General features: G+C 43.3%; 2 protein-coding genes across 2 annotated transcripts in view; both read left to right on the top strand.

The window, feature by feature from the left end:
• The first annotated feature begins 46443 nt into the window (after positions 1-46443).
• On the top strand, positions 46444-105022 carry adamts5 (ADAM metallopeptidase with thrombospondin type 1 motif, 5 (aggrecanase-2)). The gene is made up of 8 exons (XM_072259871.1): positions 46444-47639; positions 63634-63766; positions 64338-64505; positions 70692-70975; positions 72952-73135; positions 79226-79401; positions 85737-85912; positions 97771-105022. Exons 1-8 carry the CDS (start codon positions 46692-46694, stop codon positions 98327-98329), a joined length of 2628 nt encoding a protein of 875 aa, XP_072115972.1. The 5' UTR covers positions 46444-46691; the 3' UTR covers positions 98330-105022.
• Positions 105023-140985: 35963 nt separating this feature from the next.
• Positions 140986-144179, top strand: part of adamts1 (ADAM metallopeptidase with thrombospondin type 1 motif, 1) — an 11744-nt gene continuing 8550 nt past the window's right edge. Inside the window, exons 1-4 of the mRNA XM_072259870.1 lie at positions 140986-141759; positions 142256-142681; positions 142885-143017; positions 143861-144031. Of these exons, the coding sequence (XP_072115971.1) occupies positions 141262-141759; positions 142256-142681; positions 142885-143017; positions 143861-144031 (1228 nt within the window). The 5' untranslated portion in view covers positions 140986-141261. The remainder of the gene's footprint in view (positions 141760-142255; positions 142682-142884; positions 143018-143860; positions 144032-144179) is intronic.

The raw sequence follows: 144179 nt of genomic DNA on the forward strand, positions 1-144179 counted from the left end.
AACAAACTTCTATAGGTGCACAGCAGAGAGCATCCTGACAGACTGTATCATGGCCTGGTATGGAAACGTCAATGCCCAGGAAAGCAACACCTACCAAAAGTACTGGAGACAAACAAGAGAAAATCTTCAGATGCTGGAACTCCAGGCAACACACACACAATGCTGGAAGAACTCAGCAGGCCAGGCGTCGTCTATGGAAAAGAGAACAGTCAAGCCTCTTCATCAGGAGTGCAGAAAAATGATGAGGAGTCAGAGTGAGAAGGTGGGGAAAGGGGATGAAGAAACACAAGGCGTACAACAGTACTGGATATCGCCCAGTCCATCACAAGCAAAGAGCCCCCCTCCCACCATTGAGTACATCTACAAGGAGCACTGCCACAAGTAAGCAGCATCCTTCACCAAGGACCAGCCCTCTCCTCGCTGCTGCCATTGGAAAGGAGGTACAGGAGTCCTAGGTAGCACACCATCAGGTTCAGGAACATATAACATAGAAATCTACAGCACATTACAGGCCCTTCAGCCCACAATGTTGTGCCGATCATGTAGCCTACTCTAGAAACTGTCTAGAACTGTCTAGAAACTGTCGACAGAAAAGCCTTGCAGAGGGTGGTTCAGGGAGCAGAGAAGGTTATTGGGGTCTCCCTACATTCTGTCCAAGACCTCTTTCAGAGTCGATGCCTCCAGAAGACACGGTACATCATAAAAGACCCCTCACATCCTCTCCATGAACTGTTTGTTCTTCTGCCATCAGGCAAACATTACAGGAGCATCAAAACTAAAACCACAAGGCTACTAAACAGCTTCCTCCCACAGGCAGTCAGACTGCTAAATAGCTGCTCTACCTGACTCTGCTTTGGACACTTTTAACTCGCACTGGACACTTATAACTTGATTTTAACCGACATGTGGCTGTTGTGTTTTACTATTTATTGCTATGTTTATTATTTAGTGTTGCGTGTTATGTTATGATTGCACTGCTCCTGAGAAACACTGTCTCATTCTGCCCTGCAGGGCTGATGTACGGTTAGAATGACAATAAAGTTTTTTGAATCTTTTGAATCTTGAATTTCTCTACCGCATGGCCCTCTATTTTTCTAAACTCCATGTACCTATCTAAAAGGCTCTTAAAAGACCCTGTTGTATCTGCTTCCACCACCTTCACCGGCAATGCATTCCACACACACACCACCTACACAGTTAGTACTTTTCAAACATCAGGCTCCTGAACATTGTGGATAACTTCAACTCAACAATGAACTGATTCTACAACCTATGGATTCTCTTTCATGGACTCCACATCTCACGTTCTCAGTATTATTTACTTACTTATTTTTTAACTTGCAGTTTGTCTTCTTTTGCCCATTGGCTGTTTGTCAATCTTAGTATGTAGTTTTTCATTGACTCCATTGTACTCCACTGTTCTACCGTGAAAGTCTGTAAAGAAATGAATCTCAATATTGTACATGGGTGACATAGAACCATAGAAACTACAGCACAGAAACAGGCCTTTTGGCCCTTCTTGGCTGTTCCGAACCATTTTCTGCCCAGTCCAGACATATATATACTTTATTAATAAATTACTTCAAACTTTGATTGGAGGATAGAAAATGCTGTTCTGTTATTCAAAATAAGCAATATGGTTAAGCCAGGAAACGCCATGCCACTGGGTCTTGAATAACTAAGAAGTATAAGAATATTGTAAGGGAATGTACTTATTTCACAAAGTTTCGAAGGTTCATTTATTATCAAAGTATGTATGCAATGTACAACTCTGATATTATTCTTCTCCAGATAGCCACGAAATAAAGAAAAACAATGGAAGTCAGTTCAAAGAGTAGGAGCAAACCCACACACAAAAAAGGGACACCAAGACAATCATCCAACCCCCCCCCACCAAACCTCCCTCCCCGCATGAAACGCAATGAGAACATTGGCCCCCAAATCCCCCTCCCCGCACAAAAAACTAACAGAATCACAAAAGGAACACAATCTGCCAAACCCCCCTCAAACGCAATAAGAATATTGACCCCAAAATAATCATAAGACTGAAAAAGTCCATAATATATAGCCCAAATTCAAAAACACAGAATCTTGCTAACATCATAGAAAGAGACATAGTTCGAGGGCACAGGCCTACCCTCTGGTCACAGTGATAGGCCGTACAGGCTCTTCCGGCAACAGAGGGATTAAAAAGCATGTAGCCAGTGCTGAACACTCGCTTGCTCGCCTTCCACACTTGCCTCAATGTTTCATCTTCCTTGCTGCTTTGAACAGTGAATAATGGAAATGGAAAAGCTGAGACTTTTAGGAGGAGTCTACATGGCTTTGTGTAGGGGTTATCCCATTTCATATATCTGAGCTTTGAGGATTAACTAAGAAAACTCATGAAGACAAAACAATAGACATTGTATAAACAATAAGAGATTCTGCAGATACTGGAAATCCAGAGTAACACACCTCCATTTCTGATGATGGGTCTTGGCCCAAAACATTAACTCTTTATTCCTTTCCATTGATGCTGCCTGATCTGCTGAGTTCCTCCAGAACTTTGCGTGTAGGCATGGTATACGGATGTCACCAAGACTTTTGACAAGTTCCCACTTGGTAGATTAGTCCACAAGGTTAAAGCATATCAGGGATTAAATTCAATCACCATATAGAGTACATTTACATATATTAAGAATTTGCTGTGTGTGTTGGTTCGGATACAACATGCAACAAAAGAATGCAACAATTATAAAGATTTATATATAAAAATAAGTCAGATCATAAAGAAAAGATATGAAGTAAAGTGCACATAAGTACACCAATACCAGCAAGTATTTACTATGTCAAGAGCTTTATAAAAAGTGGTTTAAGGTGCTTAATAACTGTAGATGTTCAAACTCAAGTTCAAGCTCAATTTTTTTGTCATTCAACCATATAAATGAATATTGCCAAACCAAACAATGCTCCTCCAGTTCAAGGTGTGCAACTCGAGGTAATATTCCCACAAATAAGTTAACAAGTATATTCCAGAAAATTGGCATTTATCCAAAGGTTCATTTATGACAAAAGGTTCATTTCCACACATAGACTGGGAAGCCCATTCTGTAAAAGGGCTGGCTGGTTTAGAGTTTGTCAAATGTGTGCAAGATAGTTTTTTGCAGCAATACGTAGAGGTACCAACTAGAGAAGGGGCAGTGTTGGATCTCCTGTTAGGGAATGAGATAGGGCAGGTGACGGAGGTATGGTTTGGGGAGCACTTCGGGTCCAGTGATCACAATACCATTAGTTTCAATATAATTATGGAGAAGGATAGGACTGGACCCAGGGTTGAGATTTTTGATTGGAGAAAGGCTAACTTTGAGGAGATGTGAAAGGATTTAGAAGGAGTGGATAGGGACAATTTGTTTTATGGGAAGGATGTAAGGGAGAAATGGAGGTCATTTAAAGGTGAAATTTTGAGGGTACAGGATCTTTATGTTCCTGTTAGATTGAAAGGAAAGGTTAAAAGTTTGAGTGAGCCATGGTTTTCAAGGGATATAGGAAACTTGGTTCGGAAAAAGAGAGGGATTTACAATAAATATAGGCAGCTTGGAGTTAATGAGGTGCTCAAGGAATATAAAGAATGTAAAAAGAATCTTAAGAAAGAAATCAGAAAAACTAAAAGAAGATAGGAGGCAGCTTTAGCAAGTAAGGTGAAAATAAATCCAAAGGGTTTCTACAGTTATATAAATAGCAAAAGGTTAGTGAGGGATAAGATTGGTCCCTTACAGAATCAGACTGGACGGCTATGTGTGGAGCCAAAAGAGATGGGGGAGATTTTGAACAATTTCTTTTCTTCAGTATTCACTAAGGAGAAGGATATTGAATTGTGTAAGGTAAAGGAAACAAGAAGGGTAGTTATGGAAAGTATGACAATTAAAGAAGAGGAAGTACTGGTGCTTTTAAGGAATATAAAAGTGGATAAGTCTCCGGGTCCGGACAAGATATTCCCTAGGACCCTGAGAGAAGTTAGTGTGGAAATAGCAGGAGCTCTGACAGAAATATTTCAAATGTCATTAGAAACGGGAATGGTGCCGTAGGATTGGTGTATTGCTCACGTGGTTCCATTGTTTAAAAAGGGTTCTAAGAGTAAACCTAGCAATTATCAGCCTGTGAGTTTGACATCAGTGGTGGGTAAATTGATGCAAAGTATTCTTAGAGATGGTATATATAATTATCTGGATAGACAGGGGCTGATTAGGAACAGTCAACATGGATTTGTGCGTGGAAGGTCATGTTTGACAAATCTTATTGAATTTTTTGATGAGGTTACTAGGAAAGTTGACGAGGGTAAAGCGGTGGATGTTGTCTATATGGACTTCAGTAAGGCCTTTCACAAGGTTCAACATGGAAGATTAGTTAGGAAGGTTCAATCATTAGGCATTAATATCGAAGTAGTAAAATGGATTCAGCAGTGGCTGGATGGGAGACGCCAGAGAGTAGTGGTAGATAACTGTGTGCTAGATTGGAGGACTGTGTGTAGCAGTGTGCCTCAGGGATCTGTACTGGGCCCAATGTTGTTTGTCATATATATTAATGATCTGGATGATGGGGTGGTAAATTGGATTAGTAAGTATGCAGATGATACTAAGATAGGTGGCGTTGTGGATAATGAAGTAGGTTTTCAAAGCTTGCAGAGAGATTTAGGCCAGTTAGAAGAGTGGGCTGAAAGATGGCAGATGGAGTTTAATGCTGAAAAATGTGAGGTGCTACATTTTGGTAGGACTAATCAAAATAGGACATACATGGTAAATGGTAGGGCATTGAAGAATGCTGTAGAACAGAGGGATCTAGGAATAATGGTGCATATTTCCCTGAAGGTGGAATCTCATGTGGATAGGATGGTGAAGAAAGCTTTTGGTATGCTGGCCTTTATTAATCAGAGCATTGAGTATAGGAGTTGGGATGTAATGTTGAAATTGTATAAGGCATTGGTAAGGCCAAATTTGGAGCATTGTGTGCAGTTCTGGTCTCCGAGTTATAGGAAAGATGTCAATAAAACTGAGAGAGTACAGAGGAGGTTTACTAAAATGTTGCCTGGGTTTCATCTTCTAAGTTACAGAGAAAGGTTGAACAAGTTGGGTCTTTATTCTTTGGAGCGTAGAAGGTTGAGAGGGGACTTGACAGAGGTGTTTAAAATTATGAGGGGGATAGATAGAGTTGACGTGGATAGGCTTTTTCCATTGAGAATGGGGGAGATTCAAACAAGAGGACATGAGTTGAGAGTTAAAGGACAAAAGTTTAGGTGTAACATGAGGGGGAACTTCTTTACTCAGAGAGTGGTAGCTTTGTGGAACAAGCTTCCAGCAGAAGTTTGAGGTAGGTTCGATGTTGACGTTTGAAGTTAAAATGGACAGATATATGGACAGGAAGGGAATGGAGGGTTATGGACCGAGTACAGGTCGGTGGCACTAGGTGAGAGTAGGAGTTCGGCTCAGACTAGAAGGGCCGAGATGGCCTGTTTCCATGCTGTAATTGCTATGTGGTTATCTGGTTATAAAAAGTAAATAGTATAATGCTACCAGCACTTCATATGTGACTAGAGTTGCATGCCTGGGTGGTATCAGGGAGTTCACTGCACTCACAGCCTGGGGGAACAAGCTGCTTCCCATCCAAACAGTCCTTGTTCTAAAGCCATGGTGCTTCCTGTCTGTTGGTAGGAGATCAAATAGATTGTGGGATGGATGGGCAGGATCTTTGACAATGGTAAGGGCCTAGGGTAATAGATAGAAACCCAAGGCTAGTTTGGTGGTAAGACGTAGAGGTGGATGGTTGTTCTCTTGTTGGAAGTCTGTAACCAGCAGTATGATGTAGGAATCAGTGCTCGGTCATCTGTTAATGGGATGAGAATGTAAGTGGTCAGATTAATAAGTTTGTTGGCAGCACAAAAGTTGGTGGAGTTGTAGACAGCAGAGAAGGTTGTCTAAGGTTAGAGAGGGAAATGGATCAGCTGGAAAGTTGCGCAGAGCAGTGGCAGATGGAATTTAATCAAGGCAAGCACACGTTTTTGGCAAATAGAATAATTAACAAAAATAAATATCTGAACTTGCCTTCCCTCTCCCACTAAAACCATAGGTCAATTTGTTTTCAGGTTAAGTAGAGGACACCACTCCTACACTCGTTAGGATGTGAGACAGATGCCCTAGAATAATGCTAGAAGCCCTAACACAATCAGAACTACCATCACCGAATGCTAGGAAGGCCCTGGGATTACATATGTGATTGGCTGACCATTGGCCAATCAGAATGCTTCCCTCCAGAACCTCCAGCCACAGACAGCTCAGTTGAGCCCAACAGCTAATTGATTGCCTGTAAATCATGTTGAGATGTGCACAAGATATGAAAGGCTCCACAGAAATGAATTCCATGACTTTATTTACTCCTCATTGCTAGTCCAACCCTTAACTCATTTTCTTTTTAATATTCACGACATGTGTCATGTGCGCTGTTTATTCTTCCTTTCCCCAGTCAACAGCGGCACTAAATTAAATAGTTGTCGCTGAATAATTGAAATGCAATTAGCAATTACGTTGCAATTGCAGCCTTTGGCAAATATCGAGCAGAAGCTTGAACACAAATTCGGAGCGGAACGCTGAAAATCTTTCATCTCAATTAACTTTGGACAGAGATAAAAGGGAGAGAGAGCAGCCAAGGTCGACAAATCGAAAACACCTTTGAAAATGGATCAGATATCAATTCTGTACCTTTTAAGGGAGTTGTCAGAGTGAAAATCCAAGGAATGATTATTTTTTTCCAGTCTGCTTTTCAAAATCACTATGCTTGAAGGGAAAGGACAGCCCTACACTAAAGCTTAAATTCAGAGCATGCACTAGAAAATAATTAGGTTCAGATGTGTTTTCTTTTATTTCCACTGTGTCCTACAAGCGAGAGTCATCCAGCTCTTTAAGGTGTGTTAATGAATCTTATTTTTTATTATCTTCATACATAGACAGACACAACCAGCATATAAAACAATGGAATATTTCTCCATGTGAAATATTATGAGGGCATAGAGAGGGTAAATACAAGGAGGCTTTTTCCACTGAGGTTGGGTGGGACTACAACCAGAGGTCATGGGTTAAGGGTGAAAGGTGAAAAGTTTAAGGGAAACATGAGGGGAAACTCCTACACTCAGAGGGTCATGAGAGTGTGGAATGAGCTGCCAACTGGATGCAAGCTCGATTTCAATGCTTAGGAGGAGTTAGGATAGGTACTGTACATGGATGGTAGGGATATGGTCCTGGTGCAGGTCGCTGGGAGGAGACAGTTTAAGTGGTTTCAGCATGGAATAATTGGGCCGAAGGGCCTGCTTACGTCCTGTATTCCCTATGACTAGATTAGGTCATTGGTTCATGACTTGGTGGAGGTGGTCACTTTACGAGCCAGCAATTGGCCACTGAATGTACTCGCCTTCAATCCACAAGCAGGTACGCTTTGGTGTGGAGTGCACAGGGCAGATCGAGGAACGAAAACTCTCCACATTAAGTCCAAGCTGAGTGTGCAACCAGGCAAGATGCACTGAGTGCCAGTGGTCCTCTTGGAGGAAAGAAGCCCCATGGCCCAAGTCCTGGGTCTGCAAGTCTGTGAGACCACTAGGCTGAATATCCATGAGTCTACTGGGGTATGAAGGCCAAAGGCGGCTTGTTCTGGGGTTGGAGGGCTATCTGTTTGTGTGTGTGAGTAGGTGGGTAGGAGGGAGGAATGGGCCTTGTTTTGCTGTAGTTGCTTTGTTTAGAAGAATGGGGGGGTGGGGTGGTTATTGAAACCTACAGAAAGTTAAAAGGCATAGATAGAGTGGACAAGGAGTGGATGTTTTCAGTAGTGGGAGAATCTAAGGCCAGAGGGCTCAGCCTCAGGACATCCCTTTAGAAGAGAGATGGGAGGAAATTCTTTAGCTAGAAGATGGTGAATCTGTCAGGAAAAGAGTAAATAGTCAACATTTTGGGCCAAGACCCTTCACCCGTCCTGAAGGAGGGTCTCAGCCCTTAACGCCAACTGCTTACTCTTTTCCATAAATGCTGCCAGACCTGTTGAGTTATTCCACCGCTTTGTGTGCATTACTTTGATTTCCAGCATCTGCAGATTTTCTCTTCTTTGCTATATGTTGTGGAGTCATTTCAGAGTTGAGCTGAATGAAGCTATCCGTGCTGGTTCAAGAGTCTGATAGCTGAAGGGTAACATTGTTCTTGAACCAGCTGGTGGGCTAAGGCTCCTGTACCTCCTCCACAATGGCAGCAGTGAGACCAGAGCATGGCTTCAATGGGGAGGGTCTTTGCTCTTGGATGCTGCTTTCCTGTGACAGTGCTCCTTGTAGATGTGCTCAATTGTGGGAAGGATTTTTCCTGTGATGGACTGGGCTGTATCCACCACGTCTTCCCAGTAGCCCAACGTTTTAATTCCTATTCTCATACCCATTATAACACATCAGTCCATGGCCTCCTCTTGTGCCACAATGAGGCCACATTCAGGGTGGAGGAGCAACATTTTATATTCCGTCTGGGTAGCCTCCAACCTGATGGCATGAACATCAATTTCTCCTTCCGGTGAAAATAATTTCTCTCCCCCTCCCCTCTTCTTCTATTCCCTATTCTGGCCTCTTATTTCTTTTCACCTGCTTATTACCTCCCCCTGGTGCCCCCCCCCCCACTTCCCTGCCTTCTATGGTCCACTCTCCTCTTCTATCAGGTTCCTTTACCTCCAATCCTTGACCATCCTACCCACCTGGCTTCACCTATCACCTTCTAGCTAGCCTTCTTCCACTCCCCCTCCCCCTCCCTCCTTTTCATTCTGGCGTCTTCCTCCTTCCTTTCCAGTCCTGAAGAAGGCTTTTGGCCCAAAACGTTTGTTCATTTCCATCAATGCTGCCTGATCTGCTGAATTCCTCTACAATTTTCTGCATGTTGCTTTTGAAAATGTTTCTGTTCTTGGGCATTGGTGTCTCCACATCACTCTGTGATGCAACCAGTCAGAATACTGTGCATCTATAGAAGTCTGTCAAAGTTTTAGATGACTTTTAAGAAAGTAGGAGTACTGTCATGCCTTTGTGATGGCACTTTTGTGCTGGTCCCAGGACAGATTTCACATAGTCTCTGAATTCACATGCTTGGGGTCGACCATTAGCAAAACTCTCTCCCTCGATGCTGAGATCAATAGGTGTATAGGCAAAGCAGTATCGATCCTTGCTCGACTCTCCTCGTGGGTCTGGGAGAATTCGAAACTCACTACAAAGACCAAGACTGCCTTGTACAATACATGCGTTATCAGCACCCTCCTGTATGGTAGCGAGACTTGGACCATCTACTCCAAGCAGGAGAGGAAACTCAAAAGTTTTCACTTGCGCAGACTTCGCCGCATCCTCAGCTTCACCTGGAGAGACAAAGTCCCAAACTCTGAGGTCATCCCCCGCGCTGGACTTCCACAATGTTCATGCTTTTAAGACAACGCAGACTGCACTGGCTGGCCACATCCGTCATATGAAGGATGGTAGACTGCCAAAGGACATCCTCTATGGAGAAATAGCAACAGGCAAGAGGAACGTTGGTAGACCCCAGCTTCCCTTTAAGGACCTCTGCAAGCACGACTTGAAAGCCTTAAAAAACAACATAGAGTGCTGGGAGGATACAGCAGATGACCGCAACAAATGGCGAGGTACTCTTCAGCAACACCTAGAGCAAGGTGAAAGAGTGATCCTGAGTCAGTTTGACAAGTGGAGGGCTAAATGGAGAGTACAGTGGAAAGCAGACAACAGTCCCACGATGCCCTACACATGCAGCAACTGTGGCAGAGCCTGCTATTCCAGGATCAGCCTCAATAGCCACAATCGACGCTGCTCGACAAACCAGTGAGTACCAGAGGCACAGTACACATGCTCGATCATGACCGACGGAGGCCACACACACAGGACAGATTTTCTGATAAGATAACATGAAAGAATTTAAAGTTATTGACCCTCTCCACCTCTGATTCCCTAATGACGACCTTCTGTAGTCAATAATGGCGGGTCAGATGTGCTCATAATGTTCATAAGAAGGGTTTTGGCAGAACCTCGTTTTTACTATTCTCTGCAGTTCCTTGCATCCCTGTACTTACAAATTGCTGTACCAGACTATGATGCAAGCAATCAGGTTACATTCAACAGTACATCTACAGAAAGTTGGTAGAATTAGTTAAATACCACAGGTCTTGAATATAGGAAAAAAATTTCAATACGAACTGTAATGCAGGAAATATTCAACTGATGAGGCAGCATCTGTTGAGAAAACAAAGAAAGAATTAACATTGTTAATCTTTTGCCAAAATTACTTGAAGCAGGTTTTAAATTGCAGAGAATTTGTGCATTACTAGAGAGAAGGTTCTTGGGGAAACTGAAAGGTCTGACAGACCACCTGGACCAGATGGCGTACACCCCAGGGTTCTGAAAGAGGTCATGAAGGCATTCGTAATGATCTTTCAAGAATCACTAGATCCTGGAATGGTTCCAGAGACTGGAAAATTGCAAATTTCACTCCACTCTTCAAGAAGGGAGAGAGCAGAAGAAAGGGAACTTTAGGTTTTGTTGAAAAGTTTGTAGGCGATATGAAGATAGGTGGAGGGACAGGTAGGTTTGAGGGAGTAGAGAGGCTACAGAAGGACTTAGACAGATCAGGAGAATGGGCAAAGAAATGGCAGATGGAATACAGTGTCGGGAATTGTATGGTCATGTACTTTGGTAGAAGAAATGGAAGTTTTGACTATTTTCTAAATGGAGAAAAAATACAAAACAAAAACGAGGTGCAAAGGGACTTGGCAGTCCTTGTGCAGGATTCCCTAAAGGCTAATTTGCAGCTTGGGTCTGTGGTGAGAAAGGCAAATGCAATGCTAGCATTCATTTCAAGAGGACTGGAATATAAAAGCAATGATGCAATGTTGCGACTTTATAAAGTTCTGGCAAAGCCTCGCTTGGAGTATTGGGAGCAAGTTTGGGTCCCATATCTTAGAAAGGATGTGCTGAAACTGGAGAGGGTTCAAGGGAGGTTCATGAAACTTATTCCAGAATTAAATGGCTTGTCATCAGAAAGCATTTGATGTGCTTGCATTCACTAGAATTCATAAGAATTGGGGGGTAACCTCATTGAACCCTATCGAATGGTGAAAGACCTTGATAGAGTGGACGGTGGAAATGATGTTTCCTATGGTGGGAGAGTCTAAGACCGGAGGACACAGCCTCAGAATACAGGGGTGTCCTTTTAGAATGCAGATGAGGAGGAATTTCTTTAGCCAGAGAGTAGTGAATCTGTGGAATTCCTTGCCACAGACAGCCGTGTAGGCCAAGTCTTTATGTATATTGAAGGCAGAGGTTGATAGATTCTTGATACGGAGAGAAGGCAGAAGACTGGGGCTGAGAGGAAAATAGGATCAGCCATGAAGAAATGGCCTAATTCTGCTCCTATATCATCTCATGATCTTATATATTAAATAAAGTAAGTTATGCAAAAAGATAGCAAAGGAATATTGCAATAGTGTTCATTGTCTGTTCAACTATCAAAGACAGATTCATTATCACTGATAAATGTCGTGACATTTATTGCTTTGTGATAGTAATACAGAGCAATATGCTGCATACTATAAATTACAACGAGGTATACACAGTTCATGGTCTTCTGCTGCTGGAGCCCACCTACTTCAAGGTTCGATGTGTTGTGTGTTCAGAGGCGCTCTTCTGCACACCACCGTTGTAACGTGTGGTTATTTGGGTTGCTGTCGCCTTCCCATCGACTTGAATGAGCCTGACCATTCTGCTCTGACCTCTCTCATTAACAGAACACTTTCAACCACAGAACTGACGCTCACTAGATGTTTGTTTTTGTTTATTGCACCCTTCTCTGTAAACACGAGATATTGTTGTGCATAGCATCTTACTCTGTCAGAAGCTGTCATTTCAAATCAAATCAGATCAAGTTTAATTATCATTCAACTATACATGGAGACAAACAAATGAAACAGAGCTTCTCTGGGGCCAAGGTGCAAAACATACATGGCACGCTCAAAATAGCAAGCAAAAAACACAGTCATGCAATAAAAATACATATATAGCCCAAGATGCTGAGCAAAAAGTTGACGGTACAGTTCACAGCACTGGCCTGCTTTGGTATTTATCTAAGAGCGATAGATCTGGATCTAAATGTGTACGACCCAGAACTATGCTGCACTTACCTACTGAGTCATTAGGAGAATTCTGAATATTTTATGGCAGCTCTTTGTACTTGGATGTTTATTTGCCTTTGAATATCAGTGATTACTGTAATGGATCATACAGTTATGACCACACACAGATTTGTTATTTTTCTCTCTATTTTCCCCTCTGAATGGAACACTTCTCTCCACAGTGCCAGAACTGGGCAATCTTTAAATGCACATCTCTACAAAAAAAATAACAAGAAATTAAATTACATGTTGTTTCTTTGGGACAATAATAAATAAAATGCATTTACATTTTCAAGTACCTCATCAACATATATTTGATTCAATATCATTATGAAAATATATAGATATTGGTGAAATACTCTATTTTAATGGAAAACGTTTTTTGAAGTGAATAACATATAGTTAATAAAAACCATCTGAATCTAAATATAGGCCAACATTTATTTTATATAAAGAGAACTGATTTATAGTGTGGCCTATATTGTATTGGCGGGTCTCAAAGGTTTAGATGATATTTTATCCAGAGGTGCCATATATGAAAGCAAATACAGCTTTGTAATGCGCTTTTAACATATTTGTCGAGATCTTTATCTCTGCAGTTAAAGGGGATGTAATAACTTTGAGCTGGATGGTGACTGATACAAGGTACAGCTATCAAATCCCCTTCAACTGCAAGATACAGTTGTCAAGGGTGGCAGAGTGGAGATACATCTCTACCAAGGGTGGTGTAAATAAGCAACCCTTCCCTCTGCTAACTTGAGCAAGGTATAGCACCTGCTTGACCCCAAGCCGCTCACCAGTCAGGGTCACATGAAGCCATAGGAGCAGCTGGTACATATCAGAAGTCCTGGTTATGCGACCATTGACACCAGGCAGACAATCTCTGAAGAGTATTGATGATGGCTGGGCTCACCCCTCTTGGAAAGAAGAAGAAGGAAATGGCAAACCACTTCTGTAGAAAAATTTGCAAAGAACAATCATGGATAAGACCATGATCGCCTGTGTCATCCCACCCATCCATCCAGCATCCTCTTTGACTTTCTACCATCAGGCAGGAGACTCTGATGCATAAAAACAAGAACGGTTAGAGAGGAAACAGTTTCTTCCCCCAGGCTTCAGAATTCCCTGTTACACTTGAAGTATCACTGGTTAATCTGCTCCATACCTTACAATATTTAATATTAATGCACGTTAGCTTGATGAATAATGTTTTCTCGGACTTCCAGCCAGATACTGGTATTGATTATAACCGACATTTCAATGACAAACTCTGCCATCTTCTTCAGGGACAATGCCTGGGCATGTCTAGTCCAGTGGTATTTTATTCCCCTGTATTCCATCCCTCCTGATTGATTAGTCCTCATCCAATCAGGTTTCCGCTCTCCCAACTTGTTTACAATCGAATATACGTCATCATATATACTGGGAAAGCTCTAGATCCTTTTGCACTTTAGTTTGATATTTATGCATGATTCATCTGTAGATTTCTCCTTTCCTTCATAAGTTATCATGTGTGATGTGTGTTATGTTACACCCTAATTCAAAGAAATGTTGTTTTGTTTCTATATACTTTGTATGGTTATATATATTACATGTATGTATATAGCTAAATGTCAATAAACTTGACTTGACACAGCGCATAATGACGATGATGAAGATTGTTGACAAATATATTAAAAGTGCCTTTACTTTCTTCCCGTGACTGCATAGGCTTTCTCTGGGTACTCTAGTTTCCTCCCACATTCCAAAAATACATTTCAGGTTAGTTTTAGTAAATTGTGGGTATGTTATGTAGATGCTGGAAGCATGGTGACACTTGCCACGTGCCCTCAGCGTATTCTTGATGCAAATGTCGCATTTCACTGTATGTTCTGAAGTCCATGTGACAAACAGCACTAATCTCTCTAACCACATAGATGACAAACAACAATGGATCCACAACCAAATCTTGTGACACACTACTGGTCACAGGGCCCCAATCCCCAAAACAATTCCATTCTACCATCCTCTGACTCCAATTTTATGTCCAGTTGGCTGGTGTACCCTGGATCCCATGTGAACTAACCTCTTCGACGTTGGTAAATCATATCTGTCCCATACTGGACGTGTAGAAGTCATCCATATCAGAAGGGTTTGTTATATTAATGATTTGTATGAAATTAAAGAGATTGGCCCTATTAGAACTGAAGCTCACTTCCATGAAATTTAGTTCTGAATGTCATTTGCTTATTTTTTATTGTTTGCACAATTTGTTTTTTTTCTGCACATTGGGTATTTGATGTTTTTTTTATGGGTTCTATTGGGTTTCGTTTTGTGGCTGCCCTGTAAGGAGATGATTCTCAAGGTTGTATATAGTTTACAGACTTTGAAATTTGAACCTTTAAACTTTATTTGCCACATGTACATCAAAACAAAGTGAAATATGTCACTTGCATCAGAATTGTGCTGAGGGCAGCTATAATTGTCGCCACACTTCCAGTGCCAACATAGCATGCCTACAATTTACTAATCCTAACCTGTACATCATTTTTTGGTCACAGGAAGAACATACAAACTCTCCTCTCCTATCCGATTCCTTCCTTACCAGCCCTTGACCTTTCCCACCCACCTGGCTTCACCTATAACCTTGCAGTCAGCATCCTTCCCCTCCCCCCACCTTTTTATTCTGGCGTCTTCCCCCTTCCTTCTCAGTCCTGAAGAAGGGTCTCATCCCCAAACATCGACTATCTTCATTTTCATAGATGCTACCTGACCTGCTGAGTTTCTCTAGCATTTTGTGGGTGTTGCCTTAAATCAAGTTATAACATCTGCAGAAAAAAATAGAGAAAATGGAGTGAGGAGGGAAGTGGATTCAGCTATTTTGGATCATCACTATGCCATATGGCATAGAGGTGATCCATCTTCCACTCCGCCCCACATCTTCTACACGTCCCACTACACCCCACATCTTCTCCACATCCCACTACACCTCACATCTTCTCCACATTCCACTACACTCCACATCTTCTCCACATCCCACTACACCCCACATCTTCTCCACATCCCACTACACCCCACATCTTCTCCACATCCCACTACACCTCACATCTTCTCCACATCCCACTACACCCCACATCTTCTCCACATCCCACTACACCTCACATCTTCTCCACATCCCACTACACGCCACATCTTCTCCACATCCCACTACACCTCACATCTTCTACACGTCACACTACACCTCACATCTTCTCCACATCCCACTACACCTCACATCTTCTCCACATTCCACTACACCCCGCATCTTCTCCACGTCCCACTACACCCCACATCTTCTCCACATCCCACTACACCTCACATCTTCTCCACATTCCACTCCGCCCTACATCTTCTACACGTCCCACTACACCTCACATCTTCTCCACATCCCACTACACCTCACATCTTCTCCACATCCCACTACACCCCGCATCTTCTCCACATCCCACTACACCCTACATCTTCTCCACATTCCAATACACCTCACATCTTCTCCACATTCCACTACACCCCACATCTTCTCCGCATTCCACTACACCTCACATCTTCTCCACATTCTACTACACCCCGCATCTTCTCCACGTCCCACTACAACCCACACCTTCTGCACGTCCCACTACAACCCACATCTTCTCCATGTCCCACTACAACCCACACCTTCTACACCTTCCACTACACCTCACATTTTCTACATGTCCCACTACACCCCACATCTTCTCCACGTCCCACTACAACCCACACCTTCTACACGTCCCACTACAACCCACATCTTCTCCATGTCCCACTACAACCCACACCTTCTACACCTTCCACTACACCTTCCACTACACCCCACATTTTCTACACCTCCCACTACACCTTCCACTGCACCTTACATCCTCTACACGTCCCACTACACCTTACATCTTCTACACGTCCCACTACAACCCCACATCTTCTACACCTTCCACTACACCCTATATATTTTACACCTCCCACTACGCCTTATAACTTCTACATCTTACGTCTTCTGTCGTTATTAATGAAAGAGAATGCAATACTGACATTTGATATAGTGATGATGGAGGAGTTAAGCTGAGGAGCCAAAACTCTAAAGAGATCAGAGGGGTCAATTTTCTGAAAGAGTATGTTGAATATCTGGTACAAGCTTCCAGACGAGGTAGTAATGAGAGATAAAAAACTGAAATTACATTTGCACAGGTACTTGGATACCGTGAAACATTGCACATTTCGTGCAGGCAAATGGTATTAGAACAGATAATCATCATGGTCGTCATGGACAAAGTGCATTGAAAGGGCACATTTCTGTGCGGTACGATTCTATGGTTCTGGACACCATAATAATAGAAGTTAAATGAGTAATGGATCTGTTGTAAATGGAATTTAAAAACTAGAAGTTGTCCCAAGGCATACAACAGAGACTGTAGATGCTGGAGGTCTGTATCAGCACATACAAAATGTTGGAGGAATTCAGCGGGTCAGGGAGCATCCATGGAGGGGAGTGAACAAGAGAGGAAGAAGATTTCTTCAGTGTACGTGTAACTCAATGAGACTACACAGAAAATCAATAAACACAAGATTCCCCCAGATGCTGTAAATCCAGAGCAACACATACAAGTTGCTGAAGGAACTCGACGGGTCAGGCAACATCTATAGAAGTAAACAAACAGTCGACATTTTGGACCTGGCCCATCATCAGAACTGGAAAGGAAGAGGAAACACACCAGAAAGATGGGGGAGGGAGAGGGGAAGGAGAACAACCTATAAGGTGAGATGAAGCCAGGTGGGTGGTTAAGGTAAGGACAATGGGAGAAAGGGAAGAAGAGAATGGACAATAGGAGAAAGGGAAGAAAGAGAGGAACCAGGTGATAGACAGATGAAAAAAGATGCAACAGGCCATAGTGAGGAATGGAAGAAGAGGGAAGGGGAAGGAGAAAACAAAAGCAATTACCAGAAGGAGATATTGATATTCACGCCATCGGGTTGGAGGGTACCACGATGAAATATAAGGTGTCACTCCTCCACCCTGAGAGTGGCCTCATCTTGGCACAAGAGGAAGCCATGGACCAACACTTTCAAACGGGAATGGGAATTGGAATTAAAATGCTTAGCCACCAGGAAATTCTGCTTTTAGCTGATGGAGCAGAAGTGCCTGACATAGTGGTCCCTAAATCTACATTGGGTCTTACCAATGTAGAGGAGGCCACATCATGGACACCGGATACAATAGATGAGCCCAACAGATTCACAGGTGAAGATTTGCCTCACCTGGAAGGACTGTTTGGAGCCCTGAATGGAGGTGAGGGAGGAGGTAAATGGGCAGGCGGAGCACTTCTGTCACTTGCAGATATGTGAACCAGGAGGGAGGTTAGTGGGATGGGGCAAATGGTTAAGGGAATCACGAAGGGAGTGATCTCTCCGGAAAGTGGAGAGTGTGGGGAGGTAAAGATGTGTAGGATGGTAGGTGTTGTGCATTTAATATTTCAGTAGTATTTGAGCAATATTGTAAATATATTGTTTGATTAAGCATTCTTTGTTGTTTACATAATTCATTATGAGTTGTATATACAAAGTACGTGAATGGCATAAATCATTATGCCAACACGTTGTATTTATGCGCCTCACTAGAAGTAAAGTAAAATGAGACTAAACGTACTCGAGTTACCCCCAGCTCTTCAGTGTTTTTATTTTGATTAATTTCTGGAGTTTTAAAAGCATAACAGTAGGAAACCGTTGAAGATGCTGGAAGTTGCAGAGTCTCATGGGCTCATAGGTGAGGACAAGAGGAGCTCTATCCTTCTTAAGGTAGCGGGAAGACAGAGTAAGCATAGATGTCCAGGAAATGGAGGAGACGCAGCAGAGGGCAGCATCAATGAAGGAGGATGTCCTGTAAAGGTAAGCTGCACCTTGGGAACATATGTATGGGAGATGAAGAAACTGAGAAAAGGGAATAGCATTTTAGCAGTTGACAGCTTGGGAAGAGCTATAGTTAAGATAACTATGGGAAACGGTAGGTTATAAAAGGTGTCAGTAGACAGTTTGACTCCAGTGATGGAGGCAGAAAACTCAAGAAAGGGGAGCGAGGTGTCAGAAATGCACCAAGTAAATTTAAGGGCAGGGTGTAAGTCGGAGGCAAAGTTGATGAAATTGATGAGCTCGTGAAGCAGCAGCAATACAGTCATCGATGTAGCACGGAAAGAGCTGGGGAGCATTACTGGAGAAGGCTTCGAACATGGATTGTCCCACGTAATTCAATGCCCTACATAGATGCTACCTGACCTTCTCGGTTCCTCCAGCATTTTGTGTGTGTTGATTCAAGGAGAGTGAACTATCTAGGTCCCTGTTAGTCATTTTGTACAAAATCCTGATGAGAGATATGGCATAGTAGAATGCAAAAAATACATGTGTATAATAAAGATAGATTGGTTTTCAATCATAATAAGATTCAAATAGGTTGGGGTGAGAAAGTTAGTTAAAAAGAGAGCAAATTTCTTCAGTATGTTGAAGATAGGTTTTTTGCAACACTATGCTCTGATACTAAACAAGCATGGGCCATATAATTATAACAATGACTAATTAGCCATTTTAGTTAATGGCTTAACAATTAATGTCCTTCTAATAGTGATCATACTATCATGGAGCTGGCTGTATGATTGAAAAGGGAGAAATATAAAACAATTTGTTTTTCTTTAGATGAACAACTCAACATAAGAGAACTTTATGCTAAATTCTACAGAGCTGATATGATATGAAGAACAACAAAGAAGACATTACAAAAACAGCAGGCTTTCATCAACCAGTGCCTAAGAAGGATTCTAAACAGATGGGCTGACAAAGGAACCAACCAGTCACTGCGGGAAAACACCAAACAGGAATCGATATAGATACAAATACACAAACGGAAATGGGGGGTGGATTGGCCACACCTTGAGGAAGCCAACCAACAACATCAACAGGCAGGCATTAAAATGGAATCCCCAAGGAAAGAGAAAAAAGGAATGGCCGAAGAACAAATGGAGGAGAGACACTGAGGTCAAAGTTAGTTGATGGGGACGCTCCTGATCTACCATTGAGAACAGAGGACGATGGAGACGGGAGGTCATCAATGGCCTATGCTCCACTGGAAGTTAACAGCCACGAGAAGAAGAAGATGTTAAGTTTGACAGAGCTGACACGAGTAAAGCCACCTACAAAAAGCTAAAGTAACTCTATGGGTCAGGCAGCATCTGTGGAGGGAAATGTACAGTCGATTCTTCAGATCAAGACCCTTCAACAGGACTGGGTGCTGAATGAGTTCCTCCAGCATCTTGTTTGTCTGACTCAAGGTAAGGGGTCTGGACCCAAATTGCCAACTGTCCATTTCCCTCCATAGATGTTGCCCGACACTCAGAGTTCCTCCAGTTTGTTGTTGTTTCTGCAGTCACTTGTGTGACCAATGAGTGAAGATACATCAGTGAAAGGTGTTCAAAAATATACTGAAGCCTCTGTAAGTCAGCGTCAACCGTAAATGTTGTGTCCTAGCTGTTTAGATGCACAAGCCAGGACGGTATAATAAGGCGAGCAGGCTGTTGCCCATATAACAGGCTCCCTCACTCCAAGCAGCTGAGGAACCCAAAGGAACATAGAGACTAAAACAGTTTGGCACCAGCAGCATTGCAGGAGTTGGCAGTCAGGTTGACCTCATCATAGGACTGCCTTAGGTATTCCAGTTCCAGATTTTTCCCTAGGGGTTTACTCTTGAAACCTTCCCCATCAGTACGTGTAGCCACAAAGCAGTGGAGGTTAGAGATCAGAGTTTTCCTTCTCGTAGATGAGCTGCCAACCACAGTTGAAAAGGACCATATGCCCGAAGTGACTGCTCTTAAGGCACCAATAACCCGCCTTTAATCCTTCTTCTGCCAGTGGGATTGGAAAAGAACACTGACAGGGATGGTGGCACGGCAGCAATGGCTAGAATTTCTGGAAGCAGTTCAGAAGGTAGAGGATATATACATCCCAATGAGGAAGAATTATTCTAAAGGTAAGGTGACACAACCGTGGTTAACAAGAGAAGTCAAAACCAACATAAAAACTGAAGAGAGGGCATACAATAAAGCAAAAATTAATGAGAAGCGAAAGGATTAGGAAGCTTTTAAAAACCACTGGAAGGCAACTAAAAAAAGTCATTAAGCAGGTAAAGATAGAATACGAAAGTAAGCTAGCCAATAATATTAAAGAGGATACCAAAAGCTTCTTCAGATACATAAAGCGTAAGAGAAGTGAAAATGGATATCGGACCCTTGGAAAATGGTGCTGGACAGGTAGTAATGGGGGTCATCGAAATGGCAGACAAGCTGAATAAATATTTTGCATCAGTCTTCACTGTGGAAGATGCTTCCAGTATGATGGATGTTCCAGGAGTCAGGGGTCATGAAGTGTGTGAAGTTGCCATAACTAGAGAGAAAGTTCATGGGAAACAGAGAAGTCTGAAGGTGGGTAAGTCACCTGGATGGTATACACCCCAGAGTTCTGAAAGACATGGGAGAAGAGATCATGGAGACATTAGTAATGATCTTTCGAGAATCACTAGATTCCAGAAGACTGGAAATTTGCAAATGTCACTCCACTATTCAAGAAGGGAGAGAGGCAGAAGAAAGGAAACTATAGGCCAGTTAATCTAACCTCAGTTGTTGGGAAGATGTTGGAGTCAATTATTAAGGATGAGGTCTCAGGGTACTTGGAGGCACATGATAAAATAGTCCTTAGCCAGTACGGTTAACTCAGGGGAAAAGCTTGCCTGACAAATCCATTGGAATTTTTTGAAGAAATAACAAGCAGGATAGCCAAAGGAGAATCCGTTGATGTTGTGTACTTGGATTTTCAGAAGGCTTTTGACAAGGTGCCAGACATGAGGCTGTTTAACAAGTTACGAGCCCATGGTATTACAGGAAAGAGTTTAGTATGGATAAAGCAATAGTTGATTGACAGGAGGCAAAGAGCTGGAATAAAGGGAGCCTTTTCTGGCTGGCTGCTGGTGACTAGTGGTGTTCCACAGGGGTCTGTGTTGGGACCAACTCTTTTTTTGTTATATGTCAATGTTTGAATGATGGATTTGATGGCTTTGATGAAAAGTTTGCAGATAATGTGAACACAGGTGGAATGGCAGGTAGTTTTAAAAAGGAGATGCTATGGAGGAACTTAGCCAGATTAGGAGGATAGGCAAACGTGGCAGATGGAATGCAGTGGCGGGAAGTGTTTGCTCATGCACTTTGGTAGAAGAAATGGAAGGTCTGACTATTTTCTAAACTGAGAAAAAATACAGGATTCGCTGAAGGTTAGTTTGGAGGCCAATGAAAGGTATGAAAACTCTTTCCACAGATGGGACAGGTTTTGACTTGGGGGTAGACAAGTTGGTATTGTGAGATGGTACACCATGACTATTAGACATAGGAGCAGAATTAGGCCATTTGGCCCATTGAGTCTACTATGCCATTTCACATGGCTGATCAGTTTTTACTCTCAGCCCCAGTCTCCTGCTCCTGTATCCCTTCATGCCCTGGCCAGTCAAGAATCTGTCAGCCTCTGCCTTAAGTATACATAAAGGCTTGGCCTCCACACTGCCTGTGGCAATGAATTAAACAGATTCACCACTCTCTGGCCAAAGAAATTCTCTCATCTCCATTCTAAAAAAATTCCCCTCTATTGTGAGGCTGGGTCTTCTGGTCTTAGACACTCCCACATTAGGAAACATCCTCTCCACATCTACTCTATCAAGGCCTTTCACCATTCGATAGGTTCCAGTGAGGTCACCCTTTATTCTTCTGAATTCTAGTGAATACAGGTCCAGAGCCATCAAACGTACATCATATGACAAGCCATTCAGCATTGGAATCATTTTCGTGAAACTCATTTGAATCCTCTCCAGTTTCAGCACAGCCTTTCTAAGATAAGGGGCCCAAAACCGCTCACAATACTCCAAGTGAGGCCTCAACAGTGCTTTATAAAGTTTCAACATTACATCCTTGCTTTTATATTCTAGTCCTCTTGAAATGAATGATAACCACATTTGCCTTCCTCACCACAGACTAACCTGCAAATTAGCCTTTAGGGAATCTTGCACAAGAACTCCCAAATGCCTTTGCACCACACATATTTCTCTCCATTTAGAAAATAATCAACCTTTTCGTTTCTTCTACCAGAGTGCATTACCATACAGTGTTGTCTCGACACTATATTCCATTTGCCAATTCTTTGCCCATTCCCTTAATCTGTCTAATTCCTTATGTAGTGTCCTTATTTCCTCAAAACTACCTGTCCCTCCACCTATCTTCACATCGTCTGCAAATATTGGAAAAAAGTCATCAATTCCATCAAAATCAACCAATTCTTGTTTGGCTATCATGCTTGTTATTTCTTCAAGAATTCCAACAGATTTGTTAGGCAAGATTTTTCCTTGAGGTAACAATGCTGACTATGGCCTATTTTATCATGTGCTTCCAAATACCATGAAACCACATCCTCAACTATCAACTCCAACATCTTCCCAACCACTGAGGTCAGACTAACTGACCTATCATTTCCTTTCTTCTGCCTCTCTCCCTTCTTGAAGAGTGAAGTGACATTTGCAGTTTTTCAGTCTTCCAGAACCATTTCAAATTTTAGTGATTCTTGAATGATCATTTTTAATGCCTCCACAATCTCTTCAGCCACCTCTTTCAGAACTCTGGGGCATACACCATCCGGTCCAGGTGACTTATCCACTTTCAGACCTTCCAGTTTCCCAAGAACCTTCTCTCTAGTTATGGTAGCTTCACACACTTCATAACGCTGACATCTGGAACTTCTACCATACTACTAGTGTCTTCCACAGTAAAGACTGATGCAGTTCGACCGCCAATTCCTTGGCCCCTATACTACCTCTCAAGCATCATTTTCCAGTGGTCCAATACTCACTCTTGCCTCTCTTTTACACTTTATATGTCTGAAAAATCCTTTGGTATCCTCTAATATTATTGGCTACCTTAGTTTCGTATTCCATCTTTACCTTCTTAATGACCTTTTTAGTTGCCTTCTGTTCATATTTGAAAGCTTCCCAATCCTCTAAATTCCTACTAATTTTTGCTCTATTATATGCCCTCTCTTCGGCTTTTATGTTGGTTTTGACTTCCCTTGTTAGCCACAGTTGTGTCATATTTCCTTTAAAATACTTCCTCTTTGGGATGTATATATCCTGGGCCTTCCGAATTGCTTCCAGAAATTCTAGCCATATGCTGCTCAGCTGTCATCCTGCCAGTGTTCTTTTCCAATCAATTCTGGCCATCTCCTCTCTCACGCCTCTGTAATTTGCTTTACTCCACTGTAATATTGATATAGTGGTGCTAGAAAGTTTATGAACCTTATAGAATTTTCTCTATTTCTGCAAAAACATGACCTAAAATGTGATCAGATCTTCACTTAAGTCCTAAAACTGGATAAAGAGAACCAGATTAAATAAATAACACAAAAAAAATTATACTTGTTCATTTATTTATTAAGAAAAATGATCCAATATTACATGTATTTGTTGGATAAAGCTTGTGAACCTCTGGGGTAATGCCTTCGACAAAAGCTATTTGGAGTCATGTGTTCCAATCAATGAGATGAGATTGGAGGCGTGGATTGTAGGGGCGCCCTGTGCTTTTTCAAAAAAGACACACAAAGTCAGGTTACTGACAGAGCCTTGCTCTTCTCAAGAAAAATCTGTTTATGTGCACCATGCAGTGATCAAAACAACTTTCAGAGAACATTAGAAGAAGAGTTGTAGAGATGCATGAAGCTGGAAAAAGGCACAAAAGCATTTCTAAAGTCTTGAGTGTTCATCAGTCCTCAGTAAGAGAAATTCTCTACTAATGAAGCAAATTCCGTACAGTTGCTACTCTCCCTAGGAGTGGGCATCCAGCAAAGATCATACGAAGAGCACAACATGCAATGTTGGGGGAGGTGAAAAAGAACCCGGGGTAACAGCAAAACACTACAGAAACCTTTGTTCATGTGCTCTCTATAAGAAAAACACTGAACAAGAATGGTGTTCATGGAAAGACACCATGGAGGAAACCAATGCTCTCTAAAATAAAACATTGCTGCATGCTTCAAGTCAAGTCAAGTCAAGTCAAGTCACTTTTTATTGTCATTTCAACCATAACTGCTGGTAAAGAACATAGTAAAAATGAGACAATGTTTTCCAGGAGCATGGTGCTACACGAAGCAATACAAAAACTACACTGAACTACGTAAGAAAAAACACAGAAACTACACTAGACTACAGTCCTATCCAGGACTGCATAAAGTGCACAGAACAGTGCAGGCACTACAATAAATAATAATAAATAATAAACAAGACAGTAGGCACAGTAGAGGGTATAGAAGGTTGGTGTCAGTCCAGGCTCTAGGTATTGAGGAGTCTGATGGCTTGGGGGAAGACACTGTTACATAGTCTAGTCGTGAGAGCCCGAATGCTTCAGTGCCTTTTGCCAGATGGCAGGAGGGAGAAGAGTTTGTATGAGGGGTGCGTGGGGTCCTTCATAATGCTGTTTGCTTTAAGGATGCAGTGTGTGGTGTAAATGTCTGTGATGGCGGGAAGAGAGACCCCGATGATCTTCTCAGCTGACCTCACTATCTGCTGCAGGGTCTTGCAATCCAAGACGGTGCAATTTCCGAACCCGGCCATGATGCGGCTGCTCGGGATGCTCTCAATACAACCTCTGTAGAATGTGGTGAGGATGGGGGGTGGGAGATGGACTTTTCTCAGCCTTTGCAGAAAGTAGAGATGCTTCTGGGCTTTCTTTGCTATGGAGCTGATGTTGAGGGACCAGGTGAGATTCTCCACCAGGTGAACATCAAGAAATTTGGTGCTCTTAACGATCTTTACGGAGGAGTCATCGATGTTCAGCGGAGAGTGGTCACTGTTTGCAAAATACCACCTGGATGTTCTACAATGCTTCTGGGTCAATGTTTTATGAACGGATGAGATAAAAGTTGAACTTCTTGACAGAAATGCACATAGTTATGTTTGGAGAAAAAAGGGCACTGCACTCCAACACCAAAACCTCACTCTAACTGTGAAGCATGGTAGAAGGAACATCATGGTTTGAGGCTCTTTTGCTGCCTCAGGGCCTAGACAGCTTGCAATCGTTGAGGGAACAATGAATTCAAAATTGTACGGAGACATTTTACTGGAGAATGTCAGGGTAGCAGCCCATCACCTGAAGCTTAATAGAAGGTGGTTAATGCAACAAGACAATGATCCGAAAAGCAGGAGTAAATCAACAACAGAATGGTTTAAAAAGAAGAAAATCGGTGTTTTGAAATGGCTGAGTCAGAGTCCTGACGTTAATCCTGTAGAAATGTTGTGGAAAGACCTGAAGCAAGCAGTTCATGCAAAGAAGCCCACCACCATCCCAGAGTAGGAGCAGTTTTGTAAGGAAGAATGGCCTAAAATTTCTCCAAGACAGGTCAGAATAACAGTTACCAGAAATGTTTGTTTGAAGTTATTGCTGTACAAGGGGCTCAAATCACTTACTGAAAGCAAAGGTTCACATACTTTTTCCAACAAATACATGTGATAGTAAGTCATTTTTCTTAATAAATAAATGAACAAGTATAATTATTTGTGTTATTTATTTATTTGGGGTCTCTTTATCTAGTTTTAAGCCGCATGAAGATCTGATTACATTTTAGGTCATAATTATGCAGAAGTAGAGAAAATTCTACAGGATTCACAAACTTTCTAGCGCCACTGTACACCTGATTCTAGCTTCTTCTTCTCAGATTTCTGGGTGATTCGATCACTTTCCCCTAAGGGTTCTTTTACCTTAAGCTCTCTAATCAATTCCGGTTCATTCCACAGCACACAGTCCAGAATAGCTGATTCCGTAGTGGGTTCAACCAGGAGCTGCTCTAAGAAGCCATCTTGTAGCCACTCTAGGAATTCCTTCTCCTGTAATCCAGCACAAACCTGATTTTCCCAATTTACCTGCATATTGAAGTGCCCCATGACTATTCTAACATTGTCTTTTTGGCATGCATTTTCTATCTCCCGTTGTAACTTGTAGACCTCATCCTTACGACTGTCTGGAGGTCTGTATACAACCCCCATCAGGTTCTTTTCACCCTTGCGGTTCCTTACCTCTATCCAGAATAATTCAACACCCTCCCACCCTATGTCACCTCTTCCTAATGACTTTATTTCATTTTTTACCAACAGAGCTTTGCCACCCCCTCTGCCTTCCTGCCTATCCTACAATACAATGTGTATCCTTGGACATTAAGCTCCCATCTATAATCTTCTTTCAGCCATAATTCAGTGATGCCTACATCATACTTGCCAATCTATAACAATGCTTCAAGTTCATCCATCTTATTCCGTATACTGTGCAGATTCAAATTTCACACCTTTAGTTCTGTATTCACCTTTTTCCATTTTGTCTGCCTTTTTCCAGTTCATCGTGTTGAATGAAATTTTGGCCTATATCAACCTCTCCTTGCTAGGAGTCTCACTACACATTGCCTCTGCTTGCAAACCAGCTACCTCTTCTTCAGCACGATCACTCCAGTTCCCAACCCCTGCCAAGTTAGTTTAAACCCAACTGAACAACTCCAGTCAACATCTCACACATGCATTAGGGTCAGGGTTAGCGTTGCCCCTGGAGCCAATCTCACTGCACTTTACACTAATAGGTGCACACCTTCTGCGATTTCTGAGTGTTCACAACGTATGGCCTTGAGGCTCTCTGTGCCATCCTGAATGCGCCTTTTCCTGAATGTTCCTCTACGAGTCTGTGGTGGCCAGTGCTATCATGTTTGCTGTTGTGTGCTGGGGCAGCAGGCTGAGGGTAGCAGACACCAACAGTATCAACAAACTCATTCGTAAAGCCAGTGATGTTGTAGGGATGGAACTGGACTCTCTGACAGTGGTGTCTGAAAAGAGGATGCTGTCCAAGTTGCATGCCATCTTGGACAATGTCTCCCATCCACTACATAATGGACTGGGTGGGCACAGGAGTACACTCAGCCGGAGACTCATTCCACTGAGATGCAACACAGAGCGTCATAGGAAGACATTCCTGCCTGTGGCCAGCAAACTTTACAACTCCTCCCTTGGAGGGTCAGACACCCTGAGCCAATAGGCTAGTGCTGGACTTATTTCCTGGCATAATTTACATATTACTATTTAATTATTTATGGTTTTATTACTATTTAATTATTTATGGTGTAACTAACGAAAACCAATTTCCCTCGGGATCAATAAAGTACGACTATGACTATGACTACTGGGCAAGAGAGGAAAAAAAACACAAATGATAAAAGAGCAATTCTACAAAACTAAAAGGAAAGACATATAAAATACAAAGTGAGCATAGAGCTTAACAATGGACTTATGAAAAGAATAACAAAGTGTCAAGACATATGAGAAGGAATGGAAAAAGAGGGTCTGAAAGAAATATCAAATTTGATGTCAACCATTTTTTACAATTATGGCAAGAAAATAGGTCATCAAAACCAAAGCAACTGCACTGAAAATGGTAGAGGAGGAAACTGTTGATTACATTTACAAATTTACACTCAGTTTAGTATCTACAACAATAGCGTGCTGAATATTGCATGGATTAGTGAGATTATAGCAACGAAAAATATAATACCGTTGAAGTCAGAAAATCAGAATCAGGTTTAATATCACTGGCATACAATATGTTGAGGAATTTGTTGGCTTGCAGCAGCAATACACTGCAATACATAAAGAGCTATAAATTACAATAAAATATACATATAAAAATTAAATTAAATATGTTGTGCAAAAAGAGAGGGAAAAAACTGACATAGTGCACAAGGGGTAAATGTCTAGAGTCAGAATCAGGTTTAATAGCACTGGAATATGTTGTGAAATTTGTTGTTTTGTGGTAGCAATACATTGCAATACATGATAATAAAAACTTTGGATTACAGTAAATAATAGTTAAATTAAATTAGTGCAAAAAGAAGTAGTGAGGTAATGTTCATAGGTTCAATGGCCATTCAGAAATCAGATCGCAGAGGAGAAGAAGCTATTCCTGAATCGTTGAGTGTGTGCCTTTAGGTTTCTGTACCTCCTCCCTGATGGTAGCAATGAGAAGAGGGTATGTCCTGGATGGTGAGGGTCCTTAGTGATGGATGCTGCCTTTCTGAGGCATGGCCTTTAGAAGATACCCTTGATGCTGGGGAGACTAGCACACACGATGAAGCTGGGTGAGCTTGCAACCCCCTGCAGCTTTATCCGATCCTGTGCAGTAGCCCGTCCATACCAGACGGTGATGCAACCAGTCAGAATGTTCTCCACGGTGCAGATGAGATGCAGTGTTAGAAGGTTTTCATCCTAGGATACTAGTAGGTGAGAATTCAAAAAATACAACTTACAAAATTCTCTTAATTTAGGGAAAACAGAGAACCAGAGAGCACAGCTTTCAGGTAGGGGTCGGCGGTGGGGTGGGGGTGGGGGGGTGGTTTCACCTGGACTGTAAGGTCCTGTAATTGATTGCTTTAGGACTGACCTGGAATAGCTGAATTGAAAGGTCAATGTAACAGTAGATTTTAATGAATGTGGACAAACACTGCAGGTGTTGGAAATCTGAAATAAAATTTTAAAATGCAGAACTGCATCTGTGGAGATAGCAGTGATGAAGGGAACTGACCTGAGGGTGCTGGCTGTTTCTTTATTCACAGGTGCTGCCTGACCCAGTCATTACACAACACGCACACCTATGTTAGCTGTAAGACCAGTAACTGATTCCAGGCTTGAGGATAGGTTAAGGCTGATAGGTGAAACATTTAAGGGGAGGAACATCTTCACTCAGACAGTGGTGGGAGGTGGAACGAGCTGCCAGCGGAAATGGTGGATGCAGGTTCGATAGCAACACTTAAGAGAAGGTTGGATAAGTTCATGGATGGAAAGGGGCTGAAGGGCTATGGTCCAGGGGCAGGTAGATGGCGCTAGGCAGATTAATAGTTCAGCACAGTCTAGATGTGTATTTAATATTTCAATAGTATACGAGTAATCATGTTTATATATATGTTTGATTAAGCATTCTTGTTCATTTAAATAATTAAGTACAAGTTATACCAATGAATTGATCCACTTGACCCGAAACAGGAGTGTGTGGGCCATGGCAGTCAAAGCTCAAACTGGGCCCGGCACCTGATGATGTTGATGATGATGACAGGTTATATGTAAAACTACATTAATTAAATACGTCATCATGCTATCACATGATACGTGTGCCCCTCACTTAAAGCAAAAAACAAAGATACACCCACATTTCAGAATCCCCTTGAGTTTCTTTGAATTAATTTCATGTTTTGAAGTTATAAAATATAAGAAGCTGGGCAAAGAGCCTGTCTCTATACTGTAGTGTTGTATGACTCAATGACTCTTCAAGATTCAAGATAGTTTACTGTCATTCTTCAGTACACAAGTGTAAAGGAGAACAAAATGGAAGTTACTCCGAATCTGATGCAACTTAAAAAACACAATAATTATGATTATAAATGCAATACTATAAACACAATGTACAAGTAACTGTTTGAGTGTGGTCATCTACACATAAATAAAGGCATCCATTAGTCTTGTGAGACCATGGATCTGTGCCTGGAAAGTCTTCACTCTGGGCAAGGCTGTATGGAAGACCAGCAGTTGCCCATGCTGCAATTCTCCCCTCTCCATGACACCAATGTTGCCCAAGGGAAGGGCATTAGGACCCATACAGCTTGGCACCAGTGTCATCGCAGAGCAATGTGTGATTAAGTGCCTTGCTCAAGGACACAACACATGTTGCCTCGGCTGGGGCTCGAACTCACGACTTTCAGGTAGCTAGTCCAATGCCTTAACCACTTGGCCACGTGCCCACACTATAGACATAACATTAGCTTATAAACATAGATTGATTGTATGCACATAAAGTGACACTAGGTGCAGGAGTGTCCATGCATAAGGTGACTCTGGCAGGAAATGATAAAGCGTCGAAATGATTGTTGGCAAGAGGAACTCTTCTAAGTGGCATTGGGGCATTTGAAAACACAATAGGACAGTGACTGTGTCGATGTAGGTGTGAGATGTGGAGTCTAAGTATACTGTACAGTGGCAGTGCATGGAGGGATGAAGCGTGCTGAGGGGCTGTGGCAAGGTGTGACTGATGTCTATGCAGTGGTGGTGTGGGATAGAAGGGTAGGTTAGTGGGTGGAGGTGTTGATCAGCCTTACTGCTTGGGGAAAGTAACTGTTTTTGAGTCTGGTGGTCCTGGTCTGGAGGCTACATAGACTCCTCTCTGATGAGAGTGGAATGAACAGTCCAGAAGTAGGGTGGGCGGATCCTTCATGATATTACTGGTCTTTTTTCCAGACATAGATATATATCTGTCTATCTACCTATATCCATTGAGCACATCTGCATGGAGCGCTGTCACAGGGAAGCTGCATCCATTATCAGGGATCCTCACCCAGGCCATGCTCTCTTCTTGCTGCTGCAACCAGGAAAAAGGTACAGGAGGCTCAGGGCCCACATCGCCAGGTCATTACCCATCAGCCATCAGGCTCCTGAACCAGAGGGGATAACTTCAGTGAACTTCACTCACCCCAGCACTGAACTATTCCCATGACCTATGGACTCACTTTCCAGGACTCTTCATCTCATGTTCTTGTTATTTATTGCTTAGTTATTTATTAGTTATTTATTATTGTTATTTTGTTTGTTTGTTTCCTTTGTATTTACTGTGAATGCCCACAAAAAAATGAATCTTAGGTTTGTATTAGGTGACATATATGTACTTTGATAACTCACTTTGACAATGGGCAAGCTGGTGCTGGTGATGTGTTGGGCAATTTGAACTACCCATTTTAGAGGCTGCCTTATCCTACTGTACTTCACCGTCTAAAAGAATTGGCCAAGAGAACTCGCTTCATGCAATAAGCTGCTTTGATCCTTCCAGCTTAATTTAATCTTTAAATGAACTTTAAGTCGGCCTGAACACAATAGCTAAAATGGCTTCTTTCGGTGCTGTGGATATTCTACGATATCACGTTCAGTCCTCACACTAGATGTAACCCAGACCTGTCCATAGATTATCGCTAATTCTTCCAATAAAGTTCCATGGCATTTCAATTCTTCTGCAGCCTTCTGTCACTGGAATCTTCGGAATTCTCCACCCCAGTGAGCTGTGGATGCCAAGTCATTTAATATGTTCAAGGCTGAAATAGATTTCTGGACTACAGGGGAACCATGAGCTGTGGAAATCAGGCATGAAGAATTTGAATGCAATAGTCCGATCAGCTATGATCTTACTGCACAGGCTCAAGAGGATTTATGACCTTCTCCTCTTCCTACATGTTAGATACATAGATCAATCTGTCATTGAGAGATTCTGAGACTGTGGGTTTCTTTTAATACATATTTCCAAAATAAACCTTATTCAGAACAAGCATATATAAAAAGGAATTAACACCATGCAAAGCATTTTATATTCTTAGTATTCTTACTATGGTGGTTGAGATGGAAAATAAATCAGCCATAAAGACAAGAGATTCTGCAGATGCTGGAAGTTCAGAGCAACACACACAAAGTGTTGGAGGAACTCAGCAGGTCTGGCAGCATCTATGGAGCAGAATAAGTAGTCAGCATTACTTATTTATTTATTATTTGTTCATTTATTGAGATGCAGCACAGAACAGGCCCCTCCAGCCCTTCGAGCTGTGCTGCCCAGAAATCCCCCAATATAATCCTAGCCTGATCACAGGACGATTTACAATGAGCAATTAACCTACCTTTGGACTGCGGGAGGAAACTCACAGAGTCACGAGGAGAACATACAAATTCCATACAGACAACAGCGGGAATTGAATCCGGGTCACTGGTACTGTAAAACGTTGTACTAACCACTACGCTCCCTTGCCACCCTGGCCAAGACCCTTCATCAAGAATGGCAAAGCAGACTTGATGGGTTGTAGGACCTGATTCTGCTTGTATGTCTTATAGTATAATGAGCAATATATTCAGTTTCTGCTGGATCTATACGTGGTAGTGTTAGTGTATTATTTTTATATAGCACCTTTGCCACTCATGACTTCCACTGTTTGAGTGGCTTTCCTGCTGGAATCAACCCCTCAATGCCCAGTTGCGGAAGGAGCCTAGGCTGTGGTCCTTCCCCACAAAGCTCTTGTGTTGGCTGCACCGAGCTTCAATGCGTCCCTCAGCATGTACTCCCACAGTCTGGAATGTGGGAATGCCAGTCAGCAGCATTCCCTTACAGACACCTCACCGTGACGGAACACCAACCAGCTCAGGGAAACTAAGGGGCATCTTTCACTGAACTGATGATCTTCCAGCAACACTTGATTGTGTGATGCTGTTAAAAAAAAGTGCTACAATTTCTTTATTTAAATTGTTTGAGTACACTTCAGTAAGAATGCATAACCAAGCTTTAATCCCCACCACTTAACAGATGGGCACTAACTTTAGATTCCAGGGCTTGGTGGTGAAACACTTGTACCTTGGTGGCAGTTTTGATAAATATGGTGAAAAACTAGAATCAGTTCAAGTTTCAGCTCTGAACAGGCGACCAGCTGTCTAAAGGGATCTCACGCCATGTGAAGTGCAACCAATTTTGTGTCAAGTGAATTATACAGTATAATGTTCTGAAAATTTCCAGTCACTTCTAAGATTAGTACAGTCATAAAAGAGAAGGCTAAGTCTCAGAATCCCAAGAAGAGTTGGATTTTACACGTGCCGCACTGTTCAAAATTAAATCTCAAAACTAGACTAACAGTGTCGGAATGGGTACAGTATCAGGAATATCTATACCCTCACTACACCATTTTTCTTCAATTATTCAGATTCAGTTTTATTTATCACATGTACATATATCAAAACATACGACAAAATGCGTCTTATTCATTAACAACCAACACGACAAAGGATGTGCTGGGAGCAGCCCACAAGTGTCACACTTGATTGAAACCTATCAAATGCAAATGTTGAAAGGCCTTGATAGACTGGATGTGGAAAGGATGTTTCCTATGGTGGGAAAGTCTAATACCAGAGGACACAGCCTCAGAATAGAGGGGCATCCTTTTAGGAACAGAGATGAGAAGGAACTTCTTTAGCCTGAAAGAGGTGAATCTGTGGAATTCATTGCCACAGGCAGCAGTGGAGACCAAGTCTTTGTGTACATTTGAGGTAGAGGTTGATAGATTCTTGATTGGTCAGGGCATGAAGGGATACAGGGACAAGGCAGGAGATCAGGAATGAGAGGAAGAATAGATCAGCCATGATGAAATGGTGGAGCAGACTTGATGGGCCAAATGGCCTAATTCTGCTCCTATATCCTATGGGCTTACGGCATTACGGTCATATGTCCGGTGCAAGCATAGCATGCCCAGCAGGTTCAGCAGACCAACACAGAACACAGCTAAACAAAAACATACCAAGCCACAATGTAACAACAGTAAAACAAGCTCCGTTCCTCCCTCCCTAACCTGACCCCTAACTCCCCTCTCCGTCCCCAAACCATCCCTACAAACCGAAAAAAAAACCTTAGAAACCAATTAAGCCTGAACCATAATCTTGATGAAGGTTGTAGCTTGGCACCATCTTGACTTCTTTTAGAGCCAATCACAAAAGAAACATGAATGTACTACCCGTGCCAGTATCACACACAAAATGCTGGAGGAACTCAGCAGTCCAGGCAGCATCGATGGAAAAAAGGACAGTCGATGTTTTGGGTCAAAACCCTTCAGCAGGACTGGAGAAAAAAAAGCTGAGGAGTAGATTTGAAAGATTGGGGGAGAAGAGAGAGAAAACACCAGGAAATAGGTGAAACTTGGAGGGGGAGGGATGAAGCAAAGAGCTAGGAAGTTGATTGGTGAAAGAGACAGAAGGCCATGGAAGAAAGAAGACAGGGGACCAGAGGGAGGCGATGAGCGGGCAAGGAGATAACATGAGAGAGGGACAAGGGGATGAGAAATTTTGAGGGGACAGGGGTGGAGGCATTACCAGAAGTTTGAGAAATCGATGTTCATGCCATCAGGTTGGAGGCTACTCAAAAGAAATGTAAAGTGTTGTTCCTTCAACCTAAGTGTGACCTTATCACGACAATGAAGGAGGCCATGGATAGACATATTGGAATGGGAATGGAAAGCGAAATTAAAACGTGTGGCCACTGGGGATCTTGATTGGTTAGTGCATGAAAGGATACTGAGAGAAGGCAGGAGATTGAGGCTGACAAGAAAATTGGATCAGCCATGATGAAATGGTGGGGTGGACTTGAAGGGGCAAATGGCTTAATTCTGTTCCAATATCTTATAGTCTTACTTTCTCAAATAGATGCAAATAATTTTGAAAGGTTTGTTTTGAAGGACAGATTATCCTTTGGTAATACAAGTTTAGTCAAAGAGCTGGAAATTTGGTGGGGTAAATGATTTATAAAAACAATCTACTTTACAGAAAACAGAGTCCATTAGCTTTCTGAGGGGCAGGTCATGCCTCATGAGCCTGATTGAATTCTTTGAGGGCATGACAAAACAGAAGATAGAGAGTGATGTGATGTATATAGATTTTAGTAAGGATTTGGACAAGTTTCCCCACAGCAGGATCATTCAGAAAGCAGAAGCAGAAAGCATGAGATCCAGTGAAACTTGGTTGTGTGGATTCAGAATTGGCTTGCCTACAGAAGGCAGACGGTAATAGTAGGTGGAATTTACTCTGCCTGGAGGTCAATGATGAGCGGTTTTCCACAGGAATCTCTTCTGGGTCTCCCTTTCTTTGTGATTCTTATAAGTGATTTGGATGAGGTAGTCCGGTGGTAGATATGCCCAGGCATCATCCCTGATGAAGATGGCAGACTATGTCATCAAAACGTCGGTTAAAATTGCTAATTGTATCTGAGTAGCCCAAGAAGAGTTTATTTGTCACATACACTGGGAAAGCACTAGTTCCTTTTTCACTTAATCTGGTAAATTCGAAAACAGTCTGAAGTCAAAGATAACAACAGGTAAAGACATGAATAACAAGACACTGCAAAAGGCACATGGATAGGAAAGGTTTAGAGGCAAATGGGTCAAATGCGGGCAGGTGGGACGAGCTCAGGTGGTCATCTTGGTATGGACGAGTTGGGCTGCAAGGCTTGTTTCTGTGCTGTATTCTGCTATGACTCGACATCACATCCCCATACTCTTTTCTCACTGCTGCCATTGGGAAGGAGGTACAGGAGCCTCAGGTCCCGCACCACCAGGTTTAGGAACAATTATAATTTGTTTATTTTCACCTGACTGTGCATATATACTGTACACCCAAGTGAAACAGCGTTCCTCCAGACCAAAGGGCACCTACAAAACATATATCACACATAGCACATAAAACAAAATATTGCATTATAAATAAGTTAGTAAAGCATAATTCAAAATGTATGTAGTAAAGTGCAGCACAGATAAATAGTAAACAGCTCACTGTCCTAGTGCGAGATGTCGGTGGTGGCAATGTATTCGTTAGTCTCAGAGCCTGAGGTAAGAAGCTGTTACCCAGTCTGGTGGTCCTAGTCCTGATGCTTCTGTACCCCCTTTCTGACAGTAGTTGGTCAAAGAGATTCTGGGAAGGGTGGTAGGGGTCCTCAACAATGCTTTGGGCACTTCGTCTGCAGCACTCCTGGTAAATGTTACAAATAGGGGAGAAGGAGACTCTGATGACCCTCTTGGCAGATTTCACTGTCCTCTGTAGGGTCTTGTGGCTCGATGCCTTACAGCATCCATACCACACAATGACACATCCATAATGGACAGTCTCGATGGTGCTCCTGGAGAAAGTTGTTAGAATGGGGATGGGAGCCTTCCACACCTCAATTTCCTCAGAACATGTTTATGCTGCTGTGCCTTCTTGACTAGTGAAGAGGTGTTGTGGGTCCAGGTTAGATTGTCCATTATGAGCACACCAAGGAACTTTGTGCTCTTCACTCTCACCACGGCAGAACCACTAATGTGCAATAGAGACTGGTCAACCTGTGCCTTCCCGAAGTCCACAATCATCTCTTTTGATTTTTCCACATTGAGACACAGGTTGTTGTTCTCACACCATGTTCTCAACCTCTCTACCTCCACTCAGTATGCTGATTCATTATTGTCGCTGATGAGGCCAGCCACTGTAGTATCATCGGTGAGTCTGATGATGCAGTTTGAGCTGAATCTGGCAGTGCAGTCATGTGTCAGCAACGTGAATTACTCTCCAACCACCGGGCTCCTGAACCAGTGTGGATAACTTCACTCTCCTCAACCCTGAACTGATTTCACAACTTACTGTGATGACAAACCAAGTTATCAGAAGATTGATGCTAATGAGAGAGAGATAAGGGAGACAATGGAGAAACATTCAAAATGCTAATAAGAGAGAAGAGAGAGATTAACGAGGAAGAAACACAATTCAGATATTGACAGACCGGTTGCTTTGAACCTGAACTGTTTGAACTTTGATGGACAGGGGATACCCCAGCAGAGGGATAAAAAGAACAGGTTCGCCAAGGCACAACACACACCACGAGATCATGAGATAACGAGACCCTGGAAGAGCGGTGTGCTCCCACAAGTTGGTGGAAGTTTGGATGTCCGGTTCGCGGGAACCGACCATAGACTCACAGGGTGAAAAGGTACGATCGGCGGGAACCTGGTGTGTGTGTCCGCCCTTACCTGGGTGCCGGGTTCACCGCGGAAGAACGGTCGTATCCGGAACGGAGGGGTCACAGTCGGTGACCACAGCGGGATAGAAGATATAAAAGGGTCCGCCCAAAAGCCAACTGCGAAGAACGTCAAAGGTCTGCTTGAATCAAATTTGCATCTCTCTCTCTCTCCCCCCAACGGCACAACAGCAATTACTGCGAACTGCACTAAGCTGAACTGAACTCTGCGTCACTTAAGACTGATCACTTTACCCCTAGACTGCGATAGAGCTTGGTTGATTCCTATTACTCTAGTTCTGTGGACATGTGTGTTTTATCATTGCTAACCTGTTGCATTTATATCCTTACGATTAGAGTACTGTGTTACTTATTTCTTTAATAAAACTTTATTAGTTTCTAGTAATCCAGACTCCAACTAGTGGTCCATTTCTGCTGATTTGGCAACCCAGTTACGGGGTGCGTAACATTACAAACTCACTTTCAAGGACTCTACCCCTCATGTTCTCAGCATTATTTATTTACTTATATTTTGTGTTTGCACAGTTTGCCTTCATTTGCATATTGGTTGTTTGTCAGTCTTTGTGTGTACTTTTTCATAAATTCTTTGTTTTCCTTTGAATGCCAGCGAGAAAATGAATGTCAAGGTAGAATACGGTAACATATATGCACTTTGGTAATAAATTTAATTTGAACTTTAAACTTAATTATTGGGATCAGGGTGGTCATAGGGATGTTTATGAAGCAGAACTTTTGAATTATGGGTACAGTCCAAGAATTGTCTTCCTCTCTCAGTGCAATTAAAATGGTTTAAAACCAAATGAGACCAGAGAAACTATCAGGATAACAATATTATTCCATGTTAGGAGCTGGTTATTATTGATGCTCAAAAATTGGCTAGCAGAGCTGCTCCTGTCATCTGGCAGGAGACCAAGAAATTCCCACCAGACCACAGAAATATTGTAGCACATAAAAACACCACATCAGCCAAAAGCGTTACAGCTCCACAAACACAGACACACACACACACACACACACACCCCTTTTTAAATAGGTGAGGCTGGAGTGCTCCGTTTGGCTCTATATTTCACCATAGCCTTGGTTCAAAAGTCAACCAGAGTTTGAGAGGTGAGATCGAATCAGTTTCAGATTTATTTATCATGTGTATATTGAAACAGTGAAATGTGTCATTTACATTAACAACAAACATCGAATGGATGTGATGGAAGTAGGCTATAAGTGTCGCCACACATTTGGGTGCCAGCATCGCATGCCCACAGTGTTCAGCAAGCAACAACAATAGCAACAACGACAAAATAAAAAATACCCACAACAGCAAAACAAAACCCTCACACACAGAGACAGGCCTCCAGCCCCAGGACCGGCCACCTTTGGGTCTCCAGTCCTTGGCCCTGAACTAGCAGACTTGCAGACATCGGACAAGGCAAACCAAGAGCTTCATCCTTCAAGCCATGTATAAGATGATGAGGGGCATTGATCATGTGGATAGCCAGAGGCTTTTTTCCCAGGGCTGAACTGGCTAACACGAGGGGGGCAGTTTTCAGGTGCTTGGAGGTAGGTACAAGGGGGATGTCAGTGGCAGGTTTTTCACACAGAGAGTGGTGGGTGCGTGGATTGCACTGCCAGAGACAGTGGTGGAGGCGGATACAATCAGGTATTTTAAGAGACTCTTACGTAGGTACATGGAGCTTAGAAAAATAGAGGGCTATGTGGTAGAGAAATTCTAGGCAGTTTCTAGAGTAGGTTACACGGTCAGCACAACATTATGGGCCAAAGGGCCTGTAATGTGCAGTAGAATTCTATGTTCTATGTTCCACCTCCAGACTCACTGACTGCAACCTTCGGCCTTCAAGCTTCTACCTCCGTACTCGCTGGACTTTGATCTTTGGCTTTGTCCTCTGGATTCCTCCAACCTCTGAGTAACAACCCGAGAACTTGCCAATTACAAGTTTGACATTCAGGCCTTGACCACCCCCCCCCGCACCCCCACCGGCACTCGCCGATCACAAATTTCACCTTCAAGCTTCATCCCAGGGTCTCACTGATCACAAGTTTGACCTTCAGGCCTTGACCCCAGGACTAACCGATCACAAGTTTGACCTTCAAGCCTTGACTTCCAGACTCACACAAACCTCCAACCCCAGTGATCTTGGGGGGTGGGGGGGGTGGTGGTTGTCACCATCAATGTTCCCTCTAAGGTGTGCGCCAGTGCACACACACTCATCTTTTGCTACTAGCGCACAGAAGGTTGTCATCCCCTACCTCATTGACATGTTACGTATATTTCACGATCAAACACAACCACATTTCCTTTTCAAATTTCTGGGGACAGCATTGACAACTTGGAGTTTTTAGAACTGGCTTATTTAAACTGTTTTTATTGAAGAAATTACTCAGTGCACACATGTTGTCACTGGGCAAAAAATTGCTCAGCACAAGATTTTTGCTCACACTGGTCATTACAAAGTAGTGGGAACTTTGGTCACCAGCCCTTGTGAGTCCCACCCATATGGACTTTCAACCTGGAACTTACCAGCCTGGGGATTGCTGCGCTCCACAGCGCCTGCCAATTCAACCTCCAGGATTGCCGACCTTCGAAAATGGAACACTCCAAGCACCAGCTCCTGTACTCACTCTTCATTACTACCTCTGACCTCTAACTCTCCCTCATTTCTGTCCCTAAACCCTAATATGACCCTTAACTCCCCACAATAGATAGATACATAGATAGATATACTTTATTGATCCCGAGGGAAATTGGGTTTCGTTACAGCTGCACCAACCAAGAATAGAGCATAAATATAGCAATACAAAAACCACAAACAATCAAACAACAAAATGCAAACTATGCCAGATGGAAAATAAGTCCAGGACCAGTCTATTGGCTCAGGGTGTCTGACCCTCCACGGGAGGAGCTGCAAGTTCGATGGCAACAGGCAGGAACGACCTCCCGTGCCGCCCAGTGTAGTATCTCAGTGGAATATGGCTGAAGTCCAACAGTAAAAAGTTCAATATCCGGTCTACAAACACGTTCCTCGATCGTAATATGACCCGGATTGCACCATCTGTCATTAACCAAAACAGTAAGCACCCAACTCCTTTACACTTACCGCTCTCAGTGCACTTCCGATCAGCCCGAATGGTCTGGAAGCCGTCCATGGAAAAATTTTGATCGGGGGGTATGTCCTCGTGCAGCCCCGTTCCAGTAAAACACATAACACTGCATAATATCCCCATAACCAACTCTACAAATCTAAAAAAAACAATTATCTGAGCTATAAAATCAATGGACATCTCAGCACCATCTTGACCAGAAGATGGGAGTGAGTCCCGCTGACCACAAGGTAACGTCTAACTGAGCAAGACAGCGAGGAGAAATTGGTCAATGGCCATCAAGGGGGAAACATTTTAACATTTGGTGTCATATCTCACACAAGGGAAGTTGTTTGTTGTTGTTCTCTGTCAATCTTCCCAGTCCCATGACATCACCCCAAGAGTTCCTCAGGGCATGGAAAGCTCTCCACTTGCATTTGTGTGCAGTTCCAGCAACTCTCAAGAAGCTTCACAACATCCAGGTTAAGGCAAACCCACTTGTTTCTCTCAATACAAAATATTCATTCCCTCCACCACCAGTGCACAGAGTCCATAGTGTGCACCATCTACAAAATACACCTCAGGTATTGGCCTGAACCACAGTGACAACACTTCCCAAACTTGGTCTACCACCAAGGACCAACCACTTCAGTAGGACCAACCAGGGTAGGTCCTACACAGTGAATGGCAGGGCACTGACGAGTGTGGTAGAACAAAGGGATCTGGGAATACAGGTTCATAATTCCTTGAAAGAGTCATCACAGGTAGATCGAATTGTAAAGAGAGCTTTTGGAACATTGGCCTTCATAAATCAAAGTACTGTGTACAGGAGATGGGATGTTATGTTGAAGTTGTAAAAGACATTGGTGAGGAGTATTGGAGTATTGTGTGCAATTTGGTCACCTGCCTACAGGAAAGATGTTAATGAGGTTAAAAAAAATACAAAGAAAAATAACAAGGATGTTGCCGGATCTGGAGGACTCGAGTTATAATGAAAGATTGAATATGTTAGAACATAGAAGATTTGATAGAGGTATACAAAGTTATAAGGGGTATGGATAGGCTAAATACAAGCAGACTTTTTCCACTAAAGTTGAGTGGTTCTACAACTAGAGGTCATGGTTAAGGGTAAAAGTTGAAAAATTTAAGGGGAACATGAGGGAAACTTCTTCGTTCAAAGGGTCGTGAGAGTTTGGAACAAGCTGCCAGTACAAGTGCTGCATGTGAGTGTAATTTCAACATTCAAGAGAAGTTTGGATAGGTGGAGGGATGATAGGGGGTATGGAGGCCATGGTCCTGGTTCAAGTCAATGGGAGTAGACATTTTAAGTGGTTTTAGCATGGACTAGATGGACAGAAGGGCCTGTTTCTGTGCTGTACTTTTCTATGACTCTATGACTCTGAGGACGAAGACAGCAGGTATAGGGGAACATCACTACCTACAAGGTAACCATCTTCCTAACTAGGATCCTAACATTGATTGCTTATTCCTGGCCCAATATGTCAACTGTTTACTCCATTCCATAGATGCTGTGAACTCTGTTAAGTGCTCCAACATTTTCTGTGTGTTATCCAAACATGGAAATATGTTGGTTACACCATGGTCAGGCTAAGCAATTCAAATACACAGGAATGAAAGAAGCTGCAGAGAGTAGTTGACTGCCCAAAACATCATGGGCGCATCCCTTCCCACCATCAGCCATATCTACAGAAGGCAAATTCCTTTATCAAAGACCTCCACTATCTGGGCCACACCATCTTCTCATAGCTTCCCATGGCAGCAGATACAGAAGCCTGAAGTCCCACACCACACGGTGTGGGAACAGCTATTTCACTTTAATCATTCAGTTCTTGAACCAACTGGCAGAACCCTAATCACTACCCTAGCATCTCAATACTATGACCACCTTGCACCACAATAGTCATGGTTATACTTTGTTCTAATTGTGCTATTTCTTGTTAAAATTCATTTCTTATTTATGTATAATTTGACTTTTTCTTGTCTATGTTTTGTCACAAATGGTTTGTGCCTGTGATAATGTTCTATAGGCTTGCACTTATGACAATAAACTCCAACTTTGAAATATATTACAAGTTTGTCATGGTCCCTGGGTTTAATTCATTAAGTTCCTCCCCAGCTACTGTATACAGTGGGAGCCTTTTCACCAGGAGAACCACATCAAATCAAGAAAGTAGATCCACCACATCTTCATGGACTACTAGCTTGGACAGAAGCTTGGCTGACTGGCAGGAGACAAAGAGTGGAAATAAAGGGGACCTTTTCTGGTTGGCTGCCAGTGACTAGAGGTGTTTCACAGGGGTCAGTGTTTGGACCAATCCTTTTCACATTATATCTCAATGATACGGATGACGAAAATTATGTCTTTGTGGCTAGGTTTGTGGACAATAGAAAGATTGGTGGAGGGGCAGGTAGTGTTGAGGAAGCAGGGAGTCTGCAGAAGGACTTGGACTGATTAGGAGAATCAGCAAAGAATTGGCAGCTGGACTACAGTGTAGGGAATGCACTTCGGTAGAAGGAATAAAAGCGTAGACTATTTTCTAAACGGAGAAAATTCAGAAATCGGAGTTGCAAAGGGGTTTAGGAGTTCTTGTGCAGTACTACCTGAAGGTTAACTTGCAGGTTAAGTCGGTGATAAGTAAGGCAAAGACAATGCTAGCATTCATTTTGAGAGGACTAGAATATAAAACCAAAGATGTAATGCTGAGGCTTTACAAGGCATTGCTCAGAACACACTTGGAGTATTGTGAGCAGTTTGGGGCCCCTTATCTAATAAATGATGTCTTGGCATTGGAGAGCATCCAGAGGAGGTTCACAAGAATGATCCCGGGAATGAAAGGTTTTACGTGTGGTTTTACGTATGGGGAGTATCTGATGGTTCTGTACCTGTACTTGTTTGAGTCTAGAAGAATGAGGGGGATCTCATTGAAACCTGTTGAACATTGAAAGGCCTAGATAGAGTGGACATTGGGAGGATGTTTCCTACAGGGGAAGACTCTAGGACCAGAGGGCACAGCCTCAGAATAGAAGGATGTTCCTTTAGAACGGAGGTGAGGAGGGATTATTTTACCTAGAGGGTGGTGAATCTGTGGAATTCATAGCCACAGACAACTATGGAGACCAGGTCATTGAGCATATTTACTGAAATGGAGGTTGGAAAGATCTTGATTAGCAAGGGTGCCAAAGATTACAGGGGGAAGGCAGGAGAATGGGGTTGAGAGGGATAATGTCAGCTGTGATTGAATAGCAGAATAGACTTGATGGGCCAAATGGCTTTATTCTGCTCCTATGTCTTATGGACTAATGGGGACATGCAATAAATGTTGACTATGCCTATTAATCATAAATTAATTTAAGAAACAGAAGTCTTGCTAGGAGGAGAGGATCATGTATATGATCTCCAACCCAATTAGTTCCCCTCTAATTTTCTTCAGGCCTCTCTTATTTCCTTTCCTCCTAGGAGAATTCTTCAAATTATTACCCGTGCCGTGTAATTTCCTTCAATATCCTTCCTCTGTTCCTTTTGCAAGCACTGATGTCCCAGCTGCCAAATGAATCCAAGAGGTCAAAAAGGAGCAAAACCCAGCAACTGTGTCCAAGTTATTCACCACTGATACCTAACATTGCTTGTATATTGTGTGTCCATTTCCAAACACACAGCAGATGGGTCAAGAGACGGATAGATAGATAAGAATGGATGGATAGATAGATAGATAGAACAAATGTAAAAGCAAGGATGTAATGGTGAGGATTTATAAAGCAATGGTCAGAACACACTTAAAGAATTGGGAGAAGTTTTGCCCCCCCTTACCCCCCATCCCTCATCTAAGAAAGCATGTGCTGCCATTTCAGAGGGTTCAGAAGAAGTTCACAAGAATGCTCCCAGGAATGAAAGTGTTAACATATTTAGAGCATTTGATGGCACTGGGCGTCTACTTGCTGGATTTAAATGTATGAGGGGGATCTGACTGAAACCCATCAAATATTGGAAGATCTAGATAGAGTGGATATGGTGAGGATGTTTTCAATAGTGAGGAAGTCTAGTACCCAAGGGCACATTCTCAGAAAAGAGGGCTGTCCATTTATAACAGAGGTGAGAAGGAATTTCTTTACCAAGATTGTGGAGAATCTGAGGAATTTAATGCCACAGTCGCCGAGAAGGCCAAGTCATTGGGTATACTGAAGGCGGAGGTTGATGGGTAAGCACGTCAAAGGTTACGGGGAGAAGGCAAGAGAATGGGGTTGAGAAGGAAAATGGCTGAGTGGTATCGATGAGCAGAATGACCTTTACTTCTGCTCCTATGTGTTATGGTCTTATAGACACATAGATGAGCATCTTAAACTCGTGCGTTTTCTCTCTACGTGTAGGCAGAATGATGCTAGAAGTTACACCGGAGTAATTGCACATACTAACTTAAACCTGCGTTTCCCGCACGCAGTCTATGAACACTGCTCCCTACTGGAGGCTGGGGACATTACACCACAATCCAAACTGGAGCTAACGATTTCGGCTATTAAAATTTCTTAAATATAACTGTGCAGGATTCTTTTTATTATTGAATTTAGTGTATGCAAAATAGATTGAACTGCTAATAATTCTGTATATTTCAGTACATGCGGTTGATAGAATAAGCCGACCACCTCAGCCCAATGACAAGCAAGAGAAAATCTACAGACGCTGGAAACCCGAGCGACACACACAAACTGCTGAAGGAACTCAGCAGGCCAGGTCGCATCTGTGGAAAAGAGCACAGTCGACGTTTCGGACCGAGACCCTTCGGCAGGACGTTTCGGCTCGAAACGTCGACTGTACTCTTTTCCTTGAGTTCCTCCAGCATTTTGTGTGTGTTTACCATAGCTCAATGGCCGGCATTCAGGATCACAACCAGGTGGATGAGGTTGGATGCGGCTAGGACACTGGACAAAAGGCTCATTAACGCTCTCCAGCAATTTGGGAAACAGCTACATTTTCAAACATCTCCTTTCAAGTGTAGTAATGTTTGCACATTCCCCAAATTCTCACCCAGAAATTATAGACGGGCTCGGACGAGAATGAAAGATATCCTGTCGCAGGTGGTTCTACGGAGCGTTGAGGAGTGGACAGAAAGGGGGTAGGATGGGAGAGAGTCATTGTGGTCTGCGTGAAAGGACCGGTCTCATGGCCTTCCCCTTCCAGGAGGTTCCTACTCTTGTTACTGTTCGGGGCCGGGATTCACCTGCGGAGTGAAGTGGGGATACATCATACCGTCATGCCGGGCTCAAACAAATGGGAAATCAACATTTATCCAATAGCGAGAGTCTGTCCACGATGAGACGTTCTCTTTACGCCCCTGGCATCTTGCACTCAAGCGCAGGTTAGACCGCAATCCTAAAAGCTTCCGAACAGAGTAATCGCGTAATACAGCACGGAAATGGGCGTTCGGCCCATCTCGTCCATGACAAAATGCCCACCTAAGCCTGTCCCATTTGGTCCGTCGACCTCTAAACCTTTCTTATCCGTGCACCTGTCTTTTTTTATTTTATCTAGAGATACAGCACGGGAACGGGCCCTTCCGGGCTAATGAGCTCCCTCTGTCCAATTACACTATGTGATCAATTAACTACTAACCCATACATCTTTGGGAACATAGGAGGAAACCGGAGCACCTGGAGGAAACCCAAGGAGTCACCGTGAGAACGTGCAGTCCCTACAGGGAACCCAGATCTCTGACGCTGTGATAATATTACCCTAAACCGCAGCTACGCAAGCGTCGTGTTATTTGCGCCTTCACCTGTTGTTTTTCGCTATGTCCATCCCACATCAGTGTGCTAAAGATGCCAACCCGCTTTTAGAAGACAAAAATTCCGCGAACAAATTCCCCTGTCAACTCGGGAGTCCTGGGAGATTGCAGATGCTGGGATCGCGAGCAAAGAAAAACAACTGGCTAAAATTCTCCAGCATCTTATGTTCGTGCCTTTGTGAATTTGCAGTGAGATTAAAGAATACGTGCAGGTGCACAGAGAGAGAGAGAGAGACAGACAGACAGACAAACAGATGATTCCTTCTATCATTTATCCCCATAAACTTTCCTTCAAAATTACTGTCCGCTGGAAATACTTAAATAATAGCTCTCAGTTGACCCAATGATCCACATATTACGACCGTTTATGACGATCAACATGCTATGTCTCCAAGTTCAGGGTGAACGGGAATCCGCAAAGCTTTCACAACCGTATCTTGCCTAAGTAAAAGGGTGACGCTGTTTGGACAGCGGTGATTGGGTCGCCGCCAGGATATTGCAGGAAGGGGGAGGGCGCGATGGGAACCTCGCCTTTAACACGCAGTGGTGACGATCTGTTACAGCCGGTGCCGGTTTGAAACCTGCGCTATAAATTCAATGGTACTCTGCCTTCTGTCTTAGACTCGACTCCCTTCTCCGCTGGGTCGCAGAGAAGGAGGGGGGAGGTGACAGCCGCTTTGCAAAGAATTTTACGTACAAAATAAACATTTTGACGCATCTCCAGTTGCGAGACAAAAACATTTGAGAACTTGGAAAGTTTGCGGTGACTTGTTTTTCATAATTTAGCTTTGAGAATAACTACCTAGCGACCGGTGTGTTTTATTTTTTTTACCATACCCTGCTTTGCCTGCGGACAATGTTGTTGCTCGCCTTGTGGAGTCTGCTGGTGCTCTGCCTTGCGGGAGTGCAGCCTGCTCCCAGTCAGAGGCACGCCGAGCGCAATCTGTTCCCCCTGCGACCGGAATGGAGAAGGAGAAATGGGGTAGTGCAAGCGGTGGATCGGATTTACGCGGGGGACGGCAAGCTCGGTTACATGCTGTACGCAGACGGTAAGAGATTCCTGCTGGACCTGCAGCGGGACGAAGCTGTCACCTCGCCCCGCTTCGGCGCCTCTATCGTGGGGGGCTTGGAGCTTGACGATGGGACGAGCGGCCGCTGCTACTACCGGGGGACAGTGGACAATAACCCGGTGTCGCTTGCCGTCTTCAATGTGTGCGGGGCACTGGACGGTTTCTTCGCCCTGGGCAAATCGCGCTACACCATCAGCCCGTTGGGCGACATCGGTTCCCGGGGCCATCGGGCATTCGGTGACGGCTCGGAGCCGGTGCTTCACGTCTTCACCAAGGATGCTTTCAGGTTCCAGACTTTGGCACAGCCCAACCGGTGCGAAAGCCGTGACAAGGACGGGCAGCCTGCCAAGCGCAAGCATCCCAACTCCTCCGACAGCCCGGGAGAGCCGAAGCAGCCCGGGCGCTCCAAGCGCTCGGTGTCCCGGCCGCGGTATGTGAAGCTGCTGCTGGTGGCCGACGCATCCATGTCCAGCAAGTACGGGCGCAACATCCAGCACTACCTCCTGACGCTGGCTTCCATCGCTTCCAAGCTCTTCGGCCACGCCAGCATCGAGAACGCCGTGCGCCTGTCCGTGGTCAACATCACTGTGGTCAGCCAGGCGGCCGAAGGGCCACAGGTCGACAAGAACGCCGCGGCCACCCTGAAGAGTTTCTGTAAGTGGCAGCATGCCAGGTACGGCGGGACGGACGGGCAGACGGAGCGATACGATGCTGCTCTCCTGTTCACCCGAGAGGTAAGCCACTTAACCCCTGGTCCGTGTCTTTAAACCCCTGCCCAGTGCCAGTAACGTGCACCTTCCGCTGCCTGCTTTGAGAACGTTCCCTGTGCGATAGTGGATTCGAGTATTGGCGGGAAAAGGACACTTAGACCAAAGGACTCCGACCCTTTGGCCCCAGTGACTAAAGATTTGTGTGTGGGGGGGGGAGGGGTGAGTTAACTTTGTAAAATTGTTATTAATCTCCTGGTGAATGAACTAATTGGTTTTCCTCCAACCAATTTGCAAAATTGCTTCAAAAATAATCTTTATGACACCCCAGGGGCATTTCAGAATCTCCGAGATAGACACACAGATAATAGGAAAATGGAGGGCTATGTGGGAGGGAAAGCTTAGATTGATGTTAGACTAGGTTAAAAGGTCGACACAACATCGTGAGCCAAAGGGTCTGTACTGTGCTGTGATGTTCCGTGTTTAATGGAGTGAACTGTCTCAAGGTATTGTGACCAATCTCCTCTCGCCTTTTTCCCCTCATGCCACCCGCCCTATCACCCCATCTCTTTCCCCTCCCCGTCCTTTCAATCTGCCCACCGCCCACACATTGGTTCCTCCGATTCCCCTCCATACCCTTTATTCCGTGGTCCACTGTCCTCTCCTATTATACTCCATCTTCTTCAGCTCTTTGTCACTTCCACCTATCGCCTCTTGCATCATTATCTGTCTCCCCTCTCCCTCATCTGCCTTCCAGCCCCCTCACCTGGATCTACCTGGATAACCCGCCATCTCTTGGCTCCGCCCTTTCCCCCTCACGTGTTAATATCGGCTATCTCTCGCCCTCTTTCTTTCGAGTCCCGATGAAGAGACTGGACCCGTTGACTGTCCATGGTCTGTACTGTGCTGTGATGTTCTGTGTTCTAGTCCGGGGTTTTGAAAATAAATCCTACTGCTGGCTGTCACTTGTCAAGCTGTTCGACGGGCATGCCCTTGGGATCCCGAGTGTCAATGTTTAGTTCACTGATGGACGGCTGCCCGTCCCTTCGGTTCGGGGTGGCAAGCACTTGGAGAGCGCCGGCGGACGAAGTCAGCCTGAACCAGCAAATCCGAGGCAGCGAGATGTTTGTAAACACTGCCGCATCGCTTGCAAGCTTGGAGCACGTGTTCGCGAAATTAAAGGGGCGCCAAGCTCATTGAAGCGTCCTCTGCCAAATGTTATTCCGCAATCGTTCACAGACATGTTGTGCCAGTCAAGTGCATTGTGTCATGACGGATAATTTATGGCCGTATTCCCTCTGCGAGCTAGTGACGCTGTTTTGCCAGGCGTTTTAAATTTCTCATTGAAGCGCTTGGAGGAACCCTTGCTAACAGAATCCTCCACCTCACTCTCGCTGTTTCTGCAGGTTTGTGTTATTTATTCTATCTGTTTAGATCAGGGGTTTCCCAACCTTTTTTTAATGCCATGGACCAATACGATTAAGCAAGAGGTCCGTGGCACCAAGTTGGGAACCCCAGATTGAGAGGTACAGCACGGAACAGGCCCTTGGAGCCGCCCAGCCCACCAACCAACCTACGTAACCTGAGCCTAATCGCAAATGGACAGTGGGAGGAAACGGCACCCGGAGGAAACCCCGGCGCTCTCCAAGAAAAACGTACAAACTGTGAAGTCCGGTACCGCTAGCTGTAGACTGCAGGACAGTAACAGTGAGAAGAGGGGCCTGGTAATCCACGCCCTGATTATTTGGGTGTGTATTCTCTTCTGTCTCCACTCCCTGCGCCACAACCCCAGGATCACCTGGTCACCTATTCCATCCTCCTTTCCTACTAACCCACACGTCAATCCCCATTCCTTCCCTCAATCATTTATTAATAAGATTTATCACCTGCTCCAATTGCGTCGGAATATTTTGTACATTTCTCGTTGCCACACTATAGGAAGGAAATTATTGCACTGGCAAGAGTGCAGAGGAGATTCACTTGGATGTTAGACCATAAGACATAAGAACAGAATTAGGCCATTCAGCCCGTCGAGTCTGCTCTGCCATTCTATCATGGCTGATTTATTATCTCTCTTAACCCCAGTATCCTGCCTTCTCCACGTAGCCTTTAATGCTCTTGCTAATCAAAAACCTACCAACCACCTCTTTAAATATACCCAGTGACTTGGCCTCCACAGATTCACCACCTGGTTAAAGAAATTTCTCCTTATCTTTGTTCTAGGGGACACCTTTCCAACCTGAGGCTGAGCCTCTAGTCCTAGATGCTGCCACTATGGGAAACATGTTGCCTGTAACATGGATGATTTTGGTGATGTGGAGAAAATAGATAGGTCGGGCTTGTTTTCCTTGCAGCAAAGTAAGTCAAGGGGTGACCTGATGAGGGCATAGATAGGGTAGAGAGTCAAAATGTTTTTTCCATGCTAGGGACATCTAAAACAAGGGGTCATAGATTTAAGGTTGGGGACTGATAGGGGATGGCACAGTAGCATAGCAGTTAGTGTAATACTTTTATAGTGCCAGCAACCTGGGTTTAATTCCCGCCATTGTTTGTAACAAGTTTGTACAATCCCTGCATGACCACATGGGTTTCCTCCGGAGTGCTCCGGGGTTTTGACCCGCATCCCAAAGACATACAGGTTTGTCGGTTAATTGGTCACATGGGTGTAATTGTGCAATGTGGGCTTGTTGGGGCAGAAGTGCCTGTTGCCATACTGTATCTCAAAATTTTAAAAAATTTTAAAAAATTTAAAGATCCTAGCAATAAAATTATTACATAGTGGTTGATATCCAGAACATGCTACCAGAGGAGGTGCAGGAAACTGCTTAAGGAGAATTTAGACAGATATTTAACTAGACAGCGTATACAGTACTAATATAGGCGAATGGATTAGTGTAAATGGGCACACTCCTGAACCCATTCTATTAATTCTACTGTTTCTTTATATCTACTATGAATGCCTGCAAGAAAATGAATCTCAGGGTAGTACAGTGGATTCCAGTTAATTGGGACACATCAAGACCAGTACAGTTTGACCGAATTAAGCAGCTGTCCCAATTCGGTGAAGTTTCATGGAAATAGTTAAAATGGTATAAAAAAAGACAAACTACCATTTAACTGATTAACAACTGTATATTTAAATGAAATGCAGAACAAATTGGAAGACTATCAATACTACTACAGTACTATAAAACTGTGTATTAGTTCCCTATAGTTATCAAAGGTTGAATCATGGTGTTGTGTTCTTTTGACTATAAATGAACAAAATCAGCACCAATACCTTAGTGTGGAAAATGTACTGCCTTCATGCAATTTTTGACAATTGCATCCTCCAACTCTTCATTTTCATTGTAACATTGAAGATGATTTTTGATAACCTTCAAATTCTTTGTAGTTCCTAACTTGATGAAATAGTGAAATTAGTGAAATCATTCCAATTTTACTCTCAACTATTTCTGGCATCTCCAAGCCAGAAGGCTTGAAACCACAGTGAGTAAACCTGTTCTGAATTATCTTGTTGCTTGTTCCTCACTAGCTAACAATGACAAAATTTGCTGTTTTTTTAACACAAGTACACACATTTGTTGCTATTTTTAAACTGTTCATCAAAGTATGCTGTGGTGCTTAGTGGACAGACAAGTGCACACCTATGACACTAATTCAGCAACAGTCTCCTGTCCAAATTAAACTGTGCAGTGTCCCAAATAATCAAAAGGAATCCTGGCTATTTTTCAATTAGTTTTTGTTCTTTAAGAGTTGTCCTAAATAAGTGGCTTCTCCTATCAACCAATGGCCCAATTAACCAAATACACTGTATATGGTGACATTTAGATACATTGATAACAAATTTACTTAGAACTTTGGACTTTGAACCAGCATAGATGACTTCACTCACTTCAACTCTGAACTCATTCCACAATCTACAGATGCCCTTTTAAGGGCCCCTATGACTCAAGTTCTCAGTATTATTTGTTTAGTTTTTATCTGCAAAATTTGTCACCTTTTGCTTATTGGTTGTTTAGCAGTCTTTGTTTATGTATAGTTTTTCATTCTATTGTATGTCTTTATTTTCCTGTATATGCCTGCAAGAAAATGAATCCCTAGGTAGTATGTGGTGACCTATGTCCTTTGGTAATAAATTTACTTTGAAAAGGTCAGCATGGAAGTGATGGGCTGAAGGGCCTGATTCTCTGCTCTGTGATTGATATTAAGCAATGGCATTTTTAAGTGAATTGCAATGCTATCACTTGTGCAAGTTCTTTTATCCTGTAGGTGCTTCTTAAAGTGTCAAGGGTAATGCTTGTATAGTTTTGGCACCGTTCCATGTCTATTTATCTACTCCTCCCACTAAAGTGATTGCATTAGTAAAGCCATGGAAATTCAACTGTTCCAAAATTGTCCTTAATAAAACGCCAGATTTCAGAATGAGGTGAACCACCACAGTCATCTTAAACACAAGAGATTCTGCAGATGTTGGAAGTCCAGAGTAATACATATACACACGAAATGCTGGAGGAACTCAGCAGATCAGGCAGCATCTATGGGCTGGCTCCCTTCATCTGGAAACCGCAGTTGGAAAACACTTTTGGAGTCTGGGTGTCACTGACAATGCCAGCTTTTATTACCCATCCCTCACTGTCCTTGAGAAGATGATGAGATGCCTAGAACCACAGCAGTCTAGGATATAGACTGTGTATTCACCCTCGTAATTCCAAGATTCAGATTTAATACTGGAAAGGTTTTTCTAACTCTGGATTGCAAACTAAGGAAGTATTATTTCACATCGTTGCCATACCCATACTCACCCCTTGCCCAAGCTAACATGAGTTGTTTATTAGTTTTCCTATTGAAAATCAAATGCAGAACCAGTACATGGACCACGTGGTGGAGGGAAAACCATGGTATTGATGGTTACAGTGTCCTGACATTGACTTGGACACTAATGTGCATTGACTGCATTGAGTGTGTAACCAGAGGCACTCACATTCCTCAATGACCATCTGCCTGACCTCTCGTTAATATTAGTTGAAGGAGCGGTGAGTCATGGTGAAGAGAGGTGGAGTTCCTTGGGGCCAGTACTGGGACTGCTGCTTTTAATATTAATTCATGTTTAGGGCACAATTCCCAGGTCAAATTCAAAGTTGAATTTATTGTAATATGCACTATTGCTTGTATGCGCAAATGCAATAAAAAAAATACTTCGAGCAGCATCACAGTCACATAGCATCAAATGCGCAACATTCACAAGAGAAACAAATCATACAAATATTGCACAAGGAAGAGCAGAATTAGAACGAGACCATTGTAGAGAAAGTGGTCACAGTGTTGCTATACTGAGTTAGTCATTAGGATTGTGCAGATTGGCTTAATATCCAAATCATTGAAGGGAAGCAGCTGTTCCTGAAACTGGTGGTACGGGACTCTAGGCTTCTGTACCTCCTGCTCAATGGTAGCCATGGTCGAGGTGCTGCAGAAGGGTTGGAGGGAGAGTGAGCCATGGATGGTGGCAGAACAGTAAACCAGAACCCTGCACAAACAATCCCAAGACCTAAGAGCAACACAGTATACAGCAGGTAGAATCACAGCACCAGAGGTCCAAGTTTAATCTCAGCCTCTTGGTACTGTCTGTGTGGAGCCGTACATTCTTCCTGTGGCCACATGGGTTTTGCCTGAATGTTCCTGTTTCTCTGGCCAGCCTCCATCCCCCTCCACATCCCAAAGATGTATGAGTTAGTGAATTAATGGACAAATGGAGAGTTGGTGGGTAGGTGGGAGAGAATGGGAAGTGACTTACACTCGGAGGGATTGTTCCCCAGGAAGCCGAGATGGTTCCTGGGTGCCGAATAATCTCTTTCTGTGTTGTTCTACAGGTAAGATAAATGTTCCATCAGGCACTGAACATCCAGGATTAAAAGAAGTACAGTCCAGTCATTAGCAATAATAAACACAAAACAACAGGGTTGTCATGCAACACACACACTCACAAAATGCTGGAGGAACTCAGCAGGTTGGGTAGCATCTATAGAGACATGGCCCAGAATGTCTACTGTTTATTCCCCTCCATAGATGCTGAGCTCCGCCAACATTTTGTGTGTTGCTCAAGATCTCTAGCATCTGCAGAATCTCTCGTCTAGGATTGTCATACAGAGTGCTCTTGTTGACTGACGTCATTTGGGGAAGAGATCTGTTGTCTTCATCCATAAGATAGAGAAGCAGAATTAGGCCATTTGGCCCATCGAGTCTGCTCCCCAGTTCCATCATGGCTGATTTATTGAGCATCTCAAACTCATCCAGTGCGTGATTCCAGACCCACCCATGGAGTGGACTCGTGGTAGCTGTGTGAGATAGCCAGCTAGCCACTCAGCTCCAGAGCAGCAAATGTGTGGCATTAACAGTAACACCCAGATTCAAGAACAGGCTTTGAACAAAGAGTAGAGGAGTCGGTGTAAACTGGTGAACAAGTGGCAGTTCCAGGCTCAGGACTGGGGGTGTTACATGTTGGCAGCGAGAACAAGGAGACGTAACACAAGTAGAGGACACGAGTGGAAGGGTGTACGAGGCTCAGTAGTCTAGGGATAAGTGGAGTATTGTGATCAGTTTAGGCTGCCCTGCTATACAACAGATGTTATTAAACTGGAAAGAGTACAGACAAGATTTACAAGGATGCTGTCATGACTCAAGGACCTGAGTATCAGGAAAGAAGGTACGCAGGCTTGGACTTTATTCCTTGGAATGTAGGAGACAGGGTGGTAGCCTTATAGAGGTGCATAAGTTCATGAGGGGCATCGACAGGATGATATGACAACATATACAGTATGTACTTTGGTAATAAATCTGCACACTTTTTTAATCACAGGTTTGGGAAATCAAGAACTATAGGTTTAAAGTGAGAGGAGTAAGATTGATAGGAACGGGGGGAAACCTTTTTTACACAGGGTGGTGTGTATGTTCTGCCAATGGAAATGGCTGAGGTAAGATTCAAGATTCAAGTTTATTTATCACCTGTACATCGAAACGTACAGTAAAATGTGTAGATTGCATTAGCAACCAACACACTCGATGGTATGCTGGTGTCAGCCCGCAAAAAAATTGGGCAGGTACGTGGATAGGAAAGGTTTGGAAGTTTATGGGCCAAATACAGCTAATTAGAGAGCCACCTTAGATGTGCATCTTGGTTGGCATGGACTAGATGGGCCAAAGGGCCTATTTCCCTGCTGTATAACCATAAGGAGTCACCTACCCTCATAACATCACAAGGGTAGAATGACATTGTTCAAAAACATCAGCAGTTAAGCCAGTTTCAGCAGCTACTTCTCTGTTTAGAGACCTCTGAGACTGCTTTTGGAAAGTCATTGGCTTGTGCTTTAGAATATAGCAAGGATGTAATGCTCAGGCATTGCTCAAACCAAATCTGGAGTATCGTAAGTAGTTTGGACGTGCTGGCATTGGAGAGGGTCCAGAGGTGGTTCTTGAGAATGATTTCAGGAATGAAACAGTTAACCTAGGAACGCTGGAAGGCTCTGGGCCTGTACTGACTGGAGTTTAAAAGAATGAGGGGGTGATCTCATTGAACGCTATCGAATATTGAAAAGGCCTAGATAGTTATATGTAGAAAGGATGCTTCCTATATTTGGGGAGTCTAGGCCAAAAGAGCACAGCTTCAGAATACAAGGGTGTCACTTTAGAACGGAGATGAGGAATTTCTTTAGCCAGTGGGTGGTGAATCAGTGGAATTCATTGCCACAGACCTCTGTGGAGGTCAAGTCATTGGGTGTACTCAAAGCGGAGGTTGATAGGTTCTTAATTAGTCAGGGCATCAAAAGTTACAAAGAGAAGGCAGGAGACTGAGTCAACTCTCCTCATCTGGATCAGAATCAGAATCAGGTTTATTATCACCGGCATGTGTCATGAAATTTGTTAACTTAGCAGCAGCAGTTCAATGCAATACATAATATAGAAGAAGAAGAAACCAATAATAAAATAATAAACAAATCAATTATAGTATACAGTATGTGTACCAAACAGATCAAAATTGTGTAAAAAACAGAAATAATATACATTTTAAAAAAGTGTAGTAGTATTCACGGGTTCAAAGTCCATTTAGGAATCGGAATCCACCTATCACCTGCAGTTCTTGCCTTGCCTCTTCCTCTCATTTGATTATACTGGCTATCTACCCTCTATCTTTCTCTCGGGAAATGAGAACACTTCCTTTCACAGATGCTGCCTGGCGCACTGAGTCCCTTCAGCAGTTTCTCTTTTTTCTCTCTGTAGATTCCAGCATCTACAGTCTCTCGTGTATTCACTTTATTCTCTCTCAGTCCAACCCGATAGTCGTCCCTTCAACGCATGCACTCGAGCCACTTAACGTCAATTTTTAACGTCTTTTTTCCAAAGAAGACCCAAAGGGGACAGTGCTGTGAATCTTAAAATATTTATTTTTTTAGAGAATCAGCACAGTAACAGGCCCTTCCAGACCACGAATCGGTGCCACCCAATTCCATCCATGTGACCAATTGACCTACTAACCTCTACATCTTTGGAATGTAGGAGGAAACCAAAGACCCAGAGGAACACCACACAGTCACGGGGAGAACATACAAACTCCTTACAGACAGTGGCAGGAATTGAACCTGTGTTCCGGGTGCTGTAATAGAATTACAATAACAGCTACACTACCATGTTGCCACAATACTACTTGAAGCTCCAACAGTACATAACAACTGTATTTTCAACAGAGTTTGGCATATACTTTCAACATGCACTCAGTGGGTACTTTATTAGGTACAGGAGTGGAATGTGATAGAATCTTCTGCTGCTGCAGCCCATAACCACTTCAAGCTTCAATGTGTTCTGCTTTCTTCTGCATACCACTGTTGTAACGCGAGGTTATTTGTATATCTTCTAAGTTCTTCCAAGCTGTCATAAGACATAGGAGCAGAATTAGGCCATTTGGCTCATTGAGTTTGTTCTGCTGTTTGATCATTTCCTGCTTAACCAAATTCTCCTTCCTTCTCCCCATAACCTTTCATGCCCTGACTAATCAAGAACTATCAACCTTTGCCTTAAATGTACCCTGGGACTGGTCTCACAGCTGCCTGTGGCAACAAATTCCACAGATTCAGCACCCTCTGGTGAAAGAAGGTTCTCCACATCTCTAAATTCATGTCTGCATGTCAATCCCAGTATCAACAGAATTACCCCATTGACCACTCAGTGGAAGAACAGAGGAATCTTGAGGTCCACAATCATAGATCCCTCGGAGCTCCTTCGCAAGGTGATAGCGTGGTTAAGGCATATGGCGGGTTAGACTTCATTACTCAGAGATTGAGTTCAAAAGCTGCCAGGTAATGTTGTAGCTCCATAAAACTCTGATCATTGTGTCGAGTTTTGGTTGCCTCATTGTAGGAAAGATGTGGAAGCTTTACAGGGACTTGGACTGACTTTTATCCGCACTGGGGTGATACTGTGTTGCTGACAGGGTTACAGTACGTGATTATTGCATTGGCACTGGCGCTAAAGTGTAGGCAACTTCACCATGTGTGGCCCAAACCTGGCTGTGAAAGAAAGAATATTAGGCACTGGGCTCACAACTCCATCCTGTTAAAAAAAAAACACCAACAGAAGCTCCAAAGACCTCATCCCTGGGAAAGGAAGGATCTTTGAATATGGACAACACTTGGGGACAATGTGAAAGACTGTCTCGAGACAGAGGTCACCAGCGAGTTACTGCTAGAGGCCTAATGCTCTAGTAGGGCTGATGGGCTTAAGTAAGTAAAGTGTTGCCAGGAGGATTAAAGTGTTTGAACTGCAGCTATGGCATTGGTATTTTGATCCTGGCACTGCCCTTACTCTGTTATAGAACAGTACAACACATTACAGTCCATCGGCCCAGAATGTTGTGCCAACCTTTGAACCTACTGTAAGATCAATCTAACAATTCCACCCCACATAACCGTCCATTTTTTTCATCCATCCATAAGATCATAAAACATAGGAGCAGAATTTGGGCCATTCAGCCCATTGAGTCTGCTCCACCATTCATGGCTAATTTATTATCTCTCTTAACGCCATTCTCCTGCCTTCTCCCCATAATCTTTAATGCCCTTATAAATCAAGAACCTATCAACCCCTGCTTTAAATATACTGAATGACGTAACCTCCACAGCAGTCTGCGGCAGTGAATTCCACAGATTCATCACACTCTGGCTAATGAAATTCCTCCTCATCTCTATTCTAAATGGACGTCCTTGTATTCTGACTCTGTGCACCTTGGTCCTAAACTCAGCACTATAGGAAACATCCTCTCCACATCTACTCTGTCTAGGCCTTTCAATATTCAATAGGTTTCAATGAGATCTCCTCTCACACTTCTAAACTCCAGCAAATACAGACCCACAGACACCAAACACTCATCATATGTTAACCCTTTCACTCCCAGAATTATTCTTGTGAACCTCCTCTGGACCCTTTCCAATACCAGGACATCTTTTCGAAGATAAGGAACCAAAGCTGCTCACAATACTTCAAGTGCAGCTTCAGCATCCCATCCTTGCTCTTATAATCTGGTCTTCTTGAAATGAATGCTAACATTGACCTAACCTGTAAGTTAACCTTTACGGAATCCTACACAAGGACTCCCAAGTTCCTTTGCATGTCTGATTTTTGAATTTTCTTCCTGCTTAGAAAATAGTTAATGCCTTTATTCCTTCTACCGGTGCATGACCATAGACTTCCTTCCACTATATTCCATCTACCACTTTGATCATTCTCCCAGTCTATTCAAGTCCTTCTGCAGACTCCTTGCTTCCCTAACACTGCCTGTCCACCCCCAACCTATTCTTTATATTGTCTGCAAACCGGGTCATAAAGCCATCAATTCCATCATCCAACTCATTGACATATAATATATAAAGCAGTCCCAGTACCTGCAGAGCACCACTTGTCATGGCAGCGACCAGAATAGGTCCCCTTTGTTCTCACTCTTTGTCTCCTGCCAGTCAGCCAGTCTTGTATCTATGCTAGTAGCTCTCCTGTAATATCATGGGCTCTTGACTTGTTAAGCTGCCTCACGTGCGGCACCTTGTGAAAGGCCTTCTGAAAATCCAAGTAAATAACATCCACTGACTCTTCCTTGTCTGTTCTACCTGTTATTTCCTCAAAGAATTCCAAAAGGTTTCACCTCAAGGAAACCATCCTGACTTTGACCTACTTTATTATGTGCCCCCAAGTACCCTGAAACCTTAATAACTGCATACATCTTCCCAACCAATGAAATCAGACTCTGGGCTATAATTTCCCTTCTGCCTCCCTCCCTTTTTGAAAAGTGGAGAGTCATTTGCAATTTTCCAGACCTCCAGAACCATTCCAGAATCTAGTGATTATTGAAGGGCCAGTAATAGTATCTCCAGAATCTCTTCAGCCACCTCTTTCAGAACCCTGGGGTGTAGTTCATCTGGTCCAGGTGACTTATCTACCTTCAGACCTTTCAGTCTCCCAAGCATCTTTTCCTTAGTAATAGCAACTGCACTCACCTTTGTCACTAGCACTCTTGAATTTCAGGAAATTCTACCTATCTAAGTGTCTCTTAAATGTCCCTAACGTAGTGCATCTACCGCCCTTCCCCCGCTCCCCCCGGGAGTGTGTTCCATACACCCACCATCCTCTTTTTACGAAAATATCTACCTCGGAATCCTCCTATATTTTCCTCCAATCACCTTAAAATGATTTTCTCTCATAATAGCTATTTCCACCCTGTGTAAAAGATGCTGCCTACCTACGCCTCTTATCGTCTTGTACACCTCTATCAAGTCACATTTCATCGTTTACTCCGTAGAGAAAAGCTCTAGCTGGCTCAATCTTACCTCACAAGACATGCTCTCTAATCCAAGTAGCATCCTGGTAAATCTCTGCACCCTCTGTAAAGCTTCCCTCTTCGTTCCAATCCTGATGTGAAGGGCCTCAGCCTGAAACATCGACCGTTTATTCATTTCCATAGATGCAGCCGGACCTGCTGAGTTGCTCCATCATTCTGTGCATGTTACTCTGGATTTCCAGCATCTACAGAATCTCTGGAGTTTAGGATTCCCTTCTTCTCTCTCTCTCTTCCTCTATAAACTCTATTGGGAATCTCGTGCAACCTTTCAATCAGAATTCAGAGTGCCTTTCATTGAAGAAACCATGTCATTTGGTATATTACAGGGGGGAAATGTCCATTAATTACTTATCTATCTGCTCAACATGTGGTATGTTATTTCTGGAAGTAATTCTGAATTCCTGTCCCAATTTAGAGTGGGTGCATGGGTTCAAAGATTGAAGCAGACGTGTAGGAGCAGGTAAAACCTGTTTGGTTGGTTTGCTGAGGGGGTTTCAGTTAGAGACCAGTCAACTCCTTGTGTTTATTAATAACTATACTATGAATAGATGAACTTACTCGGGAAAGGCTGACTGCTGACAGGGTAACCATCAAATCCCACACTGGAACGTAATTGTGACCAATAACATACAAGGGGTTTTGGGTCCTAATATTGTGTAAATAGCGAACACTGGGACTGTTTGTTTCTGTATATTTGTGCATGTGACTGTATATGTTCCTACACACATCCACAGACATCTATTTATTTTCCCAACAAAATTGCATCGGCAAAAACGACAAGCATCCTAGCCATGTTACCCTGCGCCTTTAATTGGACGCATCAGTCAGTCCAAACAGTACACTGACCAGCAGACACCTGACGTGAGCAGCTTCTGATCTAAAACACCACTCATTGGCTCCTCTCTCCACTGAGTTATTTTTTATAATTACTTTTTCCTGCTGAAATGTTATTTTTCTCTCTTCCTCTCAATTTACAGTGACCTTTGAATAAATGTACTTAAACTTTGACCTACTAATGGGCAGTTTGCACAGCTGCCCTCTTCCTCAGTTACCCACCAGTTTTTGCCACCATCCACGGAGTGAGAGGAACCCCAGTTTATGAATTTCACTGGATAACTATCCTCTCTGAGAAGGAAGCAAGCATTTTAATAGCAACAAAAGCCTTAACTGCTCTGAGGTGTTCATTGAATCATCAGGTTTGCCCTGGTGGTGACCCCTTGAAACATCCCGTGGCTTATTCCTGCTCTTATTTTTTATGCTCTTGGGAGTGTTTTACGATTTTCAAAGCAGAGCTGGTGAAGGTGTAGGACATGGTATGGGAACTGCAAGGCATCTGACCAAAGATCCTTCAGTGCATTGAGGACTGTAGAATGTCCCTTCAGAGCAGCGATGAGGAGGAATTTCCTTCACAGAGGGTGGTAGATCTGTGGAATTGGTTGCCACAGACAGCTGTGGAGGCCAAGTCATTGGATATACTTAAAGCAGACGTTGGTAAATTCTTGATTAGCAAGAGTGTCAAAGGTTATGGGGAGAAGGCAGGAGAATGGTGTTGAGAGGGAAATTAAATCAGCCATGGCCGAACGGTGGAGCAGAATCAATGGGCTGAATGGCCTGATCCTGCTCCTATGTCTCATGGGCCCAGCTTTCACTTCAATTATTTTAGTCAAGTTAGTAGGCATTATAACTCCACAGTGGTACAAATACCAGTACTATGGAATCATACAGTGCAGAAATAGACCCTTCAGCCCAGCAAGCTATTCTCCTCTCGGATTCAGATTTATTATTACTGCCTTGGATGGCATGAACTTTGTTGTTTTATGGCAACAGAACAGTTCCAAATGTTCCTCTAGATAATGTCCTGGGTTGTGGATATACCAGTCTCCACCACCTCCCCAAGAAGTTTTATCCTAACACTTCTTAGCAAAATGTTTTTAAAATTATAAGAGGTGTGGATGGAGTAAAGAGTCAGAATCTCTTCCCCTGGGTAGAAATGGCAAATACCAGAGGACATGCTTTTCAGATGCATTTCCCTGCATGTTTCAATGTACATGTGATAAGTTAATCTGAATCTGACTCTGAAACTGAAACAGAGAGACAATGACTGAAGGTGATGTGAGAGAAAATTATTTTACAGAGAGTATGGTTGGGGACTGGAATGGGTTACCGGGAGAAGCAATGGAAGCAGACAGTGTGAGAAGATTATGCTTAGACTCGTGAATGTGAAGGGAATGGAGGGGAATGGAGGGATATGGATGATATGCTGAAAGAGAATATTTGGTGTAAATCGGCATCCAAACCAGGAAAATATTGTGGCTGAATGGCCTGTACAGTGCCTCGCTGGTCTTGGGTAGGTCCTTCACAAAGACCAAGGAGAGAAGAGGGGACCTCATCCAAAAGGCAGCTTAAGTGACTAAATTTGGACTGGAATCAATAACTGTCTGACTCAGAAGCATCGATCCACTGAACCACTCAACAGGACAAATGTGGCAGAGGAGAAAGCACAGCCGAGTAAAATGACTCTGTCATGAGATGTTAATTTGAACCTATCAGTTAGAAAACAAGCATATACCCTCAGTGGCCACTTTATTAGGTACATCTGTACACCTTGTTAATGCAAATATCTAATCAGCCAATCACGTGGCAGCAACGCAAAACACAAAAACATGCAGACATGGTCAAAAAGTTCAGTTGTTATTCAGACTAAACATTAGAGTGGGGTAGAAATGTGATCTAAGTGACTTTGACCATAAAATGTTTATTGGTGCTTTACAGGGGGTTTTGAGTATCTCAGAAACTGCTGACCTCTTGGGCTTTTTACACACAAAGTTCTTCAGCGTTTACAGAGAATGGTTTAAAAAACAAAAAAAAATAATTGAGTGAGTGGCAGCTCTGTGGGTGAAAATAACTTGTTAATGAGAGAGGTCAGAGGAGAATGGCCAGACTGGTTCAAGCTGACGGGAAGGCGACAGTAGCTCAGATAACCACTCGTTACAACAGGGGTGTGCAGAAGAGCATCTCTGAATGCACAACATGTCAAACCTTGAAGCGGATGGGCTACAACAGCAGAAAACCATGACATAAACATGCACAGTCACTTTTTTAGGTACAGGAAGTAACTAATGAAGTGGCTGCTGACTGTATTTTTATTGATTATTGTACTAACAATGGTGTTAAGAGTCTTTAAATATAACAATTAAGATACCTTTGGAAAATTGGAATATATATATATAACTCAGAAATACAAACAATTTTAAAGATAAAGACATAAGAAGTCAATTAGCTGTAACAGAGTTCTTCTGAGAATAAATCTGAATTTTCAATAATCTGCAATTATACAAATGTATTTATTTCAAACCCTAGCCGCAGCAATCCAGTTTAAGTGGGCAGATGTTGCAATGTTGCTGCACACTCTCCTCAAGTAATGGGAGTTGAGGTTGGATAATATCACGGAATTCTCTAATCTCTGTAACATAGTACAATCCATGAGAAACAGAAAATGAATTATTTGTTGTCCTTCAATGTAAATATTTATGTAAATATTAAACTTAATTTGAAGCATAAGACATAGAAGCAAAGTTGGGCCATTTGGCCCATCAAGTCCACTCCACCATTCAATCATAGCTGATTTATTATCTGTCTTAACCCCATTGTCCTGCATTTTCCTCATAACCTTTCATGCCCTTATTAACTTAAGTACCTACCAATTTAAATATACTGTACTTAATGACTTGGCCTCCACAGCCATCTGTGGTAAAGAATTACACAGATTCACCATCGTCTGGCCAAAGAAATTCTTCCTCATTCCTGAAGAAGAAACAGCCAATGAGCATCCTAAAGAGAAAAGACTCAGCAGCTTGGGCAGCATCAATGGAAACGAGTCGACTTTGAAAGGTCTCGGCCTGAAACGTCAACTCTTTATTCCTTTGCAGTGATGCTGCCTGGCCTCCTGACAGGGGAAGAGAGAATACCTGGTGCAGGTTGTGTCTTTGACTATCCGGCTGCTTTACCGAGGCAACAAAAAGTGTCAACAGAGTCCACAGGGGAGAAGCTGACCATTTTAGCCCACTTTAGATAGATATGGCTCTGAACAACCTCTTGCTCAAACTCTAACTTGAGTCTAATACATTTTATTTCTCTCGCTCACAGAATCTATGCGGACACCAGTCGTGTGACACCTTGGGAATGGCAGATGTGGGGACCATCTGCTCCCCTCACCGTAGCTGTGCAATCATTGAGGACGACGGGCTCCACGCTGCGTTCACAGTCGCTCATGAAGTTGGTAAGTTAAAGAAAGCTGAGTCGTAAATTGCCCACTCAAGAGACTCCACAACAACTTACAGGGAAAATAAGCCTGTCTCAGACAACAGCTCAAGCATTACCTGCATCTGCTTAGAGCTCAAAACTTGCGTAAACATGGGTTAACACAATGCAATGAGAGATTAGCATGTGAGTGCTAGAGCAGGAGCTGGACTGCATTTTCCCAGTTCTGGCTGCTTCAGAGTAGATGACGCTGAGCTTTGGCAGTAGTACAAAGGACCAGTATCATTGATTATGTCTGTTGGGGAGGAGGTACAAGAGCCAGAGGACCCACACTCAAGAACCACTTCTTCCCGCTCCATCATCAAACAGTCCATGAAATGGTTTAAACTGAGAACTGACTAGAGTCATAGAGCACTACACCACAGAAACAAGCCCCCTGACCCTGTTATCCATACCAAACTATTATGCTACCTAGTCCAACCGACCTGCAGCTGTACCATGGGCTGAAATGCCTGTTTCTGTGCTGTAGTACTTTATAACTCTATGACTATTGACAGCTCCACGTCTGATCATTTTGTACTTGATCACAGGGCATCTGCTGGGACTATCGCACGATGACTCCAAATTCTGTGAGGAATCTTACGGCTTGACAGAGGATAAGCGACTAATGTCTTCCATCCTGACCAGTATTGACGCCTCCAAACCCTGGTCCAAGTGCACTTCAGCCACAATAACTGAGTTCTTCGATGACGGCCATGGTATGTGTATTGACAGACAGGTTACTTATAACCATCCATTTCAAGGTTCGACATATTGTGCGCTCAGAGATGCTCTTCTGCACACCACTGTTGGAGCACACGGTTATGTGAGTTACTGTCACTTTCCTGCCAGCTTGAATCAGTCTGGCCATTCTCCTCAGATCTCTCTCATTAACAAGGCATTTTTACCCACAGAACTGCATCCAAAAATCTGGATTTTTTTTTTTTGTTTTTGAACCATCCTCTTTAAAGTCTAGACATAGTTGTGTATGAAAATCCCAGAAGATCAGCAGCTGCTGAGATACTCCAACCACGCCATCTGGCACCAACAATCATTCCACAGTCAAAGTCACTTTGATCGCATTTCTTCTCCATTCCAATCTCCGGTCTGAACAGCAATTGAACCTCTTGGCCACATCTGCATGTTTATGCATTGAGTTGATGCCACAGGATTGACTAATTAGCTATTTGCGTTAACGAGCTGGTGTACAGGTGTACCTAATAAAGTGGCCACTGAGTGTATACCAAGATGCAGTGGAAAAACTTTGCGTGCCGTCCAGAGAAATCATTCCACACATAATTATGTCAGTGTGGTATAAAAGAAAAGATAACAGAGTGCAGTATAAAGTGTTACAAAAAGTGCAGTGGAAATCAAGTAAGTTACAAGGGCATGAAGGTAAACTGAAAGATCAAGGGTCCCTTAACAGTTCCGAGGTCCACTAAAAAGAGGTGCAGGTACAATGGAAAAACTTGCTTGCAGCAGCATCCCAGGCACATGCTGTAAATTCAGACAATACTCTGAACATAATTGAATTGAATTGACATCCTTCACATACATGAGGAGTAAAAATCTTCATGGTACATCTCCATCTAAATGCGCCATGTGCAATCACAGTAATTTATAGTAATTTATAATAAATAGAGCAGTCAATGTAATATAGAGTACACTCAAATCAGCGTGAGTTCATCAGTCTGATGGCCTGGTGGAAAAAGCTGTCCCGGAGCCTGTTGGTCCTGGCTTTAATGTTGTGGTACCGCTTCCCAGATGGTAGCAGCTGGAACAGATTGCGGTTGGGATGACTTGTAAATGTCCTGAATCATGGGAAGTTCACAACTACAGATGCTCTGGGCTATCCGCACCACTCTCTGCAGAGTCCTGCGATTAAGGGAGGTACAGTTCCCATACCAGGCAGTGATGCAGTCAGTCAGGATGCTCTCAACCATGCCCCTATAGAAAGTTCTTAGGATTTGGGGGCCCAGACCAAACTTCTTCAACCGTCTAGGGTGAAAGAGGTGCTGTTGTGCCTTTTTCACCACACAGCCGGTATGTACAGACCATGTGAAGTCCTCGGTGATGTGGATGCCGAGGAACTTGAAGCTGTTTACCCTCTCAACCCCAGACCCACTGATGTCAATAGGGGTTAGCCCGTCTCCATTCCTCCTGTAATCCACAACCAGCCATCAAGGCAGAGATATGGGAGCCTGAGGGTAGACACTCAGTGTTTCAGGAACAGCTTCTTCCCCTCCACCATCAGGTTTCTGAATGGACAATGAACCTATGTACACTACCTCACCATGGCTTCATCTTGTGCCAAGAAGGTGGAGGAGGAACCCATCTATATTCCAACCATGAATATCGATTTCTCCTTCCAGTAAAAGAAATTTTCTCTCTCCTTCCCCCTCCCCTCTTGTATTCCCCATTCTAGCCTCTTATCTCTTCTCACCTGCCTATCACCTCCCCTTGGTCCCTTTCTCCTTCCCTTTCTCCTATGGTCTACTCCCCTATCAGATTTCTTCCTCTCCAGCTCTTCACCTTTCCCACCTACCTGGCTTCACCCATCACCTTCCAGCTATCCTTCCCTCTTCCCCCAACCCCTGCACATTTTTTTTTATTTTGGCATCTTTCCCCTTCCTTTCCAGTCCTGAAGAAGGGTCTCGGCCTGAAATGCCAACTGTTTATCCATTTCCGTAGATGCTGCCTGTCCTGCTGAGGTCAGCATTCTGTGTGTTATACAACCTTACAAATGCCCATGATATTAAAAGTGATTTTGGTTCATCAGTTATACAGGACAGTGAAGAGAACAAAAAGCGTGCAAAACAAGACATTAGTGCAAGGAAAAATTTAAGTCCTTAATAGTGCAAGTGGCAGTCCGTAGGGTTTTGTTGCAAAGGTAGAATTAGGATCGTATTGTGCACTGTGTTAGTGCACAGATCTTGTGTTGATGGATTAGGTTTCTCAATCACATGTACATTGAAACATACAGCGAAATGCTTTGTTTGAGTTAACAATCAACAAGGATGTTCCGGGGAAGGCAACAAGTGTTGTGTTGCTACACTTTTGACATCAATACAGGATACCCAAAACGTTTAGCAGAACAACACACAGACAATATACATCACAACAGCAGAACAAATCCCTTCCTGCCCTTCTACATCGCACTGGGGATCACTGCCCCAGATCCCTGCGCCCCACCAACCTTGAGAATCTTGACACTGGAAATCACAGGTCTTCATTCTAAGCTCCTGCCAACCCAACCTCCATCTTTGGGGATTGCTGGAGTCTGACATACAGATCCTCCAGCTGATCTTGGGCTTCTGGATGTGCTAAATGATCTTGAGCCTCCTGACCAACCACCTATCCAAATGATATTGATTTACCAAGTCGTAATTCCTAAGAGTAGAACACAGGCCAGATGCTTTTGCATTAGTTATGCCCATAATGATCATATACTTTCACTTCCCTGCAAGGAGTCAATTAGTCAGGCTACCAAGCTAAATGGACTCAGAAACTCCACATTTGATCCCAATTTGTGCTATATTGCTGGATGGTTGGTGCCCCAGGTTCCTGAACTGAAGGGTAGGGGGAGGGGTATTCTGATGCCCAAAAACTGCATGGGCCTTAATAGAAAAACTCAGATACAGTGTTCCCAGCAATGAAACAGCCTGCCACTGTCCTCATTCACGTGTGAAAAATGACCGTGGGGAAGTTAGTATGTAGAACCATGATTCATCTTTAAAAGTAAAGGCTATGAAACTGAAAGGAGATTCCAAAGAAAACATAGAGTAACATTTGTGTAAACAGATTTGAATTGAAACATCTCAGTTGCTTATTTACCACAAAGTTCCAGTGGAAAGTATGAATGACCAAATTTACACTTACGTGGAAGTTTGTTACCTCCCCAGGCTGCATTAAAATCATTCACAGCTAGTGAATCCATTTTTGAAGTGTAGTTATTGGACAGATAATAGAAGGACGAAAGTGGATCTCACTGAAACCTACTAAATACTGAAAGATCTGGATAGACTGGATGGGGAGAGGATGTTTCCATTAGTAGGAGAGTATAGGATCTGAGGCCACAGAAGTGAAATGAGCAAGTATTTCTTTCGGTAGAATGTGGTGAATCTATGGAACTCATTGCCACAGAGGGTTGTGGAGGCTAATAAGTCACTAGATATTTTTAAGGCAGAAATTGATAGGTTCTTGATTGATAGGGGATTTAAGGGTTCCAGGAAGAAGGTAGATTCTCGATTGGTCAGGGCATGAAGGGATAAAGGGCGAAGGCAGGAGATTGGGGCTGAGAGGGAAAATTGGATCAGCCATGATGAAATGGTGGAGCAGACTTGATGAGCCAATTGGCCTAATTCTGCTCCTATATCTTATGGTCTTGTGGTCTTATAGGTAGGAGATGGGGTAAAAAAGAATCAGCTATGATTGAATGGCAGAGCAGACTCAATGGCTTAATTCTAAATCATTAAGAATTCTGCTTCTGGCATCGCTTTTCATATGTCCGAACAGTCTTCTGTGTTAGAAACAATCTTCTAGCCTTTCTATGCAACTACTGTTCCATGGGTTTCAAATTTCTTCACCACACATGTGAGCCTATCATCAGGGTGGAGAGGCCAGCAGCCATAGTCCAGAGCTACAGTACATAATAGTTAGGTCACTAACCTGATATTCAAAGGTGTTAACCATTGATTTAGAATACAAGTTCTGATCCCACAATGATTCTATTTTAGGTTTGACCATGACGATGAGGTAGAACATAGAGCATTACAGGCCCTTCAGTCCACGATGTTGTGCTGACCTTTAAAACTACACTAACATCAATCTAAGATCAAATCTAGAACATTCCAAACTCATTTCCATTTGGGAGAGTTTGGGACCTTTTGATGACTGTGTAAATAAAAGGAATTTTGCAAATGTTGCCTTGGAAGCGACTGATGTAAGTAGAATAGAAAAACAATACTTCCAGCCACAGATCTCCGAGACGTCACAAGGACTTGGCCCCATTTGACTTCAGGAGGGACAATGATGTCAGTTTGTTGCCACATTGCGTTGTTTCAAAGTTCAAAGCAAATTTATTATCAAAGTGTGTAGTTGTCACCAAATACTACTCTGAGATTCAATTTTCACAGAGATCTACAGGTAAAATAAAAGAATACAATAGAATTTACGGAAACTATACATAAAGACTGGCAAACACCGAATGTGCAAAAAACAAACTGTACAAATGAGAAAATCTGCACCTTTATTCATTCAGACACTGAAATTGAAAGAAATGATTTTTATTCCAATTCCCTCCTATCTTCACCTTTAAGTGTTGACTCTCCCTAAGGATTACAGTTGCATGGGAGTAGCCTCTGCTTCTTCATCCAGCTCCCCACTTCTGTATTTACATGAGTGTGTGTTACTATTTGACTGTGTTAAGAATTAACCATTGATCTTGGTCTGCCTTCTCTTGAACCCCTGTTTACCACACATTCACACACCAATTACACACACATGCCTACATTTACAGACACAGCACCACATGAACACGCTTCAGCAAAGAAGTACACAAACACACACATACACACAGATAAAAACAGTGTTTTAGGAACAGCTTCTTCCCCTCTCACATCAGATTTATTATTCCTCTCTTCCTTGATAGTCTCCTTTTGCACTATTTAGTTATTTTTTATTGTATCTTAGTAATTTGTTACACCTGCACCGTACCACTGTCACAAAACAACAAATTTCATGACTTAGGTCAATGGTAATAAACCTGATTCTGAAGAATTCTCGCAGGAGAGTTTTCCCACCTTTCTGCAAGTCCAGGTCAGGGACCTGAGGTCTGCAAGTCTAAGAATCCACAGTTAAGGACTGGAGGCCCAGAGGTAGCCCTGCCTGGGGTGGCAGGCCTGTCTGTGTTGGGTGAGGTGGTGGATGGCTTCTTTTGCTGCTTACAAGAAATGCTGGAGGTCAGGCCGCATCTATAAAAAACAGTAAATAGTCAACACTTCAGGCCGGGACCCTTCATCAGGACTGCTGTCGTATTTCGTTCCATTGTTTTTGTCGAATCTTGTGTTCTACCAAGCATAGTGGCCCTGGAATGTGTGGTGACACTTGCAGGCCGCCCCCAGCACATCTTAGGCTGTGTTGATTGTTAATGTGATGCATTTCACTGTCTGTTCTGATATACATGTGATAAATCAATCTGTATCTGAATCCATCTCCTTCAGTGAGAAGGGGCTCCCTTCACAACACTAGGTCAAACCTGGAACATATTGTGAGCAGTTTTGGGCCATGTTCTAAGAAAGGGTGCGCTGACATCGCAGAGGGTCCAAAGTAGGTTCATGAGAATTATCCAGGGAATGAAAGGGTTAAGCTATAAAGACCACTTGTTGGCTTTGGGCTTGTACTCACTGAAGCTTAGAAGAATGACAGGGGAATCTCATTGAAACCTATTGAATATTGAATGGTCTGGATAGAATGGATGTAGGGAGAATAAGTGAGTGAGTCTAGGACCAGAGGGCATGGCCTCAGAGTAGAAGGACTGCCAATTAGTACAGAAATGAGGAAGAATTTCTTTAGCCAGAGGATGAATTCATTGCCACAGGCGGCTGTGGAGGTCAAGTCATTGGGTCTATTTAAAGCGGAGGTTCACAGCTCCTTGATTAGTCAGGGTGTCAAAGGTTACAGGAGAAGACTGGAGAATGGGATTGAGAGGGATAGTAAATCAGCTGTGACGGAATGGCGGAGCAGACTCAATGGACTAAGTGGCCTAATCCTGCTCCTGTGACCTACGGTCTATGAAGCTTCCTCCCACAGAGTTTTGTGATTGATGTTGCTGTATCTGCTCTCTGGAAGCTCTGTTACATGGGGGAATGTTGCCTTATGGTGTGCTATTTTCTTCCCTTTTCTAGGGGACTGCCTCCTCAGCCCTCCACTGAACCCCATGCGGGCACCAGAGGAGCTTCCAGGCCAGAGCTACGACGCGGCCCGCCAGTGCAAACTGGCTTTCGGGCCGGAGTACACAGTCTGCCCGGGGATGGATGTTTGTTCCCGCCTGTGGTGTGCTGTCATCCGCCAGGGACAGATGGTGTGCATGACCAAGAAGCTGCCCGCCGTGGAAGGGACCCCCTGCGGGAAGGGGAGGATCTGCTTGCACGGGAAGTGCGTGGACAAAACCAAGAGGAAATATTACTCGGTGAGTAAGGGATCTGTGACTGACAGCGTTAGTGGAGAGCGTAGAAAGAAAGGCCCAGATAGGCTGGAAGGGAAGAGTTAAAATATGAGGAGAATTTGGTGGCTGTACTCACTGGAGTTTAGAAAAATGAGGGATATCTCATTGAAACCAACCAAATTTTGAAACTCTTGGATAGAGTGGACACGTAGAGGATGTTCCAATAGTGGGAGAGTCTATGCCAAAAGGGCATAACCTCAAAATAGAAGGATATCCCCTTAGAGATGAAGGGGAATTTCTTTAGCCAGAGAGTGATGAATCTGTGGAAGTCATTGCCACAAATGGCTGTGGAGGCCAAGTCATTGGGTATTTTTAAAGCAGGGGGTAATAAGTTCTTGATTAGCTAGGGGGTCAAAAGTTTTGGGCAGAATGCAGAGAGTGGGGTTAAGAGGGATAATAAATAGCAAAGATTATTTGGTGGAGCAGTCTCAATTGGCCAAATGGCCTAATTGTGCTCCTGTAACTTATCGAATCCATCTTCAGCAACACATACAAGATGCTGGAGATGCTCTTCAGGCCAGGCAGCATCTATGGAGGGGAATGAAGAGTCGTCGTTTCGTGGCGAGACTTTGGAAAGGAAAAGGGCAGCAGCCAGGATAAGAAAGTGGATGGAGGGGAAGGAGTACACGCTGGCAGATGATAGGTGAAACCAGGTGAGGGGGTAGGTGGGTGGAGGAGGGGGTGAAGTGAGAAGCTGGGAGGTAATAGTGGAAAAGGTATAGAGCTGAAAAAGGAATCTGATAGAGTGGAGAGTGGACCATAGGTGAAAGGAAAGGAGGAGGGGCATCAGAGGGAGGTGATTGACAGGTTAGGAGTAGAGAAATGGTGGGAGGTTAACCATAATGGAGGATGGAACAAGAGAGAAGTGGAGAGTGGGGAGTGATTACCAGAAGTTAGAGAAATCAATGTTCATGCCATCAGGTTGATGGCTACCTGGACAAAGTATGAGGTGTTGCTCCTCTAACTTGAGCTTTCCCTCATCGTAGCAATAGAAAAGGCAATGGTCGGACACGTCAGTGCGGGGATGAGAAACTGAATTGAAATGAGTGGCCACCGGGAGAAATTTCCATTTCTATTGTTGCATTCTGTGTGAGGTGTTCACAATTCGCAGCGTCTGCAGAATCACTCATGTCTGTGGAATCCATCTTGGTGCGGACCCGGACTGGGCTCCCACTCAGAGTGATAGATGTTGGAGGTAGTGGTAGAGGCAGATGCATTAGGGACCTTTAAGAAAACCTTAGGCACATGGATGAAAGGAAAATGGAGCACTAGGTGGGAGGGAAGAGATTGATAGATCTTGGAGTAGGTTAAAAGGATAGCACAACATCTTAGATCGAAGGGCCTATACTATGTTGTGTCCCATTTACTGTCACTCTGCCTAAACAGCAAAGGTGCAAATGTCCAGCAGAGTGGATAATTGTACGGGAAGTTGGAGTTCTGTCTGCCCTGGTGCTGGGAGAAAGACCCACAGCGTAATTGACTAAGCGTCTGTGACATTCCAGTACCGTGTTAAAAGCAGGAACACAGCTGGCAAACCTACCGGAACTTTGTTCCAATGGAAATAATGTTAGCCAGATCAAGAACAACAGGCCCTTGACTGGAATGCACAAGATGAAAGCTATTTTCCCACAGACCCTTCTTGCAGTCAGCTGCCAAACAGTAGTTGATTCCTTCCAGTTCCCAAGAATTATGAAATGACTGTCTGAACATTGCAGTGAGACCAAATGGCAGTGCTTTGTCTGATCCCTGGGATGACTGCCCAGGTCCGGTGTCTCACGGCCCTCTGGTCATGGACCCTCGGCTACAGAAGGGGCCGGTTACCTGATGCTGAATCAGATTGCTTGTTGCTCTAGATTCCAGCGGCTGCAGCCCCTCGTGTCCCCAACTGACTTCCGCTGATTTTATGCCGTTAACTCCGTGTTTTCTTTCCTGGGTTACAGGCTTCAGCGAATGGCAACTGGGGCTCCTGGGGCTCGTGGGGCCCATGCTCACGGACGTGCGGAGGTGGGGTTCAGTTTGCCCGCCGGCACTGCAACAACCCGGCGCCCCGAAACAACGGCAAATACTGCGTGGGCAAACGGGCAATCTACCGATCGTGTAACGTGACTCCGTGCCCGCAAACAGGTATGTGGCTCCTCTGACCTCTCTCATTAACAAGGCATTTTCACCCACAAAGCTGCCACTCACTGGATCTCTTTTGTATCTCACACCATTCTCTGTAAACTCTAGAGACTGTTGTGTGTGGAAATCATAGATCAGCAGCTTCTGAGATACTCAAACCACCCCATCTGGCACCAACAATCATTCCACGGTCAAAGTCACTTAGATCACATTTCTTCCCCATTCTGATGTTTGGTCTGAACAGCAACTGAACCTCTTAACCATGTCTGCATGCTTTTATGCATTGAGTTTCTGCCACATGATTGGCTGATTAGATATTTACATTATTGAGCTGGTGTACAGGTGTTCCTTATAAAGTGACGACTGAGTGTGCATTTATTTCAGTAACTGCACAATGTGTAAACATCATACCATATAATCAGTATATGGTTATCACTACAGCACGGAAGGAGCCCGTTTGTCCCATTGGGCCCATAATGGTCTATGTAAAATAATCCAGCTGGGTCCACTCCCCCATTTTCTCCGTAAAGCCTGACAAACATTTATGCAGCTCACTTTGAATACGACATCTGAATAGTAGACATGTTTTGATGGTGCCAGAATGTGTGGCCACACTTGGGCTCGATCCTCAGCACATCCTTGGTTGTGTGGGTTATTAACACAAATGACACATTTCACTGTATGTTTCAATGTGCCTATGATCAATAAATCTGAATCCGAATCTTCTTCCGACACTGTCCCTAACGGTGAATTCCAGACCTGAGCAACTCGCTGTGTAAAAATGACTTTCCTCCTATTGGCCTTTGTTCTTTTGCTAATCACCTGTGTTATCTGATTCTTGACCCCTGTGCAGATGGGAACGATAATTCTGTCTCCTTCGTGATTTCAAATGCTTCTCTCAGACTCCCTTACAACCTTATCTGCTCCTCATGTCTCCTTTACACCTACTGAACTGAAGTCCCTCAAAACAGGAATCATCTTGGTAAATCTCTTCTGCGACCTTTCTCAAATCTTTGCATCTCTGTTGGTGCTCCCATGGAAACGCAGCTACACGGCTCGTGCTGATTTTCAGGCCCCATTCCCAGATACCATTCTTACTGCGCAAGTCTTTGGCCTATTTGTTTATCAAAGACAACATTGCTGAACTCGTTCTCACCCTACACCCGTTATCCATGTATACAACCTTCAGCCAAGTTACACCATTACGATCGGTTGCAGGAAACTTGACCGATTTTCCTCTCCCTTTTCTCAAGCTTAGGGCACTGAGGTCCAGTGTAGATCCTTAACTATAGCTTCAATTCACATCGCTGCTAAGTAGTCATGGTTTACAGTCACACCGGGTGGTGCTCGTACCCATAGAGATGGCGCTCAAGGATGTTAATGTTAGAAGTGATTAGAGAAACACTGCAAGTAGTGTCCAACAGATAGAAGTATCGAAGATGGCATCCTGTCATTAAGATTTTTAGAAGCCCAACCTCAACTAATATAAGGAACTGTTCATTGACATTAATGCATTCATATTTACATTTGTGTTCTATGAACTCTGGTGCAATTTCAACATTTGAGAGGTTTAGCTAAGTACACAGATGGGAGGGGTACAGAGGGATATGGTCCAGGTGCAGATCCGCGAGGTTTGGCATGGACTGGATGGGCCAAAGGGCCTGTTTCTATGCTGTAGTGCTCTTTGGCTCTATGTTTACATATATTATATAATGTTATATTCTACATTATACTTTATAGATCCTATTATAATTCCACGCACTGACATGCAACAATTATTATTAATTATAATTAATATTATTACAATTAATGTTCAGGTTATAATTATATGTATCATAAACATATAACCATATAACAGTTACAGCATGGAAACAGGCCATCTTGGCCCTTCTAGTCCATGCCGAACTCTTACTCTCGCCTAGTCCCACTGACCTGCACTCAGCCCATAAACCTCCATTCCTTTCCTGTCCATATATCTATCCAATTTAACTTTAAATGACAACATCGAACCTGCCTCAACCACTTCTGCTGGAAACTCGTTCCACACAGCTACCACTCTCTGAGTAAAGAAGTTCCCCCTCATGTTACCCCTAAACTTTTGCCCTTTAACTCTCAACTCATGTCCTCTTGTTTGAATCTCCCCCATTCTCAATGGAAAAAGCCTATCCACGTCAACTCCATCAATCCCCCTCATAATTTTAAATACCCCTATCAAGTCCCCCCTCAACCTTCTATGCTCCAAAGAATAAAGACCTAACTTGTTCAACCTTTAAATTATAATGAAACATAAACTGTATAATGCACCATATACTGTATATTATATATAATCTCTATTATAATTTTACACACTACAGAAATGAAGCCCTTCATATCAAGATCTCACCTTGATCTATTCCAATATACTTAAGGTTCAACACCTAACAATCCACCAAATATTGCACTTCTCACTTCTCATTAGCTGCTGCCGATTGGTCTTAACATTATCCCTGATTAAATTCCCTCCTTTTAGTCTTAAAGTTAATCTCTAGTTGGTGATTCTTCATTAGACCTATCACTGAGCCAAGTAACTCTTTTTTTTTCCCAGTTGCTCTTTCTCAATCTCGGAATTAACCACTGACCTGTAAAATGAAAGGGAATAAACAGTGGATTTATCATTAGCCTAAGATAGCTTTATTTCAGATGTACTGAGTTCCCTGGAATGACAGAGACCGCTACAATTTGGCACCTGCTGTGTCGCAGGAGCTGTCAGTCAGTGTTGAACTCAACGTGGGACTGCCCTAGGGCCTCCAGCTCCAGAAGTTTTCCTCTGGGTTTACTCCCAAAGCCTTCCCCAGGAGTGGGTATAGCCGTAAGGCAGTGGAGGTTTGAGATCAGGGTTTTCCTTCTCCTAAATGAGCTGCCAACCCTGATGAGCCCTTTTAAGACACCAGTACCCCGGTTTTGCCACTTCACTTGTCAGTAGAAATGGTTTCATTGAGCATAGTAACTAAGCCACACGTGAAGGCCAGGAGCTGGACTTGGTTGTCAGAGGCTACTTGAGACTCACACCATTGAGAGCATTTAATAGCCAGTTGGAGCATATCCCCAGTACCATCCCCCACTATCCACCGACTATGACAACCTTACTACTGTGCTGCCTGATATTCAAAGGAGATAAGATATTCTCATGGATCCTGAGAAGTTTCTTTCCACAACCAGTGCTGTAATAACTGCAGGAATTTTTCCAACAATAATTCCAAAATCCTTGCCAGAAGCAATAATGAAAACAGAAACACAAGGGACTTAGATGCTGGAATATAGAAAAAGAATCAAAAGAATTTGTCCCGATGCAAGCTCTCGACCTGAGATGTCAGCTCTGCCTTTGCTTCCACAAATGCTGCCTGACCTGCTGAATTCCTCCAACAGCTTACTTGTAGCTTAATGAAGCCACGCATGTGTGCGAAGGATTCCCGCCACATTTTCAGGAGTTCTCAGCAGGGCAGGAGCACCTTTCCGCGCATATCTGGAGGGAAAATTATTCAAATGATTTATTGAATAAATGTTACAGTCTACCTGCTTGAAACACATTTAACCTATGCAGAAAGTACTCCAGAAGTGTATTTCCAGATGGGATTTGCTAGTAAACACCAGGAAAATCTTTGGGATTTTCCATGTTGTCTTGAGCAGCTAAGCAGCCCATAGCACAGTGGTAATGAGAGAGAGCAAGAGAATTCCTAACACCACACTTGTAAGGTGGGTGCCATGTTTGACAGGGAGATAGTTAGGGGATGCTCCAATCATTTTTGACATAGAGATATAGTCGCAGACCCGAAACATTGACTGTTTCCATCTCCACAGATGCTGCCTGACCTGCTGAGTTTTTCCAGCACTTTGGCTCTTTGAACCTTCTCAGACTTTCAAAACTATCATTTCAAATCATTTAGGATTAGTTCCTTGTTCCTGTTTTCTCCCCATAAACCTTGAGGCCGCAAGCCCTCGGAAAAATACTCCTTCTCCTCGAGTATGTTTAATGATTCAGCTTTTACTTTTGTGTCAAGATTGTTTGCCATCGTTTCCAGTACACAAGCGTAAAGGAGATTGAAATAATTGTTACTCTGGATGTGATGCAGCTCAAAAGAAGAATGTAGTGAGATAAAGAACACAGTAATAAAAAAGCCACAATAAATATAAATGCATAAGGTAGCTTATGTACACTGATTATATGTACATAAAGTGACGGTAGGTACAGGAGTGTCTGTACATAAGGTGACTCTGACAGGACATGATGAAGTGAGGTGGGCATGGTGGATTGTGTTAGTGCGTGGAGGTGTTGATCAGCCTCACTGCTTAGGGAAAGTAATAGTTTTTGAGTCTGTTGGTCCTGGTGTGGATGCTGCATAGCTTCATCCCTGATGGGAATGGGACAAATAGTCCATGAGCAGGGTGGGAGAGCTCCTTCACGAAGGATCTGTGGCAGAGAATTCCAGAGGTTTATGGTAGGGATATGGGGAATAGCAAATTACTGCCCCAAACTTTGGATAACATTCAAATGAAGTTTAAGGTCTTGGGAGTTAAAATCATAATGGGAACAGATCGTAATGCATTTTTTAATCCTGTAAGACTAAGCAGTACTTTTAGTGCATAATGCAGTGGAAAATAACTGGAGCAGAGGCTTAAATGCTGGGGATAGGTCTGCATCTGGCACGTTTTAAATGATGAATGTATAATCTGGCTGCCTTAGCTCTCCAAAAGAATTCTGATGATTGGACCGTGTAAAATATAAACTAAGCCATAGCAATATTTTCTAAACACTTCTATAAAATATGAATTAAGTGGTGATTAGAGTTAACTTTCTCAAGAAATCTAAATGTGTAAGGAAATTAAATGTGTGTGTGCTCGGAGTAAGGGGAGTGAGAGTTGGTGGGGTCACTCACTTGAAAGACCCAGGGCTTATTTGCTCTTTCAAGCATTAGAGGGGGCTAGTGTTTGGAGTTTGCTGTCAGATCCTGTTGTTCTTGGCTTCTAGTGGCTCAATGTCTTACTGCAAAATGCCAGAGGAGTGAATATTTTCCAGCATACGACACCCTGGACTCTACTTTATATTCTGATCATGTCGTTAAAAAATATGGTTGGATTTCCAAAACATTGGGAAGTATTATTTATCTATTTAGAGATGCCCTTCCGGCTCAATGAGCCACGTTGATCAGCAACCCACCTATTTAACCCTAGCCTAATCACAAGACAACTTACAATGACCAATTAACCCACTAACCGGTACCTCTTTGAACCGTGGGAGAAAACCAGAGCACCTGGAGGAAATCCATAGGCCCACAGGAAGAACATATAAACCCTCTGAGAGAATGCTGGAATTGAATTTCAACCTCCAACGTCCCAAGCTGTAAAAGTGTTGTGCTAACTGCTACACTACCGTGCACCCAAAAAGATTACTTATGGACAAAGGTTAAATAGGTTCACTAAGCAGGTATCATTCTGGAGACACACTTAGAAAAGGTTCCCTGACCTAGTATTACGTGACATTTTTATATGCTAAAGAACAAAGGTAACAGCGGGACAATTCTATAGTTACAATGTTTCTACAATGCTTCCTTTAAATTACATATAATTATCAAACACTTCTATCTTCACACACACACACTCCAGACGCACAAAATGAATGTTAATCATCACTGACTCTGCACTGCTTTCATGCATATGCAGACATCTCAGGTCCGTGGAGTGTTTCTTGGTTTGCAATCAACCCCAGTCTGCAGCTCCAAGAACACCAATAATCTAGTCTGTATTTTAAACTCAATCTACAATCCACCTTCAGGTCTAAAGACTAGTTGCTGTTGTTGAAATTAATATTTGCTGTAAGCATAACTTCAGAATACACCCTAACAGGAGGTAGTTTGTGGGAAGAAGCAGAGGCAGGTTTGTCATCACTGATATTTGTCATTAAATTTGTTGCTTTGCTGCTAGTACCAACTGCTGGTTACTATTATCTCCTCTATCTTGCTCAGATATTTATGGATAGACCACCTCTGTAGTGATGCCCACCTCCACTAAATCCAGTGCTGAGTTTGTTGATAAAATGTTTTTTTTTAATCCAAATAGGCAAATCTTTCCGGGACGAACAATGCGAAGCAAGGAATGGATATCAGACCGATGCCAAAGGAGTCAAAACATTCATGGAGTGGGTTCCAAAGTACGCCGGAGTGATCCCTGCAGATGTGTGTAAATTAACCTGTCGTGCAAAGGGAACCGGATACTATGTGGTATTTTCCCAGAAGGTAAGGGCAACCTTTTTTTTAAACACAAAGGGTGATTATCTATGTGGAATGAACTGCCAGAGGAAGTAGTTGAGCCGGGTACAATGACAAATTTTAATAGACATTTGGACAGGTACATGGATTGGAACAGTTTAAAAAGCAATAGACCACAAGACATAGGAGAAGAATTAGATCATTCATCCATTCAGTCTGCTCCACCATTCTATCATGGCTGATTTATTATCTCTCTCAGCCTCATTTTCCTGCCTTCTCCCTGTAACCTTTGACACCTTTACTAATCAAGAAGCTGTCAACCTCTGCTGGAAATATACCCAACGATTTGGCCTCCACAGCTGTTTGTGGCAATGAATTCCACAGATTCACCACCCTCTGGCTAAAGAAATTCCTCCTCATCTCTGTTCTAAAGGAAGGACATTCTATACTGAGGCTGTTGCAAGTGGGACAAATGTGTGACAGAGTCAGAAACACACGGGTTACTTGGCTAATAACGCCACAGTAACATAGCGATCAACATGACACTATTACAGCTTGGGGCGTCAGATTTCAACTCCCATGCTGTCTGTAAGGAGTTCATATTTTCTCCAGATGTCCCAGTTACCTCCCACATTTGAAAGACCTACTGGTTGGTAGGTTAATTGGTCATTGTAAATAGTCCTGTGATTAGGCTAGTCTTAAATAGATGGATTACTGAGTGGCGTGGAGCTCTACCTATTTAGCACTAGCCTAATCACAGCACAATTCCGCGCTGTATCTGCAAATAAATAAAATGAGAACAGCTCTCACTATGCAGAGTGCTCCTCTTGGCTCTGACTGTGCAAAGATCTGATTCTTCCCTCTCTATTCTCAATCGTTCCTCTCATTCCTGAAGCCCACTGCCTGTGGTTACTCAAACCAAAATCCTCCTTACCAATGAGTCCATATCGAAGAAGAAATGTGTTGGCTTTGTAGAAAGTCTAAAGGGCGTTCACTAGAATTACTCTGGGAGTGAAAGGGTTAACGTGTGAGGCGTGTTAGAGGGCTCTGGGCCAGAACTCGCTGGAGTTCAGAAAAATGAGAAGAGATCTCATTGAAAACTTAAAAATATTAAAAGACCTAGATAGAATGGATGTTGGGAGGATGGTTCCTATGGTAGGGGAGTCTAGCACCAGAGGGCTCAGAATAGAGGGACATCCCTTTTAGTACAGATATGAGGAGGAATTTCTTTAGCCAGAGGGTGATGAACCTGTGGGATTCGTTGCCACAGTTGTGCAGGGCAAATCATTGGGGGTATTTAGAGCGAAGGTTAATAGGTCCTTGATTAGTAAAGGTATCAAAGGTTATGGGAAGAAGGCAGGAGAATGGAATTGAGAGGAATAGTAAATCATCCATGATGGAATGGCAGAGCAGACTCAATGGGCCAAATGGCCTAATTCTGCACCTGTGTCTTATTCTATGGAGTTGTGCGTAATGAGCATTTTCTGACTAAGCAAACTCATGTAACAGAGACCTAGTAGCATATTCAGCAAGTGCGGTTCCGTCATCAGACCGATGTGAAGCCATTTGTACACCAACATGTCCGTCAGTTGCTTTGCGATGTGATTTGGGACTAGGTGGTGCTTTTGGCTGGTGGACAACAGGATGGACAGGGCCTCTCTTGCTGCCAATTGTCGGAATCCTAAGTGAAACGGTTCTGGAACAGACCCAGCCCAGCCTCAAGTGATCATACAGACTGAGGTTCAGTACTAAGTGTCAGCCTCACCCAGTAATTCCATTCATGTGGCTCAGGCTGAGGGCTGAGGGCTGAGGGCGTGCTGAAATGTCTCTGAGTTAAAACACATGGGCAGATATTCTAGGTTTATGGCAGAAACTGCAAATCTGTTTTTATGAAGAATACATATAATTCCATGTATGTGGTTGAAGGAGATGAAGTGGATTTCTGGTACTTCAGTTGACCTGAGGTGAGTCGAGGGAAAAGGCATCATAGGTTACAGGGAGAAGACAGGAAAATGGGGCTGAGAGGGATAATAAATCAGCCATGATGGAATAGCAGAGCATATTGCATTGGCAGAATGGCTTAATACTGCTCCTATGCCTTATGAAATTATGGTCTTGTATAGATGATATAACCCATAAATGTCATACTATGTCTGTGGCATTGTTTTGCCTTGATGAGCACACCTTTAAGTCTTCATAACTTCAAGATTCTGACATTTTTAAGAACTCTGCAATTTTGCTTATTGCAGCTACACTAAACGAGTGGTTAAATCATTAGTCAAACAACTAAATGGTGTGAGTTCAGATCTCACCTCTGCCTTTGGGGCATTTATTAAAACTTACTTGTCTAAGTCAAGTCAGATCAATCAAACTCAATCATCAACAAGAGAAAATCTGCAGACACTGGAAATCCGAGCAACACACACAAAATGCTGAAGAAACTCAGCAGGCCAGGCAGCATCTATGGGAAAGGGTACAGACGATGTTTTGGGCTGAGACCCTTCATCAGGAGTTTTTTTTCCCCAGCTACATGGCCTTCTGAGTTCCTCCAGCATTTTGTATGTGTTGCTTCAATCAAATTCAAGTTTAATTATCATTCATGAATACAACTGAACAAAAGAGCATTCCTCTGAGGCCAAGGTGCAAAAGATACGCAGCACATTCAAAATGGCGAGCAAAGAGCATAGTCTCACACAAAAAAAACACATATGCAGCCCAAGACCCAGAGTGACATGTTCCGCAAATTGATGATACAGTTCCCAGCAGTGTCACTACAACCCAGCCTGTCATTCCACCAATTGAAAACAATGAAATTAAAGATTACCTTTATTTGTCACATGTACATGGAAACATACAGTGAAATGTGTCATTTGTGTTGCTAGCATGCTGCCCCTAAAATTCTGCAATGGTGACTGTTTAAATGCTCGATTCTTTGGTTTAGGGAAATAGATTTCCTGCCTTTACTGGCTGGCCTACCTGTTGCTCTGGAAATGACTGAGAAACTGCGTTGAAGAGCAGTTGGGGATAGAGGTTCAATGTCAGCTTTTTCTGTCAGGTTCACATTCCATGAATAAGTTTAACAAAAAAAAACTTTGAACAGCAATGTGAAATGAAACATGAATTAGCGCTTGAGTTGAATGCATAAGGATGTAAGACGTGGGGTTCTACAGTGGTTAGCACAGTGCTTTACAGTACCAGCCACCCGGGTTCATTTCCCACCGCTGTCTGTAAGGAGTTTGTCTGTTCTCCCCGTGACTGCATGGGTTTCCTCTGGGTGCTTTGGTTTCTTCCCACAGTCCAAAGACATATTGTTTGGTAGGTTAATTGGTCATTATAAATTTTCCCGTGATTAGGCTGATTAAATTGGGGGTTGCTGGGCACTGTGGCTCAAAGTGCTGGAAGGGCCTGTTCCACAATGTATCTCAATGAACAATTAAATAAAAGACATAAATGCAGAACTAGGCCATTCAACCCATTGAGTCTGCTCCACTATTTCATCATTGCTGATTTATTATCCCTCTCAACACTCTCCTGCTTCTCCCCCTAATCCTTGATGCCCTTTCTAATCATGAACCTATCACCTCCACTCTAAATATACCCAATGACTTGGCCTCCACTGATTCACCACCCTCTGGCTAGAGAAATTCTTCCTCATTTCATATTTTTAGAGTAAACACTTCATGTAATATGGTGACCAAAATTACTTCGCTTCTTGGCTCTTTTCATCTATAATTGAAGAAAGATTGTGTTACTGAACATCCTTGCCAATAATGATCCAAAGTGTCATCAAAGTGAGCTTGCCTGTGCTTTGTTAACATTGGAACATTCCTTCCCCACCCACTGTTAACTACTGATCTATAACCACATCCCAACTGAGAAACGTAAAACCAATACTTAGTGCCCATGACTTTGTAAAGCCTTTTACTGGCTTTCTTGATCGACATCCATTTCACATGAAGGGCGGGGAGAAATGGAACTGTAAGGGTGTGGCTCAGAACCAAGACACGGTTGAGTTCACTGCTCATGAAAGACTTAGAAAGTAGCTAAATAAAGAAGGAAACTTTCTTGGAGAGTTGCTGCACATGGCTTCTGTCCTCGAAAGCAGCCAACTACTTTGCAGCATTCTAATTAACCGTGGCTGGATCCAAGAAATGCCTTGTCAGATAAGTGACCCCTCTGTCTAAAATTCTCTTCACTGCAACCAATCTGATCTTGCACCAATTTATGTCGGTAACTTGCCCCTTTGAAACTAGAAAAACAAATTCAATTCCAATATTAATCCAGCCTGCCAGATGACAACAGTACAAACTGACTGGCTGGCAATGTTCAAAGTTTAAAGTAAATTTATTATCAAAGTACTTGTATATCATCACGTACAACCCTGGGATTAATTTTCTTGTGGCATTATGGTACATACGAAGAAACACAATGGAAACAGTGAAAAGCTACACACAAAAGTGGATGAACAACCAATGTGGAAAAGAAAACAAACTGCAAATGCAACGAAATCTATAAGCAGATAAATAAATAATAATGAGAACATGAGATGTAGAGTTCTTGAAAGTCAGTCTATTGATTATGGAATCAGTGAGGTGATTGAAGATACCAAGCTGTTTAGGAGCCTGATAATTGAGCAGTGATAACTGTACCTGAACCTGGTGCTGTGGGACCCAAAGGTCCTGTAGCTCCTTCTCGTTGGTAGCAGTGAGAAAAAGGCATGGCCTGGATGATGGGGACTCTTCATGATGGGTGCTGCTTTCTTGCGGCAGCGCTCCTTGTAGATGTGTTCAATGGAGGGGGGGGCTTCTTCTGTGATGGACTGGGCTGTATCCACTACTTTTTGTAGACTTTTCCATTCTGTTTCCATGCCAGTCAGGATACTCCCCACTGTGCATCGACAGAAGTTTGTCAAAATTTTAGATGGCATGCCGAATCTGTGCCAACATCTGCGAATGCAGAGGCGCTGCTGTGTCTTGCTTGTGTTACACTAGGGGGAGGTGGTAGCAAGAAGTGGCCAATTGGAGCCTATTGGGGCCTATAAACCTCTGCCATTTTAATGGCATGTGTTATGGGTGACATGTCTGCAGGGACTCCCTGTCCCACAATTGTACTTGCTCCAAATTAAGGCCGAATACACCTTTCGACCCTTCTGCTACACTGAGAATTATTTCCAAACCCAAGCCAACCATCTCCCATTTTGTGATTTATCTCCACTTTGCTCCCATTCTTTTCAATGTAGGTGATATTCTCTGGCCCTTCTTAAAAGCATCTGGAAACACTTAGGTTTTGAATGCATGGAGGTTCCTAGAACCTTAAAAAAACACAAATATAATTCTGGCAATTGGTTCCCACACTACAGAGGCCTTCTTGTTTGAATGAGTTATTATTTAATTGGGATTTACAGGAGAGATGATTCAAGGTCTGGATAATATTGCTTGACTAAGTCATGGCTCAGAATGTGGAGTATCAACTGAGTTAATATACAACATTGTTAGATTGCCAAATCAAAATGTATTTACCATAATGTTTTACAAAGTTCACATCTAAGAAAGATCCTGGTTCACCTGCACCAGTTCTTAACTTTGAGATGGGTCTGTATAGCCGCCATTTGCAGTTTGCTTACTTGGAACACAAGTCACCCTTGCATTTTTCAACAGTCGCAGCAAGATGGTTCGATTAGTCAAAGCCACTGCTTTGCAGTGCCTGAGACTCTGGTTCAATTCTGACCTCAGTTATCATCTGTGGGGAGTTTCACAGAACGTTGAACACTATAACACAGTGCAGGCCTTTTGGCCTACAATGTTGTGCCGGCTTTTAACATACTATAAAGTATAAGATCTATCTAATCCTTCTTTCCAACATTGCACACCATTCATCTGTATGCTTAATCAAGAGTTTCTCAACTGTCTCTAAAGCTCAAAGTTCAAAGTAATATATTATCAAAGTACGCACATGTCACCATCTACAACCCGAGAATTTCTGTGGAAAAATTTGCCAAGAACAATCATGGTAATGGAAAGACCATGATCGTCTATGTCATATGACATGGCATGTAACGAATGAATGATAGTCAGGATAGAGGGTCAGAATTTTTCACCCATTGGAGGGGATGAGGTCATTGGAGCTTCTCCTGGTGTTTTTGTACCTCTGGGTTTTTACAGGATGGGTTGCTAGCCCCATGTCCAACCCTCCTCATTTCACAGCCAGACTTGGGCCGTCCATGATGGAATTCAGAGTAATATATGGTTACATATGCATACTTGGATAATATACTTACTTTGACTTTGACATTGGTCTATAACCTATGTTGGACCTCGCGGTATATTTCCAGTTTCTCGAATTGTATTTTCTTTTCATCCCAGGTAATAGACGGGACAGAATGCCAACCGTACAGTAATTCACTCTGTGTGCATGGCCGCTGTGTGAGGACGGGCTGTGATGGCATAATTGGCTCCAAACTCCAGTACGACAAGTGTGGAGTGTGCGGCGGAGATAGTAGTACCTGTGTGAAAGTATCTCGGACCTTTACCAAAAGAAGGTAACATGAGCCAATCTGATACATTTTGCAGTAATAAGATGAGCAGGGTACATGGGTTATATAGGCAGCAATAAATATTATACAGGGTCACGTGAACCCATGGGATCAGGTGGTGGATGGTCATATGAGCAGCTGGTGCATATCACAAGTCCTGGTTATGTGACCACTGACATCAGGCAGACAATCTCTGAAGAGCATCGATAATGGCTGGGGTTACCCGTCTTGTGGGTAACCATAGGTAATTTCTATAGTAAGGACATGTTCAACACAGTTTTGTGAGCCAAAGGGTCTGTATTGTGCTGTAGACTTTCTATGTTTCTATGACACAGATCAGAAGAAGGCAATGGCAAACCACTTCTGTAGAAAAATTTGCTGAGAACAATCATTGTCAAGTCCGTGATTTCCCATGTCATATGACACAGCCCGTGATGATAACGATATCGGATGTAGTATAGACTTGAGGGACTGAACTATAGAGAGAGATTAAGTAGGCTGGGACTGAGAGGTGATCTTTAAGAGGTGTGTAAAATCATAAGGGGCATAGTTAAGGTGGATGCAAGCAGTCTTTTTCCCAGGGTTGGGGACTCAAGAACTAGAGGGCATAGGTTTAAGGTGAGAAAGGAATGGTTTATTAGGAGCCTGGTGGGGCAACTTCTTTCACACAGTGGGTGATCCTTGCGTGAAGCAAGATGCCAAGAAGTGATTGATAAATAACTGTTAGAAGACATGAACTTGTAAATGGATACGAAAGGTTTAGTGGATAGACCAAATATGGACAAATAAGATTAACTCGGCTCAGCACCATGGTCAGCGTGGATGAGTTAGGCTGAAGAACCAATTTCCAGCTGTATAACTCAGTCATTGGAGACCGTCCCGAGGAGGTTTAGGAAATGATCCCTGGAATGAAAGGGTTAACTTATGAGGAGCCTTTGGCTGTGGAAGAGTACTTACTGGAGATTGAAGGGGATCTCATTGAAACCTACCGAATGTTGAAAGACCTAGACAGAGCGGAATTGGAGAAGATGTTTCCAACAGAGGGAAAGTCTAGAACCAGAGGGCGCAACCTTTCTTTTAGAAAGGAGGTGAAGAGTAATTTCTTTAGCCAGAGGGTGGTGAATTTGTGGAATTCATTGCCACAAACAGTTGTGGAAGCCAAGTTATTTAAAGCGAAGGTTGATAGGTTCTTGATTAGTAAGGGTGTCAGAGGTTATGAGGGGAAGGCAGAAGGATTGAATTGCAGAGCAGACTCGATGGACTAAATGGCCTAATGCTACTCCTATGTCTTATGGTTCTATTGTCTATTGGTGGGCAATGGAATTGCTCTGTGGGCTGGTATAGAATTGATGGGCTGAATGGCTCCTTTCTGTCATCAGGGAATAAATGTGGAATTTAGCTTGTGATACTTATTAACACACCTGTCTGATAAATATTAAATAATCCCCATCTGTCTTACGCAACCACTCCCTCACAAAAGCCTGTAAGTATTGACGTCATCCATGGGAGATTCCAGCTTTCTCTGTTCGTCTGTTGTGGGGTCAGAAATGTTTATGCAGGGAAATAGAATACTATTTATATTTCCTTTTCCTATTTTTTTCTCTCATTTGTAATGATTGCTCAGTACTATTCCATCAGCATCTGGGGATTTCTGGTGCTCTGTTCAAGCTGCCTTTTTTGACATATAATCCTAAACTGTGACTGCCTGCAGCCAGTACTGCAGTGGATGCAACATCTGCAGCGCTGAAAATTGGGAAAAGCTCAGGCTGAAACACTTCAGCTGCAGCCTTACAAAACTCTCATTAGCCGCATCTGGAGTATTGCATACTGTTCTGGTCGCTCAACTACAGGAAGGGTTTGGAGAGGGTGCAGAAGAGGTTTACCAAGATGCTGCCTGGATTAGAGGGCGTGTGCTTAACGAGTGCTTGGACAAACTTGGATTGTTTTCTCAGGAGCGGTGCAGGCTGAGGAGAGATCTAATAGAGACTTATAAGATTATGAGAGCCATAGATAGAGTAGATAGATAGTAACTTTTCCCAGGGTTGAAATGTCAAATATTAGAGGCATGCATTTAAGGTGAGAGGGGATAATTTCAAAGGAGATGTAAGGCGCAAGTTTTCTACACAGAGTGGAGGGTGTCTGGAATGTGCTGCCTGGGGTGGTCATTAGGGATATTAAAAGACTTTTAGATAGGCACATGAATATGTGGAATGTGAAGGATATGGACATTGTGTAAGCAGAAGAGATTAGTGCAGTTGGCCATTTAATTACTAATTTAATTGGTTCGGTACAACATTGTGGGCTGAAGGGCCTGTTCCTGTGTCCTATGTTCTAACACCGTGGGTCCAGTAGCATCCATAGAACATGATACAGCCAACGTTTCAGGACCAAGACTCTTCATCAAGATAACACTGACAAAAGTTAACTGTTTCTCCTTCCATGGGTACTGGTTAACCTTAGGCCTGTTGAGTTTCTGGCATTTTCTATTGGTTTATTGTTATCACATGCACCAAGATGCAGTGAAAAGCTTTGGCTTGTGTCCCATTTGAACAGGTCATGTCATCAAGGTAGTGAAAAGAGAAGAGGATGCTGAATCTGAATCAGAATGGCATTTAATATCACCGACATATGTCTTGAGATATGTCGTGTGTAAGCACGTGGCCAAGTGGTTAAGGCATTGGACTAGCGACCTGAAGGTCGTGAGTTCGAGCCCCAGCTGAGGCAACATGCTGTGTCCTTGAGCAAGGCACTTAATCACACATTGCTCTGCAACGACACTGGTGCCAAGCTGTATGGGTGTTAATGCCCTTCTCTTGGGCAACACTGGTGTCGTGGAGAGGGGAGACGCAGCATGGGCAACTGCTGGTCTTCCATACAACCTTGCCCAGGCCTGTGCCCTGGAGAGTGAAGACTTTCCAGGCGCAGATCCATGGTCTCGCAAGACTAGCGGATGCCAAAAATAAAATGTCTTGAGATTTGTTGTTTTGTGGCAGCAGTACAATGCAAGGCATAAAAATTACCTTACTGGTGAAGGGTCTCGGTCTGTAACAGCGAATGTTTATTCCTCTGCATAGATGCTGTCTGACCTGCTGAGTTCCTCCAGCATTTTTTTGTCTCTCTCTCTCTCTCTCTCTCTCTCTCTCTCTCTCTCTCTCTGTCTCTCTGTCTCTCTGTCTCTCTGTCTCTCTGTCTCTGTCTCTGTCTCTCTCTCTCTCTCGATTTCCAGCATCTGCAGAATCTGTTCTGTTTCTAAAATTTACTATAGGCTGCCAAATTAAGCCATGCAAAAGAAGAAGAGCGAGGTTGTGTTCATGGGTTGACAGACCATTCAGAAATCTGATGATGGAGGGAAAGAAGGGGAGGAGAATATAGTGCTACAGATACAGCAAATGTGCAGGGCAGGTATTTAAATGAAGTACAAGGGCCATGATAAGCTAGATCAAGTGATCAAGAGATCATCTTTCAATGTACAAGAGACCACAAGATATAGGAGCAAAATTAGGTCATTTGGCCCATGGAGACTGCTCCGCCATTTCATCATGGCTGTTTCATTTCCCTCTCAGCCCCAATCCCCTGCCTTCTTTCTCCCTGTAACTCCACATCCACTCTTTCAAGGTCTTTCAACATTTAAAAGCTTTCAATGAGATTCGCCCCCTCATTCTTCTGAATTGCAGTTAGTGCAGGCCCAGAGCCATCAAACGCTCCTCATATGATAAGCCTTTCAATCCCAGAATCATTTTTGTGAACCTCCTTTTGTCTGTACAAGAGTTCCATAACAGTGGAGTAGAGGCTGTCCATGAGCTGTTGGTACATGCCGTCGAGCTTTTGTATATTCTGCCCAATGGGAAAGGGAAGAAGAGAGAATAACTGGGGTGGGAGATGTCCTTTATTGTGATGTGTGCCTTCCTGAAGCAGCGGGAGGTGTTGATGAAATTGTTGAAGGAGCGGCTAGCTATGCCAGAACCACCAGACTCAAAAACTGTTACTTTCCCGCAAGCAGTACGGCTGATCAACACCTCCTCCTACTAACTCCCCCTCCACACCCCTAACCACCAGTGCTTGATCATTTCCTGCCTGAGTCGCCTCATGTACAGACACTTCTGTTTCCAGCGCCACGTTACCAATCTATGTATATAAGCTATCTTATGTATTTATTTTTTTTGTTTCTTCTATTAATGTGTTCTTTATCTTATTGTATATTTTTTGTGCTGCATTGGTTCTGGAGTAACAATTATTTCAATCTTCTTTGCACTTGTATACTGGAAGTGACATTAAACAATCTTGAATCTTGTTTGGCATGGTAGATAGGATTGCGATGTGAACTGTCAGATATATCTTGCTGTCTTGGGCAGAGCAGTTGTCGCACCAAGTTGCAATTCAGCCAGGTAAACTGGTCTTGTTCTTTCACTGCGTGCTTTCCAATCGTTGCAAAGCCACTGTCTGCAAGACCCCCAGCTTCATTCTTGTCTGGAAGATTAAGGGTAGCCCAAGTGCCTCCAATTCCTCTTCAGATACAAATTACATCTGGACGCAGTCTGTCTGAGAAGAAGGTGAAAGCAAAAGGCTGTGAAGAGGAAGGAAACTTCCTCCATTCCAGTGTGGCTCAGATCCATGTAAGGAACCAAGCTATAAAACATAGGAGCAGATGTAGGCCACTTGGCCCATCGAGTCTGTGCCACTGTAACAATTTAAAGGTTATTGCTATTCAGCCATACACGTGTATACAGCTAAATGAAACATTGTTCCTCTGGGGCCAAGGTGCAAAGCACAGTACGTATAGTCACGCACAACACATATAGTTACAATCCAGCCCATACAGTCACAAAATAATATGAGCATAAGTCCCTGAGCGATCATCGCCATGGAATAATAAACCAGCCCTGTTTATCCAACGTGGCTGACTTGCTTTCCCTCTTAACCCCTTTCTCTTGCCTTCTCGCTGTAACCTTTGACACCCTGACTAATCAAGAACCTATCAATCTCTACTTCAAATATACCCAATGTGCTAGCCTCCACAGCTGTCTGTGGCAATGAATTCTAAAGTTTCACCATATTCTGGCTAAAGCAGGGGTTCCTAATAATTTTTATTCGATGAACCATTAAGCAAGGGGTCCATGTCCCTAGGATGGAAACCCCTGGGCTAAAGAAATTCCTCCTCATCTCTGCTCATCCTTCTATTCTGAGGCTGCGCCCTCAGGTCCTAGACTCCCCCACTATAGAAAACATCCTCGCCGCATCCACTTTATCCAGGTCTTTCAATATTCAGATTTCACTGAGAACCACTGCACCCTCCCCTTCCCCCCCCCCACCCCTTTCGTTCTTCTGAACTCCAGTAACCAGACTGAGATTCATGTTGTGGCTTCTGAAGCAGCCTGTCAATTGTAAAAGTTCCAGAATCTCCTCAGAACAGGAGCAGGGATCAAATATCCCTATGAGTGCAGGGCGGTCAGTAATTAGCAAGCAGCTAGTTAAGAAATGCACTTAAGATACGATAATGGGCAATAATTATCAGGAAGAGAGAGAAGGCTGTTTCCAACAACAGTCTCTAAATATTTACAGGCCTGACTCCCTGGGGTTTCTCATTATCCTGAGTTTCACTCGTTTATATAACATCAATGTTCAAAGTAAGTTTACTATCAAGGTACGTGTAAGTCACCATATACTACCCTGAGATTCATTTTCTTGCGGGTTTTCACAGTAGAAGGATGAAGTGCAATAGAATCAATGAAAAACAAAGAATAACAAACAGCCAAAAGAAGAATTGAGAATGTTTCCTACGGTGGGGAGTCTAGGACCAGAGGGCATAGCCTTAGAATAGAAGGATGTTCATTTAGAACAGAGATATGGAGGAATGTCTTTAGTCAAGTTAATTCATTACCACAGACGGCTATAGAGGCCAAGTCATTAACTATATTTAAAGTGGGGTCTTGATTAGCCCGGGCATCAAAGGTTACTAGGGAAGTCATTGAGAGGAATAATAAATCAGCCATGATGGAATGGCAGAGTAGATTCGATATGCCAAATAGTCCAATTCTGCTCCTATGTCTTATGGGCTTGTGGTGTTAAAACAAACTGTGCAAATGCCCTCGGTGTGACACTGACTTACACAGTTCAGAAGGTTCACTTCACCATCTCTGCTAGGGAGCTAGCTGAGGTGCTATGTTAATCCCCAGCCAGAGCGCTTCAACCAGCTTGCCCACCCCTGTGCAGAAGCCAGTCTGAAACAGACAGTTTATTTTTTCTGAACCTTCCTTTGAACACTGGAATTTCCTTTAGTTTAACCCATGGGAGCTATCTTATCCATGATTACAGTTGTGGAGGCCTTCGAAACGGAATTCTACTCCTGATGACAATTTGCTGACCCACTTGCTGGAAGGTGAATGGAGGACTGGGTCCAGCTCTGCTGCTGCTCGTAGTTAGGTAACCTGACAACTTGCAGCCTGGAACTATGCCAGGAGCTGATGGACAGAGGGATCTTGGAGTGTAGGTCCTCAGCTTTCTGAAGGTGGTGACACAAGCAGATAGGATGGTAGAGAAGGCATACAGTGTCCCTGACTTCATCAACCAGGGAGCTCTGAAGCTGTCTGTATGTTCACCAAGTAGTAAAAGGGTTACTACACTAGAACATAGAACACATAGCATTACAGCACAGTACAGGCCCTTTGGCCCACAATTTTGTGCTGACCTTTTAATCTAAATCTTCCTCCCACATGGCCTTCCATTTTTCTATCATCCATATGCCTATTGAAGAGTCTGTTAAATCCCCCTAATGTATATATACACCCACCCCTGGCAGGGTATTCTACACACCCACCATACTCTATGCATATATATTTTAAAAATTACCTCTATAATTCCCCCTGTATTTTTCTCCACTCACCTTAAAATTATGCCCCCTCTTATTAGCCATTTCTACACTGGGGAAGAAGTCTGGTTATTGACTCTATCTATACCTCTTCTCATCTTGTACACCTCTGTCAAGCAGATTCTCCTCCTATTTCAGTCCAAAGAGAAAAGTCCCAGCTTGCTCAACCTATCTTCATAAAACATGCTTTCTAGTCCAGGCAGAGTGCTGGTAGATCTCCTCTGCACCCTCTCTATATCCTTCACATAAGGTGACCAGAACTGAACACAATACTCCCAAGTGTGTGAGGCATGGTGAGTGAGTGAGGCCTCTGTCAGTCAGGGTCGAGCCATGGATGTTGTGTCCTAGCTGTCTAGATATGCAAACCTGGGCAGTACGATATGGAGGGCAAGATGTTGCCATGCAGCAAACTCTCCCTCTTCATGCATCTGATGAACCCAAAGGCACATCAAGGACCAATACAGTTTGGTACCTGCAGCATCGCAGGAGTTGCCAGTCAATGTAGGAGTGCCTTAGGGACCCCAGTTCTGGAACCTTCCCCCAGGGTTTACTCCCGAAGTCTTCCCCATACGAGGGTATAGCCACAAGGCAGTGGAGTTTAAGGTCACAGTTTTTCTTCTCCTAGATGAGCTATCATCCACAGCTGATGAGTCCTATCTGCCAGAAGCAACTGGTTTTAAGGTGCCAGTAACCCACCTTTGCCCTTTCCCTGTCAGTAGAAATGGTTCCTCCAGGCTTAATAGCTAAGCCTCACATGAAGGCCAGGAGCTGGACTTGGTTGTCAGAGGCTATTTGAGACACACACCATTAGGAGCATTTAATAGATAGTGGGAGCCTGTCCCCATTACCCAACACCACACCCACCCTCACCCCCAATTATAACAACTTCAAGGAACTGAGCTTGGTAATAAAAGTAATAGTACAGCGGTCACTCAAGTCGAGTATGATGTTCTGCTAAGAGTTTGTCTACTGGTAGGTCCTCAGGTGGCTGTAGAGGCCGATCCAGGATCCACAAATTCTGGTGCAGTGTGGACATGAGTAGGTGGTGGTGGTGGCGGTTAGTGTTTGGGTCTTTTGGTTGTTCAGTCTCTGCTTCCATAGCTGCCACTTGTTCTCTGTGGCACAGCAGAGGTCGATCTTGTATAGTGCCACTCCCTCTTGAACAGATACCCTCCATTTCCCCCTACTGAGTGTTGTGTCTTCCCGGTTTTCAGATGTAATGTTGAATTTCTTCAGGCTGATTTTGATGTTGTATTTGAAGTGTTCCCTTTGCCCACCAGGGGCTCGCTGACATTTCTTCAACTGGGAGTAAAGGATCTGTTTGGGGAGACATGAATTAGGCACTCTGATGACCTAACCTATCCATTGGATTTGGTGTTGCTTTGTTGTGCTGGAGATGCTGTTCATGTTGGCCTCCTCCAGTACACTACAGTAGCCGACTGTAAAAGCCTACAGTACAATTTCCATGGTATTTGCAACCCAATGGCTGATCCATTCAAGGGTTAAACACTTACCAGTCTGGGCTCATCTGCTTTGATCTACGTTGGCCAGTGCAACATTGGGTTTATACCACCTACAGCTCCTGCAGGTTAAAATGAAGGAAATTCCTGCATTCCGCAGAATGCTGTGAAAAAATAAATGGCATCAGTTGCAGTCTGGTCTCCGTTCAGTGACAGAAATATCCACTGAAGCAGCTTCTGCACCATTTCTAGTTCAAGGGCACAATTACCAAGGTCACAGGGTCATCAAGGACCACTGTGTGGTCTGGGGCTACTCCAGCATAGTCAGTCTGATGTTCGTAAACCTTGAAAATCAAGGGTTTTTTCAGAAAAAATCCCACAGATGTTAATCTCCTGCTCATGAATGAAGGTCTGTCTAATGGTGCTGGAAACTCTATTCACAAACACGCGATCCAGATGTGGAGGCTGGAGGCAGGGTCTCACAGGCAGATGTGCGCTGGGCCAACGAAACTTCCAAACATCAAGTGTTACCAGCTGTTTAACAAAGAGAGAATATGTACAGTATGTACAACACGTAGATCAAACTTCTGATTAACGTTGTCATGATAAATGCAACCAAGCTAGAGAGGGTGCAGGAAAGATTCACAGAATGTTGCCAGGGTTTAAGTCAAGTTTAAGAACAGCTCTTCCCTCCACTATCAGATTTCTGAATGGACCATGTACACTACCTTACTCCCTTCTTACACTATATATTTATTTTATTTCTTATTGTAAATTATACTTTTTTTTTGCATTGCACTGTAGTACTACTTCAAGCCAACAAATTTCATGACATACACTCAGTGGCCACTTTATTTGGTACCTCCTGTATCTAACAAAATGGGAACTGAGTGTATATTCATGCTCTTCAGCTGCTGTACACCACCCATGTCAAGGTTTTGACATGATGTGCATTCAGAGATGCTCTTCCTCCGTGTAATTATCTGAGTTACTGTCACCTTCCTGTCAGCTTGAACCAGTCATCCCATTCTCCTGTGACCTCTCTCATTAACAAGGCATTTTTCCCCACAGAACTACCGCTCACCGGATTGTTTTGTTTTTAGTTTGTGCACCAGTCCCTGTAAGTTCTAGTGACTGCAGTGCATGAAAATCCCAGGAGATCGGCATCTTCTGAGATACTCAAATCACCCTGTCTGGCGCCAACAATCATTCCACTGTTCAAGTCACTAAGATCACATTTCTTCCCTATTCTGATGTTTGGTCTGAACAACAACTGAACCCTTTGTCCATATCTGCATGCCTTTATGCATCAAGTTGCTGCCACATGATTGGCCAATTAGATATCTGCTGTACCTAATAAAGTGGCCACGAGTGTATGTTAGTGACGATAAACCTGATTTTTGAATCCAAGAGACTGGATAGGCCCGGACTGTTTTCCCAGCAGTGAAGGAGCTTGAGTGGTGACCTTACAGAAGTTTATAAAACCATGAGGGTTGTTGATAAGGTGGATGGTCACAGTCTTTTTCCCACAGGGTGGGGGAGTCTGAAACTAGAGGGCATAAGTTTAAGCAGAGAGGGGAAAGCATTAAAGGGGATCTGAAGGGTAACTTTTTCCACAAAGGGTGGTGGAGTGTATGGAATGAGCTGCCAGAGGAAATGGTTGAGGCAGGTACAATTACATAGAAAAGACATTCGAGTAGGTTCACAGATAGGGAGGGTTTAAACCAGGGGTTCCCAATTTTTTTTAATGCCCTGGACCAACACCATTAAGCAAGGGGTCCATGGACCCCATGTTGGGAATGACTGCTTTAAAGGAACACGGGCCAAGTGCAGTCACATTGACGAGCTCGGGAAGACATCTTGGTCAGCATGGATGAATTGGGCCGAAGGGCCTGTGTGACTCTTGGTGTGAGGCTCTCATTGAAGGAATTGACAGCCAGCTGTGGTACATTGCACGTGGGGAGAATGTGCCTGTGATGGCCAGCACATCACCTGAATGCTCTCGGGGAAAAGAGACGATGTGCCTGGAAATTCCCAGCCTTCAAACCCATTGGATCTATCCCTGTACAACAAGGCATACAGTGAAATGCACAATCCGCCCAAGGATGTGCCGTGTTTTCTGCCACCAACAGAGCATGCCCGTGATGTTTAGAAGAACAACACAAGCCTCAACAACAACAAGAACAAAACAAAGCAAGGACAAGAACAACGACAACAAAACAAGCCCCTTCCCCACCCACCTACTCACATAGACAGGCCTCCAAACCCATCACAGGCTGCCTCTGGGCCTCCAGTCCTTGGCTCTGGACTCTCTGACTCGTAGACATCGAGCCTTAAAACTCAAGTCTCTGGTCTGGACTGGCAGACTTGAGCTTCAGTCCTCTACCTCCAGGCATGCCAACACTGGTCTCCCAGCTCTTGAGATTAGATCGTAAACTGTAAATGAAATATGAAATTGTGTGTTAAATATTCCAATGATAGTATTAATACCTTTGTTTTAACTGATTATATCCATGCACCAAGTTCCACACACTGTGAGAAGCATTTGTTCAGTGAGATTGGCATAATTTTCTAGCTCAGTCTCGTTACCATGGATACCAGTATTTGTACATGGCAATACATGTAAGTCCCCATAATCAAATGCTGAAATGCTGCGATGTTACCATTTGTTGCTACATAATACAAAGAAAAGCAGGATTTGATTATTACTTTTTTATTTAGAGATAAAACAAAGCAACAGTTGATGGGAATGTGGAGAGCAAATAAAGGGATTAGTGTACATGTGCACTGGTGTACACCATCTAGTGTACGTAGATGGTAATGTGTTGGTCAGCATGGACTCAATGAGCTAAATGGCCTATTTTAATGCTGTATGGCTCTGAATTTAGTGTCAGCACCCCAGGGACTCAATCTTCCTACCAAAATACACTTCACTCTCTTGAATTTCATCAGTTTTATGTCTACCCATTTTAACAATCTGCCATGGCTTCCTTGGAGCGTAGCAATCAGCGGAAGTGGTGGATGTGGGTTCCATTTCAACGTTGAAGGGATTTGGTTAAGTACGTGGATGGAAGGGGTGTGGAGGACCATGGTCCTGGCGCACATCAATGGGACTAGGTAGAATGATAGTTTGGAATGGGCTAGATGGGCTGAAAGGCCTGCTTCTGTTCTGTACAACTATTTTACAGGTTTCATGTGAAGTTGCATCTGTAAAGACACGTGTGTATCAGACATGTAACGCGGGTGGCAGTAACCCTAGTGCTGAGCCTTGAAGCTCCTTTGATCGGACACCATTCTCCACACTTCTCAGCTCCATCCCTTACTTGGGCAGACTTTATTCCCTATCCAACCTCTAACTGTATTTTTTATATAATTCTTTGCTCTATAATTGTTCCTCCAGCATTTTGTGTATGTTACTCTAGATTTCCAGAATCTCCTGTGTCGACGAAGAAATCTTCAGGCTTAATGGAAATAACAAGTGTTTGATAATAAAATAACGTATTTATCAGTGCTGACTACATCTTCTCTTATCTCCACAGCGTTGGGTACAGAGAGGTAACAAGAATCCCAGCTGGGGCAGTCCATATCAAGGTGAGACAGTACAAACCCAAGGGTCAGCAGCGATTCACTGCTTACCTGGCAGCCAAGAGGAAGAACGGAGACTATCTCTTCAACGGCAAGTACATGATTTCGACCTCAGAGACCATCATCGACCTCAATGGCACGGTGCTCAACTACAGCGGATGGAGCCAGAGGGACGATGAGATGCATTCAATGGGCCACGGCCCACTGAAGGAGCCACTGATAATTCTGATTCTGGCCACCGACCCGAGGAAACCAGTTGACGTGCGTTACAGTTACTACATCCCGAAGAAGCCGCAGGCTGCAACCAGTGAGAATGCCCTGAAAACTCTGACCGCGCAGTCTCACCTTCCCCAGTGGATGACAGGACCTTGGTTATCCTGTTCCAGGACCTGTGATACTGGCTGGCAGACTAGAACTGTTCAATGCAAGAATGGAGAGGGGAAGTTGGCTAAAGGATGCCCTTTGTCCCAAAGACCATCAGCATTTAAACAGTGCTTTCAAAGAAAATGTTAATGCACTTTTCACTGTGAGAGTTCCTCTCTTTTTAATTTTACCATTCCATTTTCTGTTTTAATTTAAAATTCTCGAAGGAAAGGAAGGAAAATATTCTCAGTGTACCTTGGTGTTAAGCAGAAATGGCTTCAGCATCAAGGACGTGGGCAGAATCTGTCTCATCCAAATGACTGCACATCGGAGAGTGGGGGAGCATCGGACTCATGCCCCTGGGAGTCCGCAGACTCGGTGAGACTGAGAGGGTAGAAGCCAATGGCAGCTGGCACGTCACCTACCTCAGATGCCTCCCTCGTCTACACTGAAGTGAGAACCAAGCGGCTGTCTTTTCCACAGTCATCGGGCAAGGCATTGATTCCAGAATTCTCTCCGACCCTCCCAGCGAAGTAGATGTCCACATTTCTGGCACGGCCACCATCTTCCTTTGCTCTTCCATGGCCTCTCAGTTGTGGCCAGTGACTGATTCCTAGAAGTTTGGGAGAGTGCAAGACTGGCATTTTCTTCAGTGACTCCAAAGACGATGCAAGACGCCAGAGAAGCGGCCGTTTGTGAAAGGAATGGTTAATCTGGTGATTTAGTGAGATCACCACACCTTGCAGACTCTAGGTTGAACTCATGCTGCAGTGTTTGCATTAGAGTGCTTTTGGACGTTGCCTCTCGCTACAATCCTGTTGTGAACCATTTGTAACAGACTTTCTTAAATGAGGCACTGACTGATTCCAGTTTGTAATTGCAAATCTCTCTGGCACAAAATAAAGAGCTGACTGGAATTGAGCAGCAGAAGGAATGTGAGTATAGAAAATCCAGCATTGTATTCCTGAAGGATCACCAGCTGGACTGCATTCCAATGCGCACCTCCAACTGATGAGTAAAAAATGCAGGCTTGAGGCTGCACCAAAAGACCTTTCCCAGAAAACAGTGGCTTTACAGAACACCTGAATCAATTATCATCTCAACTTACCATTCTTGAGTGAATATCTGTCCACAGTTTGTCCCAACCCACGGCGCACTCCGCTTGGCGGGTCAGTAGCCCGCACAGAACTGCAACGGACAGAAAGGACATGTTTGTGTTTAATCTCCGACTGAAGGGATTCTTTTTTTCCTTTGACACATACTTTATCTCTGGTGCAGGCAAATCTTGTTATAAGCCAGTGGGAACATGGAATTGATTGTCAATAAGGTACTGTGATCAGATGAAACAGCACATCTTTGCAAAGTTGTCTCATGAGGCGATGGGGATAATGAAGGGAAGTAAATTCGGACCGGGCTCTGATATTTACTTGGCAAAAAGTTCTTCAAATCATTTTCGGTAACTGTCAATTCCACGTGACGAGAGAAAGCAGCGAGTGGGAGGCAGGCTTTCTTTTCCAAGAAAGTTGACCTTGCACTCCAATTAGAATAGCTGCCTGAAAAACCAGGCAGTGTATTACTGGACTGCGTGAGGGGGCAGCCCTAGTCCAATGGAGACCAAAGGCACCCATCCCGAGAAGCCTCTGCCTCACAGCTGTGAGCTCGCCGGAGGTCAAGAGACAAATTGGTCAGTCTGTTACTGAGCTTCACCAAACGTCCACTGCCAGTTCCATAAGTTAAAGTGGGCCGTGGTGACTTACATTAAAAGTAGTTGACTTTACTCACCATTCTGCAATGGGTTGTAGGGAGACACTTAGGCTGTTTCTGATCAGCTAGCTGGGATTTCCATGGTAACAATCAAAGCAGTGCTTAGAACCTTTGATCTGCAGAAGTTACTTGCAGGTGGGAAAATGTGCAATTTTTATAGTTAATACTTTTATTTTCATTTTTTATTCCCTGTCCTTAATGGTCAGCTGCCATGCCACTTATAAGATGCATCATTATCTCTTTCCAAATGGCTCCGTTATTACTCATTCCCAAACTAAAGTTGTACCTGTGGCGTCAGACCTTTCCCCATCCCTATACTGTATATCAGGAGAATGGGGTTGAGAAGGGATAGTAAATCTGCCATGATGAAATGGTGGAGCAGACTAGATGGGCCGAATGGTCTGATTCTCCTCCTGTGTCATATAGAGAATCCATTGCTGACAGGCTTGGCACAGCAGTGTGTCAGTCAAATCAGTTAAGAATCAACCACATCGGTGAGTCACTCATAGGCTGGAGATGTACAAGCAAGTTTCCTCCTCAGAGGGACATTAACTGATCACTTCAGCACTTCAGATAACCCAACCACTATGGTCAGTTTTACTGCTGCCAGCCTTTAAAGTTCCAGACTCTCTATAAACTCAATGTGAAGTCACAGCCTCACAAGAGGCGAGTTGGCATTCCATTGTTTGGATTATTTCTCCAGAGTTCAGGCTGTACATGACGTCCGTCTGTTTACATAACCACTATGAATAAATGTACAGTGTGGCATTGAACCACAAGTTCAGTCCTTTCCTTACGCTTGATCTCAATGGAACAAGTAAAGGTAAACACGAGATTCTGCGGATGCTGGGAATCCAAAGTAACACACACAAAATGCTGAAGGAACTCGGCAGGTCAGGCAGCACCTGTGGAGGGGAATAAACAGTCAGCGATTTAGACTAAGTGAAGATCATTGAGATAAGACTGTTCAGCTCCTCTGAAGGCTGACCCCCTCCAGTCTGTTTATTTATCTTTATTGTGTTTAGGCTAAGCATGCCTATCTCCTATCAGTAAATAGGCTCCTCACTATATCAGCCATGTTCTTATTGAGACACAGCATGGAATAGACCCCTGCTGGCCTTTCAATATGCACCACCCAGCAGTCCTCCAATTTAATCCTAGCCTAATTACAGGGCAATTTACAATGACCGTTTCTACCTACTGGTACAAAACTGGCGTGTCTTTAGACTGGGAGGAAATCTGAGCACCCAGAGTAAACCTGCGTGGTCACAAGGAAAATGGACAAACTCCTTACAGGCAGCAGTGGGAATTGAACCCAGGTCGCCCGCACTGTAAAGCGTTGTGCTAACCACTACACCACCATGCTGCCATTTATAAGCAGAAGTGTCACGTTCCCAAGGGAGGATAAAAATTACCACTTGCAATGGGGTTGAGTAACCATCCCAGTCCAGGGAAAGCCCTCACAGCAGCAAGTAACTGTATTTCATCTGGTGTCTGCAATGCCCACCTGGTCTGGCTGTGAACCCACAGCTCTGTGGTTGGCACATGGAAGAATGTGGCCTTGCAAGACACTCGGTCCAAGAGAGCAGACTTGAGCATTAAAAATCGGCTCCCAAATCCTGTGAAAGGATAAACCCCTCTGCCACAGGGATCAATGTAAACCACTCCTGTTTATTCTCCAAAGCCCATTTAGACCAATTAGGGAGTAGTCAAAGTAGAGTCAGAAGTGGTAGGATATAGATTTGAAACCTCACACAAAACAGCTCAATTTGTCAAGGTCAAAATAAAACTTCATACCAGGAAACTCAGTGGGGAGTTCTGAAGAGAATGAAGTTCCCCTCTCTTCTTTGTCAATGGGGATGTGTTGGATCCAGATGCTTTTGTAATCCAGATGTTCTTCAGAAGTCAAGAACGAGACATAAAACCTGTTGATAGCAATTTTATTAAGTGTTACGAGAACATTGAAAAGACAAAAAGAAAAGTAATTGTGGTCGTCTCATACCCAGAGCAAAGAAACAAAAATTCCAGTGATAGCAATTAACATAAAATAGCCAGATTCAAGTGGTATGACACCTGCGACTGAGAACTAAGAAGTTTCTAGAAAAATACAGAAGCAATTATTTGTACCATAATTACTGGAAAATTCACTGTTACATGTATATAAAAATGCAAGTGAGCATAAGGAAGTTAGACTGCGAGAAAAAATAACAGTTCTATACCCGAATCCAACAGGTGCAGAAGTCATCAAATCCTCCAGCACCATGTAGATTATAAACCTTTGAACATTCAAAGCTGAGCTCCAATACAATGGCTGCTGGAGTAATATACCAGAGAGCCAGAATCACTCTGACGTGAGTCTGAAAGCCCAAATTTTAAGCTAAATTAAAAGTATCATGAGCAGTTTTGGGCCCCTTATCTAAGAAAGTATGTGTTGGCATTGGAGAAGGTTCATTAAATGATTCTGGGAATGAAAGTGTTAATGTTTGAGGAGTGTTTGCTGGCTCTGGGCCTGTACTCGCTGGAGTTTAGAAGGGGAGGGGACTGATCTCACTGAATCCTGAAAGGCCTAGATAGAGTGGATGTGGAGGGGATGTTTCCAATATTGGGAGAGTTCAGGACCAGAGGGCACCATCTCAGAATGGAAGTACATCCATTTAGAACAGAAATGAGGAGGAATTTCTTTCTCTAGAGGGTGGTGAATCTGTGGAGGCCAAGTCATTAGACATACTTACAGTGGTGGTTGTAAGGTTCTTGGTTAGTTATAGTGTCAAAGGTTATGGGAGAATGGGACTAAGAAGGATAATAAATCAGCCTTGCTGGAATGAGAGAGCAGACCTAAAGGGCTGAATGGCCTAATTCTGCTCATCTGTCTTATGGACTAAATTCCTGGCAAGCCCTTCTCTATTCTCATCTCCCACTCGATACTTGTCTCTGGTACAAAGATGAGAAAATCTACAGATGCCGGAATTCCGAGTAACACACACAAAATGTAGGCAGAACTCAGCAGGCCAGGCAGCACCTATGGAACAAAAGTACAGTTGATGTTTTGGGCTGAGGCTGTTCATCAGGAATTAAACAGGACAAATCGTCAACAGTTTACTCTTTTCCGAAGATGTCGCCTGGCCTGCTGAGTTTCTCCAGCATTTTATGTGTGTACTTGTCTCTGGTAAATGAGTGTGACCATGTCAGGGGTGGAAGGAGCTCCAAGAGTGTGTCAAACTGTTCACTAAGTCCGTAAATCTTTCCATAACTTCTCTAGTTTCCCCCAGGGAATCTTGACAACAACCATTACTTTCTAGCAAGATGGAGCTTTTAGCATTTCAAAACAAATAGTATTTGGTGTTATTTGAATGGGAATAGGCAAGAAATAAACTTGACTCTTTGGCCTTTATTTACAGTTTATGAAGGCCAATGTCTATTATGTTAGATTTAGATGCATCATTACCTGTGGATATTATCTCATGACGTGGCACATTTTCAAATAGGGAAACCTCTAGTTCCAGCAGCTAACGTTTGCTTCTAGATGGAATAAAGGACTTCTCTAATTCCCGGGGAGCGTGATGAACTGCCAGTTCAGAACTGAGTTCAGGAGCCTCAAAGGTTTAGGGGTTGGTGGGGAGAAGAGCAGGTGGGGGGGGGGAGAGGGGATGGGTAGAAGTCTGTGGAGGGTGCCGGGTTGAGTGATGGGCAAGAACACCATCATTTACACCTGCAGCCTTAAACTCGGGGGACATGTTTATCGGAAAGGAAACAAAATGCTCTTCAGGTCAGGCAGCTTGTGTGGAATGAGAAACAAAGGTCTCAGGTCAAAGGAAGTCATGCAAAACAAAGTTTTTCACTGTATCTCAGTACATGAGACAGTAATTTATCAATATACCAAAGGGTCGTGAACCTGTAATATTCAGTCTGTTCCTCCCTCCACAGCTGCTCCCTCACTTGTTGAATGTGAATGCCATTTTTTTAAACAGAAGAGATTCTACAGGCACTAGAAATCCAGAGTAACACACACAAAATGCTGGAGGAACTCAGCAGGTCAGGCAGCATCTATGGAGAGGAATAAGCTATTGATGTTTCAGACCAAGACCGTTCTTCAGGATCCTTCATTCTCGAGTCCTGATGACAGCTTTCAGCCCGAAACATCATCTGTTTATTCCTCTTCATAGATGCTGCCTGACCTGCTGAGTTTCTCCAGCATTTTGTATGTGTTGTTCTACAATTTCTTTTATTTTAGGTCTAAATGATTCACAGGAGATTTTTTTTTTGGCTATCTCAGTGTGCGCTATTGAGTAGCAATGGATAGGATGTGTTATTCTGGATTCTGCGCCCCACACTCTTCATTGTTTTCATAGCTGGACTATAGACATTTAAAATTTGCTCCATGGTGGTTTAACAAGTCCCTTTAAAATCTAGCAGCTTAAAAAAGAAGAAAATATATTTCTGCTGTGAAAACCTTTCAATGGGGTCTCCAGAAAGAGCGGGGGAAAAAACATTCCATTTAAATTGTGGAAAAAAATCCTGAGGCACAGCACTGAAATAATTTATTTTGTTTTTGTACAACTGATATGTGTGATTTTAATGTTTTATTTATTGTTATTTAATTTGGAGAACACCAATCAGGCAAGTTTTTTTTTGGAAGAGAAAAGAATTTGCTGTTGTGTCCTGTTTTACAATTGTGTTTAATTTATGCTTCACTCTTGTGAATTTTCACTTTTTTTAAAATATATGTATGTATGTTTACGTAATGTACAGCACTGGTTGCCTTGTGTATTATTGTGATGTGTTTCCCTTCATGCAGTTATTTTGCCGTTTGTATTCTTTGAGATAAACTGCACTTATCTTTTATGAAAAAAATAATTGACTGAGGCAGGATGTCAAATCCACTCTAATACTTGTTTCAAAAAATGTAGCAGTTCTATAATGCATATTAATCATGTCAAAGACATCTTTTTTATCAATTATTTTAAGCCCAGCAGTAATATCCTGTAATATACTGTAACATTAATCATTGCTGTATGTGGAACTAATGCCAAAATTCATCTTTTTTTTAAATGTGTGTAAATTATATATTCTCAAATGCAATACTACAGTCTCACAATTTAATTCTGACATTTAATGGTTGCATTTCAGAGATTACTTCCGTATGCAGTTTCAACCCTGAAGTTTCATATTTTACATGCTCCCTCTTATCTTGTAAACACATGGGGGGGGGAACAGAAAAAAATAATTTCATGAGTTCAAGAGACACAGCAATGAAACATCTTTGAAATTGTGGTTTAGTCCACAAGACATAGGAGCAGAATTAGGCCATTTGGCCCATTGAGTCTGCTCCACCATTTCATCATGGCTGATCCATTCTCCCTCTCAGCTCCAATATCCTGCCTTTTTCCCATATCTCTTCATGCCCTAACCATTCAAGAATCTATCAGCCTCTGCCTTAAAGATACATACAGATCTGGGCTCCACAGCCTCCTGTGACAAAGAATTCCACAGATTCGCCACTCTCTAGCTAAAGAAATTCCTCCTCATCTTCGCTTAAAGATCGACGCTCCTCTACTTTAAGGCTGTGTTCTCTGGTGTAGACTCTCCCACCATGGGAAACATCCTCTCCACATCCATTCTATCAAGGCCTTTCAACATTCGATAGGTTTGAATTAGGTCACCACTCATTCTTCTTAATTCCAGTGAATACAGGCCAAGAGCCATCAAACACTCTTCATATGGCAAGCCGTTCAATCCTGGGATCATATTGCTTGTACATGTGGTGCATTCTTCCTTGCAATTAGGATTTCCAGAGCTTTCTGTTACAGATTGCACACATCTTCCTCTGTGGAATAATGGAAGATACTTGTGATTCCCTTGATTTTGATCCTAATGGCTGCCTGCAATGTAGGCCAGAAAACAAATATAACTGAAAGTGAATACAGAAACCTCATGCAATTCAATTCAACTTGGAAACTGAAGGAGGTATTTCCATTCACTCAGTGGCCTTCTGCAAGTTTGGAATGCTGCCAATGTCTTTATATGGAAATGTGACAGTTGTTGCAGTGCAGAAACACACTCCGATCAGTCGGCACTTGTAAGGGTGGGCAACTCTTGGTGAGATGAATGATTTTATTTGTTTATTGAGATACAGTGTAGAACAGTCTCTTCTGACTCTTTGAGCCAAGCCTCCCAGCATCCCCGATTTAATTACAGGGCGATTTACAATGACCAATTAACCTACCAGTCAGTTCATCTCGGAGGAAACCAGAGCGCCCAGGGGAAAGCCACACAGCCATGGTGAGAACGTACAAACTCCTTACAGAGGATGCCGGGATTCAACAGCGAACTCCGATGCCCCCCGAGCAGTAATAGCATTGCACTAACAGCTATACAAGCAGGGCACTCCATGATGAAGCGGCAAGATTCACAAAAATGCTGGAGGAACTCAGCAAGTTGATTTTTCAGGCAAGACAGCCTTCATCAGACCCAAAACGTCGACTGTTTATTCCTTTCCACAGACGCTGCCTGATCTGCTGAGTTCCTCCAGCATTTCGTGTGTGCTGCCCTGGTTTTCCAGCATCTGCAGAATCTCTTGTACTTATAAGCAGTAAGATTTATATACTGCGTCCGGTGCTTCCGGTGCAGCCTTCTATATATTGGCGAGACCCGATGCAGACTGGGAGACCGTTTCGCTGAACACCTACGCTCTGTCTGACAGAGAAAGCAGGATCTCCCAATGGCCACACATTTTAATTCCACATCCCATTCCCATTCTGATATGTCTATCCACGGCCTCCTCTGCTGTCAAGATGAAGCCACACTCAGGTTGGAGGAACAACATCCTATATTCCGCCTGGGTAGTCTCCAACCTGATGACATGAACATCGACTTCTCTAACTTCTGTTAATGCCCCTCCTCCCCTTCTTACCCCATCCCTTATTTATTTATTTATTTATTTATTCATTCATTCATTCATTTATTGTTTTTATCCCTTTCTTTCTCTCTCTCTTTTTTCTCTCTCTGTCCCTCTCACAATCACTCCTTGCCTGCTCTCCATCTTCCTCTGGTGCTCCCCTCCCCCTTCCTTTCTCCCTAGGCCTCCTGTCCCATGATCCTCTCCCTTCACCAGCCTTGCATCCCTTTTGCCAATCACCTGTCCAGCTCTTGGCTCCATCCCTCCCCCTCCTGTCTTCTCTTATCATTTCGGATCTCCCCCTTCCCCTCCCACTTTCAAATCTCTTACTATCGCTTCTTTCAGTTAGTCCTGCCGAAGGGTCTCGGCCTGAAACGTCAACTGTACTTCTTCCTATAGACACTGCCTGGCCTGCTGCGTCCCACCAGCAATTTGTGTGTGTTGCCAAGATTTATTTGATGTTGTTTAGCCAGCCCATTGAAGAACTTAGCAGAAAAGCCTCAATATAATTCTCTCAGTGCCTTGGAATACCTCAGGAAAACTGCATCCGATTAAGTACTTTTGATGTAAGACAGGGTTTCCCAAGCTTTATTGTGCCATGGAGCCTTACCATTAACTGAGGGGTGCATGGACCCCCAGACTGGAAACCCCTGATGTTGGAAGTTGAAGCCACTGTGCACATACCAGCTATTCTGCTTCCCCTTAGACTCACAGAAACTTACATAAAAAATTTGTTGATATTAGATCAGATTTATTTATGGACCACATGTACATTGAAACACACATTGAAACAATTGTATTAACAAGCAACAAAATCTGCACGTTCGACCAGCCTGCAGTATTGCCACACATTCTGGCGCCAACGTAGCATGACTACGAATTTCAGTGGAACAACACACAGCCGTCAAACAATAGGGTCAAGGAGTCATAGAAAAGTACCCAACAATAACAGGCCCTTTGGCCCATCTAGTCTGTGCCAAACCTTTAATCTACTTACTCCCATTGAACTGCACCAGGACCATAGCCCTCCATACCCCATGTACCTATCCAAACTTCTCTTAAATGTTGAAATCCAGCTCGCATGAACCACGTGCTGGCAGCTCATTCCACACTCTCACAACCCTCTGAGTGAAGAAGTCTCCTCTCATGGTCCCCTTAAACTTCTCACCTTTTACCTTTAACCCATGACCTCTGATTGTAGCCCCATTCAACCTCAGTGGGAAAAGCATGCTTCCATTTATCTATACCCTTCATAATTCTGTATACCTCTATCAAATCTCCTCACAATCTTCTACGTTCTCAGGAATAAGGTCCTAACCTATTCAATCTTGCCTTATAACTCAGGTTCTCCAGACCTGGCAACATCCTTGAAAATTTTCTCTGTACTCTTTCAACCTTGTTTACATCTTTCCTGTAGGTAGGTGACCAAAGCTGCACACAATACTCCAAATTAGGCCTCATCAATATCTTATACAACTTCAACATAACATCCCATCTCCTGTACTCAATACTTTGATTTATGAAGGCCAATGTGCCAAAAGCTTTCTTTATGACCCTGTGATCTACCTGTGATGCCTCTTTCAACAAATAATGGACCTGTATTCCCAGATCTTTTTGTTCTACCGCACTCCTCAATTCACTGTGTAAGACCAACCCTGGCTGGTCTACCGTAGTGTATAGCCTTGCACTTGTTTGCATTAAATTCCATCAGCCATTTTTCAGCCCATCTTTCCAGCTGGTCCAGATGCCATTGCAAGCCTTGATAGCTTTCCTCGCTGTCCTCTAAACCCCAGTCTTGGTGTCATCCGCAAATTTGCTGATCCATTTAACCACAGGCTTTAAACATCTCTGCTAGGGCCCCAGCAATTTCTGCACTTGCCTCCCGCAGGATCCAAGGGAACACCTTGTCAAGCCCTGGGGATTTACCCACCCTAATTTGCCTCAGGATAGCAAATACCTCCTTCTCTGTAATCTGATAGGGTCCATGAAGTCAACGCTGCTTTGCCTCATTTCTATAGACTCCGCATCCATCTCCTGAGTAAATACAGATGCAAAAAAAAATCATTTAAGACCTCTCCCATCTCTTTTGGCTTCACACATGGATTACCGCTCTGATTTTCCAGAGGACCAGCTGTGTCCTTTACAATCCTTTTGCTCTTAAAGTATCTGTAGTATCCCTTATGATTCTCCTTCAGTTTATCTACTAGGGGAACCTTATGCCTTCTTTTAGCCCTCCTGATATATTTTTAAGTGTTCTTTATACTTTATACTTTATTGTCGTCAAACTATTGGTACTAGAACGTACAGTCATCACAGCGATATTTGATTCTGCGCTTCACACTCCCTGGATTATAAATATTAAATATTATAAATATTAAAAATAGTTAAAATTAGTAAATATTAAAAATTTAAATTATAAATCATAAGTAGAAAATAGAAAAATGGGAAGTAAGGTAGTGCAAAAAAAACCGAGAGGCAGGTCCGGATATTGCATTCTCTTGCATTACTTATACTCCACAAGCATCTCATTTATTCCTACCAGCACCTACCTTTTTATTCTTATTCCAGGGCCTCAATATATCTTGAAAACCAAACTTCTCTACACCTGTTATCTTTGCCTTTTATTCTGACAGGCATATACAAGATTTGAACTATCAAAATTTCAATTTTGAATGCCTCCCACTTACTAAGTACACCTTTGCTAGAAAACAGCCTGTCGCAATCCACACTTACCAGATCTTTTCTGATGCCATCAAAATTGGTTATTCTCTAAATTAGAATCTTAACCCACGGACCTGGCCTATCTTTTTGCATATTTACTTGGAAACTAATGGCATTGTAATCACTAGATGCAAAGTGTTCCCCGAAACAAACTCTTTTCATCTGCCCTGTCTCATTCCCTAACAGCGAATCAAGTATCACACCCTCTGTTATTGGGATTTCTACGTTCTGATTAGGGAAACTTTCCTGAACACATTCACCAAAGTCTATCCCCTATAGCACTATAAGGAACAACAGCAAAACAAACACCTTCCCCTCCCCTACGCGCACACACACAGCTGGGCCTCTGACCTCCAGACTCACCAATATAGGGGCTTTCGGCTTCGACCTCCGGACTCGCCAACCTCAGGGCTCTAACCTCAGGAAATGCCAATCACGAGCCTCTGACCTCAAGACCTGCTGACTAACCTTGGACCTCAAACTCACTGATCTGGGACCAGGAAACCCAGGACTCATTGGCCTCGGGGCTCACTGACACTTAGTCTTAGGATCCGTGAATCTCAGACCTCTGACCTCAATTCTCAGAGGCTTTTGTCCTCTGACCTCAGAGCGCTCTGACCTGAACTCCAACCTTTGGCTCTTTCCCCTAACTGTTTTGCTGATCTCTCATTCCACTCATGCCCGTTCCTACCCCTAACATGAAACAGCAATCAGTAGCTCAGGCCATCAAGCCTGTCCTGAACTCAGTGTGATTATGTCTGATCTTTGCAAGGCCACAACTCCTCTCCTGTACTAGTTCCACATAACATTCACTGCCCTGATCTTCAAAACATTTGATCAGAGCCAAGTTTATTGTCATATAAAGAAAGATAAGAACTTATCTTTCTTTGTCAAATGTACACTGGACTGTCCAGGTAGGACTATTGTCTCTGCCTGCTCCTGCCCTACTGAACTCATGTCCTCATATCTCAATTCCATTCTATCCCTTTTGGTTCATTCCCTTCCCATCTGCATCCATGACATGTCTCAGGCCCTCAACCTCCTCAGTCACTTTTAATTCCTTGGCCTTGACCATCTCATCTTCACCATGGATGTTCAGTCCCTCTACACTTCTTTCTTCTTTCAAGAAGGCCTTAAAGCTCTCCGCTTCTTTCTTGACAAAAGAACTAACCAATCCCCCTCCTCCGTCTGGCAGAACTGGTCCTCACCCTGAACAATTTTTCCTTCAGCAAATCCCACTTTCTCCAAACTCGAGGGGTAGTCACGGGCCCCAGCTTTGCCTGCCTCTTTGTTAGCTAACAGAACAGTTTATGCTCAAAGCCTTCCATAGTTATGCTCCTCAACTCTTCCTCCGCTACATTGGAGCTGCTTCATACACCATTGCTGAGCTTGTCAATTTTTTCAACTTTGCCTCCACCCTCATTGAGGGTGTTTAAGGAGGAGATTGACAGGTATCTAATTAGTCAGGGTATCAAGGGATATGGGGAAAAAGCCGGAAATTGGAACTAGATGGGTGAATAGTTTAGCTCATGGGGGAGCTGGGAAGCAGACTCGATGGGCAAAATGGCCTACTTCTGCTCCTTTGTCTTGTCTTGTGAACTTCCAGCCTGCCCTTAAATTCACCTGGTCTGAAACCTCACTCTCCTTTCTCGATCTCTCTGTCTCCATCTCTGGAGACAAAATGTCAAATGACATCTTTTATAAATCGATTGATTCCCACACTAATCCCGACTTCTTCAAGTCAAATCAAGTCAAGTTTATTGTCATTTAACTATATACAAGTATATAACGTATATAACCATATAATGTACATAGAAACGTGAAAACATTCCTCTGAACAAGGGACAAATACACACAAATACACATAACACAAGATAACTTGTGAAGGTAAGGATAAAATCTACAGATGAATCACACATTAATAACAAACTAAATTGCATTAATATTAAATCTCGTAAGGTATGGAACAGATTAACCAGTGACACTTTGAATGCAATGCGGCAGGGAGTTCAAAAGCCTAATGGCCTGTTTCTCAACCTGACCCTTCTTGTTTTTCTACATTGTAGTCTCCTGCCAGGTGGTAGGAAGTCAAAGAGGATGCTAGATGGATGGGTGGGATCCTAAGGGTCCTGCGTACACAGCGCTCCTGATAAATGTCCAAGATGGATGGTAGGGAGACTCCTATAATTCTCTCAGCTGTTCTCACAGTCCTTTGTAGGGACTTCCCAACTTATCTCCTGGAAAAATGCTATTCCTATTTCTCATTTTCTTTGCCTCCTCTGCATCTGCCCCAGAGCACAACTTTCAGTTTCAGGACACCAGAGATGTCCTCCTCATTTAAAGAACATGGTTTCCTATTGTCCTGCCTATTGGTGCTTTCCTCACCCATATCTCCTCTATTTCCCATACATCCACCCTCACCCCATCTTTCCACCGCCTTAACAGTGATAGAGTTCCCCATGTCCTTACCTACCAACCAATCAGCCTCCGCATCCAACACATCATCCTCTGCAGCTACTGCCATCTCCAAAGGGATCCCAAAACTGAACATACCTTTACCTCTCCCCCTCCTCCACCACTTCCTGCAGAGAATGCTCATCTATGATTCCCTTGTCCATTCGTCCCTCCCCGCGAATCTCCCTCCTGGCAGTTATCCCTGCAAGTAGCCAAAGAGCTACAGCTGCCAATTTACCTCCTCCCTCACCTCCACTCAGGGCCCCAAGCTATCCTTCCAGGTGAGGCAATACGTCACCTGCAAATCTACTGGGGTCATCTATTGTGTCCGGTGTTCCCCATGTAGCCTCCTCTACATTGGAGAGGCCTATTGAAAATTGGAGGGCCACTTCATCAAGCACCTCCGCACCATCTTCCCAATGGCCAAACATGTTAATTCGAATTCCCATTCCCATTCCAATATGTTGGTTCATTGCCTCCTCTTGTGCCACTATAAAGCCAACCTCATGAATATTAATTTCTGCTTCCAGTAAACAAATTTTCCCCCCTTCCCTTCCTCTATTCCTTACTCTGACCATTTACCTCTTCTCACCTGCCTATTACTTCCCCCTAGGTCCCCTCTTCCTTCCCTTTGTCCTATAGTCCTCACTCCTCTCCTATTAGATTCTTCCTTCTCCAGCCCTCGCTCTTTCCCACCCACCTGGCTTCACCTATTACTTTCCAGCTAGCCTTGTTCCCCTCGCCCCACATTTTTATTCTGGCATCTTCCCCTTTCCTTCTCAGTCCTGAAGAAGGATCTCGGCCCAAAACGTCGACTATCTATTCACGTCCATGAATTTTGCCTGACCTACTGATTTCCTCCAGCATTTTATGTGTGTTGCTCTGGATTTCCAGCATCTGCAGAATCTCTTGTGTTTATCATTCTCACTAATCCTCTATTTATTGATTTATTCTTGTAACTTACGGTAAATCCTTTACTGTAATTTACAACAATAATCTTGCTCTGCTCTGCTGCCCTAAAACAACAAATTTCACAACATATGTCAGTGATAATAAACCTGATTCCAATTCCACCTCCCGTTGGGTCACAGGTCAAGGAATGCCTGTGGCAATTTGCAAATACTCAGCGCCATCTTTTGGTGCCTCCTCTACTCACAGGAGTCACAAAGAAGTCAGTCCTGAATGCAGGCACATTGAGGAAACTTTGCGCACTTTCAGCTTTGCCCACTGTTGAACAGTTCTCTAGTACAATAAGTTAGACTCTTAATGGAGTCAGAATCAGAATTAAATTTATTATCACTGACATATGTCATAAACTTTTTATGGGCTTCCACCTTATTGTCTGCCTACACTGCACTCTCTCTGTAACTGTAACACTTCATTCTGCACTGTGTAATTCTTTTCCTTAATACTACCTCAATGCTCTGTGTAATTAAATGACCTGTATGGACGGCAAGAAAAACAAGAGTTTCAACTGTACCTCAATACGTCAAAGTTCAAAGTATTTTCATTACCAAAGTACGTATATAGTCATAGTCATAGTCACCACTTCCGACCCTGAAATTTATAGTCATAGTCATACTTTATTGATCCCGAGGGAAATTGATTTTCATTACAGTTGCCCCAACCAAGAATAGAGTATAAATATAGCAATATAAAACCATAAGTAATTAAATAGTAATATGTAAATTATGCCAGGAAATAAGTCCAAGACCAGCCTATTGGCTCAGGGTGTCTGACCCTCCAAGGGAGGAGTTGTAAAGTTTGATGGCCACAGGCAGGAATGACTTCCTATGACGCTCTGTGCTGCATCTCGGTGGAATGAGTCTCTGGCTGAATGTACTCCTGTGCCCAACCAGTACATTATGTAGTGGATGGGAGACATTGTCCAAGATGGCATGCAACTTGGACAGCATCCTCTTTTCAGACACCACTGTGAGAGAGTCCAGTTCCATCCCCACAACATTACTGGTTTTTCGAATGAGTTTGTTGATTCTGTTGGTGTCTGCTACCCTCAGCCTGCTGCCCCAGCACACAACAGCAAACATGATAGCACTGGCCACCACAGACTCGTAGAACATCCTGAGCATCATCCGGCAGATGTTAAAGGACCTCAGTCTCCTCAGGAAATAGAGACGGCTCTGACTCTTCTTGTAGACAGCCTCAGTGTTCTTTGACCAGTCCAGTTTATTGTCAGTTCGTATCCTCAGGTATTTGTAATCCTCCACCATGTCCACACTGACCGCCTGGATGGAAATAGGGGTCACCGGTGCCTTCTTGCAAGTATTCACAGTAGATCAAAGAAATATAATAGAATCAATGAAAAGCTACGCACAAAGACTGATAAGCAATCAATGTGCAAAAGAAAACAAACTGTACAAGTACAAAAATAATAAATGCTCTTTTCTCGCTGCTGCCTCCAGGAAGGAAGCCTTAGGACTCATATCACCAGGTTCAGGAACAGTTACTATCCCTCAACCAAAGGGAATAACTTCGCTCAACTTCACTTCATCATTGAAATGTTCCCACAACCTATGGACTCACTTTAAAGGATTCTTCATCTCATGTTCTCGATATTTATTGCTTATTTATTTATTTTTATTATTTCTTCTTTTTGTATTTGCACATTTTGCTGACTTCTGCACTCTGGTTGGATGGCCTAGTTGGGTGGTCTTTCATTGATTCTGTTATGGTTATTATTCGATAGAATTATTGGAAATGATATCTCAGGGTTGTATATGGTGACATATATGTACTTTGATAATGAATTTACTTTGAACTTTGATAATAACAATAAATAAATAATACCGAGAATATGTGTTGTAGAATCCTTGAAAGTGAATCCATAGGTTGTGACAACAAGAAATCAATTTACCAATTTACCACCCCCTTTAACAACAAAGTTAGTACAACAATGACCTGAGCAGAGAGATTGTGAAACATTCCCACTAACTGGTGATAATGCCGGTGGATCATTTGTGGTGGTTGCTGCTCCAGTTGCTAAATGTATTGTACTCCACTACGAGTTTGGAACAAGCTTGGGAAAATTCCTCAAAATATGATGTAATACCCTGATTAAGATATCCGCTGCTATACTGTGCGGTAGTTTATATTAGCAGTTTTCTGTAAAAGCAGTCTGCGATGCTGGGAAGTGTGTTTTGGCTTCAGCTAAAGATAAGGACACATGTTGTCCAACTTAGGAATGCGAGTCAGCGAATCAGGATGGTGGAATCAGCAGGAAGTTCTAGAGAAAGACCTGTGACGAGCAGTAATCTGGTTCAGCCTTTATTTTTGGTGGGAGTTATGGAGAGGACAGGAGGGAAAATGCCGCAGAATGCTGTGTGAAGGAGAGTCCCCGTCACAAAGAGAGCTTTGTGCAAGTGAAAGGCTCCAAGGAAGAGGGGTCAATACTCCCGGGAGAGAGCCAGCTTGTTCGAATAGGACTTCAAGGGAAGTTCAAAAAATGGTGTGTGCTTTCACACAGACCAGAGGCCTAGCGCATGAGTAAAAGACGACTCCAGTATGAGCTCCAAGACTGGACGAGATGTACCCCAGGCTACTGTGGGAGGTGAGGGAGGAGACTGCTGAGCCTCTGGCAATGATCTTTGCATCATCAATGGGGATGGGAGAGGTTCTTAAGGATTGGAGGGTTGCAGATGTTGTTCCCTTATTCAAGAAAGGGAGTAGAGATAGCCCAGGAAATTATAGACCAGTGAGTCTTACTTCAATGGTTGGTAAGTTGATGGAAAAGATCCTGAGAGACAGGATTTATGAACATTTGGAGGGACATAATATGTTTAGGAACAGTCAACATGGCTTTGTCAAAGGCAGCTCGTGCCTTATGAGCCTGATTGAATTTTTTGAGGATGTGACTAAACACATTGATGAAGGTAGAGCAGTAGATATAGTGTATATGGATTTCAGCAAGGCATTTGATAAGGTAACCCATGCAAGGCTTATTGAGAAAGTAAGGAGGCATGTTACGGATAGTGTGGAGGGCTGTCAGAGGTTACAGCGGGACATCGATAGGATGCAAAAATGGGCTGAGAAGTGGCAGATGGAGTTCAACCTAGATAAGTGTGAGGTGGTTCATTTTGGTAGGTCAAGTATGATGGCAGAATATAGTATAAATATTCAGACTATTGGCAGTGTGGAGGATCAGAAGGATCTTAGGGTCCAAGTCCCTAGGACACTCAAAGCTGTTACACAGGCTGACTCTGTGGTTAAGAAGGCATACAGTGCATTGGCCTTCATCAATTGTGGGATTGAGTTTAAGAGCCGAGAGGTAATGTTACAGCTATATAGGACCCTAGTCAGGCCCCACTTGGAGTACTGTACTGTGCAGAGGAGATTTACAAGGATGTTGCCTGGATTGGGGAGTATGTCTTATGAGAAAAGATTGAGTGAACTCGGCCTTTTCTCCTTGGAGTGGCGGTGGATAAGAGGTGACCTGATAGAGGTGTATAAGATGATGAGAGGCATTGATCGTGTGGATAGTCAGAGGCTTTTTCCCAGGACTGAAATGGCTAGCACAAGAGGTCACAATTTTAAGATGCTCAGAAGTAGGTACAAAGGAGATGTCAGGGGTAAGTTTTTTACTCAGAGAGTGGTGAGTGTGTGGAATGGGCTGCCGGTGACGGTGGTGGAGGCGGATATGATAGGGTCTTTTAAGAGACTCCTGGATAGGTACATGGAGATTAAAAAAATAGAGGGTTATAGGTAACCCTAGGTAATTTCTAAAGTAAGTACATGTTCGGCCCAGCTTTATGGGCCAAAGGGCCTGTACTGAGCTGTAGGTTTTCTATGTTTCTATGAGCTCCAACGGTCTGTGCGCTTTGGACTGGTTTAACTGTAATGGGCCCTTTTATTGTTTTTCTCTTTCCTATTAGCTGTTAGATAAAGCTGAAATTTGTAAGTACACTCTCTTTATAATGTTATGCAGTGTACGATCTGTTATTTCTTGCTGACCAACAATTGTGTATGGGCAGTTATTTCCACAGTATTTGCTCAAATTGAGGTTTCTTTAATCGGGAACATCCCGATGTTCCCGTTTGGTTAAACCACAAATCATGCTGACCCTAGACATATATTGTTTATGAACAATGTCCTTCTCACTGGTTATGGGCCAAATGCTGGCAGATGGGACAGTCTCGGATGGGGTACCTTGGTCAGCATGAACCAGATAGCCGAAGGGCCTGTTTCTATGCTGTATAACCCTATAATGTGAACAGTTCATAAGTGAGAATTGCAACCACAAGCTGAGATTTCGGGCATCAGGAGATGCCTGCAAAGGTCGGTTATCCCACAGAAACAGATAAACTGGAGAAGCAGGTTACATATCATTTTGCCTTTCTTTATAATATAGCCAATATGATTTGGCCATGGCCTGTTTCACTGATAATGAATTTCTTTCTTTTCTTTCTTTTTAAATCTTTTTATTGAATAAGTATACAAAAAGGTAAGCCATATAGGCACTAATACACTGTTAGAATATAATAAAATTACAGGAGATATTAATACAAAAAAAAATAATACAAACAATGTAATTTAAACATAACGTACCAAGGTAACATAACAGTATACTAATTTTTATATATATCAATAGAGAAAAGGAAAAAAAAAACCCAAAAAAAACCCACCGTGCAACTAACTAAAAGCAAAGCAAAGCAATGGGCTAACTTGGAACCAAACAGAGTTAAAAAACTTAAAATCACGTCCTCAATCCCGACCTCCATTAAAAACAGTAAAAAAAAACAAGAAGGGTATATATTACATTAAATGAAAATATTGAAAAAAGATCTCCAGGTCTGTTCAAATTTAAATGAAGAGTCATAAAGATTGCTTCTAATTTTCTCCAAATTCAAGCATAATATCGTCTGAGAAAACCAAAAAAAGGTAGTTGGAGCATTAAGCTCTTTCCAATGTTGTAAAATACATCTTTTCGCCATTAAAGTAAGAAATGCAATCATTCTACGGGCTGAAGGAGAGAGATTACTGGAAATTTTAGGTAGTCCAAAGATAGCAGTAATAGGGTGAGGAGAGATATCTATATTCAATACCTTGGAAATAATATTAAAAATATCTCTCCAAAAAGTTTCCAGAGTAGGACAAGGCCAAAACATATGAGTTAAAGAAGCTATCTGCCCTGGACATCTATCACAAAAAGAATTAATATGAGAATAAAAGCGAGCTAATTTATCTTTGGACATATGTGCTCTATGAACAACTTTAAATTGAATTAGGGAATGTTTAGCACAGACAGAGGAAGTATTGACTAATTGTAAAATCTGCCCCCAGTCATCCACGGAAATAATAGATCCCAATTCTTGTTCCCAATCTGACCTAATCTTATCAAATGGAGCTTTCCTAAGTTTCATAATAATATTATAAATAATAGCCGATGCACCTTTCTGACATGGATTAAGGTTAATTATAGTATCTAAAATGTATGTAGGAGGAAGCATTGGAAAGGAAGAAAGTATAGTACTTAGGAAATTTCTAACTTGTAGATATCTAAAAAAATGTATTCTTGATAAATTATATTTATTAGATAATTGTTCAAAAGACATAAGGGAACCATCTAAAAATAAATCCAAAAACCGTGAAATACCCTTAGTCTTCCAAATTTGAAAAGCACGATCCGTAAAAGAGGGAGGAAAAAATATGTTACCTAAAATAGGAATCGCTAGCCCAAATTGGTTAAGATCAAAAAATTTTCTGAATTGAAACCAAATACGTAAGGTATATTTAACTATCCAGTTAGACACCTGTTTAAGGCGTTTCAAATCAAAAGGAAGAGAGGAACCTAAAATAGAGCCAAGTGTATAGCCCTGAACAGATTGTAATTCCAATGCTACCCATTTAGGAATGGATAGTATATCCTGGTCAAGTAACCAAAATTTCATATGTCGAATATTAATTGTCCAATAATAAAATCTAAAGTTAGGTAATGCTAAGCCTCCATCTCTCTTAGCTTTCTGTAAATGTATTTTACCCAGTCTTGGGTTTTTATTTTGCCAAATAAATGAAGAAATTTTGGAGTCAACTTTATCAAAAAAAGATTTTGGAACAAAAATTGGTAATGCCTGAAATATATATAAAAATTTTGGCAAAAAAAACATCTTAACTGCATTAATACAACCAATCAAAGTTAAATATAAAGGAAACCATTTAGATGAAAGTTGAATAATATGATCAATTAAGGGTAAAAAGTTAATCTTAAATAAATCTTTGTATTTACAAGTAATTTTAATCCCAAGATATGAAAAATAATTATTAATCAATTTAAAAGTTATGATATAAGGGAAGTTGTTTATTAATCGGGAAAAGTTCACTCTTACTAAGATTTAATTTATAACCTGAAAAAAGACCAAATTGTGCTAATAGCTCTAAAACAGCAGGGATGGATTTTTGGGGATTAGAAATATATAAAAGTAAGTCATCAGCATAGAGTGATATTTTATGGGACTTTAAGCCTCGAGTTATCCCGGTAATATTTGGAGATTCTCGAATGGCAATTGCAAGAGTTCTAAGGCAATATCAAATAATAAACGACTAAGAGGACACCCTTGTCGAGTACCTCGAAAAAGAGGGAAAAAAGGTGAGCTTAAAGAGTTAGTACGGACCGAGGCCACAGGAGAATGATATAAGAATTTAATCCAGGATATAAATTTCGAGCTAAAATTAAACATTTCAAGCACCTTAAATAAATAAGGCCATTCTACTCTATCAAAAGCTTTCTCAGCATCTAAAGAGATAACACACTCAGGAACATTTTGTGAGGGGGTATAAACAATATTTAACAGTGTGCGAATGTTATAAAAAGAGTAACGACCTTTAATAAAACCCGCTTGGTCTTCCAAAATAATAAAAGGAAGTACTTTTTCTAATCTATTTGCTAATAACTTAGAAAAAACTTTAGAATCAGCATTTAATAAAGATATTGGTCTATAAGGTGCACATTGAGCAGGATCTTTATCCTTCTTTAATATTAGAGAGATTGATGCTCTATTGAAAGATTCAGGAAGTTTACCAAGTTTTAATAAAGCCTCAAAAACCCTACAGAGCCAAGGGATTAATGAAGGTGCGAAACATTTATAAAATTCTACGGTAAACCCATCAGGGCCAGGAGCTTTCCCCAAATTCATAGAGAAAATAACATTCTTAATCTCATCCGTGGTAATGGAAGTATCTAACATAGAAGACATATCCTGTGAAATCTCAGGGAAGTCTAGATTATCTAAAAAATCATTCATATATTTAGAATCTCGAGGAGACTCTGATTGATAGAAGGAAGAATAAAAATCACAGAAAGTTTGATTAATCCCCACATGGTCAAGTATCAGTCGATCATTTTGGTTATAAATCTGATTAATTTGAGATTTAGCATAATTAGACTTCAGTTGATTAGCCAATAGTTTGCCAATTTTGTCACTGTGTACATAAAATTCACTTCTTGTTTTCTTTAATTGGTTTACAATCGAGGACGAAAGTAATAAACTGTTCCATTTGAAGTTCAGTTCTTTGTTTATATAACTCCTCAGAAGGAGCTATAACATATTTCTTATCAATTTCCTTAATCTTGTCCACGATTACCAACTCCTCCTGCTTCAGCTTCTTCCTCAAAGCAGCAGAATACGAAATAATCTGACCACGAATATAAGCTTTAAAAGTATCCCAAAGAATGTTCACAGAAATATCCTCTGTATAGTTAATTGTTAAAAAAAAGATCAATCTGTTCATTCAGAATTTCCTTAAAAATATTTTACTGCACATGAAGTTTCAAATGCTACCGAAGGCTTTATAAAGGACACTGCTGCTGGTCTAGGCAATGGGTCTCTGGATAGGATTCACAAAATGGACGCCAATGTGTTAAGTAGAAGATCATAAACACGAGAAAAACTACAGATACTGGAAACCGAAAGCAACACACACAAAATGCTGGAAAAACTCAGCAGGCCAGGCTGCATCTGTGAAAATGAATAAACAGTTGACATTTAGGGGCGAGACCCTTCATCAAGATTGGAGAGGAAGGGGGAAGAAGGCTCTCGGCCTGAAATGTTGATTGTTTATTCATTTCCATAGGTGCCGCCTGGTTGTCCAAGTTCCTCCAGCATTTTGTGTGGGTTAAATCGAATATGCCTTCTTTGGTTTGATGTTGCAGGGTTCCACTTCATGTCCAAGACAGTCGCTCACAGCCCTACACCAGCCAGCAAGTCCATTCGGCTGGTCTCCCAAACACCTGACAACATACACGGACTGTCCTCATGTCAGGAATTCATAACCTGGGCAGCACCTGTATCCATAATTTCCTTAATATCCAGTTTCAAGATTTAAAGAGAGAATCAGCTAAGACTAGTTCCCAAAATTTCTGGTGTACGTAGAACACAGAACATACAGCACAGGAAACAGGCCCTTTGGCCCACAATGTTGTGCTAGGCATGATGTCAAGTTAACTAGATTCAAATTCATATTTATTTATCACGTGTACATTGAAACGCCCATTAATGCTACCGCACATTCCGACGCCAACATAGCCTGCCCATCACGTTCAGCAGAACAACACAAGCACCAAAATAACAACAGCAAAACAAGCTTCTTTCTCGCCCTCTCACCCACGTATTCACACACATAAACCATAAGACCATCAGATATAGGAGCAGAAGTAGGCCATTCGGCTCATCGAGTCTGCCCCACCATTCAATCATGGGCCGATCCAATTCTTCCAGTCACCGCCACTCCCCTGCCTTCTCCCCATACCCTTTGATGCCCTAGCTAATCAAGAACCTATCTATCTCTGCCTTAAATACACCCAATGACTTGGCCTCCACAGCCACTCATCACAACAAATTCCACAGATTTACCACCCTCTGACTTAAGTAATTTCTCTGCATCGCAGTTCTAAAAGAACGTTCTTCAATCCTGAGGTCGTGTCCTCTTGTCCTAGAATCCCCTACCATGGGAAATAACTTTGCCATATCTAATTTCTTCAGGCCTTTTAGCATTTGGAATGTTTCTATGAGATCCCCCCTCATTCTCCTGAACTCCAGGGAACACAGCCCAAGAGCTGCCAGATGTTCCTCATACAGTAACCCTTTCATTCCTGGAATCATTCTCATGAATCTTCTCTGAACCCTCTCCAATGTCAGTATATCCTTTCTAAAATAAGCCCAAATCTGCACACAATTCTCCAAGTGTGGTCTCATGAGTGCCTTATAGAGCCTCAACATCGCATCTCTGCTCTTATATTCTATACCTCTAGAAATGAATGCCAACATTGCATTCACCTTCTTCACACAACCGACTAAACCTGGACGTTAACCTTTAGGGTATCCTGCATAAGGACTCCCAAGTCCCTTTGATTCTCTGCATTTTGAATTCTCTCCCCATCTAAATAATAGTCTGCCCGTTTATTTCTTCCACCAAATTCCATTGACATACACTTTCCAACATTGTATTTCATTTGCCACCCCTTTGCCCATTCCCCTAAACTATCTAAGTCTCTCTGTTTCCTCAACACTACCCGCTCCTCCATCTATCTTTGTATCATTGGCAAACTTAGCCACAAATCCATGAATCCCATAGTGCAAATCATTGACACACATCATAAAAAGCAGCGGTCCCAACACTGACCCCTATGGAACTCCACTGGTAACCGGCAGCCAGCCAGAATAGGATCTCTTTATTCCCATTTTCTGCTTTCTGCCAACCAGCCAATGCTCCACCTATGCTAGTAACTTCCCTATAATTCCATGGGCTCTTATCTTGCTAAGCAGCCTTGTGTGCGGCACTTTGTCAAAGGCCTTCTGAAAATCCAAGTACATCACATCTACTACACCTCCTCTGTCTACCCTGCTTGTAATTTCCTTAAGTAATTGCAGTAGGTTTGTCAGGCAGGATTTTCCTTTCAAGAAACCATGCTGGCTGTGGCCTATCTTGTCATGTGCTTCAAGGTACTCCACAATCTCATCCCTAACAATTGATTCCAACAACTTCCCAACCACTGATGTCAGGCTAACAGGCCTATGATTTCCTTTCTGCTACCTCCCACCCTTCTTAGATAGCGGAGTAACATTTTCAATTTTCCAGTCATCCAGTACAATACCAGAATCTATCGATTCTTGAAAGATCGTTGTTAATGCCTCCACAATCTCTCCAGCTACTTCCTTCGGAACCCAAGTGTGAATTCCATCAGGTCCAGGAGATTTATCCAGCCTTAGAGCATTAAGCTTCCTGAGCACCTTCTCAGTTGTAATTCTCACTGCACATACTTCACTTCCCTGACACTTCCCACTTAGGCCTCTAAGCCCAGGACAGGCCGCCTCCAGTCCTCCAGTTCTTGGCCCCCAACTCACACAGACCTCCAACCCTGGTGGCTAATCCCTTCTACCTGTGCATAACCTATATCCCTCCATTCACTGCATATTCATATACCTCTCTAAAAACACCTAAATGTCATAATCACCACCCCTGGGTCCTCCATTCCAGGCACCTACCACACTCTGTATATAAACCTTGCTCTACGCATCTCCCACTTTCTCACTTTGAATACATGCCCACAGCTATTCGACATTTCCAGCCTGAGAGAGAGATTCTGGCTGCCTACCCTATCTGCATCTCTCATAATTTTATAAACCACTGTCAGGTCTCCCTCAGCCACCAGAAAAAGTGTAAAGTAATCTTTAACAGTGAAGACAAAAGAGGTCGCTGATGCTGAAATCTGGAGTAACACACAAAATGCTGTAGGAACTCAACGGCACAGAATCAGAATCTGAAGTGAAATGTGTTACATCGTGGCAGCAGTACATTTAAAAAATAAACAGAAAGTGCAAAAAGAGAACACAATAGTGAGTAGTGATTCTATTTTATTTCTTTGTTCTACTGTGAATGCCTGCAAGAAGATGAATCTCAGGGTAGTATATGGTGCCATATGCATACTTTGATAATAGACTTACATTGAACTTTTTTGAACTGTGAGTAGGGCTCATGGGTTCATAGACCATTCAGAAATCTGATGGTGGAGGGGAAGAAGCTGTTCCTAAAATATTTTCAGGCTCCTACACCTCTTCCCTGATGTTAGCAATGAGAAGAAGGATGTTGCCTTATGGAAGCATTGCCTTTTGACGCTGACCTCGACGGTACGGAGGCTAATGCCCATGGTGGAGCTGGCTGAGTTTTGACTCTCTGCAGCTTTTTCTGATTCATGTATTAAAGCCTCCATTCCAGATGGTGATGTAACCAGTTAGAATGCTCTGCACAGTACATCTGTAGTAATTTACTACAGTCTTTGTTGACATACCAAATCTCTTCAAACACCGAACGAAATATAACTGCTGGTGTACATTATTCACGATTGCATCAGTATGTTGGGCCCAGGATAATTCTTCAGAGATGTTGACACCCAGGAACTTGAAGCTTCTGAGGCAGCGCCTTTGGAAGGAAATAGACAGTCAACGTTTTCGGTTGAGATCCTTCATCCAGAACAGACCTAAGGTGCTGACTGTTCATTTCTGGTGCTCAGAAATCCTTGGAGGTAAGATGGGACATTGTGCCTGTCCCTCTGTGTAGCTGCCTGTGCGTGGAGATAACCAGATGGATATGGCCAACAGGGTCAGAGCTAAAGATTCCCTGTTCCTCATAATAGAAAAAACATATAAAACATAGAAAACCTACAGCAAAATACAGGCCCTTTGGCCCACAAAGCTGTGCCAAACACATACTTACTTTAGAAATTGCCTAGGGTTACCCATAGCTCTCTATTTTTCTAAGCTCCATGTACCTATTCATTAGTCTCTTAAAAGACCCTATCGTATCCGCCTCCACCACCGTTGCCGGCAGCCCATTTCACACATTCACCACTCTCTGCACAAAAATCTTACCCCTGACATCTCCTCTGTACCTACTTCCAAGCACCTTAAAACTGTGCCCTCTCAATAATGAAAGAAACACACATTTGGTGCCCGTTTTATTAGTTACCTCCCATACCTAATAAATTGGCCACTGACTGTATGTTCATGGTCTTCTGCTGGGGTAGCTACATCACCTTCATTGTTCAACATGTTGTGCATTCAGAGATGCTCTTCCACACAACACAGTTGTAACGTGTGGTTGTCTGAGTTACCATCACCTTCCAGTCAACTTGAACCAGTCTGGCCATTCTCCTCTGACCTCTCTCATTAGCAAGGTGTTTTTTGCTGACAGAACTGCTGCTCACTGGATTTTTTTGTTTTTGTTTTTCATACCATTCTTTGTAAACTCTAGAGACTGTTGTGCATGAAAATCCCAGCAGTTTCTGAGATACTCAAACCACCCATCAGGCACCAACAATCATTCCATGGTCCATACCACTTTTCTTCCCCATTCTGATGTTTGGTGTGAACAACTGATCCTCTTGACCATGTCTGCGTGCTTTTATGCATTGAGTTGCTGCCACATGATTGGCTGATTAGATATTTGCATTCACGAACAAGTGTACAGGTGTGCCTTACAAAGTGGCCGCAGAGTGTACAACCAACATTAGAATTAAATTGCATTTTATTAAAATAGCACAGGGACCAAGAAAAATAACCAGTGAGGAATTTGTCACCTTATAAAACAAAATGGAAAATACCACTTTCATGATAATCTCTTCTGATTGTTGGAGGCTGTTCACAATAATGTTCTTTCAGTGCTATTCTCAATATTCAGGTCACATAAATATCAATTATCCCACGCTTTCTGTTTCGAAAGCTCTGCTCCCTGCCTGTCTTCTGGCACGTTATTTATGTAGTTCTGCATAGCTCTCCTTGCCCACAACAGTACCAGGCGTTGCTAGGTTAATCGAGGTTCCTGGTTCCCTTCCAGCCATTTCCCAAACATTCATTCTCCAATGATGTCAAACTCTGGATATCTGTTCTCCCCTATCCAAAAGACCAATGGGACAGTGACTACTTCAGGAGTCTTGAGGAAAGCAATGGACTTCAGGACTGAAATATCATTGGTCAACTCTTGGCTTTTGCCCATTGACCATCTTCAACTGCCTCTCACTTGCAGGTGACTCTCCATCAAGTGAGGAAGTAGGTGGTTTGACTGAGACACAGGAAAGACTACAGATGCTGGAAATCTGGAGCAACACATACAAAAAAAAAGTGCAGGAGACCTCAGCAGATCAGACAGCATCTTTAGAGGGAAATGAACAGCCAATATTATGGGCTGAGACCCTTCATCATGACCAAAAAGAACAGTGATTTCTCTAACTTCCAGTAACCACTCCCTCTGTCTCCAACTCCCCTTTGTTTTTGCTTATCCTTCCGGCCTTGGTACACCCTTATCTTTTCCTTCCTCAACTCTCACAACTTGCACATTACCCACACATTCCACCCTCTGGTTCCCTACCTCCTTCCGTTTATTCTATAGTCCCCTCTCCTATCAGATTCCATCTTCTTCATCCCTTTACCTCTTCCACCTATTCCCCAACCCCCAGCTTCCTACTTCATCCACCCTCCCCCATCCACCTGTCTTCACCCCTCACCAGGATTCACCCACCAGTTCGTGCTGCCTCCATCCCCACCCCTGACTTCTGCCATCTTGGCTCACAATACCAACTGCTCACTTCCCTCCATAGATGCTGCCTAACCTGCTGAGTTCCCCAGTGTGAAGATGTTTTAATTGATTGATTGATCGATCTTTCCCCATCACCAATCGGGGGGGGGGGGGGGGGTAGTATCTGTTGCTCCACTGAAGGTCTGAAACCTCAATCCAACTAATCAGGAGAGAATAACGGACTTATTCCCAGAATGCCAGCATTTACTACACATCCCTAATTTCCCTCTAAGTCTGATGAGAAGCTAAAATGCAGAAATTAGATTTAACAATAAAATAATGGTGAACAGTGGCCGTTGTTCGGCACACCAAGGGCTCGGCCTAAGTATTCAGCTCGGCTTTAAAAGCCTAGGATCTTGGGCCCCTAGAGATGGGCGGATCGATGGCGGTGTCATGACAACAGACCTATGTGTCATCAGGGGAGTCAGAATATCTGCAGCTGTGGGCCCAGAGGCTCACAATCTTTGGACACAGAGCTAAAAAAAAAGTGACGTGGTGGACTTTTAACATTATAAACCAGCGAGTTGTTTGTTATGTCTCCACGCTTGCTGGGAAAACGGAGACAGCTTTTTCTCCCTTATCAGGGAGAGAGAGAGCCTGTGTTATGTTGAATGCCGGGTGATCAATGTAGTCTTTGGGGTAACTACAAGTCTGTGTCTTTACTGTTGCTTTGCTCACGCTTGAGTGCTCGGTGACGGGTGCTTCTTTTTTCCGGTGGGGGGAGGGGGGATTGTTGCTTGCTGCCGCTTACGCGCAGGAAGGGGGAGCTGGGGAGGGGGAACTTTGGAGTTCTAACACTTAACTGTCGTTCGTTCTTTGGGGCACTTCTCTGTTTTCATGGATGGGTTGAAGAAAGAGCATTTCAGGATGTATATCGTATACATTTCTCTGACATTAAACTGTATCTTTGAAACCTTTGATATCAGTGAGGGTGACTGTAAAACTGCTGGGTTGTCACCAGCTTAGCAGTATCCTAAACCTGAATCTTAGGTCAAGTGGACAGCCACAGTCTTTTTCCAAGAGTGGTAATGGCCAATACATTTTAAGGTGATTTGGTGGAAAGTATAGGGATGATGTCAGAAGTAAGTTTTATACAGAGAGTGGTGGGTGCGTGGAACTCATTGCCAGAGGTGGTGATAGAGGCAGATATATTAGGGATATTACAATGGATGGTAGAAAAATGAGGGTTATGTGGGCAAGAAAGGTTAGGTTGATCTTAGAGCAGGTTAAGATGCAGTACAACATCGCGGGATGATGGGCCTGTATGTACTGTGTGGTAATGTTCTATTTTCTACGACTGCAGATACTATATGTATCATAGTGGTCAATTCTGAAATGCCCTCACATGCCATCAAGACAAACAAAGTTCAAAGTTCAGAGTAAATTTATTATCAGAGTTCATACATGTCACCATATACAGCCCTGAGATTCATTGTCTTGCAGGCATACTCAATAAATCCATGATAGAATAATACCTATAATAGAGTCAATGAAAGACCACACCAGTTGATTGTTCAATCAGTGTATCACTTGAATCCTAGGGGGATCAATATCCTGGCGGGGAGATTTGCGAGGGCTACTGAGATGACTTTAAACTAGGATGGTTGGAGGGTGGGAATCAAATTAAAGAGGCTAGGCGAGAGGAGGTTAGTTCACAACAGGGGGATGGGAACCAGTGCAGAGAGACAGACGGGTGTAAAATGAGGGTAGAAGCAAAAAGTAGTAAGGTGAAAAGTAAAAGTGGCAGGCCGGCAAATCCAGGGCAAAAATCAAAAAGGGCCACTTTTCAACATAATTGTATAAGGGCTAAGAGAGTTGTAAAAGCAAGCCTGAAGGCTTTGTGTGTCAATGCAAGGAGCATTCGTAACAAGGTGGATGAATTAAAAGTGCAGATTGTTATTAATGAATATGATATAGTTGGGATCACGGACACATGGCTCCAGGGTGACCAAGGATGGGAGCTCAACATTCAGGGATATTCAATATTCAGGAGGGATAGACATGAAAGAAAAGGAGGTGGGGTGGCGTTGCTGGTTAGAGAGGAGATTAACGCAATAGAAGGGAAGGACATTAGCCGGAAGGATGTGGAATCGATATGGGTAGAGCTGCATAATACTAAGGGGCAGAAAACACTGGCGGGAGTTGTGTACATGCCACCTAACAGTAGTAGTGAGGTTGGGGATGGTATTAAACAGGAAATTAGAAATGCGTGCATTAGAGGAACAGAGGTTATAATGGGTGACTTCAATCTACATATAAATTGGGTGAACCAAATTGGTAAGGGTGCTGAGGAAGAGGATTTCTTGGAATGTATGCAGGATAGTTTTCTGAACCAACATGTCGAGAAACCAACTACAGAGCAGGCCATTCTAGACTGGGTATTGAAAAATGAGGAAGAGTTCATTAGCAATCTTGTCGTGAGAGGCCCCTTGGGTAAGAGTGACCATAATATGGTGGAATTCTTCATTAAGATGGAGAGTGACATAGTTAATACAGAAACAAAGGTTCTGAACTTAAAGAAGGGTAACTTTGAAGGTATGAGAAATGAATTAGCTAAGATAGACTGGCAAATGATAATTAAAGGGTTGACAGTGGATATGCAATGGTAAGCATTTAAAGATCGCATGGATGAACTACAACAATTGTTCATCTCAGTTTGGCAAAAGAATAAACCAGGGAAGGTAGTGCACCCGTGTCTGACAAGGGAAATCAGGGATAGTATCAATTCCAAAGAAGAAACATACAAATTAGCCAGAAAAAGCAGCTCACCTGAGGACTGGGAGAAATTCAGAGTCCAGCAGAGGAGGACAAAGGGCTTAATTAGGAAAGGGAAAAAAGATTATGAGAGAAAACTGGCAGGGAACATAAAAACTGACTGTAAAAGCTTTTATAGCTATGTGAAAAGAAAAAGATTGGTTAAGACAAATGTAGGTCCCTTACTGTCAGAAACAGGTGAATTGATCATGGGGAACAAGGACATGGCAGACCAATTGAATAAATACTTTGGTTCTGTCTTCACTAAGGAGGACATAAATAATCTTCCGGAAATAGTAGGGGACAGAGGGTCTAGTAAGATGGAGGAACTGAGGGAAATACATGTTAGTAGGGAAGTGGTGTTAGGTAAGTTGAAGGGATTAAAGGCAGATAAATCCCCAGGGCCAGATGGTCTGCATCCCAGAGTGCTTAAGGAAGTAGCCCAAGAAATAGTGGATGCATTAGTGATAATTTTTAAAAACTCTTTAGATTCTGGACTAGTTCCTGAGGATTGGAGGGTGGCTAATGTAACCCTGCTTTTTAAAAAAGAGAGAGAGAGAAACCGGGGAATTATAGACCGGTTAGCCTGACGTCGGTGGTGGGGAAACTGCTAGAGTCAGTTATCAAAGATGTGATAACAGCACATTTGGAAAGCGGTGAAATCATCGGACAAAGTCAGCATGGATTTGTGAAAGGAAAATCATGTCTGACAAATCTCATAGAATTTTTTGAGGATGTAACTAGTAGAGTGAATAGGGGAGAACCAGTGGATGTGGTATATTGGATTTTCAAAAGGCTTTTGACAAGGTCCCACACGGGAGATTAGTATGCAGACTTAAAGCACACGGTATTGGGGGTATGGTATTGATGTGGATAGAGAATTGGTTGGCAGACAGGAAGCAAAGAGTGGGAATAAATGGGACTTTTTCAGAATGGCAGGCAGTGACTAGTGGGGTACCGCAAGGCTCAGTGCTGGGTCCCCAGTTGTTTACAATATATATTAATGACTTAGATGAGGGAATTAAATGCAGCATCTCCAAGTTTGTGGATGACACGAAGCTGGGCGGCAGTGTTAGTTGTGAGGAGGATGCTAAGAGGATGCAGGGCAACTTGGATAGGTTAGGTGAGTGGGCAAATTCATGGCAGATGCAATTTAATGTGGATAAATGTGAGGTTATCCACTTTGGTGGCAAAAACAGGAAAACAGATTATTATCTGAAAGGTGGCCGATTAGGAAAAGGGGAGGTGCAACGAGACCTGGGTGTCATTATACACCAGTCATTGAAAGTGGGCATGCAGGTACAGCAGGCGGTGAAAAAGGTGAATGGTATGCTGGCATTCATAGCAAGAGGATTCGAGTACAGGAGCAGGGAGGTACTACTGCAGTTGTACAAGGCCTTGGTGAGACCACACCTGGAGTATTGTGTGCAGTTTTGGTCCCCTACTCTGAGGAAAGACATTCTTGCCATAGAGGGAGTACGAAGAAGGTTCACCAGATTGATTCCTGGGATGGCAGGACTTTCATATGATGAAAGACTGGATCGACTAGGCTTTTACTCGCTGGAATTTAGAAGACTGAGGGGGGAATCTTATTGAAACGTATAAAATCCTAAAGGGATTGGACAGGCTAGATGCAGGAAGATTGTTCCTGATGTTGGGGAAGTCCAGAATGAGGGGTCACAGTTTGAGGATAAAGGGGAAGCCTTTTAGGACCGAGATAAGGAAAAACTTCTTCACACAGAGAGTGGTGAATCTGTGGAATTCTCTGCCACAGGAAACAGTTGAGGCCAGTTCATTGGCTATATTTAAGAGGGAGTTAGATATGACCCTTGTGGCTAAAGGGATCAGGAGGTATGGAGGGAAGGCAGGTACAGGGTTCTGAGTTGGATGATCAGCCATGATCATACTGAATGGCGGTGCAGGCTCGAAGGGCTGAATGGCCTACTCCTGCACCTATTTTCTATGTTTCTAAGTATAAAAGACAAGAAACTGTGCAAATACAAAAGAAAAAATAATGATAATAAATAAGCTATAAATATCCAGAATCTGAGATAAAGAGTCCTTGAAAGTGAGTCCATTGGTTGTGGGAACATTTCATAGATGGGCAAGTGAAGTTGAGTGAAGTTTTCCCCTTTGGTTCGAGAGCCAGGTGGTTGAGGGGTGATTGTTCCTGAACCTGGTGGTGAGTCCTGAGGATTTTGTACCTTCTTCCTGATGGCAGCAGTGAGCAGAGAGTATGTGCTGGGCGGTGAGAATCCCTGATGACGGATATTGCTTTCCTGCAGCAACACTTCATGTCGATATGGTCAATGATGGGGAGACGATCATTAAGAATGTATGAATACACCAGTCAGGAGCAGAAGTAAGTCACTAATGTAACCATAGTCTATCTCCCCGTTTAGTGCTCTCACTTCTGTTGGATCCAATGCTTATTCTCTTTGTCATTTTTAATGGGTTCTATTGTGTTTCTTTATATTGTGGGTGCCTGCAAGAAGATGAATCTTGTGGTTGCATATGGCATACATACTTGATAATAAATGTATTTTGAATTTAAACTTTGAATTAATTATCTATTTGTATTTTATACTAATTATTTATATGCAAGTAACTGCTTACTGTGATTGCTAGTGGCTATGGTATGCACATAACGGTTTAATATGCCTCTAGTACAGGGGTTCCCAACATTTTTTATGCCATGAACTGCTACCATTAACCAAAGAGTCTATGGACCACAGGTTGGGAGCCCCTACTGTCGTGGTGGCTGTCCCTCGAGGTTGAGGATGATGGTCTTCGTTCTGAAGAAGAGGCCCACAGAGCGAAGACGCCTGTGCGTGCATTTGTTTAACGTGTACTTGATGTTGCACTCCAAGAAGCACACGATACTTCACAAATCAACCAACTGATTCCAATGGCGTGGAAACCACGACGATTGGAGCTGATGGATTTGTTGCAGCCTTCATCCGCCTTCACAGCTGTTGAGTTCGAAGTAACTTCATCCACCTGTTCCACCGTTGAGGTCTTGGTTGGATTGTTCTTTGTCAGGGACCTCACCCTCAACCTGACCGCCATGAGTGACCCTACCAGGAGCATAGCTCCAGACGGCATTGCTCTCGGGATCACAGGACCACACAAGCTTCTCCACCGCGACGAGGTGACAATCCATGGAGAAGATCAATTACAGTAGTGGTTAGTACATTGTTTTACAACACAGGCAATTTGGGTTCAATTCCCACTACTGCCAGCAAGGAGTTTCTACGTTCTCTCCCTGACCACATGGGTTTCCTCTGGGTGCTCTGGTTTCCTCCCACAGTCTAAAGACGTACTGGTCAGTTGACAAATTGGTCATTGTAAATTATCCCGTGATTAGGATAGGGTTAAATCAGAGGGTTGCTGGGTGGTGTGCCTTAAAGGGGCCAGAAGGGCCTATTTCACGCTGCATCTCAATAAACAAACAAACAAACAAACAAATAAACAAATAAATAAATTACTTGACTAAATGAATAAATATAAATCCGGAAAACTCTGGAAGTTTCTTTGTTCTGCATTAAGTGAATAAATGTTTTCTCATTGGTTAATTTAGAATTGCAGGATTGATTAAGTATTTTCTAATTGGTTAATTGTCTATAGATTAGAATGGATTTTTTCTTATCTCTGGGTATAAAATAGCTAAACACAAATCAGTGCCATCTTTAATCGTTGCTTTCCCTGTCACTGTCTCTTCAGCTTTTTTCTGTTCTATCAATTTTTAATAAACAATCGTGAAGCAACAAGTTTTGTGCCTCATTCCTGACTTCCAAAAGAACCTTGGATCAAAAACACCAGAATCTGGCTGTTCCCTATTCTTAACATTCCCAATAATATTTTGTTCCTTCTACTTACCAGACATCAATTTCTTCTCTTAAAATTGGTAAACAAATTATTATTGTCACATGTACAGGGAAAAGCTTTGTTTTGTATACCGTCCATACAGATCACTTCATCATATCAATATATCATTGTGCTCCACCTATCATCTGCCTCTCTGTTTGTTGCTCAGTGTATTTCAGTCCTGTGTTTTCACCTGTTTGTTGCCAGATTGTGCCAGTGATTTTTCCTGAGCCTTTCTAGCATTTGTGTCTGTCTGTACACTGACTCTGTCTGTCTTCTGATTCTATTTTTTCGGATTTCTCTGGATGCTTTGATCTCTGCCTGAACTTTGATGCTGACTTGGTTTGCACTTTGGGATTTGTTACTCAATTAATGTCACTGTGTGCACAGTACTGGGTCTGCGATTGGATCCCTGCTCCAGTGTCCTGACAAGAGATGAACACAGTCTATAGAACTGAGGCAAAATGGCAGTGAGGTCCTGAACTGTATACAGATTTCAGAGGATGTGTTTAACGCTTTGAGGAAAAATTAAGGTGGATAAATCAGGCCCCAGAGCCTGATAAGGTGTTCCCTTGGACCTTGTGAGAGGCTAGGGGCCTGGTCAGAAATATTTAAAACATCTTTAGCTAATGGTGTGCTGGAAGACGGAAGGATAGCAAATATTGTTCCATTGTTAATGTATGCATTTATTTATTTGTTTACTAATGAGCAGAGTGGGCTCTTCCTGCCCTTTGAGCCATACCACCCCAGCAACCCTACAAATACTGATTTAACCCTAATCTAAACATGGGACAGTTTACAATGACCAATTAACCTACCCAGTATGTCTTTGGACTGTGGGAGGAAACCAGAACACACGGGGAAAACCCATGCAGTCCACGGGGAGGGTTGTACAGATGCTCCTTACAAAACAGGACCAGAGTTGAACTCCAGACTCCAGAATGCCCCAAGATGAAATGGCGTCAAGCTAGCCGCTATCCTATCGTGGCACCCAAGAAAATGTTTAAGAAAGTCTCTATGAATGAGCTGGTGGGGCTGATGTCAGTAGTGAGTAAGTTATTGGAAGGTATTTTAAGGGACCAGATTTGGATAGGCACAGCTTGATTAGGAATAGTGAACATGCAGAGTAGGTTGTGTCGAAACAATCTTTATAGAGTTTTCCAATGAGGTTACCAGGAAAGTTGATGAAGGAAAGGCAGTGGATGTTCTCTACATGTACGTTAGCAAGACCTTGAACGAGGTCCCAAAGGTGAGGCTGATCAAGAAGGTTCAGTCACTCCTCATTCACGATGAGGTAATAAATTGGATTAGACATTGGCTTGGTGGGAGAAGACAGAGAGTGGTAGTAGAGGGTCGCCTCTTCGACTGGAGGCCTGTGACTAGTGGAATGCTGCAGGGATCGGTGCTGGGTCCGTTGTTGTTTGCAGATGACACCAAGACTAGACTATGAGGAAGGCTATCAAAGTTTGCGTGGGATTTGAGCAAACTGGAAAAATGAGCTGACACTTGGCAGATTGAATTTAATGCAGATAAGTGTGAGGTGTCACACTTTGAGAAGACCAACAAGGGTAGGTCTTACATGGTGAACGGTGGGGTACTGAAGAGTACAGTGAAACACAGGGATCTGGTAATACAGGTACATAATTCCTTGAAAGTTTCATCACAGGTGGATAATATCATAGAGTTTTTGGCACATTGGCCTTCATTAATCAATATATTGAGATATTAGGTTGATGTTGTATAAGATGTTGGTGAGACCAAATTTTTAGTATTGTGCGCAGTTCTGTTCACCTACCAACAGTTAGTTAGTAGTTACTGTCTGTTAAGCTGCTTGCATTTAGGGCAGCAATGAAGGTCCTCCATCTGTCTGTCCTTGGCCATCTTCCCTATTGTGCCCAGGTGTGGTTCAGGGTCCTCATTTCTGCCTCTACAGTACAGTGCCAAGTTGGCTTTGAACTCCTGCAACTCCTCCACCCTCGGGGGGGGGGGGGGGCAACGAAGCGCTGTCATTGCTGTTTCCATAACAATTTTGTTTGACCAGTCAGTACCATTAGCCCTGAACTGAACCCCCAAACCTGGGACTGGTGAACAACTTAGTCTGACCTCTACCCTTTGACCTGTTTGGTATGGGTGACGCTTCCAAGAATCAAAGCACAAGGCCCTAACTCCAGCCAACATAGCTCCCCAGGTTACTGAGGCATACAAACCTCCAAACCTCATGACAAACTTGTGGTCTTTTTGGAGGACCTACCTACAGGAAAGATTAAAAAAATAAGATTGAAAGAGTACAGAGAAAATATACAAGGATGTTGCTGGGACTTGGGAATCTGAGTTATAGAGAAAGGTTGAATAGGTGAGAACTTTATTCCCTAAAGCGTAGCAGAATGAGGGGAGATTTGAGAGGTTTACGAAATTGAGGGTATAGGTAGTGTTAATGCATGCAGGCTTTTTCCAGAGTATGGGTGGAACCTCGGTGGAAAACCTCAGAAAGGGTAAGATGAAAGAATACATACCAGTCCTCATCGAGGGATCAGAAGTGGAAAGGATGAGTAGTTTCAAGTTCCTGGGTGTCAACATCTCTGAGGATCTCTCCTGGGCCCAACATACAAAGAAGGCTCAACAGTGGCTGTATTTCATTAACAGTTTGAGGGGATTTGGTATGTCACCGAAGACACTCACATGTACTGTGGAGAGCATTCTAACTGGCTGCATCACCATCTGGCCACCACACAGGACTGAAGTAAGCTATAAAAAATTGCAAACTCAGCATCTTCATCACGGGCACCAGCCCCACCAGCATGAAGAGCTGCTTCAAGCAGCAGTGCCTCAAAGTGGCAGCATCCATCATCCTGGACATGTCCTCTTTTCATTTCTACCATCAGAGAGGAGGTACACGTTCCTGAAGGCACACGCTCAGTGATTCAGGAACAGCTTCTTCTTTCTGAATGGACATTGAACCCATGAACACTCCCTCACTACTTTTGTTTTTCACTGCTTGTTTAACTTTTTATATACTACTTACAGCAATATATAGTTTTTATTATGTATTGCAATGTACTGCTGCCACAAGACGACAAATTTCATGATGAATACCAGTGATTTAAACCTGATTCTGATTCTGAACTAGAACTAGAGGCCTTGGATTAAGGGTGAAAGGAGAAATGTTTAAAGGGAAACTGATGGGGAATTTTCTTCACTGAGGGTGGTGCGAGTGTGGAGTGAGCTGCCAGCAGAAGTGATGGATGCTGGTTTGACTACAGCATTTAAGAGAAATTTGGCTAGGTCCAGGGATGATAGGGTTATGGAGGGCTTTGGCCCAGGCGCAGGTTGATGAGGCTACACGACAATTAGTACAGACTAGATAGGCCCTGGGGCCTGTTCTGTGCAGTGGTGCTCTGTATCTCTTAGACTAAGGCCCTTACTGAAACCCTTAGGAATCCCTGCTGTGGATATATTTGCTACAACTAAGCTTTTGTGTTTTTTAAAGAATTGAACGCAAATTCTTAAAAAGCACAGTGGGACTTCATATCGCTGTTACAGCATAAATGAGTTAGGTGACTAGTCATTGCAACACCAAAACAGGTCCAAAGTGCTTGGACAATGAAAATTTGCTTCCAGGCATGAAACTCTTGCAGGAAGTGGAGTTGGTTGTTTAAGTCACGGCGGCTGGTGATTGATGGCTGGAATCTGGTCATCTACTGCCACCTGGTGGACATCTCTTGCAGGTGTTAAATTCCAGACCCAGATAACCAAGATGAAGTGAGAAGCTGGTCTTGCATGCTGTTCATACAGATCAAATCATTACTCAGTGCACTTGAGGTAAAACAAGAACATTACAGAATAAAGTGTAACAGTTATAGAGAAATTGCAGTGCAGATAGACAATTAAGTGCAATGTCATAAACAAGGTAGATTGTGAGGTCAAGAATCCATTATATTAAACAAGGAACCATTTGAAGCATGTTTTAACACCAGAGTAGAAGCTGTCATTAGGCATGGTTGTACTAGCCTTCAGGCTTTTGCACCTTCTGCCTGATGGAGGAATGTCCGGGATGTACGGGCTGGCTGCTCTACTGTGCTCTACTGTCCTATGTTCCAGGTTTAGAACATATGTGCTTGATTTTAAATGATACACTGGCTATTCTCGTTGGAGTCCAATTACATATCCAATCACACAACAGTGTAAAGGTCAGCACAATGTATTACAGCACCAGCAACCTGAGTTCGATTCCTGCCGCTGTCTGTGAGGAATTTGCATGTTCTCCCCATGACTGTGTGGATTTCCTCCAATTTCCTCCCACATTCCAAAGACGTACAGGTTAATAAGATTCAAGATTGTGTAGTGTCATATCCAGTACACAAGTATGAAGGAGAGTGAAATAATTGTTACTCGGGATCCGATGCACTAAAAAAACAATAAATATAGATACATAGGATAGAGTATATACATAGATTATTTGTATGTTCATAAAGTGACATCCATACGTTGCGAGTATGCTATGATGCATGGCAACAGCTGCAGGCTGCCCCCAAACATGCTTGGAATATGTTGATCAGTGACAGAGAAAACACATTTCACTGTATGCTTTGAAGTACATGTGACAAATAAAAAAACTCTTTAAACTTAATGGACTCTAGAATCTACTCATAAGATCATAAAGGTAGTACCAAGAAATTGTTTTTTTTTTGCGGGGAGATAAGACAGCAATCTCTCCCCCTCACCTGTAAAACACAATATTCAGTTAGTGCTCTGCATTGGTAAAACTAGTGCAGAAAGGAGTTTCTCTGCTCTGAAAAATACCACCTGTACCGATAATCCTAGGATTACCATTTAACCCAGAGTTATTTGCTATCTATAATATTGAAGAACTTGGAGCCGTTTGTAACAATCGCAGGGCTGCAGCTTTCAACTTCGAATGGCATTACGGTCACATTTCAAAAACCTTTCCTTTGACACTTTTGGAAGTTTACTGGTAAGATTGGAGGATGCATCAGCGGCAGTCCACAAGTGTATCAATGCTTCCAGCACCATTATATCATGCTCACAACTTACTGACCCGTACATCCTGGGAATGTGGGAGGAAACCAGAGCACGGGGAGGATGTACAGACTCCTTACAGAAAGCGATGTTATTGAACCTGGATTGCTGGCACTGTAATCGTGCTGCACTAACCAATACACTGCCGTGCTGCTCCTAAATCACCGAATTACCAATAAAGTCAACTCCATTCCAACAAGACCCCGTCATCAGCTTCAGCTGACACAGTGGCTCAGCGGGTAAAGTCACTGCCTCATGGCTCGAGAGACCAGGGTTCGATCCCACCCTTGGGTACTGCCTGTGTACTTTGGCCACGGGCTCCCTGGGTGCTCTGCCTTCTTCCCATAGTCAATTGGCCAGAGTGTGTGGGTGAAAATGTGGGGAGAAGGAGTCTGGTGGTTGGGTTGGATTTGATGGGCCTGTGTGGTTCTGGTGAATCTGTGGAATTCGTTGCCACAGATGGCTGTGGAGGCCAAATCATTGGGTATCTTTAAAGTGGAAGTTGAAGAATGGTGGGGAATCTCATTGAAACCTATCAAATATTGGAAGGCCTAGATAGTGAACATAGAGAGGATGTTTCTTTTCGTGGGAAAGTCGAGACCTAAGGGCACAGCCTCCAGACAGAAGGATGTCCCTTAAGAACAGAGATGAGGAGGAATTTATTTAGCCAGAGGGTGGTGAATCTGTGGAATTCATTGCCATAGACGGCTGTGGAGGGCAAGGCATTGGGTATACTTAAAGTGAAGATGGATAGGTTCTTGATTAGTCAGGGCATCAAACATTACAAGGAGAAAGCAAGAGAATGGGGTTGAGAGAGAAAATAAATGAGCCATGATGGAATGGTGGGAAAAAACCGATGGGTCGAATGGCCTAATTCTGCTCCTGTGTTTTATGGTCTTACTACCAGCTCCCTTCTGGAATGCAGAAATATATATATATATATATATATATATATAATCCTAAATAATCGTTAACAAACTAAAAACCGCAAAGGTACGGGAATACAATCATTGCAAATCGACAAAAAATGAAGAGGTTCCCTAAAGACAGTTAATTAATCACCTCAACGCTTCTAGTAAATTAGGTAATGTCACTATACAGTGAGAACTCGGGCTCTCAGAAGACAGATGAAAGTGGTTGTTAGATCTAAACTGTTTGCTCGCACTAGGACCATGAAAGCGGCTGAAATTTTGTCTATTGACCTACAACTGTTCCCCTGCACTCCGCCTGAACATCACAAGTCGGTTAAAATATTGGCGCAGGGGTGGGGGTTACAGTGGAAGCAAATGTGCGGTCAAGAGTCGCCATCTGCTGACGGTTTGGGGAGTTGCGTATGTGTTCAACTTGAGGGAAAGTAGGTGGGCGTTATGACTGGGAAGGATTTGAACATGAGATAACTTAAAGGCAGTATTTTATATTTATTGACATTGTCAGAATTAACTGTAATATAGTGGATTGTTTGATATTATGGCCTAAAATAAAAAAATTACTTGCAGTGCAGAGGCCCGAGAACGGCTCACTAATCCAAAACTGAACAAAATATAATTTGTTTCACAGACACCTGACTTACTTTTGAAAGGACTGCCGGTGTTTTTAAGAAAAAACTGGGGTGTATCCTTACAAAATAAAAACAGACAAGTTCGGGGACGGAGAATTCAGGGTAAATTTTCCAGTAACTAAACAGTAGACTTAAAAATCCAAATCAGCCGCGGGCCATCTTTAACCACACATGGAAGTCTTTTTTATTAAAAGTTGGATTTAAAAGAAATTAAATCAAACCAAATAAATCCGGTTTAATCTTCACTCATTAAATTGAGCATCGATAATAACATTCTTTTAAATGCTTTTTTTGAAAAAAAATATTGTTTTAGATGATAAAGTTGCAATCAATTTGTTACCATTTTGTTTCGGGGGGGTTGTCCCATCGAGTTAAGTCTTTGGAAAATAAAGCTAGCTTTTAGTTCTGTCCAGATGTGTAATTACTTTTGAGTTTGATTCGGGAGTGGTAAGCAAAGAAGCAGACTGGCCGAAATTTTCTTAAGGTGGACGAAACATGTTTCACTATGAATGTCATTACGAAGCAGATGGGATCTCGATATCTGCGTTTAAAATTTTGTTATTATTTTACAGGAACGTTTTGTTGCGGTCTAGTGGCCTTAGAAATATCCTTAAAACAATTCTCAGTGATTTTTCTTGTAAATCTTGTAAAAGATTCTACAATTGCAAGATCCGCCTTAAGAGGCACAAGCCTGTGCCGGGCCTCAGTTCCTCCACCGAGTTTTCAATCTGAAGACAATTTTCAAATGGTCGATGGCGGTCACCGGAAACGTGACAGTTTTTAAAAAAAACTTGAAACGGAGGAATTGAGCGATTCGCGTTTACATTTGTTTTGTTTAGGAGACTTTGGGCAAAGAACGTTTTCTCTTTGTCCCTGTATGATTTTTACGCAGGAATTCAACTGCGGGGTGTGTCTCAGGCAAGTTGCGCCTGTGACAGCGGGTTACACAGACCGGCTCGGGGCTTCACGGAATAGAAGGGGAGGGAGAGAGAGAGGAGTTACTCGATTGACTTTCCTAAGCCCCTGGGGAGTAGTCGGCTTCTCGCCAGCTGGAACTCTCAACTCTCGCTTACGCACTTGCTTGGGATAGGTTACAAACTGTGATGGGGAAAGGAGAGGGCGGGGGCCCGGGCGAGGGGCTGCTTCGGAAAGCGAGCTAGCGGGTGTATAAAAGGATCGCCGGGAGCACGAAGAGCGGCAGAAACCAAGGAGCGTAAAAACCATCGGCGCTGGGAAAGAGAGAGCAACCCACATAAAGTCTGTGCACCCGGCTGCAGGAGAATTTAGACAATCCAGAACTGATCCTACTAATTATTTATTTCTAATCCAATCTCCGGGAGAGAGACTGCATTTTATATTTTTTTGTTGAATTAGTGCATTGAAGTCGAAGAAAAGTTTTGCAATTGAAAAGTTGAGAGACGGCGGCTGCTGAGGATTGTGAATCTGTTGAAGATGTTCTGCCTAGTTCTGCTGCCTATCCTGGCGATGTTCAGCCCCGCTTGGGCTGCCACTGCAGCCCCGGACGAGAGCCTCGTCTACCCGCTGCAGCTGAGCGGCGGATCACAGGGAGGTGCCCGGGAAGACGGAGCCAGGGAGCTGGGGGAGAAGGTCTCCTACCGGCTTCGGGCTTTCGGACAGGAGTTCACGTTGGAGCTGACAGCGGACCGCAGCTTCCTGGCGCCCGCTCTCACCCTGCAGAGGCTGGGCAAGGCCGAGCAGAAGGTCGAGGAAGAGGACGGCGACCTGGGTCACTGTTTCTACACCGGCACGGTCAATTCGCTGCCCGGCTCCGTGGCAGCCCTCAGTCTCTGCCACGGTCTCCTGGGCGCCTTCGTGGTCGCCGGCCACCAGTACCACATCCAGCCCAGTAACCAGAGCACCCTTGGGCGCGCCGGAGCGCACCTGATCCGGAGGACAAGCCTGGGACCTTCTTCCGGCTCCAAGTGCGGGGTGAGCTGGCGGCTGCATTGCGATTCTCTGCACCTCCTTGACGGAGGAGAATTCGGTCCATTAAACTCCACGCGGAACAATTCCGCAATAGGGACTGTTTCTGCCTCCGCAGATGCTGCCCGACCTGTTTTGTTTTTATTTAGATCTTTTATTTCTTCTTTCCCACCCGTCCACAATTATTTTCCAGATTCCAGTACCAGTCCCCCCCCCACACACACACACCCCCACACACACACCCCCCCCCACACACACACACATTATTGTGCCCTCCTCCCTTTAGGGGTGACTTGCATCAGCTAATTTCCAGGGAGCACGATCCCCTCCCACAGCGCCCGGCGTCGGGATCGAACTTGGGACACCAAGTGCCCGCGGCAGCTGCTCGACCAATTGCGCCACTGTGAGAAATTCAAACCCAAAGCCGCTGCTATGACGGGAAGACTGAATCCCGGGTTTGCGTGTCAGACTATAATCGTTTTTTATTTGTTGAATGTCTCAGGTCAGTGATCAGAATGCAGCCCAGGGTGGCGGCGAGCCCCAGCGGCCAGGACCGGAGGAAGACCCCGTCCCGCCAGCGACGGCCGGGCACCGCCGAGCCAAGCGATTCGTCTCCTCTCCTCGCTACGTGGAGACCTTGCTGGTAGCGGATCAATCCATGGCGGAATTCCACGGCGCCGGCCTCAAGCACTACCTCCTGACCTTGATGGCAGTGGCCGCCAAGCTGTACAAGCACCCCAGCATCAAGAACTCCATCAACCTGGTGGTGGTGAAGATCCTGGTGGTCTACGACAGGGAGAAAGGTCCTGCCGTGTCCTCCAACGCCGCCCTAACCCTAAGGAACTTCTGCAGCTGGCAAAGGCAGCATAACGTCGCCAGCGACCGGAACCCCGAGCACTACGACACAGCCATCCTCTTCACCCGAACCGTAAGTCCAAATTCCCATCCGCACCAGCCGATTAGCATTCGCGTTCACCCTCTAAGCATCTTTTAAAGTCGAACCACTTACAATGTTTCCCTCTACCCGAGCCCTACGGCGAAAGACGGCTGTCAAGCATTAATTATGAGCTCTTTCTACCCCCGCCTTCCCGCTGGTTTACTAAACGCCATCTTCGTCTTTTGCCACTGAAGGATCTGTGTGGAGCCAAGACGTGCGATACGCTGGGGATGGCCGACGTTGGGACCATCTGTGACCCCGGTAGAAGCTGCTCGGTCATCGAAGACGATGGACTCCAAGCTTCGTTCACGGCGGCGCATGAGCTGGGTAAGTGTCCCCGCCCCAGGAATTCCTCCCCGCCCCCGACGCGCGTTGCGGGAGAACCGCCCTTTACATTCCTGATCTGGTCGCTGGTTGCACTGGCTACGGATAGTCAGATTGGTTTAAAATCAGCTTCATTTGTCACATGAACATTGAAACATAGAGTAAAATGCCCTGTCTGCGTCAAATCAGCGGCGATTGCGCTGTGCCGTCCCGCAAGTGTTGCGACGATTGGTGCGCCAACACGGTATGCCCACAACTCCTCCCGTCTTTGTGTGAGGAAACCGGATAACCTGGAAGAAACACTGGAGGTTACCGGGAGAACGTGCAAACACAAGAAATCCTGCAGGTACTGGAAATCCAGAACAACACACACAAAATGCTGCCTGATCTGCTGAGTCCCATTGGCATTTTGGGAACGTGCAAACTCCTGTCAGGCAGAGGGGGGAACTGAACCCCGATCTTACAGCAAGGTGGCTATGCCAGCTTTCTGGCAAACTTTGTGAACTCCTTACAGACCTTGAAGGAGTTGAACTCTGGAGTCCATTCCTCCCCCCCCCCCAAAAAATAACATCACATTGACCACCACACTAGTGTGGTGTAGTAGTGACAACTCTGGCCAAATTTGCACCCTGGGTGTGTGCAGTATTAAATGAGGAGTCAGTGAAGAAGGGTGTTGGTTGTCTACTTTTTTCCATTCATGCTGAGCTCCTCCAGCATTTGCTGCGTTGCTTTGGATTACCAGCGTCTGGAGATCCACTTGTGTTTCAGACGGGTGTATAGGGTGGCATGACCTGGCATCTGTCCAAACGTAACATCGAGCATCTCCTCTTGTTACCCACCATTTAGGACACGTGTTCAACATGCCTCACGATGACGCACGTCAGTGTCTCCATTCTGTCCAGCTGACAAGTAGCAACTCCCACATGATGGCATCCACGCTCTCCAACCTGGATCGGAACCAACCCTGGTCTGTCTGCAGTGCTTACATGATCACTTCTTTCCTGGACAATGGGCACGGTAAGAGCTCTTGGCTCGAGGAAAAGTTAGTTTTCCAGGCAGTGAATTTTGTTGGCTATGGATATTAGCAAAATATACACCATCAATTTCAGGCATAATCATTAATAAATAGAGAAGAATAAATTATTGGAGGAACCAACTGCAAACA

The sequence above is a fragment of the Mobula birostris genome, chromosome 6, assembly GCF_030028105.1.
Source record: "Mobula birostris isolate sMobBir1 chromosome 6, sMobBir1.hap1, whole genome shotgun sequence".
Lineage (NCBI taxonomy): Eukaryota > Metazoa > Chordata > Chondrichthyes > Myliobatiformes > Myliobatidae > Mobula > Mobula birostris.

What these genes read in the sequence shown, in the direction of transcription:
- adamts5 (XM_072259871.1), top strand. Translation starts at nt 46,692, where the DNA reads ATGTTGTTGCTCGCCTTGTGGAGTCTGCTGGTGCTCTGCCTTGCGGGA. An exon ending in CTCTCCTGTTCACCCGAGAG is followed by an intron (nt 47,640 to 63,633) that starts GTAAGCCACTTA and finishes TCTCGCTCACAG; the next exon opens with AATCTATGCGGACACCAGTC. An exon ending in GTTCTTCGATGACGGCCATG is followed by an intron (nt 64,506 to 70,691) that starts GTATGTGTATTG and finishes TCCCTTTTCTAG; the next exon opens with GGGACTGCCTCCTCAGCCCT.